The sequence below is a fragment of the Streptopelia decaocto genome (assembly GCF_964273445.1).
Source record: "Streptopelia decaocto genome assembly, chromosome: 25".
Classification (NCBI taxonomy): Eukaryota; Metazoa; Chordata; class Aves; order Columbiformes; family Columbidae; genus Streptopelia; species Streptopelia decaocto.
In genome coordinates, this window is record NC_138680.1 from 2,501,255 (window position 1) to 2,622,790 (window position 121,536).

The 121,536-nt window shown below is 45.3% G+C and overlaps 2 protein-coding genes across 4 annotated transcripts; one reads left to right on the forward strand and one right to left on the reverse strand.

The window, feature by feature from the left end:
• The first annotated feature begins 17,160 nt into the window (after positions 1 to 17,160).
• On the forward strand, positions 17,161 to 36,448 carry ADRA1A (adrenoceptor alpha 1A). Of its 2 annotated transcripts, XM_082072852.1 has the most exons (4): positions 17,161 to 17,298; positions 18,599 to 18,881; positions 19,252 to 20,249; positions 30,044 to 36,448. In XM_082072852.1, exons 3-4 carry the CDS (start codon positions 19,367 to 19,369, stop codon positions 30,553 to 30,555), a joined length of 1,395 nt encoding a protein of 464 aa, XP_081928978.1. In that variant the 5' UTR covers positions 17,161 to 17,298; positions 18,599 to 18,881; positions 19,252 to 19,366; the 3' UTR covers positions 30,556 to 36,448. The 2 variants fall into 2 exon arrangements, with proteins under 2 accessions (XP_081928978.1, XP_081928977.1); XM_082072851.1 differs by having other exon boundaries at positions 18,599 to 20,249.
• A 17,402-nt stretch (positions 36,449 to 53,850) lies between these two features.
• On the reverse strand, positions 53,851 to 101,562 carry DPYSL2 (dihydropyrimidinase like 2). 2 transcript variants are annotated; one of them, XM_082072499.1, is made up of 15 exons: positions 101,337 to 101,562; positions 100,471 to 100,834; positions 88,818 to 88,906; positions 87,367 to 87,551; positions 70,870 to 71,034; positions 69,693 to 69,754; positions 68,926 to 69,006; positions 67,997 to 68,065; positions 64,941 to 65,061; positions 61,954 to 62,110; positions 61,657 to 61,798; positions 61,265 to 61,435; positions 58,756 to 58,935; positions 57,218 to 57,383; positions 53,851 to 56,624 (listed from the first exon to the last, which is right to left on the reverse strand). In XM_082072499.1, exons 2-15 carry the CDS (start codon positions 100,816 to 100,818, stop codon positions 56,533 to 56,535), a joined length of 2,028 nt encoding a protein of 675 aa, XP_081928625.1. In that variant the 5' UTR covers positions 100,819 to 100,834; positions 101,337 to 101,562; the 3' UTR covers positions 53,851 to 56,532. The 2 variants fall into 2 exon arrangements, with proteins under 2 accessions (XP_081928625.1, XP_081928624.1); XM_082072498.1 differs by lacking the exons at positions 100,471 to 100,834; positions 101,337 to 101,562 and adding an exon at positions 91,957 to 92,320.
• Positions 101,563 to 121,536: the final 19,974 nt, after the last annotated feature.

Genomic DNA, 121,536 nt, shown 5'->3' on the forward strand with positions numbered 1-121,536 from the left:
GGAAGCTCTTTTGCTAGTACAATAAACAAGAAACGCGGTGCCTCTTCCTGCTCAGATAATGGATATGAGTTTAAAAAATCATTTCACGGTGGATGAACAGCCAACTTCTTTGTAGCTGTGCTATCATAGAGACACTGTAAGCTGGGAATCGAAATGGGGAGAGAAACAAATGAACGCCTGGACAGCTTGTGCTTCTGTATTTGTTGCTTCTTCCGCAGACTTGGCATGAATTTGAAGCCCGCAACAAAAGTGCAGGTTTCTATTTCAGCAGTCAATTAGTATTTACCCCAATAAAGGGTCAAGTTAACGCAGTGTGTTTTGGGTTGGTTTCTGACAGGTTTAACCTGTCAGGAGTATAATTCTGTCAGCCTCTCTCTTCACCCGCCTGTCTTTCAAATTCAATGAGAATGATTTTTGCTAAAAGTGGGTCATTCGGATCCCTAACTACAACCATTTTGCAGACATAACTATACTTAAAGCTCACCTTAAGGTAGAATTAAATAGCGATTCTGGCTTGTGCATCCTTTGACCTCTTCCTTTATAATATATATATATTTTTCTGCAGATAGGAGATCTAGACACTCAAATCCTATGTAACAAGAAACTCCACGTCAGCTGTTGGCTGCTTATCACTGCCTAGGGAAATATTTTAATCAACATTAAATCTGTTGGTTTTGAAAGCACCTTGTCTTAGCACCGCAGTGAATTAACTTCATTGAACGGGTTTAATTATTAAAGCCCAGAGGGAGAACTGTTGAGGGCTTTGAGTAGCCATCCAACAGTAATCTCTTTGTTTCCAATCTAATAAGGCGACAAAGGGAAAAATATCACAGCCTAATTCATTTCAATCTGTTACATTTTGGGGCTGAATACAAACAATCAGCTTTGGGACCCAGCTATAAGAATCTGAATTGTTATTTGTTGCTTGTGTCTCTGTACTTTTGTGCCTTATTTCTTCCTTGCTTGGATGCTTGAGGTTCTTCCCTGAGGTTCACTTTACACTGGAATTTGGGGGTAGCAACAAGGTAAGAGAAAACTCATAAGCCTGTGGGATACACTTAGTAAATATTGTCTTCTGGCCTTTGTAAGTCAAACAGAATGCACCTACAATCTATTCTGCCAAAATAGGTGGCCTAGTTTAATAAGTATTATTAATAAATACTTCGGAGTTGTCCAACCTCAATCCTTTGATTATCAAGTCTTGAAAATCTTGAGTTTATCAAGGTCATTTTGGTAAGAGAAATAACCAACCCTCTCAAACTTGAGTGCCGCTAGCTCTGTTAATGCTGAGGGTGATTAGCACTGGCCATCAGAGACATTCGCATTTGGGATAATTGGATGATTGGGACCTTGCCATGGCAGGAAGATATTGGAAGCAAAGCTATAAAACACAGTTGCTGTGACAACCTCTGTGAAAGATTGGAGAGTGCTGGGACGGCCACATTTCAGTCATTAGTCCACTAGAGCCATCTGGGTTTTATGCTGATAAATGAAAATAATTTCATCCCTCTCTGATAGAAAAAAGACCTTAATCATACAGAAGAGCAAAGAAGGATTTCTGTTGTCACGACAACATCAAGGCAACACAACTTATTTGTTTTAAAACTCAACAACGAATATATAGTGTTTAGGTAAGCGTGCAGGATAGTCTGCCAAGATAAGACCGATGTGTCACGATTTGTTAGGCTGATAGAAGCTGATGACACACAGCAGTGACACATCAACCAGAAATACTTCTGAAGACGCATTTACCTGAAAAACGACATCATACTGTTGTTAGCGGAATGTAACTCATTAATATGTACATCATGCACCCATGAGTCAATGCAGAGTAGAGCTATTAAGAGCTAAATATATTTTACTATGAATAGAAGACTGATCCACACCGCTCTCTCTGTTACAGCAATAGTTTGATATCCTATTCTGGTGGCATGTTGCCATTTGACGTTCATAGCAGCAGGTGTGTGAGTGACAGACTGAGTGGCCATAACTTTTAGTCTTCTCCAGAACTACTAATGAGCTCATTAATATAGTGAAATGGCTGACAAAAGACTCATGGTAAGAATCTAAAGATCACAGCATCACAGAATCCCAGAATGTCAGGGGTTGAAGGGACCTGGAAAGCTCATCCAGTGCAATCCCCCCATGGAGCAGGAACACCCAGATGAGGTTACACAGGAAGGTGTCCAGGCGGGTTGCAATGTCTGCACAGAAGGAGACTCCACAACCCCCTGGGCAGCCTGGGCCAGGCTCTGCCACCCTCACCAGGAAGAAGTTTCTTCTCAAATTTAAGTGGAATCTTTGGTGTTCCAGTTTGAACCCATTACCCCTTGATTTGTTTGTATCAAATAGCTTATCTTGAATGTATCAGCTTCTAGTACTGTTGAGCAAACACAACGAGCATTTACTGTAAGTGATTGCAAAAGGCGACTGCATGAGACAATTGAGGAAGAAAATATTCCAGCACTACCAAGCAGGCAGAAAGGCAACAATTCAAACTCAATTTGAACAGCCACAAAACCTCAAATGTGAGAAGCGGGACTTGTAAGAATTTCTCCTCCCCTTAACACCATTTAATCTCCTGTCCTGGTGGTTCTGTCTCCAGAATCCCATCTCCATGAGATGGTTTCTGTGGCCAGTAACTGCACAATATCTGCAGTACTAGCAGCTCTGGGTCAAAGAAATACAGCTCTGCCTTTTAAACGAGAGATTGGTCAAGTCAGCATTAACCTTTGCAGATGTTTTTCTCTTTTTCTTACAGATAGATTTAATAACCGTTTTTAAAAAAATGATCTGTGGCCTTTGAAGAAAAGGCCTGGTGAGACAATTACGTTAAAATAGAACAAAAATGTTTCCATCTTCCCATGCTCTAATTGAGGTCATCAGAGATCCCCCCAGCCAGGAAATTGTTGTTTTTCCTTTATTATCTTCCCACAGAGTGGGACAGATAATATAAGCTGTAGGACCTTCCATTTTGAGACAAGTTAGAGCTCTTCACTTTTTGTCTGTTTGTGCATCTTTATCTATTGATCGCAAAGGGTATCAAAGTCACCAGGTCAGATATGAGCATGTACATTGCAGAGATATGTGCGATGACTTGGATGAATATCCTAATTAGCATTTACCTGTCTGGGAAAGAATAAAGAGCGGAGCTTACTACATTTCGTTGAACCAAACCTTTTCCTGTGAATTTGCCGGCTTAATGTGTTAGCACTTGGAAGCGGCACAGGAAACCAAATAATTTACAGTGCGTTAATAACTTTAAGTACCTTCTGCCATGGGTCTGCTTTCTTTCATGTCCTGCTCAACACCAGCTTGGTTCTGTTGTGGAAGAAGCTCACATTGCTCAGCAGTGATTTTCAAGCCTCTAGAGCTTTGCTGTTGGAGGTCTGTAAGTCTTCAATCCTCTGATTTTACTACTTCATTCTCTCTGAATGGCTCTGGTTGCAACTACTGAGCGTAAACTTAAAAATGGATCTTGTTTAGGAGAAACGCACTTAGTATAATTCATTATTCAACTCAGTGCAGTATTAGCTGTGTTGTCCCCTAAAGAGCTCCTTGCTGAAACAGCTTAAAGAACCACGTAAGAAAGAGTTAAACCACCCACTTAGACATTATCAGTAGCCTCTAAGGGCAAGAATAGATTTGCAATAGATTCTTCTTCTTTTTTTTCTCATTCATGCATTTAAAATAAATATTCCATTGTCATCTCTGCTCATCACCGCTGCCTTACAGCTAAATCAAGTGCTGCCTTCTTGCTGTTGAATCCCAAAAGATATATAAGTTGCTTGAATAGTCCTCTCCTCTGCAGCTGCCTCATCTGCAACAGCATTTATTCATCCTCTCAGCTATCTCCCTACCTGATAGGGAGTTTTCTGGTAAAAACAAAGAGAAAGCTGCAACTTCAGCTGTATCTGAGCAGATTTTGTAGTGAACTGGGGGTTTTTTCCCTTTAAACAAACTTGGTTTTGTAAGGCAGAGAGAATTCCAATTACAAGAACATAGAGAAAATCCGCAGCCTCTCAACAAAACCAGTAAGGTTTACAGGTGCTACTGAGAATGCTTCGATTAAATAGGATCTTTTCAGCCCCTGAGATTTTTCTGCACTGATTACACCCATCCCTATGAAATCTAATGGACCGCGCAATATGTAAAGTGGCAGAGTAGTATCTAAGAGTATGCGTCTGGCATTTAAAACGTAATTTCCCACTTCTTACTTCAGGTTACTGCCTCCTCATTTCACTTTGTCATACTATGGGGCTCTAGTGTTCATGATGATGATAAAGTATCTCATCCAAGGGAAATTTTAATCAAAGGCTTTTTGTAGCTGAACGACTGGCTTTGTTAAGTGATCAATATCTATTGATTGAGAGAGCCTAGAAGAAAAACGCGTCTCTTTGCTTTCACAAAGGAAGGAGTTATTAAAAGTTATTAGGACATGGGCCAATTTGCCCCTCCAAGGAATCTGGATCCAAACTGAAATAGAGACATTGGCTGAAATCACCATGCACCCATTTTCAGACCTCTTCTTATCTGTACTGCTAATTAGGACCTGAATATGAACAGCCTGCTGATATCTGATACCTCGGGAAGGAAAAAGCTCCCATAATTACAATTATGTGTACCACATAACTTGTTCTCTTTCTTAAAGCTGCATTGCTATGCAATGGGCTAAAGAGAGACCAGGCTAAAACCATCTGTGGAAATCCAACAGACAGGGGTAGAACGGTGAAAGCGCTAAGTAATATGTTTGTTTGGCAACGTAATAATCAGGATGCACCACCAGTAAGTAGGAATCTGGAACCAGATCGCAACAGAATAGGCAAGGGAGGGATGCTGAGAGCAGGAATGGGCTACAGAGGATCTCACTGGAGTTAACTGGGAGATGATGCCAAAGGAATGTCCCCTCAGCCCTGAAAACGCCACGTTCCGCAACTTCATTTTGTGGAGCAGGTTCCTGACCCCTGTCCCCTTCAAGGATGCCCCTTCCAGAAACACTGTTTGCGAGGAAAATAATAAAGACCAGTTAATGCACTTCAGAGCATGGAAGAAATCAGTAACAGAGAAATCTGGGGGGTGTTATTCCCTTCTGTGCCTCTCCAAGATCCATGTTCTCTCTGTTTTTAAGTGGATGAGGAAAATAGCAAAATTCATGTAAGTACAAGTTTCTCCTTCAACATATTTCTGATGTTATATGCATATTTACGTGCATCACATATGCAATTAAACACTCTTCCTCAAGGAATTTCTATTCATTCTCCATCAGCACAAATAATTCAGCGTATCTTTCCTATCCTCCTCTTTAAAATATTGACAATTCCTCCTAAGGCAGCGTGGTGTCCTTCACCATGCGTATGTAGCACATCAGAACACCAAAAACTCCAGGAAGAAAATCAGTTCAGTGGCAGGAAGACGTAAAGACCTGAGATGTGACCCAGCCAGACCTTCCCTTGAGAGCTCCGGTAAATAGTACTGAGGTTTGCAGCTTTTTGCTGGACCCCACTCCAGCAGCACCATCCAATATCCTATTTCTAATATTTTGGGGGATGGCAGGAACATTTTTACTGAGTAGCAGGTTGATACAGCAGCCAAGTTATTTTACAGAGAACAAAAGCCCAGTATTGCTGAAGCCGCATTTGTGTACTTTGCCAACAAATTAACTAAAGGATCCTTAGATATATCGTACATACTATATAAATTTGCTACAAATCGCTCTGTAGGCAGAAAAGCGTCAGGTTTTCACAGTTCTATTCCACTTAATGTTAGCTTCTAAAAACATAAATTTGAACCAGAGAACCAAGCAAGCGATGGGTAACGTTGCTTTAGAAATCCATAGTTATTTTGCGTAAACTGCTGGGTTTTGGCAGTCCAGCCTGCTCCTCTCGCCCCAGGATTTTCAAGCCTGCCTGGGTTTTCCATTCGCTCAGCAACCAAAGGCTCTCCCTCCTCCTTGCCTCGGGGTAGGCTGGAGGCAGAGCTCAGGACTCCATAGAGCCTGCCCATGTAAGCACCATTTGGGATTTGGGAGCATGGCTGCTGCATGGCAATGAGCTTTGCTTTTGAAGAATGCTCACAAGAACTGAATTCACCCAGGGTTAAACCACAGGCTTTTCAAAACTCAAACTAAACAGCCCTTGCTGACCCTGTGCCCTATTACGCTTTCTCACTGTCTCATATTAATAAAAACCGAAGCGCTCTGTGCTCTGTCCAAGACGGGAGTCCTCGGGGTAAATGAAAACCAAGCCAGCAATGTACGTCTCAGCTAAACTCTGGAACGAGTTATTTTCCCTTAGATCTAAAAACACATAACTAGAGTTGAGCACGTTGTGCTTTGATGATCTGCTCTCCCCGTGCTGTCAGCAGAACCCCATTTTGACATCGAGGTGTCGATCACCAGCGTGGGAGCCAGCGCTGGGCAAGTAGCCATTCCCCTTGTTCCACCAGCCATCTCACCACTCATCATTTTCTGGGGTTTCTGACCAAACTGAGCCCGGGCAGGTCTCGATAACCATCTCGCTCATGCACTTTCTGACCCCGATGCTTTGAGTCATGGGCGGACTCTGAGTCAGATAAGTCAGCGTTAGGAAATATCTATGAATGTGGAACAAAACACTGGGACAAGCCTAAACCGCCGCTTTCCTGGTAAGGCAGACTGATGTGAGTTTGCTGCTGTGTATGGCTACTAACCAGAAATCCCATAATTCCCAAATATACCAGTGCCCTGAGAGGGTCTTTAAAGCAGCAATAAACTCATGAAAATGGATGCATTGCTTTTCTCTCTTATATGCCTCATGGACATCATTTAATCCATTTCCTTCAGTGACACCTGCACTACAAAGCCAGAGGAATTCAAAGCAAATGAATGGATTAATCCCCTGGGTGACCGCAGAGCGTTAATATTTGTGCTTAGCTCCCCGCTTGGATTGTTTTTCACCTAAGGAGGTATTGACTGTAACACCCAAACGCTGTTTCAAAGCAGGCGAGGAGCGTTCCTACGGATGAACCACAACCTCCCGGATCACCACCAAAGGAGGCAGACTTCCTAAGAAGGAGATTTGCAGACGCACTGCCTTGTTGTGGCAGGATACGTGCCCAGGATGGCCAACGTCCTAGTCGGCAATAAAGACAAACGTCCTATTTTAGATGGTGAGATCGGCTCCCGTTGGGAGTCATTGAACTCTCGAGATGCTTTATAACCAGCAGCAAAACAGAGAATAAACCGGAGGGAATAATGCTGTAAGCAGAGCTGGGAGATGCCGCTGGTGCTCTCCATCTGTGCTCTTTGTGAACAAACGGGCAGCTGTAATCCTTCGTGACGATGTCGCCATCAGGATGGCTCTTTGGGCACAAGGACTGATTTTTCCCTTCGGTCGCAATTTCAGGCGCCGTTTCCAGCGCCTGTCTGATGGTTTGCAGCAGGAAAACCATTTGGGAACGTCTGCAGAGACAGACATGTCCCTGCTGCCCACAGCCGGGCACAAAAACAGAGTACCAGAGAATTCAGAAGCTCTAATGGCTTTTTTCTTCCAAGACAGACTTCTCATTTGTACCAAATATTACAAACTGAAGTGAATGTGTAACCCTGACAGCACTCGCATTGGTATTGCCCCTCCATTTTAACACGTTGGAAGTATTTTAATTGTCTCCCCTTTTCCACGTTGCTCTTTTCTTAATGAAGTTATATAGAAATTTTAGCTAACCGCAAACGCCCAGGTTTTTTAATGTTAAAGCCTTGCAATGGCCTTGCCGGCTAAACGCGAGCGTAACGTTGTTTAAAGCAAAGAGATTCCCGCTACGCCACTTTGCGTATAACAAGCCGGCTTGCTAAAAATACAGACATTTCAGAATTATGGGCGCTTGGTTCCCTGCTCTCTGCAAATGGAGCGAGTCACCAGAACCAAGCTCAGCATCCTGGCACGGACCTGCAGGGCTGGGCAGCAGAGCCATAAGAGCGGCTGCTGGCATGTGGGGGTGAAGCAGCCAAAAACGAGATGGATGATAGAAATCAAATATTACAAAGGAGTCCTGAGTATTATAATATATTATTGGCTTTGTTATGATAATAACACCACGCAGATGCTTAGTCTAGTTTAAGAGTAGCCCTAAAGATAATTTTAGCTCCGTTTTACAACCGGAGCAGATAACTTAGTCAAAACAGATAGCTCTGCTCTGCCCATCCCCAGCCCTGCACCTAAGCCATAAATCTTCTTCTTCCTATACTGCTGTAGTATTATTTTATCTTGATCTCTAAGAAACGCCACGTTTGTGAAATATGTTATAGCATATGGGGAGAAATAAATACAAGTATATATCCAAAGAGTAAGTCTAGCAGCAAATGTCCCTTGTACATTGCCAGTGTTCCTCAGCACTGAATGTAAAGGCACCACATTGACTGTGACAGGTCATCAGTCTGCACGGACCAGCTGCTCCCAGTCTTGCTGAGAACCCGAAGCAGCAGCAGTTTTATACACGACCACGGACACGTGGCATTAACAAGAAAGAAAAAGCCAAGGGGATGGAGCAGAAGGTTGTTTGGGATGTCATTATTTAATCTCTGCGACCCTGGTTCCCCCCCCAGTGAAATAACAACACTTTCCTACTTCACAGGGGCTGTTTGGCTTCATATTCTCTATTTCTCTAATACGTCTTTTCCAGCACAAATGTTTGGATCCATGCTGCTGTCTGTACTTTAACCTCACAGCTCAGTCTATTAGGTAATTCCCAGATGCCCAGTACATACCGGTCTGCCCTCAAGAGCTCAGTTCTACAGGCATATCGAGTGCCAATAAACAGGAGAAGTTTTACAGCATGAAAACATGAATCCCATGTTTGCTCAATGAGAGAAGGCATAAGAGCTTGGGAACCATGTGAACACTGACCTGGCTGTTTGTTCAAAGCATCCGTGGAGCTTGAAGGGACCAAAAAGTCAATGCTACAGCAGAAGGGCTTTGGTTTGCCTTGTATAGAAGTAAAAGGAGGACGTTTCCCAACGCAGCTGGATCTCTGGCTGGCACAGAAATGGAGGGGTTGGCAAAAGAAAAGCAACTAACATCAGATCCATCTGCTTAGAATTAGCTTCTGAGTTTACACAATCCACCGGGCAGCCGTAATGCACCAAAGGAGAATGAAACCAGGGGAAACATGAATCGCAGCTGATCAGAACATTTTCGGCTCAATGGAATTTTGAAAGTGAACTCTCTTGCAACGAGGTTTTAGCTTTAGCAGGTTTTGTCAAGCAGAAGCTTTTGTCCAGAGCTTTGTATTTGGTGATGATTTCTGAGCAAGCGGGCGGACCAGCATCAAAGAAGAGCAAGGACAGATCCGCATGGAAACGCGTTTTGTCATTGCGAAGCAGACAGGCTGATGTCATTCGCTTTTGGAGAAACATTTTCCTCCTGCTCTAATGCGGGTTGAAAATGAAATATGAAAGCTCTAACAAAACGGATTTATCCTCCTCCACTTGGCTCTAATGAGAATCTTTTTGGACAGAGGTCAGGAAGGGGGTGACATATGCGCACAGATCCATTTGAAGTCTTCGAAGAGCGAATTCCAGTGAATTCCGCTCAACGTTAGCGACTGAGGGTCCCAATCTAAAGCCTCCAATGATTCAGAACCTACTTTTTGGACCAAAGAAGAAATTAGCAGAGCTTTATTCCTGCGAAAGGGGTCACTGCACAAACGGCCCTGAGGTTGGGGAGGTTCCTCTGACACTCACTCACTCATATGTCAAGTCGCTCTAGCGAAAGCCTTTCTGCCCAAATGTCCCTTGATGTAACACACGGATGCTGCACATCTTTCCAGTTCAGCGACCATTCCTTTCTTAAGGGCTTCCTGCAAGGTGGCCTAAAATACCCTTCATACAGGTTTGGAATTGGCATCATGCAAAAAAAAAAAAAAACATATTTGCTGCTTAGTATTAATTTTTTATTATGTTTTTAAGACCATACATCACTCCAGACACTCAGTTTCGGAGAGAATTGCTGCAGTTCTGGCCAATTCTGATGACTGGAGAATTTTGTGGTCTGGTGTGCTGTCGAGAGTGGGAGGACAATACTGCAAGGAACAACAGTTCGTTTCTGCTTTCTCCATCATCAAAACATCTATAGCTCAGTTCGCCAAGACAGTCTCCTACATCATGCTGAACAAAAGGAGGAAAATCCAGTTCTACAGCTCCTCTCATTTAAAAGAAAATGTGGCTTTCACAACTGATTTTTAAGGTGCATTTTTCCTGCGGTAGAATAAGAACCCCTGCAGGAAGCGATCAAGTGCAGATAATACACACGAAGTGCTGTTCCAGCCCCTGAGATGTGGATTATTTAACGTGATTTTTAATGTATTCCAAGGTATTACTACTTGGTTAGTGTTAACACTGCGAAATCAGCATGGTCTTTTATTATTATCCTGAATATTGGTTTTGTAAGGAAGTTCATCTGCAGAAAAGCGCGCTGTGAGATGTTACTGATTCTTTACCTGATTAACTGAATTAATGAACAGATTTTCTTTTCCCATTTATCTGCTCTTCCTTTCTCGCTTTCATCTCTTTGCTCGAATGAATCACTGTTTGAGCCCCAGTATGGTAGAGCACTGTGAAGATAAGGTTCAGCAATAGTGTGCCCCAGGTACTGGGAACTCTATTATTATCATTATTATTATTCTCCTGAGCAAACCTGGCTCCAGTATTAGGCAAGAGGGACATTTTTTCCCCTCAGGATCTGCTAAATCAACAGGCAAATAAGCAGTAAAAGAACCAACGCTCCCTATACGCACTTACAGAACCACACACCTACTTTCTAAACTCAAATCTCTTCTGCATCATTGTTCTTTGCACGGGATTTTTCCAGCCTAAGAGATGAGAACTTAAATTAGTCAGCAGTTAGTCTCCTAATTTAGGTACTTAGGCCTGTGAAATACTTGTTTCTATTGCCAAGAAGCAGTAGTTAGGCACCTAAACATAAGAGATGTGACTGCATCCTCCACCTCCCCATGCCATGTTGAGTTTAGGAGAACGTCGCGTTGTGAAATCCAGCACCGGAGGCTGGTCGCTCGGACACCGAGTCACAGGAATTCCGCCTATTGTTTGCACATGGAAAAACGTTTTGGTTCGAGTCTATTCTTCAGAATATAAAGAACATCACACCCCATCTTTCTGCCCAAAAGCAGCGATTGGTGGCACTGATGCCATCCAGCCTGGGAAAATCTGTGCTCACCGGGGTCTGGTTTTAAGGTAAGAGAACAGCCAGAGAAGTTCAGATCTTCACACGCTTGAGTTTTGAAGCTTTAGGGCACGAGGGTTTTCGAACACATGGATGTGATTAGGAACGTGAATTGGTCCTCCCTAGTGACCAATGTGAACTGGGGAAACTGCTGCAACTGAGCCGGTATAAAAACACTTGATCTTCTGGTCACAATCACAATCCTGCTTCTACTGCCCCAACCGCAAAGCATCCCTCTAGAAAACAACCTATTCCTATTCAAGCGGAGTAGCTTCCCATTCCTTTCACATTCTTAATCAGTATTTACTACGTAGTCAAAAGCATCAGCGACAAAAATATCTATATTTTCTTGTAGTTGCACTCTTTTCTTGGAAAACCTACCGCTTTTAGTTATACTTGGGTCTGGAGAACAATGAACAGCACAACACATCATTTCTTCTCTGTAAAATGGCTTTAGGGTGTAATAAACAGCCCATTTCTTTTCATTCTGCTTTCACCCAAGTACTTAATCATCTCCCATTTTAGTTATTTAGTAATTTCCACTACAGTGAAAGATGCCAGAAATCAGGCCTCTGCTCTTTTGAACTTTAATTCTTCAGCATGGAAATAAATAGTGGGAGAACTTTTGCCCCAGCCAGTTTTACAAGCAGGTACTCCAGGGGGCTCAAAGAGTGTGCAACTAATTAACAGCAAGTTCTTAAAGTCCTGCTCCATGACCTTCATGGAAGCCCAGTCCTTGCATGACCATTGAAGAGCTTCTAAGACTAATCCGATAATTCGTCCTATTTCTACCTCGCTTTCTAACCTATAAGACATTAAAACCAGACACAGAACGTAGAGAATCATGTCGTTGGGTCCATATTTTGTGACACGATTGCTGATCACATAACACCCAGAAATTCTTACAAAAAGCTCCAACTTGTGCTAAACGAGCCCAGGGTAATTTTACTATTATCCTCCTACATTAAAAATGAACACTGAGTCATGGAAAAAAGCATTTAAAGAATATAAATATTTTCATTTACGTTTCTACTTTGTATACAAGTTTTCCAGCGACACAGGCTCTGGACATAAATAAAATGTTGAAATAAAGTCCTTCACATGTACAAATATTTTGCTTTGCCGATCTAATTACCATTCTTGCCTGCTGGTGTTTTAAGTAGAGTTTTAAAATGTCAGGCAGCCGGGAGGGTTTGTTTGGGTTTTTGGGCTTCGTGTCGTTTCTTTGTTTTCCATGAGATGCTAATTTGCGGTAATTGCATTACGCAGTCGTAAGAGCCTGGCTCTGAGGAAGAGAATTATTGGTGTGTGTATTTTAGTAATAACAATTAGAGAGGCAGAATAAGAGAGAGGAGAAAGAACACATTACTAAAGTGCTGGTGTGCTTAGGGAGAATGCTACAGCTTGTTGTTTAGGGGAATCAAACTCTGTCCATTATCTTCAAACACCTTTGAGATACACGCCATTGAGATACAAACTATACATCTCAACAGACAGCATTAATCTGAGGCAATATATGGATTTAAAATAAGAAACAGGTGGTGATTTTTGTTGTACTAGGCACATGGAAGCTCTTAACTCCTTTGGTTATTGGAGGTTCTTAAGAGAGAGACCCAACAGGAGAGGAAGGAAATGAAGATCTTTGTTGTTAATCTTACAGCAATACCTTGATACCTTAATTAGGAACACAGTGTGTTCCTGAACTAAACTAAAAGGCAGCCCCGACCCCATGTTGCTTAAGACATAACACAGCAGATGGGTAAAGGAGCAAACAGGTGCATCAGGAGAAGGGAGCAAGTTTAGCCCAGGCAAAAGAAGCCACGGACACGGCTCATCATCTGTCCGGCCAAAATCTTCAGCTGAGGAGGCAGCCTGGCAGGGCTTGGAAAAGGTTAAAGCTGATCTTGCACAGGTGTGACGTTGATTGTCTGCTCATCCGTAGATTCGCGGCCTTGCACTACAAACGTCTGTCCCCCTAGAACACGCCGTGCTGGCCGCTGCATGACAGGCTCCTAAATTAGACGGAGCACTGATTTATTCTGGCACGGTAGTTTCTACCCCGAAGAGAAAGGGTCCAGTAAGCTCAGCAGTCAAGTTTCCGGAGCTGCAGCTACTGAGTTTGACTGGAGGGGTTTTGGATGCCGTCTCTGCCCACGTCGGTGCTGCCAGCAGAACGCGGAACACGCTGCCAAGAGCACTCGCTGCTGCCACATCTCTCTCAAAGCTGCTGACTTCTGCTGCCATCAGTTGGGCCCCTTCCATCGCAAGGGGATCTCAGACAAAACGCAGCGATAGCAAATAGTGGGTAGACACCTACGGAAATTCCGATATATTATTAACATAGTACACCCTTGCCCTAAAGCATTTTCTCTAGCTGGAGATGGCAGTGGATGAAATGAGCTTTACATTTACAGTCTCAAAGCACCACAGGCTCCTTGTAGATGAGAGGCTCCATATATCAAATGTAACTTATCGTTATGCTCTAAGCTGCTTGGAAGATTACCTGGACAAAAGCTGCTGTTTGAGCACAGTAGGGAGGTGGAGGCTTAGCAGAGATTAAAGAATTATATACGAACTCACACGGCAAGAGAAATCTAGCATGGCCAACGCAAGACGCCCTAAGCTTGGACAACCAGCTCACAGCAGGATGGGGAGACAAATAAAGCTCACAGTGACTTCAAGAGAACATTTCTTAATAAAGACAGAATTTCTCCCCCAGGGTTTTTCGGAGTCACGCTTCTCTAAAGCGGTCAAGGAACTCACGGCACCGTGCGCTTTGGGTGGAAAAAGAAAGCTCGCAGGCCTGCTGTCAATGCTGAGGCACAAGACTAGGCCTAAATCTAGTCGAGATCTGGGAAAGATAAAGCAGCGCACTGGTTTTATTTCTGTAACGGTGATGTTATAGGGATTGCAGTCAGGCTGCTGTACAAAGATGTGCCCTAATGACAGTCCTGCCTTGCCAGAGAAAAGCTGGAAGGAGAAAGGGAGATGAAGGGAGATGCTTTGGGGAGGCAAACCAAGGCGGTAGCACAAAGGCAGGTGTTGCAGTACATTGGATCTCATTGCTTTTCACGCAGGGGCGGGCAGCAAATAAAAATCTGAATGAAGTTTCTAAACAAGACAGCCGTGATTTAGACACAACTTCAACTCCCCAAACTATTTTACATTATGAAGATTAATGTCAAGCTAAAGCAGAGAGAATTAGCATAAACTCACAAGAGAAAAGCACCAGTAATATCATGGGGAAGGAGCCAGTTAGACACAGGAGGTAAACAAGAGAGGGGGCAGGATGAAAACAGAAGTAGGCACTCATCTCTGGATAGATTCATTTCAGCAGTAGGGAAAATGAATCTTCCCGAGGCGAGAAAATAGCACTGTCCTCTGTATGTGGTTAGACTTTATCAGATCGTCCAGGTAATAAATCAAACTAGGAAATTCTTCATGAGTTACACGGAAATGAACGTTCAACAGCAGCTCTGTGTAACCAGGCAGCCTGCAGCTGTACACAAAATCACTGACCCACATTATTACCTATTGTGAGTTAAGAAAGTGGTCTTTTAGCCTTAATGAAGCTGTCTTGATTTATGCAAAAGCATGCTATCTAGATAGAGTAGGTAGAACCCTTACTCCGAAAGGATTACAGTCCAGGCAAAAGACAGAAGGGAGAGAAAAGCTTTACTTGCTCTGCTTTGTGGGCAGGGAAGATACACTTAGAAATAGACTTGCCAAAGGTCACCAGAGGAGGTTGCAGAAGAAACAAGGACATGTCCAGGACTCTTGTTCCTTCCATGGCCTGAATACAGAGACCTGTTTTCTGCAGATCTTACCTATACAAAACCATGTTGGGTGGGACAATACAGGACATTTAATCCTCTCTCAACAGGGAAAGCAAGCTCAGTTAAACACCATGACAGATCTTTCCCTAATCTGGTCTTGCAGTCTTCCAATGGTGGATATTCCCAGTCTCTCCAGGCAGTTCTTTCACCTGTGTGCAGAGATGCAAAGTCTGAGATCAAACAGCTCCCCTTCCAACTTCACAGGTCATGCTTTCTAGATTGTACCATTCTCACTGCTTTCTCCTGAATTTTCTTGAGTCTAAAACTTTTCAATTGGATACATGCAGCTCCAGCATGTCTGGCCAGAGCTATGGAAGAGATCACTTCATAAAACTTGGCTGTGACAGCAATCCCGTCCATCTTTACCTGATAACACACTGTACTTTGTTCAGTGCCCCTTCTGACCTTGGGCTGTTCATGGTCTCCAGGTGAAGGAGTTTTTCACTGCAATGCATTAATTTTCCTCCGAGGATTTGAGGGAAAAACCTACTGTCTGGCACTTGCTTCTGCTTCCCTCCACTCCAGAATGCTGCCCTCAAACAAGGGGATTACTCATAGATGAGCTGATACTTTGAGTACAGTGCTAATGACTGAAGCTATGAATATAAATATATTTCCACTGTGCATTTAAGAGCTTGGAACAAGCCACCAGTATGGAGAGGTCATACGTATCATTAGAAATAAAACCCTGGGTGGGATTCCTCTCTCTTCCCCTCCCCTGAGTCATTTAAACTCATTTTCCAATTGATCACATGAAATAGAGTTGCCTCATCCTAAGGCATCTAAAATAGGTCTGCTGAATCATGGTCTGTAAAGGTCTGTAGTAATTCAAGCTTTCTTTTATTAATTTAGCTTTCACTCTCTCCCAACATCCTTTTGGACTCAGGGAGGACCGAGATCCAGCCCAACATTCCCATCGGTGCAGGGGCTCAGTGTTGGCTCAAGCGCTCTCAGCATCCATCAGAAACAAGGGTTACATCCATAGGCCAAGCAGCACAGGTGCTGAGCAAACTGCGGAGAAAGGGAAGCTGAGCATTCACAAATCGCCGCTCCGTTTTGCACTTTGCTAAGTTCTCAAAATTAACTTGAATTCTCATTTCTTCCCCTCAAAGCCCTTGGGATTTCCTCTCATAGGGTCTTTTGTTCTAAAACAAAGTCTGCAAGTGATACAGGAGATGGAACTGTCATAAGGTCAAGATGACTACGCTTTCTCAAACTCTTTGCCTGATTCTACACAACTTGCACACTCCTGTTACCTGCTTTTATATTTTCCTCCCAGTAGCAATGACTGTCCAAGAAGAGAGCAGGCTGAAGTTGTTGGGACAGTGATTAAGCTACTGCCAAGCCCAGCTCTGCATTCCGTGCTGTCCTGGGGCAATCCGAGCATCACTTTTAGATGTGCCTCTGTTCCTGAATCCAGCTAAACCTTGCCCTCTCAAGGTTGCTGCCCAGAGGAGGAGCTGGAGAATCAGTGCATGGGCAGGCACTGGTTCATCTGCTCCTCTGTGGCTGTAGAAATTGCTTTTCCTTGGCTGTAAAAGCCCAACTCATGTTCTTTCACTTCAGAACATCATTTTTACATTCATCTGCTCACCATCAGCCATGTGAAAAATCAACCTCACCTGAACAGCACATTCTGGTCAAGGTATTTAATATTTAAACCCCCGTCTCCGGGTGGTTGTGCTGCACTTTGTCGCAGGTTGCACGGTCAGTGTGTCTGTCTCCCCGTGTTATTTCCTTCAAGCTCAGTTAGCCTGGCAGGCAATTCTCTTTTTACATCTCAAGAACTACTTGTTAGACTATAAACAAGAGCTTATTAGCTGGCTTCTACTTTCTGATCTCTGCAGGAACTGGGGGAAAAAAAGAAGACATTAAAACAGAACTTGTCATCAGACTGAGTGCTCTTCCACTCTGAGCAATACGGGACTGGCAGGGGATTACGGTAATGGCAAGGACATTGCCTGCTACATCAGCAGAGCAGGAAAGTTACTGCTGCTCCTTGACAGTGTGGAGCTGAGCTCTGCAACCGGGGACGCGCTGGAGTGCAGCCCGACAGCCCTGGGATACAGGGAACCGGTGCCCCTGCGAGCCGTCAATATACCAGTGGGGAATAAAGGGACCAAAGCATGGATTTCCAGGCACAGAGTCCTGTCTCTGCGTGAAGAGAGGAGCCTGCTGTGCTGTGCTGTGCTGTGAATCGCCTCCCCAGATGCTCAGAGAAGCTGTGCTGCCTTCTGGAGACTGGAGAGGTGAGCGAGGGTTGGGGCAAACAAGGGGCCGGGGTGTGTTCTTCCCCAAAGCAGCTCTCTCCACAGGCTGAGGGTTATCTGGTTGGTTTTGAGCGTGAATATCTGTCAGTTCTTTCTGCTGCATCTGCTTGACTTACTGGGAATCATGTGCTTAAAAATCAAGTTTGATAATTTATTATTTTCCAGTCCGCCATCAACTCTCTAATGACCACAGAGATGCTGGATGCTACAGTCACTTTGCATTGATGTGCTTAGTAAAATCCGTCCTTTTCTTTCTTGGAATTATTCTTCAACTTGTTCCCTCTTGCAGGAAAGAAAATATAAAGATGCAATTTTGTTTTGGTGCACGAAATGCGAACTCCCACAGTGTAATACCTTCTTATGCCCCCTCTCCCAGCCTCCCTGCTTTTGAACTGGGCTTTTGGGGGGTGGTTCAGATTAAGAGGAGTTTTAAACATACTTGTCTGTGGAAAAACTCAGTTTTGGGAATCAACTGTGTGACAGTTCTTGCTGCTCAGTGTCTGCGTGAAGTGTGACTTGAGGAACCCATCTGAGAGACCTCATTTTAGGACGCTTAGAGACTCTTATCTCAGATTTAATAGGAGGGGTCTCAGTGGTTATTTTTCATAGCTCTGATCAATATTTTGGATACGAACACTATATCCACAACTAGGTGCTGGGTTTTCAGTGCACACTTGTAGCTTTCCCCTTTGTGCTCCCCATATCTCAGTCAGGCTTATCCTCACTTTTCCATCTGATGTACCTTTTCTCCATATTTAGTCAGCTAAGGCTGAGTTTGGCTTCCAGATACTGTGAAACCTTGTGTCACTCAGTAGGAAACTTGTTCCTTGCAACATCTTCCGCTTGGCAGGCATTGCTTTTCCCTGTAGATTTCTCAAACGGGCAGTTTAGTAGGTGAAGGAGTCACTTAATAAAGCTTAGACTAAATTCTGGACTTATAAATCTCCTTCGCAGTTTGGAGTCCTGAATTGCATCCCGCAGGTTCCTATCTCTCCTAGAACTGGTCTCAGCGGGTGAGCTGCTGATTGGCTTTGATTGGTGTCCCTAAAGGAGAGCGGGCTGCTGAGAACACGGCGAGAGAAGTCAGGCAACAAACCCCACGTTGGTATCTTAGTTGTTGTTAAACAATACTGAGCTGAAAAATGTTGGTTCCACCGGCTGGAGCCAGCCTGAGGAGGTTCCCTAAAATAGCCTCCTGCTCTATTCTTATATGGGAACCATGGCAGTAAGTGAACGTTGCTTCTGGGAATCATATTGTTTGTGTCTTTGTCTCCTTCAGGGGGGCGACAATCTCCAAAGAGCTCAACAACGTGCAGCATTGACACGGCAAACCTCATTCTCCCCTTCAGAACAAGCCAGAAGTTGATGTAAACCAACTCGAATTCGCAGTCCAAGAGCCCGAGTGACAACTGCTCCACAGTTGGATGTTAGAAAATAGATGGAGAAGCTTTAATTGACACTTCAGACCCTCAAGTGACATTGCTGAGCAGACACAGCAGCAGCCGCCTCCACCTTGTCAGGTTTCTAAGACAGTTATAAGGCACAATCAGGACTAACACAAGGTAATTAAAAGCAGCATTGATTTCCTCTTGGGAGAAATCTAAATTTGAGACCTTTTGGAATATATATATATATTTTATTTAAATCGCAAATCTTGCCAAAAAGGCAGAAATGATTTTAACCTGCAGTTCCTTTACTTCTCATCATGTAATCCTGCCAAGTAGGATAAGTAGCCTCAGTTTTGCGTAGCCTCACTTCTGCACCCAAAAAAATGCAAAAGGAGTCAAATCTGTCTTGGAAATGGTGGTTATTAACTGTGCTATAACAGTAAAAACTTGGGGAGAAAGGCAGATTTTCTAATATGTTTCTAGATCCTTCCCATTGTTCCTGGTGCTGCGCTTCTAAGACGTTCTTAAAAACTCTTTTCCCCAGCAAAGCCAGGCAAATGTTGCCAGTAGAACCTTCTGAGAACTGATCTCACCACTCTTTCTACCTGAAAAGGGAGCGAAGCACAAGAGCCGCGCATGAACTTCCTCAGCTCCTCGCCATGGCTTTCCTCCCCGGGAACTCCTCCGACTGCTCCAACTGCACCCACTCCGTGGGGTCTGTGAACATTTCCAAAGCCATTTTACTGGGGGTTATTCTAGGGGGGCTGATAGTTTTTGGGGTTTTGGGTAACATTCTGGTTATCCTCTCTGTAGCCTGCCACAGACATCTCCAGAGCGTTACCCACTATTATATAATTAACCTGGCTGTAGCTGACCTCCTCTTGACTTCCACTGTTCTGCCCTTCTCAGCTACTATGGAGATTTTGGGCTACTGGGCCTTTGGGAGGATCTTCTGCAACATCTGGGCAGCTGTTGACGTCCTTTGCTGCACCGCGTCCATCATGAGCCTGTGTATCATCTCGATAGACAGATACATCGGGGTGAGCTACCCACTGAGATACCCGAGCATAGTGACGGAGAAGAGGGGCCTCCTGGCGTTACTGTGCGTTTGGGCTTTGTCGCTGGTGATCTCCATCGGGCCTCTTTTTGGCTGGAAGGAACCGGCGCCAGAAGACGAGACCATCTGTCAAATCACCGAGGAGCCCGGCTACGTGTTGTTCTCCGCCCTGGGCTCCTTCTACCTCCCCCTGACCATTATCTTGGTGATGTATTGCCGGGTGTACGTGGTGGCCAAAAGGGAAAACAAAGGTCTGAGTTCCGGGCTGAAGACGGAGAGATCTCATTCAGAACAAGTGACCCTACGGATCCATCGCAAAAACGCTCCTGGAGCGAGCGGGTCGGCGTCCAACCCCAAGAGCAAACATCATTTCTCAGTGCGTCTCCTCAAGTTCTCCAGGGAAAAGAAAGCGGCCAAGACCCTGGGGATAGTTGTGGGATGCTTCGTGCTGTGCTGGCTTCCATTTTTTGTAGTAATGCCTCTTGGTAAGTAAAGCAAAACCTTTCTCAGCACCTTCCCTGGAGAGAGGGCAATACTTGTGTACTGTGATGCTGATAGAAAAGCTCTGAGGGCATAATTTCCTATTGGAAAGCTGTCAGCATCAAAACACTCACCATCACAAAGCGGGGAATGTAAAAAAATGACAGTCTGAAATGAAACAAAACATCTTTGGTTCAAAGAGAAGCATAAAATTCTGAAAATGATTGGCAGGATTGAGTATTCTTCTTTCCATACAGAAAATACCCTTTCAGAACCAGGACTGTTATTTCTGACCAACTCTGCTATAGAAACAATATATCTAGATGTGTGTGTGCTTATATCTAAGTTTGCAACCAATTCTTCAGGTGATATAAATATATTAAAGCTCGAGATATAAATGCATGCAGGGTCAAAGCAGCTGTGGCCAGATCTCCTGGAGTGCTCAGCACCTATTAATTCCCTCTATAAGGGAAAAAAAATCAGCTTTCTATCAGGAAATTCACACTGTGAGGTAGCATATTCCAAATGAAACGGGTTTATTTTTCTAATTAATTGTATGACCAGTCAAGAGACAACAGTGAGGATCCTTCAAACTAATTTTATACTTCTCTGGCTTGCATCTCTTGTGGAAACCCACTAAGTCACACACTGGCTTCAACCATCACGCTGAATACGAATATTTATTCACCAGTTGTCATTCTAAAGGGGAGAGAAGTCAGGGATTTGTTCTGCTTTGCTATCAGTGAAATATAAAGAAGTAATTAGAATTTTAATTAAACCTTGTTCAGGCACCTGTGGTGCAATTTCAGGATCTAAAAGCAGAATACTAATTTCATAGCTAGAGCTGAGGGTGAGGTACATGGCACCTCACACTGAACTTTGCTCTGCACCAGCCATGCTAAATATTAGTTTTTGAAACACACAACCATAAATTCCTGATTTGTTCAATTTCAGTAGCTTCTCTTATGGAAAGGGCTTACGCTGTATAGGAAAAATAAGGATTGCGTTCAAGTTTTAGCTCGTAGCAGAACAACAGGTACAACTAAGCAAAACCAGCCTTACCTGAACACAAAGCTTATAAAAGCCGTTCCTTTTTCAATTAACCTCTGCTGGATTTCACCAGATTACAAGGCTGCTTCACAAAAACCTGCTGCTAAAGTTGCCATGTGAAAAAAGCAAAAGTAGGGAATGTTTTCTGCTGGTCGATACTGGGAAATGATGGGATGAGAGATGCGGGTGTTGGACGAGGAGGAGCCCTGCAAGGTCTGGCTCGTGCCATCCAGGACCTCAGCACGTTGGAATGCTGGTTGCCAAGATGTCTGAAACATACCCAAAAAGGGTTTGCGAGGACACACTAAACACACTTCTTTTCATCTGCAAACGGCTTTGCCCACACAGAGCTGTTATTAATTAATTTGCTTTGGATTTAAGAAATTTTCTGGACTCGAGACTGGCTTTGCATCTTTCTTTGATCCCTTAGAAGGAAAGTTTCTTGAGGTTAGTTTTGCTGTCTTTGTGGGGTTACTACGTTATTTTTAAAGCATCTAATAAGCCTTTCAAAACCTATTTGCTACTTTTGTTTCAAGACAAAAAAACTATTAAACAGACAAGTGGCCCAAAAAAAACAAGGAAACACATCTTGAGGCTGACTGTCCCACCCAGAGATGATTGCACATGGCACCCACAGAATCCAGGAATGTCAGGGGTTGGAAGGGCCCTGGAAAGCTCATCCAGTGCAATCCCCCCATGGAGCAGGAACACCCAGATGAGGTTACACAGGAAGGTGTCCAGGCGGGTTGGAATGTCTGCACAGAAGGAGACTCCACAACCCCCTGGGCAGCCTGGGCCAGGCTCTGACACCCTCACCAGGAACAAGTTTCTTCTCAAATTCAAGTGGAACCTCTTGTGTTCCAGTTTGAACCCATTACCCCTTGTCCTATCACTGGCTGTCACCCAGAAGAGCCTGGCTCCATCCTCCTGACACTCCCCCTTTAGATATCTGTAAACATGAATGAGTCCCCCCTCAGTCTCCTCTTGTCCAGCTCCAGAGCCCCAGCTCCCTCAGCCTTTCCTCACACGGGAGATTTCCTTCCCAAGCAGAAGATCTTCAGATAGAATCATAGAATAGTTTGGGTTCACATGTCCAAACTTTCCTTATTCTACACTAGGCATCCACCTTTCTATAAGCAGACAGGGGTTATATTCAGCAGAAAGAAATGTTAATCTTCTGAATAGATTACTTGCCTCTCTCAATAGAGAGGATGTCTCTCTATCCACTTTAGGGATTTTACTCCATGTATCATCTTCTACACGTGTTGCATCATTTACTTTCTTATTTTTCTTCCATGGCACCTAATCACCAACTGCTTATGAATCCCTTGAACTTGCCCATTTTACAAGCTTTCATGTTAATTGCATGGCGAGAACAGCTCTAAAAGCTTTTAAGTGCTGACCTTTACACTTGGGTCACCTCATGCTTGGCTTCTTTCTCAAAACATAACTGCACTAAAGCACTCAGTTCAGATCCTGAGGAGGAGTGCAAAGTAGGTGTCACAAACAGGGGATTACACCCCATGTGCTCTTTTGCATGAACAAGAACCCACTGCTTTGCTGAACAAATTAAAATCTAGGATCCAGCCAAGAGAATTAGCAAGTGATGGAGGTGGCATCTGGACCAGGTTCAGCTGATAATCCAGTAACCACCAGACAAACACAACACAGAGACAGGCGAAAACAAACCCAAGCTTAGCTGCGTCACCCAAAGAGAGATAAAGAGAAGGGCCTGAGTTTATCTACAGCTCCTGGGCCAAACTGCAGAGGGTTTGTGTGTAGAAGCCACAGGTGAGGCTCATCTGGGTAATTAGGACTCATTAGGCCCTGGCACTTTGCAATTGCAGGTTGCCACACAGTGTGTTTCTTCCATTTCTGTTGCGATTGCTAGAAAGGAATACGGGCAGATATATAAAGAAATATTCAGAGCTAGAGGAGTCTGAAAATTCAGTGCAAGTCCATAGTGATGTAACCTCACCCTCAACGCCCCCTTGGAAACTGGTGCCAAAGGACAGAACAGACCTTGTCCTGGACTGGGAAACTTTCAGGAGGTTTATTTTCAACAACATAGATGACAGTGCTTGGAGATCATTTTGAGGTGAAACATGCACAAAACTGATGGGAAAAAAAAGAAAGAAAAAGGATTCGGGTATGACAAAAATGGTCCTAAGTTAGGATTGATGGTTCATTTTAACAAAAGCTTGGAAGCAAATAAACGCACAGAGCGTGCTATGGCAAACTGGCTTAAATCTGGCTGGTTTTAGATGTTAATTTGAGAAGCAGAAAGAAGAAAAGAGGGAAAGTCTGAGCCAGAATGACACAGGGGACAAAATCAGACGACTAAACTGGGCAAGGGAGGGGAAGGATGTTAGCACTGGTCAATCATTCTCCTGATGGAGAGAGGAGGAAACGGGATACGCTGGAGGGTATTTGTATTTGGAGTAGTAAATTAGTCTTGTGAACTGACACAAACACTGTCAAGGGAATCCACTAATCCTGTCTATTTGCCCATCTGCAGCTGGTTTCTAATGAGTATTTTGTGGTTATTGTTTAAATGGAGTCCAAAGGGAATGACTCTGATTTCACTAGAGCTAAACCAGGAAAATAAAATGTGGGGGTTTGTCTATGCCATTGATACAATATCTCAGGAGGTCACAAGGTTAAAGGAAAGCTAAGATTTGGTTATAAGCGCATGATTCCAAGGCTTCGGGATGAATAGCAAATATCTTAAATATGTGAGCAACGACACCCAGAATGATTCCACTGCAGCAACAGCAGGGAAGCTGGGATTTCAATGACAATTAAGTTGGTTTGTAAAAGAATGTGATTATTTGAGTTTACACGGGTAACAAAACCTCAGTTTACCTTCCCATGGGTTTTTATCGGCTTTCTAAATCTGCAGCTGCCTACAGTGAATCTGGAAATAGTTGCTTGCTGAGATGTTTGCTCTTTGCCAGAAATATCATCCATCATAAGTGGGTACAATGTGAAACAGAGCATAAATTAGGGCTGAAAAAATCCAAGTAATCAGAGCACTGTTCCCATTGCTGCTGTTTGTCCTTTTCACCTCTCACCTGTGTCCAAACACCCGCACCCTCCTGATGCCCCCGAGATCTGAACTCAGGCCCTTGTGAAGAGAAACACACTCTCGCTCCTCTTTCTATGTCTGTTTATTACAGGTCAGGGATATCTAGGCACAAAGTCACTCTCATTTTCCCCCTGGATCAGCCACAATATTCCAGGCCTGGGACAGGCACAGCTGTAAATGTGCAAGACTTGCCAGCTTTACCCTTCCTCACATCCATGAACTGTTGCATTAATCTGACAGCACAAAACCCAGAAGCGTTTCCTACTCTTCAAGGGTTCTTTGGTCCCATTTTTGTTCCCATAGAATATAACTTTCCATAAGGAGCAGCAGGGTGAGACGTGCTGGGAGAGCATATATGTACAGAGTGCAGCTGGTGCATGTCTGCAGCAACACACACACGAATATAGTTATATGTATATACATATATATAAAAATATACTTTCCAGGGGGTGGTTTGTGTTTGACTCGAGATGCAGTATAGAATGCCAGTCTTATGGAATAAAGTTCAGAGCTAAAATTGAGCCTGGGAACACAAGTTGTGACACATTTCTCAATGTTTGTAGAGCAAACTGCCTCACGAGAGGCCTGGGCTGCCCTGCACGGAGTGAATGTGTGTGGGCACACCAGTGCTCTCTGTGCTTCCCCCTCCGGGTTTGGAGGGCGATTGCTCTGGAATAGCTGCTGCCCTCTAGTTTGACCCCTTTTGGGCAGATCCCAGGACTTGAGTTTTAAGCTTTGCCTCCCCATAAATCATTATCCCTGTTTCCAGTTCGCTGTGATTCCAGAGGAGTGTTTGCTACGTGTCGGAGGCAAGACAGGGTAGGATTTTTGTTTGATTCCTGTGCAAGGTTTCAAATAGGTGCTTGTGGTTCCTTAGGACACTTCAAGCCCTGATAACATGATATAAAATAACACTAACAAATACCATTTTGTCTGCTCACGAGGTGCACAAGCACTGCTGTCGTCTTCCCACTGGAATCTGTAACACAGAAAATAAAAAGGGAACAAAAGTAGTGAACCTAAACAGAGTTGCAACATTTAGTAGCGGAGATGGATTTTGATGGGTCCATGGGTCATAAAAATGTATGGGAGCGTATGCCCATGGTGCTGACAGAGATGATACAGAGTAAACAAGTAACACAAGTTTTTGCACTCTGTCCATCTGGGAAACTGCGCACGACACCAGCGCTGGTATTTAAACAACCTGTAATCAAGCAGCTCTGTAACTTCTGACAAATGACGCCGTCAAATTACATCTTTGTGACTGAATTGGCACTTACTCACCAGGAGGCCCGTGGAAAACGTGTCTCTCGGATCTGAAGAAACTTCGAGTTGACAAACAGGGAAATAAATGATGAGGGAAGAGAACGCAACCCTGATCTTTTCAGGGGGGAGTGATGAAATACCTAATGGAAAAGGATCTCAGGAGGCTAATAGTACATTTTATTTTCTTTAATTTCCATACAACAAGCAATTGAATGGTGCTATTGACACTGAGAGTCCTTGAAGTTTTGAAAATGTAGCAGGAACTCAAGCATCGTTTAGTCAATCTACAATTCAAAGGCATTAAAAGATAAGTAGCATTTTTCTTTCCTGTTCTTCAGCACAGGCTGCAGGGAGACAATGGAAGATGAAGCCTCTAAACTGTCATCCGTTTTGCCACTGTTGACCATTTTATTCCTGACAATATACTGGGGAAGACATTAAGGCTTGTGAATACAATAGAGAATTAGTTTTAAGTAAGAAAACTTTCCACTGTCCGACTCTATCAGAGGATACCCGGATGGCAGCACTTTATTAATCTATGATTACACCTAACCTAGAATGAGAGGATTGGAAAAGCTCACTTTAGAGATTTAGGTGCTGCAATAATTGTTTTCTCAGTCCTGGCTGCTAATAGACAAGTGTCCACATCCAAATTGACTAATTGGCAGCTGCCAAGCTGCTATGTAGGAAAGAGAGACTTTACTGTGCACTTTAAAGAGTGACTTCACCACTCTGGTTGTTGTTTTATTCTCATGGTTAATTACAGTCATTGGGTTCTTTGTTTTTGGTTTAAAGCCTATGTTTTATTTCTATTTGAACTCATGGTTTGAGCTGCCAGCCACTGCCTGCTCCAGTGGTTCAGCACACTCAACAAAACACTTTATCACCGCCTCAGCAGCACTGTTTGAAAATTCCTCCCGCTTGCTACCAGATACATCAACTCCTGATATTAATCATGCCAGCAGCAGCACTGAATATTAAAGGCCCGGAAGAAAAGAATCAATTCTTAGTATTCTGTGGGGAGAGACACGGTTCCCCAAAGACCTGGAGAACATGATCTTCTTCCCTTTTTGCCAGATGCTCAGGGAGAAGAAAAGATGAGGAAAAGTTTGTGAATACAGAGGTAACCAGGCGCTTGCAACATGCAGAAGGATGTTGTTCATTATACAGTGAAAACGTGGGAGGTCAAACACTTTCTGCACCCTACACAATAAACCAGTGGCTCAATCAGTGGCAGGTCTTGATTTCCATCACTATGGAAGTTGAATAAGCTGTCAGCACAAGTAGGAAGAGGGTCCAAATTATTTCTACTTCGATTTTACATCTCGCTCTGTTACGTATTGTGTCCATTGACCATCAGTTCCAGCTTCAGCCCTTCCAAGATGCTACAGGCAATATTGCTGCCTATTGATGTTTGTATTGTGCCATTCACAGGACAACATATAGTCATAGCAAAACCTTTAGGCAGAGCTTTAGCTGGTTTAAGCTCATGCAACATCACTGACTAGCACAACCCAGCAGAGCAAAGCTTCCGTCCTAAAGCCCAAGTTGTAGCCACCATTGGAAAGAAAACGTGAATGCCAGCACGTGTCGGGGTCTCCAGACAGCAAAGTTTGTGCCCTGTTAAAGCTCCTTCATTTGCTTTTCACTGTGAGTTGGTCCAAGGCAACGAGGCTCTACACTGATGAACCAAAAAAGGTTACATTAATAAATTAGCATGCAGATCCCCACCCCAAAGAAAGAGCAAGAGGCAGACTCTGGCACTGGCTGTCTTCTATTTTTAACAGGCTTTGGCAAGGCACGAGCATTCCGTTCGGAGCGAGCCAGAAGTTGCAGCAAACAGGAATTGTTATTGTTTACCCATTTTTACACTCGGCCTCACAGCTGATTCCCCACACTGAGATTTGTTTCACCTTTTGTCCCAACGCTAAATGGGAAAGCATTAGATACGCTGCAATTAAATGAGGAAATAGAGAAAAAATTGCGCGTGATTCGAGCATTTAGAAGCCTTCCTTTATTTTTCATCTGCCAACGACTTCAGCCAGCAAGTTCTTTGAGAACATTGTTTTGTTGTTTTTCACTCAAGGAAAGCAGCATTCATTTGCTGAGAAGCATTTTAGTTGTGTGGATATGCCAGCTCGCTCATGCTTAACTGCAAAATAGCGTTTGCTTTCTTTAGCAAAACATTTTTGGTCTTAAAAGCTGGTTGATATTGAAACTGGTAGCGAAGCTGCTCTACCTGGGTAGCTTGGAGCAATGGAGGAGAAATCCCGGAGGCAGCGAGACCTGTTGGTGATACCAGCTTGTGATTGGGGTTGGAATCGGAGGTTCAGCAGCTCCAACACAAAGACCAAACTCCTGTGGCACGTTTTGCACATTCTGCACCCCCTTTGGGTGTCTTAGGGGACCTCTCCCCAACCTGAGATCACTGGAAGGCATCTCACCCTCCCACACCCCCCAGTTCTTCGCTGATGGATCCTCTGGGCCCATCGGCTCCACTCAACGACATCGCTCTGTGTTTCGCAGCAGAGACCATGTTGAGCAGAATGAGCAGGTCATTAATCACCCTGCACTATTTGTGTCTCTGGTTCGTATTTTGATACGTTCTCACACAGGCAAAAACACCCTGAGAATTTCTTTCTGGCTTCTGCCGCTTGAAAGCATTTGCTGCACTTGCTGTAGCTTTGTTTGATGAAAATAGGAAGAAAAAGATTCAAAGCGGTGTTCGGCAGCTCTCAGAATTAAATTAGAACACCCTCTAATTGCATTATTAGCTTTTCCTAAGTCAGGGGAGGTGCAAGGAACAGGTCGATCCCTGTGAAGCCGAGGAGCTGCTCACAGATGCAGTTGAAATGCAGAGGATGACGAACATATTGGTGCCCAAAGCTTCCACAGTGTTTCTTTCAACAGGCAGATGCTTCAGATTTTTCTGGGGTGAAGCAGGAAGACGAACATTTGTCAGCGCTGAAAGTTCTGTTTATTACAAACCCGACTATAAAGCCCAAAACAAGCCAATTATGTTTTCTGGGAAATCATTTTTCTTCCTGTGCCCAAACTAATTACTGACACTGGTCTGATAGGAACACTTTTCTTTTGTTTAAAGGGGGCAAGAAACAGCCCTTTTCCTTCACAGGATACAGAAAATATGTTTCTCTTTCTCTGGTTCTGGACTAATTGGTCTTAGAATTGCTGTTGTCACTCCTGCCCACCCCAGCATCACACAGACTTTAGGTTTCTAGTTCATTCACACTGAGCCAATATTGATTTGATTTTTAAGCAACGAGAAGTGCCAAATAAGAGAATGAGGGGATCTTGTTACAATGGCCACTTTCCGGTGTCATTCAAGAAAAACAACAGATTTCTAAAGAATTCTCCATAAGCATCACTGTTGACTCTTTGACATCTTACATATGTCTCTGTAGTTTTATAATAAACCTCTCCATGAGTACATCTCTTCAGCATTTACTGACATCCTATTCAAATCATTTAAAAACTTGCTTATAAAAGCAATAAGGAGATCAAGACATAGTTAAAAACCCAAAGGTTTGGCATTAGGAACAATGTTGCCAAGATTATAAATCAGCAGATAACTCATAATTAAATCCTATGTTAACACATACCATAATCTATTTTTTAAAAGGATATTAGTAACGCTATTTAATTTTCAGTTCTCATGGTCACTTGTAGTTGACTATACTAATAAATGCACAATTTATGGCTCTGTCACTGATATGCTGAATTATCTTCAGCAAAAAATTTCAAATGTTTTGAATATTATCCTGCCTTCTACAGAATAAAAAGTCCCATAGGACTTGTCTTACTAAGGAGCCATCTAAGTTCTTGCTCTTGGAATCATTTCTGGGGGGTAAGCTTGCAACTGTATATTGGTTTATATATATATATGTATATAATGGCTGCATGTGAGACCCTCTCCAGTGTTCATTCACATAAGAAGGAACCCTTCCTTTCAATCCTATGAATTTTAGGTGCATTCTATGAGACAGAACACATGGAAAGTTACATTTTCTAAAGGATTCAAGGCAAATGAGCCCCCGATACTGTTCTTTGGCTCACTAATCTTGAATTGGAAGGCCTGGAGGCAATTTGCCTCTCCTACTTGATACCAGTCCTATGGTTGCCTCTCTGGATGCAAATGAGAATACAACACTTGTGTAATAAAGTAGATGTCTTGAATCCATCTCTGATAGAACATCCATGTAATCGTACAACACCGTATATTCTGCAAGACTCGTTCCTACAGGAATTGGGCTTTGAGTCATAAATTTTCCAAGACAGAACAGATTCTTATTTATTTTTCCCAGTGTTTAAGTTTCTTTGGTTACCTGCAATTTCTCACTGCCCCTGCCTTAACACTCTGTGTATTTTCCATTTTAGGTTCTTTCTTTCCTGCAGTCAAACCCCCGGACACACTTTTTAAAATAACATTTTGGCTTGGATACCTAAACAGCTGCATCAACCCCATCATCTATCCGTGCTCGAGTCAAGAGTTTAAGAAAGCGTTCCAAAACGTGCTGAGAGTGCAGTGCCTCCCGAGGAAGCAAGCGGCGAAGAAACAGTCCCCAAGCTTCAACCTCAACCATCCCGCCAGCCCAAGCATGGAGAGCAGCAGAGGCGTCGTCCGGATCCCCGTCGGCTCGGGAGAAACCTTCTATAAGATTTCCAAGTCGGACGGGGTCTGCGAATGGAAGATCTTCTCGGCCGTGCAAAGCGTGCCTGCCAAAACCACGGTTTCTAAAGACTGTACTGCTGCCAAAGTGAAAAGTAAAGGTTTCCTCCAGGAATGCTGCTGTGCAGGCACTTCAGGGAACCTTGGCCATGAAAACTGTAAAGTGCCAACGATTAAAATCCACACCATCTCCCTCAGTGAAAGCGGAGAGGACGTCTAAAGGACCGACCGTGGCCAGCTGGCCAGCTCATGGCTCTGCTAATGGGATGTTGCTCTTTGATTGGGAAGCAGGACACGATGCTACAACAGTTGAAGGGATGTGGGTGAAACAAACAGAGGAGTGTCCAACAGGGCCAGGCTTTGGAGGTGGGATGTCTCTGAGTGCTGGTAGCCTGAGCAATGCCCCTTAAAGACGTCAGTGGATGGTGAGCACCCTATGGTCTTCCAAGAAACTGGCCTCTGCAAGTCATTTGCCTGACAGTTAAAGGCTTTATTTCTCACTGTATTCCACTGTTTCAAAGTTCCTACTGCTCTAATTTAGGTGCAACGGAAGGGGAAAGTGCAGACTGCATAGACCCCATGCTGATTTCTGCATGGACACTTTCAGACAGCTCCACGTTTAAAACCATTTTGTGATTCTGTCCAGGAGAGCTAAGGTTGGGAGGCTGGGGTCTTGGGACAGTGTTTACAGATCTCTACTTACTTTTCATTTAGGGACAGTGGACAAGAATGTTTTCCTACCATGTCTTGCCTCTTTTGCTCGTGTCCAGCAGGAGCTTGGTCAGGTCCTGCACGCCTTGGCGAAGGGAACAGGCAGCTCTTTGGATTTGCATCTTCAGCTGGGCAGGCTCGTTGCTCCTCGTTCCTGGGCTGCACCGGGTGGGGATTTGTTCTTCTGTAATGCCCACGGGGCCGCTTGTCCTCGACCTGTCTGGAAAAGCAGCCGCTTCAGCTCACAGGGCATAACAAAATCACTCTCTCGGCTCTTGCCCCACTTGGAGCCCCTCTAAGCTCCCCTTGGTGCTGTGGATTTCAGTGAACTCCACTGCACTGCCCCCGGCTTCTGAGACCAACCAGAACTTCTCTTGTTTGTACAACCAGCCTCCCAAACCTCCAAACAAAACCAAATGAAAACCTGCATGCGTCCTGGGTTTGTTTGGATGGTCTCTGTGCTTTGATGCGGGTCTGATTAAATTCAAGACTAGAGAAGTCAGCATCAAATAAGGCTCAAAGAGGTCCCTTTGTCAGGAACTTTACCCTCATTTTGAGCAGTGGGGGTTTAGCACATTAAATTACTTAAGGACATCCATCTCCCATGAGAAAGGGCCACCCTTTGGGAATTTGGGAGAAAAGCATTTGGAAGCATGTTATATTTTAATATAGCTAATCCAAATAAATAAATAAATGGGCTGCTCAGCATCTGGAAGAAATAGTGGGAGGAATTCTCTGTACAATATTAGAAATAAGCAGCTCTTGACATAACTCTTCCTGAGCCTGCCAAGTAAGAATGCAGCGTCTTGAAACAACACATAAGCCTTTGCTCATGTCTCACTGTCAGCTCTGTGCTGAATATCTCCTGGCTTGAAAAGAGAAAGGGCTTAAGATAAGGCTGGCTTTTAACGGATAGGGCCTTGAAAGGACACCTTGGTATTATTGATGAGGAATCACTCTTTATTCATCTCTCATTTGGTACGAAGTCCCCAATGTCAAGAGAATTTCGGTCTTCTGTGTCTTTTATTTATGCGTGAATGAGATTTCTTTCCTCCCGCAAATGTATTTGCAGCTACAACATTATCAGACAATCTGCGAAAGTAAAAATCTGATCCTTGGACCTTCTTGCGATACTGTTGCTTTGCACAGGGAATGGCACCGTCTACCTGTTGTTGTGCTTGGGAAAGCAGCTCAGCTCATTTTCTGAAGCAAATGGTTATTTGTTCTCCCACACAAATGCTGCATAAGAAAGATACAGAATGTCCTAAGCAGGTTAAAATTAGAGAAGAATTCAAATCAAACCCCTGGGCCCCACTCCTTATTTATTTCCAAAAACCACGCATTACTAGACAGCAGATCTGTAGCATCATCCCATTTTTAGTTTAAATAAGAAACCCAGCCTACCCCTTCAAGCTTTTCTTAGGGTTTTTCCAAAAAGTCTAGAATTTGAAACTAGAAGTGTTGAAATACCATGAAAAAAACATTCTCATGGTACTCCAAGCCAAGACTAGAAGCAGAAAAGCTGGAAATCTCATAAGAAAGTCACATGAGACTCGTGGCCAAGGTTTCAGTCTCACGGGGTTCGAATACATGGGACGTTTATTTGAACAGAACCTGAACTCTGAAACCTTTTGAAAAACACCCATTAAATCGAGCAGGACCATCAAGATTTTTAAACTTCACTGCAAACACTTGCTGCCCAACCCTCTTTAGAAATTTATTTATAACTCATGCCCATGAGGTCACTTGTGCCATCTCTCCTTTGGAGCTGCGAGATTTACAGAGGCTCTCTCCAGTCATTTTAGATTTGTTGAGGTCTCGTGGTGTCAGGCGAGGGGTTGTGGAGCTACACACTGGTGAATTAGTCCTTTAATTCCAGAGCAATTCTGATTTTACAGAATGATATGAATCTGTAAGATGAGGATAAATAAGGATAGACATGGAGAGTCACCTCCGTGGCACAGCACTCCTGCTTGGGAGAGACGGAGGTTGGAATGATGAATCGGAGTGAATTTCTCGACATGCTACCACTGATCCCCTGGTGCTTTACTGGCCCACAGGAGCCACTAACAGCCCGTAAACCTAAGCCAACTTTTGTACTATTGCCATTTATTATGAAGCAGAAGGCAGATTCAGGATCAGTGGCATTCGGCAGCCACCCTTGTCCCTTTCCTGAGCTGTAACGCACACTGTGATTGTAGCCATGGATGTGCCACAGCGCTTGGAGGCAGCGCAGGCTGGTGATCGGTTGTGTTTCACGGTGTACAAATGCTTTATGCCAAACGACAGTCCCATGAGCTGTTGTGTTTCGTGGCTTTTTGAACCACTGGGCTATCAGTGTATCAAGACTAGTGCCACTGGTGAGAAAACATCCCTGTTAGATTTGGAGAGAGATTAATTTACTTAACGAGAGTAAAGCAGCTGCCCTGGAAAAGGCTCTCTGAGTTCCTTCTTGTGCATGCACACTCATACCCGTGCACACAGGTGAATAGATATTTCGGTGCAAAGTTGATCTGTTTGTATGGGAAGAGATCAGTAACTTCAGTGAACACTTAGAAAGGTCTTTGTCCTTTTGTCCCTGTCTCCCTGTCCAGCAGCGCTCAGGGCTCAGCGTCGGGCCAGCCTGGTCCCAGCCGCCCCCCTGCTGCTCTCACACACGCCAGCAAAAACACACACACCATTTATTTGGCTCACTCGGAGAATTTCTACATGAAAACTGCCCCGTTCCCTTGCTGCAAGCAGGGTCAGAGGCGCTCGTCATCCTGACGGGCATTTGGGCTGGTGAATGTCAGAAACCATAGAAGGAACTTCTGGAAGAAAAAAAAAAAAAGGAGAAAAATAGGAGCGTAGATTTAAGCAGCCCATATTTTTGTGTTATTTCAATGAACTTGGCACTGATACAGGAGCTGCAGCCACAGAGGTTGAATGTATTTGTCTGTCGAAAAAGCACCAGCAGAACAAGAGGTTCCCCACTGGCTTGCCCCCTATCATGGCGGGTAAAACCCTCTGCGATCAGGATGCTGCCATGTGAAATACCGCAGGGGCACAGGAGAGATGGGAACAAGAACACAGTGGGGTGCTGTGATTTTCCCCTCCAAGCCACATCCGCTGGCCCACACTGACCTGCCCACCGCTGTGTCCTGACGGAAATGCTTGAGGGACGAGTATGACATCCCACCGTCCTCTCTGTTCTGTGTTTTCAGCCAATTTCCATCTCGAGTCTCTGCTGCAAAGAGCTGGGAGGTGTCAGCACCATATAGATGACTTTCCATTTTCACAGGCTGAGGCCAAGCAGATCACCCATCTCTCTTCCTCGTAGACAAGGAAAGTTCAGTATTCCAGTTTCCACAGTTAATATTCATTCAGATTTACTGTCTTCTGGTTTTGAGGCTTCACGTACTCTCTAAGGTTATTCAAAATCCAAATACTGAAGATCTGCCTATTATCCAAATAAATGTCTCCTCTATTTTTTTAATTTCGCTCTGCCAAGTCCAAGGAGAAATTATACATTGTGTAAAAGAATCTTTTCCTTTGCCAGTCTCTAATGTCCTGAACATCCATGGCATTGAAAAGAGGAAAGATTAAGCTAAGAATATTTCTTGCTCTTCTTCTCATCAGGCTCAGCAAATAGATTTCACAAAACCTCTTCAGTCTTCTTGCAAAATTTCCCTGCCTGACTTGTTCAGTTTTCTGAAAGGTAATGACAGACTGGAGCATCATATACCGATCGAAGTCAGTTAAGAAAGACCTTATTGCTTTAGTGAAGTGGAAGCCGCTCAGTTCTGGGTGTGCCTGTTGGCCGCGTGTTAACTAATGCTCATGTCGAACGGGGTTTTGATTAAGATCTCCATTTTAAGATAAATCTACTGAGGCGCAAAGTGAATCGGTGATTCGCTCAGGGAAGATTTCAGCTGCCCCGTGTTGAATCCGTGCTTGGTAATTAACTCCATATCCTACTCAGAGATACCCTCATCCTCTTTCCTGTCTTAACATGGTTTGGATAAGCAAGACGAGGCTGAAAACCCCCCGCATTGCTCGTACCTGCTCTCAGTCGCCTGCTGCGCGGAGTCTCACCAGTGTATCAGCCTTTAATTTATTTCCCAAGAAGCCCAGGAGTCAGTCAGCACTTTCTATGAAAGAATCCATCCAATATTTATTCTGTTTCTTGCCTAATTATGACAGAGAGAAGGTTAAACCGTCTGGCCAGACTAATCCTGTCTTTTCCTATCACTGCACATAAGTAAACTAAACTTTCTCCATCTGGAAAAGGGAGCTAATCCATAAGCACCATCAACTCCTTTTTGAAAGTATTCCCAAGCAGACTCTTTAATATATGACAGTATTATGAAAATCCAAGGCGCTACAGAGATAGATTGTGTTGCATTAAAACAAAGATCTTCCACCCAGCTTGATAAATGTAATTGAATCATTTATTTCTCAGGAGGAGATTAAGCATTTGTATTAGGGATTTGAGTGAAATGTCATGCCTGCTACACAAAGCATGCTGCATATTTCTCATACTGACAGAGAATAGCAAGGGTGAGCTAAGGGGAAACGAATTGCTAAAGAGGAGAACTACATATTGCAAGCAGCTATCACGTAAGAAATAACACATCTTTCAGTTCCACAATGGGCTCGAAGATTTACTTAATGCAGATTATTGTTTGTTATACTGAGCTAAAACCCAGGCTGAGAAATATCCCCATTCAGCATCACAATGACATTAAGATCTTCTTCAGAGTTGAAAACATCTAAGTGTTAATACTGAAAAGCAAAGCTGATTTTCCAGTCCTGATTGTCTCGGGCTGAATGACAAGACCCGCTGGTATCGATCCAAATTTCTTCTATGATCTGCAAAAGCTCGGCCCTTTCAAATTGTTTTCCGCAGTAAGAAAACAAATCCATGCAGCATTTCAGCAGTTTCCCACTCAAAAGGCAATTCCACTCAGCTCACGATCATTGTTTTGTGATACAAACCCTTGCAGAATCGCTGAATACTCAGTTCTACTTCCTGACGTAACGACTGTGGGAATTGTACACAAGCCGGTTTGGGCTTTTATTTGCTTTGCTGGTCTTTGGTTGCAAAACTGCTTTATTTTGCTTCTGTCTGCATGTTGGACAAATCTGGCTGCCGGTGGTTTTTAAAGGCATTTCTTGAAATGGGCACTGCATTTTCAGAACCTGGTATCTGATGCCATTGAAGTCTCTATGTGCTCTTTTTAAAGGCCCGTTGGTTATCATGCGACATGTTCGAACAGTCATGCTGGTCATTTTCTTGAACAAAACTGAATGTACATGAAATATTGCTGGGTGAACAAATAAATTATTGGGGGAAATGTGCACTTTGTGACATGTGAGCTACAAGTCTATTCGCCTGTTTTTTCCCAAAACAAGTAAACCTGGGAGCTTCAGCTAAGGACTGAGATTTGGTCCTTAACTGATACAGACCTTACTTTAAAGATGGACAGGAGAAATGTTGCAACTCTAAGTAATAACTTTGAGTGTCAGAATAGATTTACTGACAGCTAAAAGAAGTAGAGTTATTTTTAAGCTACGGTAGGAAAGTTGTGCAGGAAATGCACATTTTTGCTTGGCTTTATAAAATAAATCCTGTCCAGATTACGTAGGGCTACGTCCATCTGTCTCAGTAACGTGGTTATAGGTCCTTCCTCTGCTAAAGCGCACGGTCCTTTATTGTGAACCTGCCAGGTGAGGAGAGGAGTGAATTATTTGACGTATTGGATCAGGATTGTATTTTCCTAACCAGGTCATGATTTTCTGACCTTAGACAAGTCACTGTGTCTAAACTCCCCTCTGCACAATGGACATGATACATCCCAACTGTCCCGGGAACGCTGAGCCTCATAAAATACCATCCATGATTCTGAAAAGCTGACATATGACAGGAAAGAAATAAAAACCTGTTGGTGCGTTTGTTTCATTTCATTACAAGTACATGAATTTGGCAAATTCTGCCTCTGCTTTTTCCGGGATAAACTTCGCAGCCCTTTCCAGGTCCTCAGATGTTTTTGCGAGTATCTCAGCAGCTTCTGTCCACTCAATCCCATCAGCAAACTGCCCCGTCACATCCTTTTTGTCATACCCAAGGTAGGACAGAGGTCTTGCTGCTCTGCTGATGGCACAGTGGAAATGAGACATTAGTTTTCTACCTCTGCCCGTCTTAAATGTGAAGACAAAAGGTGCAGCTTTCGCTTAAGCCCAGACCATGGGCCAGCACAGCTGAACACTGCTCAGGGCCATTCCTGAAGCTGCTAAGGATTCTTCCCCTGACTTGAGCCATCAGGGTGAAATAACACACACGGGAAGCTCCGAGACGTCCTCGATTTCCTCCAAAAGCGCATAATCAAGAGAAAAAGCAACATTTCCATTTTCCCTACCTCTGTTCCACGCACTGATTTCAACAATAACTTCTGTGCTCGGCATTACAAGTTTAAACAAATAAGGTGAAACGATTCTGGTTTGTATGAAATCCACCAACAAATCGCAGAGTAGCTCTTGATTTTCTCACCATTACAAGATACAGTGGTGTAGATGTCACAGTACTTAAAATCCCCTAAACTATCCATGCAGTACATGTCAGGCAAGTATCTTCGAGTTCTTTTAGAAGCAATCCTTAATGAGGCCTTTCTAACAGAGAAACTGCATTATACATATCCCCTTAAAGGCTCCCAAGCTGTTTCACACACTTTAACTGAAAATCACGTTAACTCTATGAAAAGGTGAAGTCGTCCTCCACTCTGGGGTGGAAGGAAAAGTGTGGTTGAGTATCTACATGATTCCTTTGATAAGGAAACAGCTACTTCCTTCACCATGGAGAACTTCAAGGGAAATGCAAGAGCATTACAGCCTAATTATGACTTTGGCCAAAGCACCACAGTCAACACAAGTGTATTTTTCTGTCTGAATGGCCTATTTAATAACCCACGGATGGGTGATGCTAATGGGGCTGCTTCATCTCCCGGAGAAACTCTGCTCATGCTCTCAAGACCTATTGAGATCTTTTTTTCATAAAGATTAAGGTCCTGCGAGAAATTTCGTGACAGTTTTAATCACGGTCCCCCGCAGGATACAAATCTTAGCACTACGGGTTTTGTTTTGTTCATTTGGCTGCAAGCAAAGGTCAAAGCGATCAGGGGCTGTATGGAGGTTCGAACACTTGTACGGCGATAAGTGACGCTGGGCTGGCAATTACAGGAGAAGCCAGAGACAGAAAACATCTAGTTTTTCTATCAGTTTGCTATCAGCCTAATGCAATCATAGTTCTTACAACTTCTGCTCGTTGCAGTGGTACATGAGCCAGGTATTCGTTTAAATCCACTGGTTCACTTAATGCAATTACCAGCCTGTGATCTTTATCAGGAAGCTGAACGACTTTGGGGAAAGGGCTTTTTTCTCCCCAATATTAAGCCTAATGCCGTTCTCCAGATTGGGCCTGGGCGTGCATTGAAATTATCTTTAGTATGGAGCAAATTGACTCAGAGCAGCTATACGGACAGGATGCTGTTGCTGCTGGCTTAGTTTATCACTGTAATTATTAGCTCTATAAGGGGTAGATTCCCAGATATAATTAGAAGTGGTCCTGTTAATGCAATCATCTGTCTCCCAAAGCAAGAAGAACCTGCAGCCGATGCATCGGGGAGATGGGTAAGAAATTCCACATAAACATTCCTAAGGGTTTAACTGAAATCGTGGCCTGGGCTTGTACACAGCACAAGAGACGTAACAAGTCAGACGTGGGATTGAATTTCAGCCGAGGATCGTACCCAAACACACTTCCACACCAGAGCACATCTTTGAGCTTTTACGGTTTGTTATAATTGAAGTGCTCTGTTTTGTTTTGAATAAAACACAGTGCATGATGGATAGAAGCTTTCTGGGTATGTTTTCTTTCTCTCTTGCATTTTCTTCCTGACATATTTTGGCAGAAAAGAAAGAAAAAACCTCTAGAAAAAATCAATGCCTCCCATATGAAACAAAATGAAGGAATCCTGATTCCTCTCAACCCAATTAAAAATATATATTGAAGTAGATCTAATGTTCCTTACCCATAACTAAGCAGTCACCGAGGAACCCCAGTAGCAGGACGGTTGGCCAATGGGTCACCTTTGGCTCCTTAACCTGCGGCAGAAATAAGCCAAGAAGTAACAATCTGTCTGCTGATCTAAAGGTTTAATTTAGAAACTTGAGCTCTGTGGGAGATTTGTTCCCAAATAGAAAAACCCGCCCTGAATTTCTCGTCGCATCCCTGATTTTGCAGATTCTTAACTTGTTTTCTCACTCCTTCACTCTGTTGCAAATCAAAGGGAAAGAAGCATTAAGGGCTTCATAAAATAGCTCATTTGGCACTTATTTCCTCACATTTGCACATGGGTTTGCATTTTCCCCTCCACTGCCCCAGCACACAGCTGATTTTCCGTTCGGCAGCGGCTGGAACTGGCCAGGGCTGTGGAAAATGGGCCTTTTTGCAGCTGCGTCCTGTTTCCTGAGTGAGTGGCAGGTCCCCTGCTGACTAACGCCGAGGAGACAGCGTTTCTTCTCACATTTCATTTCTCTTCATCAGTCACACGTGCTTAAACTCAGAGAAAACGGGCTTTGCCAGGAGAGCATCTAAGGCTAGGCAGGCTTAGTTATGTAGAACATATATAGTATTAGTCTTAAGCTATATGGTGGGGAGTTGACAGCTGGGAAGTAACAACCCTTGCTGATCAATGTTGAACGCGGCTTCTGTCCCATTTTCATGTTAACCAACCCAGGAACGACGATTTAGAGGAGTGAAGCGTATACTAACACAACACCACGTTCTGTGGCTAGTGCAGTATTTCCCTCCCTTCAAATATCTCCCAAATACTGAGGAGTTTTTAACCATAACACACCAGCTCCTCAAGGGGGGAATCTGGAGAAATTCTTCTTACACTAAATGAAATCTGCATTATTTCATAGAATCATAGAACCACTTAGGTTGGAAAAGACCTTTAAGATCATCGAGTCCAACTGCAAAACATCGCCAAGTCCATCATTTCAGCCCAGCTAAGGCTCTGCTATACTAGAGGTTTGTGTTTCACTGCTTGTCTTTGGTTTTTAACCATTAAACAGTATTTTTTATTAAAAATCATAGTTGTATGGTGTTGTTGGATGTTGACATCAAGCTGAAAAGCTGTTCCTTTAGGGGTCTTTTCTGTTTTCTCATTACAGCTGCTGGCAGCAAACGAAGCCTTCATGATAAGTCAGTTTTTCACTGACACAACCAACCTTCACTCGTGATGCTTCTTTACCATCAAATTGCTGCTGGAAACCACACCGAGCTACTTTGAGATAAAACATTTGCTATTTATTAGTGAATCAAGTATTGACGTTTATTGGCCCCGTGCCTCTTAAACCAAATACGCCATATGTTGGCAGCTCCCATGATTTCTCCTTGAGCTCCAGCTCGGGGATGCCAAAATGCTACTTCAGTTTCAGGAATGTTCTGCGTTTCCCTTGAGAGTCATAAAAATCTCCAGCTAATGGTGCTATATCCGGAGATGGAGCGGAGGAGGGAGCACGTAGGAAGAATATTACCGGGGAATTTTAGGTTTTAAAGGCAACTCTTTCCTCAAGTGCTTGTAAAAGGGAGGACAACCCATCTGGTTTTTATAGACACTACTGTTAAATTCAGGGGTCAGTAATTACCCCCTCCAAAAGTATCAAAACTCAACCGCCTCCTACTGTTTTATTTATTTAATTTTAATCCTAAGAATTGGAGAAAATCAGCTATTTTGGAGAAGGGAAGAACCTCTTCTAGTGGCTTTTCCAGTTTTGGGGTGCCCAGTCCAGCAATGTCCCACACCTGAACCCCAAGGGGATAATGTCAAGGTGATCTCATCCTCTTCTGAAAAGTGTTTGTTCTGCAGGTGTTCTGGAACACAGGGACAAGACAGCCAACGCTATAAAGAACAACCTTTTCCTAAACCATACAGAAAACAGGCAGCTTCTTGTTTGCATTCACGCTTTTAAGTCCTCATATCCATGAGGGATTTTTTAATACATTGAGCATTTGTTACAGAAACAGCCTTTTCATCACATATGATGTTAACCAGTGTGGCAACCCAAACTCAAAAATCCTGAGAGATCTATTTCAGAGATGGATGGGGTTTAGGTTTGGGTATTGTTCTTATTATTACTATTATTACTATTACTATTATTATTATTATTATTATTATTATTATTATTATTATTATTACTATTCCATTGGCCTTACATTTCTCTACACTCTTAAATAACCAATCTTCTTTTCCAGTTTCAACATTCTTTGCTCAAAATCCCCTTTCAGCATAATTACAGGGGAAAAAGAGCTCTTCAGTCTGGTATTTTGTAATTATTTTTTAATTTTAATTATTTTTAATAGTTTTTTAATTAATCCAGGCACTGCTGCATGGTGGCCTGTACTGGGGCAGATGCATTTCATCACCAGCCTCTGTGTTTCTGCCATTCTCCTTGTCTTTCCTCCCCTCCAGATTCAATTTCTTATTACTTACCTGCTTCAAGAAAAGCATTTTGCTGCTACCAAATATCACAAAATGTGGAGGTAACAAACTAAGATTGTTGTTTGCTTTAACTTCGCTGCTGCTGCTGCCATTGAGGAAAAGAATAACTAGAATTGGTTCAGTAGAATGTGCAGTTTGTTTGGTCTGAGGATGTGAAAGCAGAATAGGAAGACTTTGAGTAATGAGTCCAGGAGGAATTTCCTTGCAAAGTTAACAGAGAACTTGTATCAGACAGTTCAAATGGGTTAAATTCATGTCCCCCAAAAAATGCCTGTGCATTCCCATCTAAATATGAGAATTTATAAAGTGCTTGGCAAATCCGAAAAGCCAAAAACGTGCCAACGCAAAGAAAAAGGAATATGTACTTATTTCTGAGCACTGAGTCCCAGACCCATAAATTGCCACCTCCTTTTGCCAAAAGAATAGGTTCCATGTGGTTGTTACCAAGCTATTTTAAGACTCTTCTACGCCTTTCACTGTGTTGTTATATCCAAAGAACATTTGATTGGGAATTCAGTCGTCTCATTCTGAATGCATGACACACACTCAAAAAGAGGCAGTTAAATTAAATTACAAGGCTTGGTTGGGTTGTTGTTTCATTTGTAACATGCCTGGAGTGTCTGCTGGCTTCACCGGGAAATGTCTGAATATAAATCTCATCTCAAGCTATATTTACATATGGATCCGGGCATATTGAAAGGCTCCAGAGGACTCATAAGAATCACACACCCCTTCCCGGTGCTGCAAAGGGATCGTGCCCAAATATTCCAGAACCCAGTGTTCACATCACTGGGGACATTTGTTTTGCTGGAAGCTACATATAAAAACACAATTCGGCTGCTCTCGAAGCAGGTGGCAAACAGCAAATTGGCCGCTGAACACCTGGCGCAGCCGCGGCGGCTGTTGCGGCGTGTTCGGTGCAGCTTTGCCACCTCGTGGGCTGCAAGTTTGAAAGCAAAGCTGGGGTTCCCCACATCCTTTCGGGTTCATTTTGCTTATTCCACCAGAGCAAACCCCGCTCGTGAGGCGTTTTGGGGTTTTTTGTGAGCAATTTGTCAGCGGGGTACGTGTTCAGCTGCTGTAAACGGGTTAATGCTGAATGCAGGAGCCGGTACAGCAATGTACAGCTGGGGGATTTCTGCTGATCTTCTGCATTCTTCTCCCATGAACTCTTTAGAACCGCATTAGCCTAATTGGTGTCATTAATCTAACTAGAGTTCTATCATCTTAATTCGTATTGAGGTTAATTTTTGTTTAAGAAAAAAAATGGCTAGGCCTTTGTGTAATGTAGCCGTGCATGCCTTTTAAACCAGGTATTTTACTCTAAATGACGAATTAGAGGTATAATTTCCTTTCAGGCTTTGAAAATTAACATCTAATTATTCTTAACCTAAGGGATATTAGCATTTCTTATGAAACAGAATAACACTCTAAATTTAGAAGAGAGAATACAGTAAATGACAAGGCTGGAATGATTCGAAGGCAAAAGAATCAAGCCAGAATCAGAAGTTTGTAAGACAAGCAAATAAAAAGGAACCTGCCTTTCAGATCTGTAATATTAATATTACCCAGCTGCTTTCAACCCCGCAGCTTGAGAACAGCTCAGCATCAGCAGCACGATCCAGCAACGGGATTTCCATTCTCCTTGGGACCGCTACGATCTCTGAAGGAACCGAGATGATCCTTCCGCTTCATTTAAAAAGCTGGTGTCTGGAAGAAGAATTAGAAACCGGATGCATTGTTTTGAATTGGTGAGAGCAAAACACCATCAGGACAGATTACCAAGCAACGTGTTACGTTCTCCATCTCTGAAAGGCTTTTAATAAGACTAAATGAGCGTTTAAAGAATGTGATAGTCCAGCCTCAAACTCTTCAGCCTGATCCCGGAAGGAATGAAGAACTAACCAGAGAATCATAGCTTAAAAAAAGACTTAATATTTAGGAATCTAAGGGTCTTTGCTAGCTACAAAACTGCAAACGCTTGTCTTCTCCCTAAGTGCACAAAGGCACAAATCATTTTGCTGGCAGATATTTCATTCTTTCAGACCGTCTCTTCTCATAAGAAGAAGCATTTTATTTTCCTCTTTATTCTTAAACTGCAGGTTGATGCAGAGAGAACTGCAGCAGCCAGAGCCGGGCCTGGATGTAGCCTGACAACTCATTCCTTGTACCTAATGAATCAAAGCTCTTTGGAGAAGGGAGGCAGCACGAGAAGGGCACTTTGCTGGTAGGATCTCCTTATGTTTCAGCCCGACACTTGTGTCCTCGCTGTCTCTACTGAAGGTTCCCAGTGAAATGTCGTTAGCTCATTGATTCTCAAGCCAGAAAGGAAGCTCTTCCCTTCCTCTCTTAGGGCTTTAGGTGATTTTCTCTCCCTTTGGATGTCAGGCTCAGTCACTCTTGCATCCTCCCATGGTGAGGGCTGGTCACTGGGAACACTTCAATGCAACACAAAGCCGGTGGGTGAATAATTTCTGGCCCAGAGCAAACGCAGATCCATGACTATGGCATCTCAGTTCGCCTTAGTTCTAAATTGAACTCCTAGGGCAGGCCTGATGCCAAGAGGTTTTTCTCAAAATAGGAGTTTCCACTCTCCCCTGATCTGGGGCAGCAAACTGCACTTCCAAACTGGGAGACGTGCTAATATTATCTTCTCCGATGTTCCTCAGCTTTCTCCTAAGCTCTTTTGGTGTTCAAATGATGTAGTTTCAGTGCTAGCGTGAGTTTTGGCAGCCCCGAGGGGTGAAATAATGTCTGCACAAAACAGCGGGTGGCCAGGGTAACCAGCGCGTTTCCAGCCCTTGGCCTTTGGTGACCACCATACGTACGTTGGCCAGCGGGACCAGGCGGTGAGGTGGCCACATGGGCTCACTGGGGAACCTTCTGGAAGCAAAGACTTCAACACAGGTCTTTGTGTTGAGAGTTTGGGCACATTCCTCGTTCCTGCTTTCTTGATAAACTGGTAGCGATTCCTCCTCCACCCCCAGAGTCCTCCTCACCTCTACTACATGGTGTAGATGATGAGTTTCCCTGTGGAAACAAGGTCTTGGTGGTCCCCAGGGCTCTTCCGAACTGGCTTTACACCCTGCTGTAGCATCCTCAAGAACCACGGGGTGAGGAGAGATGGTTTCAAGTCAGTCTAATCTTCCCACGTACGCTTCAGGTCCAATTTTCCTGCGAGCAGTAATGCTGAAGGAGGCAGTTTGTCTTTTCAGCACAGCCACGGTCAGGGAAGGCGTAATTACAGGAGTTTATCTTTTCACTCCACACCGTATTATTCAAAAGGGCAAGATATTTGCCTAGAAACAGTGCGGTAGGAGGGAGGGAAAACTTCCAGCCAACACTGTGCACTTCAATAGCATCTTTCAGCAGAGAACGTGAAAGGGCTTTATAAACATTATTGGGGATATTTTTTTCTAAGCATTTTGCATTGGCCCAAGCTCTTTACCCACTGAATTTAATATACAATTCCTGTTGCCCTTCCTTGGAGGAGTTGGGCCACTTTGAGATGCTGTCTATAGCCTATGAAAGATTTTTAATGTCCATTTTTTCAGCTTTAAAATTAGAAAACGTGCCCTTCATACAACGGGTCAGCGAGGGATTTAGTGTGTTGAACCCAGGAGCTTTTTACATTTACACTTATGGAAAATATAGGTTCAGATACAGTCAGGAGAAAACTGAATCTAGTTCTTCTCATGTGAGGAGATGCGAATTGTGTGGTTGGGGTCACGTCCATCGCTCCCTTCTGCTTGTCACGGGTGCTGTGTGCAGATCTGGCCTCTGGGATTAGGACTGTGGGTTTTCATCTATGAAGAAGATCAGGATTTCAAACCTCAGGCTTCATCGGTTCCCACTGCAGTGAGCGGGTACCGTGCCTATAGCCAAGCGCTGCCAACATACTCTGCTGAATTATGGCCTAAATCTGCCTTATAGGCATTTACTTTTTAATGTGAGCGTTAACGAGCACTGATAACCCTATTACAACACCAAGAAGATTTCAAACAAAAGTTGCAGGGGTTTGGATTGCATCCCCTCTGTTGCTGTGGCTTGTTCATAACATGGGTATTTAAGAGATAAACTTATTATAAATAAAGAGGACCATTTAACATCCAAGTGACAAGTTACAGTGAAACCCAAAGAGTATAAATGCCAGGGGCTTTTTGCAGTTTATAAAATCTTGTTTCTAAGTTTATATAAAACATCTTGCTGGTTTTGTTGGGGATTTTTCTTTAACACTGAAAGAACTCTAGGACCAAATCCAAAGACCACTGACATGGCTGGGAGTGCTCTCATTGATCTGAGTTGGGCTCAGCCTGTTTTTAACAGGGGATGGCTGCAGGGAGAGGTTTCTGCAGCGCAGGATGGGCGACTCTTGCCCTCTGGTGGCTGTTGCTTTCTCTAGAAACAAACTACCAGCAAAAACTGCTTTAGAGCTGCATTACGGAAAGAAAAAGAAAGGAAAATAATGATAAAAAGCCTCACCAAACACTGTGGTGGGAAGGGTGAAGTCTGCAGTAACAGAGAGTGTCTGTTAGCACCAGAGTAGCAAAAACCTGTTTGTTAATTGTTCCCCTCTGCTGTTTCCAGATTTCATTAGTTTGGCTGCACAAAGCGGGGCCAGAGGAGGATTTTTCAGAGCTGTGCTAATGAGTTCTCCATTGTTCATCACATCGGAAGGCCGTGCCCAATAAAACTCAGCACCATCCATACACGCGTGTTTAATCAAGGCTCCTTGCCAGCAAACCACTAAGACGGTTGCCCAAAAGACCACAGGGCCCCTGTTGCCACTGGGTTCCTCCCACTGCAGCCCTGGGTCTGCTCAGGATGCTCTGAGGGTTCATAGACCATGTCAGGGTTAAGGGAACTGCTCTACTCAGTAATTCTTTAATGTTGGAGAAACACGGAGCGGTTTGGTGGTAAAGGATACACCCTTTGTTGCTGAAATCAACACTGAACCATCAGAAGAGAGAGGAAAACGGATCTGAGCTGAAAAATTTTGAGCCCAAGGGTTTGTTTGTTGGGGTTCTTTTGCTTCTGAGGATCTGATTTATTGCTCTGGTATAAGAATAAACATTAAGCATATTTAACCTAAGAAAATAGTTTCTGTGTGACAGCTTTAATCAGGAGAACTGCAAGCTGCGTACAAAGGTGCTCAGAATTGTATTTCTCTTTTACGGGAGGTAAACTGAGGCACGAAGGCAGCCCCAAGGCCAAAAGCAGACATACGCATGGCACCAATTTCAAGCACCTTCAGTGCAGGCATCCCCAAGTGAATTAGTAGAGACTCTTCCTACTCAGCACAGGGCAAGGAGGACTCTTAGGCTTGTTGCAGCTTGTCCTGGGAGAGAAACGTTTCCCCCTCGCCTGGTCCATGGAGAAAAAGGCTTTAAATGATGATTGAACAGATGGAATCACAAATCGGCCCTAGGGTTCTATTTGAGCTCTAAGTAGCACCTTTGGGGCTGTTCTCCTTATTCTTTCTATTGAGGCAAGAAGCTGCTGGCTAAGTCATTTGTGCAATAACATGAATCCCAAAATATATTCTTTCCACTCCTATAAATGGAACCTGAAGTGGTCCTACAGGCACTGTAAGATCATGGCATGTGCAGCAACGCACACTAAAGGAACAGTCCAACGCCAGATGTGTGGCTGCAGCGTGGGATGAACTGAAAAGGCCCCTCTGCCATGGCACGTTGTTTCCCCCTGATTTTTTAGCATGGCATGTTTCTCAGAGCACCTACGCTGACGCTGAGGATCGCTCACCGCCCACCTGGATCCAGTCCTCGGGAAGGCACAATGTTCCCTCTGTCTCCACTACTGCGTCGTCTCCCGACCTGCGGGGCTGCCAGAACACTCGCCCGGGTGACTCATTGCTGTCCACTAAACAGGTGATGCCCTGGGCGCTAATGTGGAGATGAGTGAAATCTGGAGGAGGGAAAGCGATGATTTTAGCAGGGAAAAGACTCATTATTATTCATAGGGGTGTCTCTCTATCTGCACTGTCTAACTGAAAAAACAAACTGTTCAGAATTATTTTGAGCTGATCCGTTCTAGCTGAAGTTCCCAGCACAATTGTTTAGCCAGAGTTGGAGAGAGAAGATACTATAAGCCAGAATCTGATCTCAATTACCAGCCTGTGAAGCTCATTCTAACTCTTTCCATGCCAAGGATGATTTATACATCCTAATCTCAGACCCAAACCCAGCCTGGTTATGCAGGAATACTGAAAACAGGAACACTGCAATCAGAATCTGATATGACTCCCAAGTAGCTCTACTAAAAGAAAACAGAAAGATTTATACAAATTAAATAGATCTGAACATACGCCTTTTGGGCCTAGGTTGGTTACAATACAAAACTTCTCACATCTAAGCAGTTGGTCAAATCCATAGATCACCCAGTCTATGCTGGTGCAGTCTAGTGATGGTGAAAAAACACCTTAATGACATCCCGAGGCCTGGAGAACCCATTACCACTGCTGGATTCACAGCTGAAAACAAATAAAGGAAAATAAGTCTGCTCTGAGTTTCCCAGCAAGGGTGCTTCCTAAAATATTGATTCTAGCACTTTGGGGAACGGTCAAGTCATAAGTCATGTCTTGCGAACATAAGAATCAGACCCGTGCTTTCCCTGAAGGAAAGCTGGGTTGGGCTTCCCCAGTAAGGCCCAGTCCCCCCAAGGCTGAACCCTGAGCACAGGCTTAACTTTACCAAGCCACAAGTGTCAGAGTGGCGCACTGGCAAGGGGCAGGTCAGAATTAACTTTATACTTATAATTAAAGGACAGTTTTCCGCACAGGTGCTTTCCCAGTGCCAGTGCGCAGCCTCAGCAGAGACACTGGTGCTCTGTCATCTCCACCTAAAGAGACTCGGTATTTCTGCCATATCGTTCATGTCAACCCAAATTACCCCGCTGGGACGCACGGTTGCCCTTTAATGGTTCGGGCATGATATATCCCATTATCTGCAAATTGATAGGGTTGGACCTTTAATTTGAGTGTTGATCCAGGTGTGTCTGAGCTAAACCCATCTCCAGAGCTATGGCCGAGCAATGAGGTGACAAGGAAGCCAGCAAGGCAGCGCTCTGGGGACACGCTCCCGACCCCGCGAGACTGTGCTCTGCTACATTGGGAGCACAAGGCTGACAGCATATGCTGCTTTCGAACGTGGGGAATCGACTTGTGCTGAGACCGGGCAGATAATTCAATATTTACCCAGGATTTCAACAGTAAAAGGATGTTGTTGTGCCTTCAAAGCTTCCGGAGGATGAGATCCGTGGAACAGCTCCAGCCTCTGTTTCTTTGTGCATTTGTCAAAATGAGGTGTTGACTCTGTGTGTCGCCCAGCGAGGAGGTGTCACCCCATTCACAAGGCCAAAGCTCCCATAGCCCTCCAGATCGGGCTGCCCCGTGTGCCTTTGACCTTGTGCTTCGGGAGACACAGCAGAGGAACCAAGTTTAGGCTGGGGAGTCAGACTTAAATGTTAGAGCAGCCACTCGACCTGCGCTCGGCAGCCCAGCGCTGGGCTGGGATCAGCACATCGACTCATCTCCTGGTTCCAGTTCCTGCAGAACTCACTTCATCACTCTGGATCTCTGTTCTCCGGCTTTTAGATGAAGAGCAACATAGGCAATAACACACCCCCTTTATCCACCTTCAGTATGAATGCTCCACACGGTCGTGTTTGCCTCAGACAATGCAGAGCCCCAGTTTTGGCAGGATGCTCCTCTACTACCACCGTGCCACGGTAATAGCATGAATTGATAATAACCAAGTTGTGATTCTTTTCTTACACATACCGCAGGAGCCCCTTTCTTTATTCCAGTCATTGAATCCAGAGGCAGTTCCACAAAATCAGTGCTAGAAGATGTTGTATGACACACCTTTGAAATCTGCCATGAAGCTGCTATTATTCTTGCAAAGAATGGACTTAGAGAGATGAAAACAAGTGAAGGGTTTTAATCAGCAGCCGAAACCATGGGAGGCAACACAACTGTCTTTACCTGGCTCTGCAAGCTGAACAGGTACACAGCAGCCTCGCTCTTTCGGTGCTGCTCGCCTCACCAGCTGTGTTTGTCCCCTGGCTTTGCTTCCCCAGCCCTCTCCGCTTGAATTTCAATCAGAAGCAGCAGCTGAACAGAAGGTGCCATTTCCATAGCTACGGAAGAGGCAGCGACAGCGAGAGGTGATGGAGAGGCTCTTGCCCAGATGCAGTCATCATTAACATTCACCATAATAACCTCGCCTGCAAGCACAGCCCTACTATGGCAATAAGACGCTTGGGCTGTAAATCCTTGGCCGGGCTCGTCTTTCAGCACAGAGAACAATACCTTTTGGGGCCACGTTTCTAATCTGCCAATTAATCATTTTTATACGTGGCAATGTTTACATATAAGTAGAGACCACTTAAAACCACACCTTGGCTTAGGCACGGGCTGGACAAGAATTGCCCTTTCTGAGGTATCGCGCAGCATCTCCCATCTGTGTCTTGCTCCTCCCATTGGGCTGGTTCTCGCCTCTTGAAACGACACCGTTAAACAAAAACAGTCTCTCTGGAGTTCTGGCTGTCCCACTGAGTTATTTTGAGACGCTGGGAGGACCTTTCACCTCCATTGTCACTGTTTAGCTCGTGTTTTGCTTGTTTTAAACCTTCTGTTTGCCCTTCTCAAGAGCCTAAATCAGAAATATTCCGTCCCTTCAAGACCTTGAACTGGGAGGCTGCGGCATCTTTGGGGACAAATGATTGTGCCTGTTACACTGGAAATCACCCCTGTTGAGCTCCAGCCTTGTCCTTTTAGTGCTTCCTACCCCAGCTTCCCACATGGGTGAGGAACAGAATGAATAAAATTGAATTTGAATGTGAGGGAGGGTATGTGGGTAGGAGAAAATAACCCTCGGAGTAATTCATGAGGCACGCTTATGGCTGTTATTTATAGATCTCTATGGGGGATTTATATTGTTCTCTACCATCTGACATTATTTGGCAGCTTAGCGGTGCCTGCAAAAAAAACCCACCCCAAACCCAAAAAACAAACCCTCCTCCAATACCACATTTTTGATTAATAATCTTGAAAGCTCAGGGTGTCAGCAAGTCCTGTCCCCGCTCTCCTCTAATAACTTATGGCTTAAAGGTACAAGGGCTTGATTAAAACTCTCATCACAGTAAATCAATGGTAGCTCAGGGAAAAGAGGTCCTTTCCCTGCCCGTTTTCAGGTCAAGTTTACTCACTTGTGCTTTTGTGGCATTTGATTTTGCAGGCATGCAAAAATACTCAGTAAAGGGCTCACTGGGGGTGCTGAGTCCTGTCCACGGTGAGCTGGAAGCACGTTTGTCATGGAATCATAGAATCACTAAATCTGTTTGGAAGAGACCCTCAGGACCACCACGTCCAACCACAGCCTAAATCTGGCACTAAACCATGACCCTAAGGGGCCTTGTGTAAGAACCTGTAAAAGCATGTCACAGATATACAAATGCCAAGCCCTGTGCACTTCGTATTTAAGCAGGTCCACATCTGTTTGCGGAAGAAGCAAATGCAAATAAGAGGGAGAAAAAGCGTCATGAAACTAAGAGAAATTCAGCTTAAAGACGAGTGTCTGGTGCCCTCTTGTGGAAACGAGCAAATCCTCGGTGGTTTTAACGAGCAGAATGATCTCTGGGGTAGGGATTTTCTTTTTGGACTTAGAATATGACTAAGAATGACAGAAACGAGAGCTGGGGTAGCAATTTATCCAGTCATTGTCAAAAAACCTACTGGATGATTTCCTGGGCTAAGAGCTGAAAGAGTTCGACATATTTTATTATAGGAGGGTGTCTTGTTAGGCTTAAACTGTAACAGAATACACTCAAATGGTTCATATCTTTGAAACATTGAAATACTATCCAATATATTAATATAATAGGCTATATATATGCGTCATCTCTCTGTCACAGTAATCATAAGTCCTGTGCATGTTCTACATTTATTACATCCTACATCATTCTTCAAACGACCCATGTGCCTCAAGGGACTTTGGCATTTTCATTTAAACGAGTCCTGCTGCCACCTAATGGCAGAGAGCTCAACCTTCACCTTTTGTGCTAAAAAAAAGGGGTGAAAAGCGGTTCTGACGCTTCCATCTGTACAGAGCAAGCAGCTAAAAGTAGTAAAAGCTTTAATTTTTAGAGTCATATAAATCTTGGGAAATTTAAGTTAATTAAACTTAGTATTAATTAACAGGATTTTTGCCACGCGCAACCTATCTAGAGTCATATTTAGTACCTTAGTTAGGGGCGTAACACCATGTTCCCGGCCCCTGCGATGGTGGCGGTTCTGGTAACGCACACCAAGGGTGACCCAAGTGGGTTCTTTTGAAGTGCAAAGCAACTGGGTCCATATTGCCCAGGAGCCCTGGGGGTCTGTGCGCTCAGACACCCTCCAATTACCGTGGTGGAAGGTATTAAGCTGCAGAAACGCTGGTTTGAGCTTGTGGCACATGCAAAATGGTGCAAATTAATCCTTGTCTGCTGCAAAACCGGTTGGGTTGGACAGAGGCACATGTCCATGTGCTTATATATATATAAATATAGTTATAGATATGAATGAGCCCTCGGTCAGAGAAGCCTTGGCTTTTAAAATCCTTCCACTAAGGAATAAATCAAGACACGTTGTCCTCAGCTGGTAACCCAGCTCTCCTCATGAGCTGCCAGCTACTGTTCAAATTCATCGTTGACTTTCTTTGCCTTTTAGCCATTAATCGTGTATCAACATTAGGGTCAGATTAAATCTATACTGAGTCTTAGAAATGCAGCCACAGACCAGTCAATGGAAGGCCTGCATGGAACCAAATCAGCACATAACTAACGAGCCACGAGCTGGGCCTCATTGCTGTCAGCGTGAGGAATTACCTGGATTAATGCGTTGATAAAATACAGATATTCATATGCTCTTCTGTAGCAGCAGAACAGCACTGCCCCACTGACCTGAACATCTTCCTGACATTTCTCGCTGGCTCCGTTCCTCAGTACATGTTAAGTTTAGATCTGGCTGTTATTTCTTTCTGATCTCAAAACCTTCTATATGCTTCAGGTGTTATTTTTTGGCCTGTTCCAGCACGGACCACGTTCACGGAGTCCCTGGAACTGATTTCCTGGGGAAGAGGTTTCTCTCTTTCCAATTTAGACATTGGAGGAAGAAATAATAATAAAATAAAGATAAATGGATGCTCTGCAGATGTTAACTAAACCCCAGTGCTTTAGGTTGAATGTATCTTTTGCTGTGATATTGTTGGGACAAGCTAATAAATCCTATATACAGTGACCCCCTAGCCCTGCTCCTATGGGATTTGATTGCATATATGCTAGTATCTAATTTAAGTTGCCAGTAGCCAAATAACTGCGTGTCATTGGTGACAGAGCCAGGATCCCCACATTGACCAGAAATCTTTTAATCAGTGGATGAGCGTTGCCCCTTCTGAACAGGCAGAAAATAAACCCTCTTCGAACCTCCCACTGGATGGCGGTGCCAGGTTTAAAGCTGTGTGGGGAAAGCTAATTGCATTTCACCGAGCACCTAAACCTTTGGGCTGGTTCAAATGGGGAACAAGAACGTAACATCATTGCAAAACCAGCTGCAAAGTGCAGCTGTGCTGGGATTCGGGGGCAGATCACCGCGGGGGATGCTCGGGAGGATGCAGGGATGCAGCAACCAACAGGCTGAGCAGCCAACAGCAACGCTGCCCCTTCCCAAGCCCTTCCCAGGACCCGCTGCCGTCTCACTGTGTCCCTGCCACGCGGTAAAACCCAACCAGCACCACCACGAGCTTCACGGGCAGTTCTCCAGCCACACTCCCCATGCGCGGGGCTCCTATTTACAGCTGTACTTTCTCTCCCATTCTGTGCCACCATTAGGAGGATCCAAGTGCAAACACATTGGACAGCTGAGGGCTATACCAATAGTTTTACCTTCTTCTGCTCGCATTTCTCCAGCAATGCGGAGCCAGGACTTCTTGGGCAGATGTCTCTGCTTCGGCAAATACTGTTTTAAACAGAGAACCGCCCTGAGAAGCAGCTCGCTTTTCTCTAAAGGAAATGATGCCTGGACCATTGAATCCTCTTTAGCATCACCGTCTTCCAAGGAATCCTGTGCATTTTGCTCCTACAGGGCACTACCATCACCTGCATCAGCACCGAGATCCCAGCTCAGACAGGTTTTATCTGCTGAAGGCCCCGGTACGCGCTTACACAGAACACGTATCGCCTTGAGACACAGATGCACCTAGTGAAACAACAACATTTTGTCTTTATTAGGAGTTCCCATGGTAATATAACACAGAGTTCTTAAGGAATAAAACACAAGACTTGGGGTTGGGGTGGGGGATTTTTTGCCATTGAGACAATGGTCAAATATCAGTACTTCTTTTTGTCTACACACATGATCAGCTTTAGCACTTACAGCTCCTCCACTCATGGTTCACAATCACAAATCCAAGGGTTAAATCCAGCTAGTATTAAATCCTACTTCTTTTTTTATTTTTAGAGCTTCAAGTCACTGCGGTTAATTAATTAACTCATCGTCTTGTTTTTTCTTTAAGCATTTACATATGACATTCATTAAACAGACACAAAGCGGACGAGCTCTCACAGGAAAAAACATGCTTACATAGCCTGCAAAAAGCTTTTTTTGTGATTTTTTTTTTGCTTTTGAAGAACAAATTAAAACTCAAAAGTCATCATGAGTCAGTGAAGGAAAAAAAAGGAAGACTTAAGTGAATACTGAAGAGCTGCAAGTGTTTCGGAGAATTGAAACGGATCTGCAATTCTTTCTTTTTCTCCCCAACTCGTTCAAATAGCTGCAATATATATTAAGTTCACGGATTACTTAACAAACAAAGTGCAAACTCTTTTATGCAAAACTAAAAGACCCAAGAGTTAAACCTAAATGCAAAATGCTTGGATGAATATGGCAATGTTTTTCTTACTTCGGTATCCAAAAGGGCCTAAAGGAATGAGGTGCTGAAGCTGGGAGGGTTTGGGTACCTACAGAGCTTCCAGATCCTTTGCGAATCCCAGCATTGATACTTCATATCAACAAATTTGGTATTTGTTTCTTAAAAGCCTTCATATAGTTGTTTTTTTTTTCCCTAAAAGAACCTGTAAACACCATTTAAGAAAATACAAACATGGAAAAACGAGGTCGATGTACATGGCAAAGTACAAATAGAAGAGACAGCAGAAGATGCAGCCAAGTGGCAGGGTGTACGGACAGCGGGCGGCACGGGGCAGAACCCCGGCTGAAAAGCTCCGTGCTAAGGACAGGCCGAGTTCGTGGGACCATTGAGCCCTCCAGCTGAGCGGGAACCTAATGGCACAGGTTTATTCTCCATGCCCTGAAAATCATGAGCCTAAAGGATAAAAGACCTTCAGCCCTCGAAGACACTTAAACGCCCAGATCCCACTGACAGTGGGAGAAGCTCCTAAATTCATTTCAAGATCACTCGTGGCCTCTGGTTTCTCAAATCTGAGGAGGGTGGGGAATCACCAGGCGTCCTCACGAATATTTGCACAAAGGCAGATTCCTGAAGGAACGAGCGACTGAAATTCGCGCCATGTACGAGAGATTCTCAGCTGCTGTTGACCCTGTTGCTCTGAGGCTCCCAGCTCCAACAGCTGGGCATCTGGACTTGAGCTGGAATCGCCACAGATGCTCAGGCACACGCTCAACTGATCGGCCTTTCAATGGGAGCTAAAGATAAACTCTCATAAAGTTTTAAATAACCATTCATCGATGGCCAGGAAGGGGGAACGTGGCTGCTATAGAAACCTTTCAAGCAACATATTGCTCTTTGCGCTTGGCCCCCTGCTCATCGATTTCCACCTCCAGGAATGAAAGACAAACTAACTGCTAAAAACTTCTCAAGGGATTCCATCCCAGCTCCTCAGCTGGTATCCAGCCCTTTGTTTGCACCAGCTCAAGACCTAGTAGTGAAGTGAAGTGAAGATCATAGCTTATGAACCTGCTCCGCGACCTCCTGTTGCAGTTAAGTGGCAAGTGCTGGCTGGAACGATGCAAGCCAGGAACACCCCAAGTACCAGGGGGACAGTGACACGGGCAGGAGTCTGTCACTTGGATGAGGTTTGGGAAGGACCGAGAAGAACGGGGAGATCCCCCAGTTCTGAGATAAGGCTTCGTAAACACAATGATACAAACATATTAAAAACACACACACACAAACGTGAAGAACCAAAAATATCCTCAAGGACCTAATTTGCAGCAAAATCCAGAAGGAATAATAAAAAATAATGGAAAAAACCAACAGAACCGAAGTCCCCAAGGATTCTAGCTCAGCCGGCGGCTTTGCCAGCTCCTAGTGCTGGGTCCTGCTCCTCTCCTGGCAGCACAGCTACTCAGCGGCCTCAGGGGCGGTGGGGATGGTGACACAGGCGGGATGGGTGGCCCTCTGCGCTTCTCTAGCTATTCTGCTGGAACACAGAACCCTACGGAATATCCAGTTTTAAACCCTTGAACTACTCTTCTGCTTGACATTTAAAAAAAAAAAAAAGCTATTTTAAACATTTATTATTTCTTTATTCCTTTTTTTTTTGTGTGTGTGTCTTAAAGGCAGCTCCCGGGAAATTCACTTTGTCCTTCCTTTATTAAAAGAAAGATGCTGAATGGGACAGAGGCCACATATCTCAAACATCCTCTTTACATTTACTTTTGCGTGTCAGAGGTGTCAAAACGGGGTTTATTTCCTTAAATGTGTAGTGGCTGAGGGGGGGAAAAGTGAGAGGGGTTGGTGAAGATGAGGAGGGAATCTGAGGGGACTGAAAGAGGCGCCTTACTTCAGCCCCCCCTCACTGGTTGCCCGCAGTAACTGTCACAGGCTCTAAAAGAATCAATAAAGGGTCTCCCGGTGCCCCCGTCCCCCGGTCCGCTAGGCGGGCACAGAAGGGGTCGGTCCTTAGCCCAAGCTGGTGATGTTGGCACGTCCGCCCGGCGGCGCCACGATGCGCTGGGTCGTGCGGCGGGGGATGTTGTCATCGATCTGTGCCCCTGCGGGAAGGAAAAGCAACGTCAGGTCCGCCCCATGCACCGCGAGTTTGATGTGAGCGAGTCAGGAAGGATGGCTGCACTGAAAGCCATCGAGTCCTCTTAGGCCAGGCTTAATGGTGTGCATCAAAACGCAGCATCTTGGGAGGAAAAGGCCTACAGTGCTTTAATTCTGCTGAAACCTGTTCTGCATGAATAGCTCCAAACATCTGAGCCACCCAGCCCTGCGCAGATAGCAGCTGGCTGAATGGTTTTCCCTTAGCGATTCTTTTTTATCCTTTTTTTATAGTTGTAGTGCACTGAAATGGCACGCTGAGAAATCAAATCTGCCGCATAGCAGAGCCACAGCTGGGCTGAGCTGGCAAAGCGCTGCTGAAGCTGGTGCCAGCTGCCCTCTGCACACACCCGGCCCAGGGCTGCGTGACAGCTCCTATCCTGCTCTTCCTCCTTTCTAAATGGATAAGCTCCGAGCTAAAATACGCACCACAGTCTCTCTCATTGCCTTGCAATTTCAGCAGAATGAATTCAGAGCACGGCAGCATAAACAAGCCGTGATTTCAAAGCACTAAGTAATTTAGCCCTGTCAAAATGCGTACCAGACAAGCTGAACCCAGACTGGTGCAGGTTCCTCACGGGTGGCGCCTGCTGTTTGGCAGGAGACGTCTTCGCTGAAGATGCTGGTGTGACAGTCTTGGGTGTCACTGACACTTCGCAGACGGGTCCGTCGTAGAGGCCTCGAGGGACACCCCGCAGCTCGGCCAGCTGCAAAACACACAGACAGGGAGCCTGCGGGTCAAACCAGCCTTCACAACGGACCAAAACAGCTGGCCAGATGTCGCTAAGCCAAAGAGACACATTTCTGTGCTGATCCCGGGGCAGTCGCTGCTCTCCGAAGCAGCACGGATAAAAGGAAAGACACTCGGGGCTGCTGCGGATCCAGCTCTTTGCTGCTTGGTGTGAGCAGCCTGGAGGAAACAGACGTTTTGACCCTTGCACCACGAGTTCTGTCCTTTAATGAGCTCAACCCACTTGTTGTAGACTCCTGGCAACTCTCAAATAAACTTATTACTCAGCCCCAGAAAGCAAAACACCACCAAGACAGAGGTAGGGCTACTTAAAGAGGAGCCTGGCGAGCTTCACAGCGCCAGCTTGGGAGCTTCAGGCTGGCTTAAATGCAATTATTCCACTTGAGATGCTGCCCAATTGGATTTATAGGTCAGACATATTTCTGTGTTAACACCAGAACATAACAGAAACCACAGATCTGTCCTCCACGGTCCTAAATTATTTGAGGCTGTAATTTTGATAGCTTGCAATTCCTTCAAAAGAATAATTAAGGGAAGAGCATTTGCAAGGAATGTGAAGATTACCTGTGGCCAGCAGAACCAACACAGCTCTGTTTTTATCTGGGGGAAGGCAGCATGAAGATGCTTTTCTTCTCAGAAGTCTGACTTGTAGAAATAGACTTCTTAAAGTCTCAGCAACTAAGTTGCAGCAGAGTTCAGTGTCATCTCCATCAATTTTTACCAACTAAAGTCATATCAAAAGGCAGTTTCTGCTCTGCATGGGCGTATTGTACAAAAACACTTTCCCAACTATTTTAGCCTCTTATAAATAGGAAATTCTCACTTTTGAGCAGTCAGTAGGCTGTGCCTGTGACTCACCAGTCACCAGACAAGAGCATCTGATCACATCTGACAGAAGGGAAAGCAGCATAATGCACCTAGAACAATAAATTAGAAATCTAAACTGTTGCTGAAAGGTTTGATATATAAATGCTATCAATAGCTCTTCTTGGTACTCCTGTGACAGGAGAAGCCTGCTGGGTTATTCGCAGATTGACTCATGTCCAGACTGGACAGTCCCTGGTCTAGATGTCCCAAAACACAGAATTAAAGAGCAGAAAAACAAAATTTGCAGAAAATCCAAGCTCAAGCCAAAGCATATTCCCGTCATGACTCAAGTGACGAGCAAAAATGAAAGAGGAACGAGATAACTACGGCTCCTATCCAGGGAACGCTTTCTGCTGCAGAAGCGTGTGCTTGCGAGCCAGGGGACAGCATCTGTTTCCCACCCGCTTTAACTCGGGAGGTTCAGTCGGAGAACAAATGCGCGTCCAGCCGTTTCTACCCACCCTGCTCCTCGCTTTGATGCGCTTGTAAACGAAGTCAGGGAAGGGTTTCCTGGGGATATACCGTCCGGATCCCTCGGTGACGTGGAGATTCCCGTCCTCCAGCACGATCTTGCCCTGGCTGATCACCACCAGCGGAGAGCCACGGCACTCCATGCCTTCAAAGATATTGTACTCCAGAGACTACGGCAAACAAAAAGACAACGGGAAGCAAATATGTTCATGCCTGCTGGGTGTTAATTAGCTTTTGCTAATTGCCAAAGTTTTCAGGTCACATGGAAATAAACCCGACAGCGTTTCCCTGCATCGTATACGCTGTGGTTTAATAGAAAGGCTGGTCTTTACTATCAGCCTAAATTTATTGAGCATTTGAGGAAATACAGTTTCAAATGAGACTATCTCAAAGCCTACCTGCTTGAATGCATTTAGGCACCTCTCTCTTCTGAATTGTGGGGGATTTAAGAGCCAAATGAAGTTTTAACTGAGTTTCATACTACAAGTAACGTTAATTTTGGAAAGCTGTATTTCAAAGCAGTGTTTTGGTTGATGGGTGAGGGACCAGGGCAATCTTGTTTTACTCTTAATGGGATTGCTCATCCTCAATTAACAGGATTGGAAACATTACACCATGGAAAAAAGACAAGTTTTAAAGGAATTACTGAGAAACGTCCCACCCATGAAACCTCCTGAAACAAGAGGCACTACAACCATGTTATTTGGGGACTGTTACTCTAGTGACCATCTCGGAGACAAATCCAAGTCTTTTTTACTGAGTTAATGACAGAGTTTGCTCCTGAAGTGTGTTATAAGTATGGGTAGGCTTGACTGCAGATGTACAATTAGCTAGAACGGCGGTTAAACCAACACTGAACTGGGTCCAGTCCGAAAAAGAGCCGTGGGGGCAAAGGAGGCTGGTTTAGAAGCTTGTGAATTAGGTTGGTTCCAAGAACAACATCATCTCCCTCTCCAGCTCCTCATGTTTCCTTGCCAGACAGTGGCAAGAGCAGTGTGAATTCTTGGAAAAACATCCGTATGTTGCTCTAGCATTTAAAAATGTAACGATCATCTGATGCCACATAATCACTACGTCTCCCTGTGTCGCAGCAACTGTTCTGCCTGACTTTCAAAGGGGCTTTTGTTTTCTACTTGACCAAACTAGGATGTCTTGGCTCTAAAGGCATCACTCGTATCCATGAGGAAATTTAGAGTCCAATTAATTTCCTAGCGACAACAGCCATTAAATGGCAATAAGTGTCAAATACTCAATCCAGCAAGCTGCTTTCAGCTCTTTGAGACGCTCATAAGCACAAACCGAGGTTCAGACCACCAAATTCAGCACCTAACAGTGCTGACACAATCCTGGGTCCCTGCTCTAAGTCATTCTTCTCCAGATTGGAGGTGTGATGTGTCTGGAAGCTCCTCTACGGTGATTGAAATGATTGATCCAGACTTCTGAGCCCGGACGCCTCTGTTGGCCATCCAAGCAGAGGCAGGATGAATCCAGGCCATCTGTGACCAATTCTGACAGAGTGAAATCACGGGGAAGTGAACCAAACCTTTCAAACAAGTTTCTTTGTGAATGTGCCCAGGGATCCAAGCGTGGAAGAAAATGTTGCTCCTTCAGCTCCAGAGTGAATGAAAGCATTCACGGAAAAAAAGAACAAGGAGTTTTTTCCAGGGAAACATTCCATAGGTTCATCGCCAGCAGTGAAATAAGTCATCAACAAATGCAAACAGTGGTTGCTTTCTCTGAGACAGTGCTCAAATGTCACAGGGAGACTCCAACCAGCCCTTTGCACTGGGACCGTTCTGCAGTTTCCCACAGCGTGGGACAGATTTTTCACTGTAGGAGCCAGGTGTAAGATATAGGACACGGCTGTAGGACATAGGTTAACAGTGTCCCTAACGGTGCCACCACAAAGAAACAGGAGGAAGGTTTGGTTAGTCTGGGTGCTGCCTTATGCTTCCCCGTGCCAGCTAACACTGGGATGATCACCAGTAAAATCACGTCTGACTCCACACACACGTGCCAGATCGGTACGTGGTGTAAATCCACTCAGACTCGTAGATCTGGATCAGATCTCCAAGGTGTCCACGAGCTGATGAGCTTCACTGACCCCAACTAGAAAAGGGGGAGTTCACATTCCCACTGCTAGTGAGCCAGATGGTCATAAACGACACACTGTGATAAGAGGCCTTTTGGTATTTTAGAGGACTTAAAGAGCTTTCTGTGCGCTCAGATCCAAACATCCAACGCTCAGAAAGAGCAGACAATCTCTCTGCTCCAAGGGGAGTCTCTGGGGATTCATGTGATTTCAGATTTGGACTCAGTTGTCTTCCCTTGTGCTCACACAACAGAGCTGTACTGGGTGTAAGACAGAGAGGGCTTGGGGCATGGAGAAAACAAAGCCCTGAGTTGTCATGAGCTCTAGTTCTTGGCAGCACAATCTGGCGTTACAGGAAGACAGAAGGAAATGAGCAGCAGAGCTCACATTGTAGAAAATATCCTTACTATGTTATGAGTCTTGGCAGAGATTGTCTTGACGCTGTCAGGATCCCAGATAACCAGATCAGCATCCGAGCCCACTGCAATACGGCCCTTCCGCGGGTACAGGTTGAAGATTTTGGCTGCGTTTGTGCTGGTCACGGCCACAAACTGGTTCTCATCCATCTTGCCAGTCACCTGTGGAAAGACAAAAGGAGTCACTGCATTAGCCAGGCGGGGAATACTTCAAACTGCAAAGAGCTGACAGCACAGAGGATTCCAAATGATCTCTGCAGGGGCAAAAAACTCAAGTGGAAGGACCATAACAAGTGTCTGGGAGGAGATGACAATATAAAGCTGCAGCTCTTTCAGCTCTGAACGTCTAGTTGCGGCCTAAGCCTAGGACATGTGTGACATACCACAGCCTTATCCCAGATGATGGACATCCTCTCTTCAGTCCCATTGGTTCCTTCAGGGATCAGGGTGAAGTTGTCCTTCCCAACAGCTTTCTGAGCAGTGTTGAAGGTGCAGTGGCCACTGCCAGTAACTTGGAGGTCTCCACTGGAAAAGACAATGAGAAGTATTTAAGATATTTTATTGTCACAGGTTCACTCCTAAAGGTAAAACAGCCTTTTGCTTGCTGGCAAAACCAGCTATTAATCACCCACTTGTCTCATGATAAAGCACACAGTGTATGAACACAGAGCTCTACTCACCAGGCCAGTAGCGAGTTGAGAAAATCAGGAGTGGTTGGGTCAGGACTCAGTGGTGGGGAAGTAACAAAAGCTGCTGCCTTGGCCCAGTTCTTGCTCCAGTAGTGAGATCCATCGGTACCCAAGCTGGCTGTGATGGGCTCTCCATACACCACGGTGCCTACAGGACAGGGACACAGACAAATCCTGTTCAACGCTCCGCAGAAATCGGGTTATGTTACTGGGGGCACGTTTTCACATGCAAGCTCTTAATTTTACTTGCCTATCTAGAGATATCTATAGAAACACTGAGGATTTTCCAAAAATCAGTCTCTCAGACAAAGTATCGAAATAACTAAATACCTGATTTAATAATAAAGATACTGTTACTGATAAGATCTTGGAGCAGCAAAATGTGCACAATGCCTTTTCACAATTGCTGAGGTCAGTGCTGATTAATTGTGCTTGAAAGGGTTATAGTAAAGATTCATTGTATTATATCCTGCACCAAGAACCTTAGGAAAGATGGTGATGGGAACTGTAAGAGTGTGAGGAGATCCAGTCTGACCCAGAAGGGATGTGGAAGAAAAAAAATGAAAAAAAATAGCGCCTGCAATATTTTTATAGATGTGTATGTATTAAAGATCTAACAAGGCTGGGTTTCTTGGAGCAGATAAGAAAAACCTCCGATCAGGAAAGTTTCCTGCCAACAGAAAAGCCCATCACAGCCCAAGTATTCCTGGTTGAGAAATGCAGTGATTCCCCCAAGGGTACACAGCAAATCTGTGGCAGAACTAGGAAATTAAACTGGATCTTGTGCCTCTCCGTCCAGCGCACCCACCACCAGTGCATCCTTCCTCCTCATTAATGTTTTTGGAACCACATGAAGGAACAGCAGATCCTTAAGGCCACGATACTTCGCAAGCTGGAATGCACCAGCAACATCTGCACACCAAGCAGATGCAAGATGCTGCGACTTCAAAAGCAGTGCAAGCCGGTAGCCCCACAGATCTGCTCACCAAATGCAACCTTCCCGAAATCTCTGGGCCTATCCATCTGGTTCCCGAGCCCAGACACTTCATGTATTTGTATCTGCCTGCAAAAGACGTGGGTAGTTAAAATATTAACCCTGAACGCTTCGATCAGAAAAGAGTGGCAAAGGCGATGCCAGAACTGCTCAGAGGGTCTTACGCACCTCACCATGCAGGTTACAATACAAAGGATATTATTTGAGCTACTGTTATGTGTATAGGGAGCTGGGAAGCTGGGAGCTGGGAAAGATGCATTAGCTGAGGCAGAACGACGCATTAACTGCATTCATGCTACTTCCAGGACCACACTGGAAGGTGTAGGAACACACTGGGTGTAGGAACAGCCTTTGTCGGGGGATCCAGCAGCAGAGGAAGCGGCCGGCTGACATCACTTGCCACAAATAGGGTTATGAAATCAGAACAAGGCAAAACACACGCTGGCTATTAATGGGAGGCCTGTTGTGGGCCAATACATTGGGAGGATTGTTTGAGCTCCCCAATCTGCCAGCGACAGAGTCTGCAGGGAATCTCCTCCATACAAATGCCACTGGGAACATCTGGCTTTAAATAACATTCGTTCTTTTCCATTTAGCAAATCAATTCTGGTTTGTTTTTGCCTTGGATAGTCTTCAGTTGTGTCTCCTCTGTTGCTTGGGAGGGCAAGGCTAATGTGTGTGGCCCTCCCGGGTTACCCAGTTGGGTAACTGCACATCATTTAAATTGAATTATTTAAATTAAGGAACAGAGAACGGCGTGCCGTTTATACCCCAAATTCTCCTTATAAGGAGAAAACGCAATCTGAATGAAAACTGTGTATGCTGGTTCACTCAGGAGGCCTGGTAAAGTGAGTTCTGTGGATCGTTCACTTGGGACAATCCAGAGTAACATCCAGCCAAGTCGGGGTGTGTTTTACAGCTCCTGCAATGTAAGTGTATGATCCCTCATCCCAATGTTCCCGTCTACTTGCCAGCTAGTGGTCAAGGGGTCAGCGAGCATGGCAAGAAGGTGGTTTTCTTGCTGCTGCATCTCTGTGGTGTGCGTGTCTCCAGTACTTCACCTAGAAAAAGGCAGAGATGCTTCCCTGGCTTATAGGATTGAGTTGCACAGCCATATCAAGTTGTTTTCTGGGGTAATGCAACACACAGCCAATTCTGCATGTCAACACATCCCATGTCAGCATCGCCTCCACTAATGGAACGAGGAGAGGAAGGTTCATCCCAAACAGCTTGAGCTGCTTCCATACCACGAACAGGAAGAGATGCCTTGGAAATCAGTGCTCCTCACCAACTCTGAACTCATTTAACAAGAATCATGGGACCAAAACACTTCTGAGCCAATACACACACACAAATCTGTTTGCTGCGGTAGGAAATCAGCTCTTCTCACACCAAACACCCAGATGGAAAGTGATGTCATTTGTATATCCATTCAGGTTTATTTAGACTGCATAGAATTAAATCCAACTTTTCTGAGGAAAGAAGGAGGAAAATCATCCTTCCTGCTTATTCACCCACCCAGAACTGCTTTAAATAGAAATGAAGGGTTTAGTCACAGAATAAAGCAGGGAGCAGGCGCTTGTAACCCTTGCTCCTTGGGGGCAAGACAGCAGGGTGAGGACTTGGGAGAAGCCACCACATCTCTGAGAGCAGCTCAGTTCCCTCACAGGCCTCAGATTAATTAAATGGAGACAGCATGGAATCACTCTGTGATAACATGAAGGCATGTGGTTTAATGTGGTAGGATGAGTGGGGAGAAAGAGGCTCTAGGCCGAACAGAAGAAACATCTTCTGGCCCTGATACGACCCCTGAATACTTGTCTGTGGGAGATGAGACACAAGCAGTTGCTTGGGACGTTTTAAAAAAGAGCCTGGACAATAACACTGGAAAAATAAACCCTTTCTGTAGAGATGAAGCTTATGCTGGCAAGGAGTTGAACTGCATGAGCTAATAGGGTGCTGCTATCCAAGGGAAATAACTTACCCTTTTTCCTGGCTTGAGCAATGACATCAGCGGCACTTTTGCTCATCACCTTGGTGATATAAAGGGGGCAGTTGGTTTGGTTGGCGATGGTTATTGCCCGGTTCACAGCCTCTGCCTCCACCTGAGAAATCAAGTCAGCGGCAAGTTAGTACAGTACCATCCCCGTGTGGCAGCGCATCCCGTTCACCTTTGGAGGGTCACAGCCTCGGCTTTCACAGCAAAACAGGCTGTGCAGGGACAACAGGAGAGACTTTCCACCTCTCTGATTGTGAGCCAGAAAAATGTACAGTGTAATCACGATAATTAAAACACCATCGAGCTGCAGTCTCCTCTCATTACTATGTTTTCTCCTAGGCTGCTTCAAAGGTTCTCTGCAAGTAGACTACGTTCTGAAATAACAGTCCAGGTGCTCAAGGTCAGAGTGATTAAGCCTCTTCTTTAACCTAGACAAAAATAACCAACTAAACGTTGACTCAACAAAACTATTCATGCCCCAGCCCACGCAGAAGAGAGATGCTGAAGCCACATACTCTGGTGAGCCACGTTTGCAAAGCAGCCTCCTAAATTGTACCCTCCACTACAACATCTGGCTTGGGATCTGACAGAGTGTGAACCACCCCATAAATCAACTACTTTTTGTTGCATGCGTGGAGAGAGAACCTCAGCAAGACGAAGGGTCACTTTACAGCCTCCGAATGAACATCATCACTGCAGACTTTTGCAGATCACACCTCTTTAGCAAAGCCGTCCAGATGACAGATAAAACAACAGGGCAATGCTCACGCTGTACCTGAGGTTTCCCACTTGCAAAGCAGGGATAAAACACCACACATCACCAGATTTTTGACCAAAACACATTTGAGCAACTGCTAAGCAGGAGGAGAAGATTTTCTGCACAAGGCTGCTGAATTCCTGCCTTGTGCCCAGATGCTATGGTGACAGGCACATAACAATAACCCAACGACTAGTCCAAAGGGGAATGTTTGCAATTACCAGTATGTATTGGAAGCCCTAGCACAGCAGTTCTATTGGAAAAAAGAAAGACAGACATTTCCTGGAGCACTTGGACTGCTCTTGCTTTTGGCGTTTTTGTGGCTACAAGAAAAACAAAAAGTGATGGATTGCTCTGCAAAGTCATCGCAGAATGATCTGAGCTATGAGGGGGAGTCTTCCAGAAAGTGATGGGTGATGCTGACCTGGGATGGCAGTGCCTTAATTAAGCATCCCTTTGCTGGCCAGAACAACATGCTGAATACCATCACCTTGGCTTAGCCCGGGTTATTGAGGTTAACGAGTTAAAGCCATGAGTCAGCGGTGAAATTCATCCCTTCTGCTGCGCCTGGGAACTGAGAAGATGTGGATGCTCCGAGCAAGACACAAACACACATGGCCAGACCCTGAATGCTCCGCTCTGAGGCAAGTCTCACCGAATTGAGTGGGAGCTTTGATTTAGCCTTGCTCAACAACTCCTGCTAGTCCGTTGTAGACAGAGCTCCGAATTAAGCGGCTCTTCAGGAAGACGACAATCATCCTAAGTCCTTAGGGCAGATTGTACACTCTGTAAGGGGCTGTGTGAAAAGCCAGTTTTAGTGTTAACAGCACCGCAGGGGGACACCAAGAAACGTCCACTCCTACTGAACTCAACAGGAATTGCGGATCTGCTGCCCCCTCAGAATCTGGCCTTTGTCACCTGCCAGCTCCAAGGGAGTTGTGTGTTTTTAAAAACACTAAGTTACACCCACACTGGAGATAAGGGGAGGGAACCAGATGACATCGTTTCCTGCTCTGTTTCCTATGACTTTCGGGGAGGAAAATTTTGGACCAAACGCTTCCGTCTGGGGCGGACAGTGCAGCTGAGCTCAGCTGCACAGAGCGGCCCAGCGACGCTGGGAAAAGGCTCTACTGGTCCCCATTTGAGCCAGGCACGTGTCCTCATGCAGCCTTCCTCGCTGTATTGAGAAAGAACACACTTCCGCACAGATGTAACAAACCACCCAAGCCAGGGAGCCACGGAGTTCACGCTTTAAAGCTGCTGCTGCGCTAAGGATGAGCTTTGAAGTAGCCAGACAAGACTTGGCCAGTTTGACGGCCAGACCCTTCAATTTAAGGAGCAGCCTTCCTTTGAAGTCAACAGAAGCTTAGGGGTGCTCCACAGATGAGCCCCAAGTGTCATGTCGGCATCTGTTCCCGTTTCTCCTGACGCAAGCCAAAAAATATGTAAAACAAACCCAAAAATGCAGGAGTGAGTGGGCGGAAAGCTCAGTGCAAGTGTTTGCTCACAACATGCAGGAAGCACAAAATCCCAGCTCCCGGAGCCAAACACAAACTCTGCGAGGATTCAGACACTGCCCAAGTCAAGCGTTTTGTTTTCCCCTTCTGCATTAAGCAACTGAGTGATTTATGTTCCTACTGAAATGTCTCTGGATGCTGCTTGTCTGAACCAAGGGGAAGAAACAGAGAGGGAGCGCGAGGAGCACGTGTGGATGATCTCACACCCCCAGCTGCCACATCTGGCAGTCAGCAAAGCCCCGATATCTTCCTTGCAGGAACAAAAAGAACAGCTTGTACATAACGGATTGACCTCTGGAAGCCAGAATGCCATAGTGAGATGTCCAGCGTAGAGACACTGAGAGACTGGAAATGAAGAATTCAATAGGAACCAACCAGAAAAGTGATTCTCACTTTAGATATCTGATATTTGGGCAGAGACTTGATAGACCAACTCGGATAATCAACAGAAAGAGATGAGCTTTACCAGAGGGTGAATCAAATCTTAGGCTGGGTTAATTACTCTCTGGAGATGTCCCCTTCTCCAGTACAGAAGATGAGGGGCCTCCTCAGTTCCTCATAAGTACTCATAGCAGTTAGTTTCTAGAAGGGACTAGTTACTAGTTAGTTCCTAGAAGCACATTATCCTCTTCCCATGCAGCAATAACCTTTACAGCCAGGATGAAATTGTGTTTCTGGCCACATTCATCCCAATATGAAGGTACCTGATGGCAACACAGAAATCTTATAAACTGGGGGTGTAAATGCAGAGGCAGTAAAGTCCTCACCTCTTCGGGTCTGCTCAACACGTGCCCTTCAGGACCTGTGATCCCCAGTTCCAGGATCCTTTGCTGCTCCTGAGGCCGAGAGAAAAAAGAGCAGGAAAAGGATTTAAAGCAACATGCGTTTTTCTTGCAAACACAGCTGTTTGACAGAGGTACAAGTGAGATCCGAGGCATCCATGCAAGCTAATCATCACAAGGGGCTTTACAGAAGGGCCTTACAACCAGAGTCCCGTCCAGCTTCCCCGGCTGAGAATAACCAGAGCTCACAAAGCCCTTGCTGATTTGTTCACAGGAGGTCAGGGAAACCTTGTATTTTGATTTGCTTCCCACTGGGTTCATAACCCCTCAACTTTCACTACTCATTTGCGTCTATAAAATCATCTCTAAGACGTGGCAAAAGGGTATCTCATGAAAAAATCACCCTGCGAGTGCAGCCAACTGGGCTCAAAGACTCAGGTGGGCTCTTCCCCAGTCATGCAATGCAGAAATCCTCCGCAACGCCAAGTTTTCATGTATAAAACGAGCTGGAGATGAGATTAAATCCAAATACATTGTTAACATTTCTTCTTTGTTGCTGTTTAAAGGATGTACAGATCCCAAACGTCAGCATCCCAGGTTCTGTATGAAGGGATTTCCTTTCCCTTCCCTGCGCTCAAGTTACCCCTGAACATTTTACTGGACACAGTGACAGTCCCACCCAGACACAGTCTTATGGGGAAAAAGGCAAAGACGGCCATGAAAGCTGCCACAAAAACCTGCTTTATCAGTGGCAATGAAGGGGATAACACTTGACATACAGCTCTGCTTGCATCCTTGATACCGCTATGCTATACTTGTAAAAGTCTTGGTGATCTGTTTGCAAAGAAGGAATTAGAGTTTAAATCCCTCCCAGTATTTTGAAGTTAATAATCCACAGAATAAACACAACATACCTCAGCAATAATGTCACCATTTTCAGCATGCACTTGTGCTGTTGCACCAATATCCCGGATTACGCTCAGGACTTCGTATATCTGGAAGAATGAAAACACGTGTTACAATATACCCTGAGTGGACACTCAGATACACACACCTGTTCTATAGTATACGCTCCGGTCTCCTTCAGCACCCAGAATTTTGCAGAATGGCGCTAACTGCCGTACACCACTGCCTCCCACACTGTTCCAAATGACTCCCAGGCATTCCTCTCCTCCCACCACATACAAACCGCCCATCCCGCCAATTAAATGTACCCAAACATCTCCACCAGAATAGCAAATGGGAGGGCAATTCCTTTTTAAGGTCCCAACGCCAGAAACCCACTTCTGGATCAGGATCCGCTTGAGCTGATGAACACATAGCAGAGTTATGCCAGAGATCTCACTGTCCTGCCCTAAGCAGAAAGCAGCAATTTATAAAACTGCCACTGCTTCCACACCAAAGGAGCTGGAATAAAACCTCAGATCTCTCAAAATGAGGGCTTTGCCATTGCTTCCCCCAGCCAAGCGTTTCAGGGTTTGTTGTTGGGTTTATTTTAAATTAAAAAAAATATCTTCAAACCAGAGCTCTGGGTACTGTTGCAGATCTTGGGTACTGTTACACATAAAAAGACTGAAACCAGAACAGAATGTCAGATCCAAGCGTATTAAAATTAAACCCGTATAAGAGACTAACACACAGTTTACAGTGACAAAAGCACGTGAACATTAAGCCTTCCTACCTGAGAATCAGTTAGCTGAAAGCGATCTTTGAAAGCCATGTAAACCAAGAAGGAGTTCACACCTGGCAGAAAGAAAGCAAAGGGATTATGTTTGACATACCAACTGCATGCACAGCCAAAGCTACGAAACACACCGCTCCTTATAGAGAAATGTCCCCCACAATCAGCCCCCCAGCACTAATAATGGGTGGACACATAAATGACTCAAATCTGCTGTGAAATGTGGACACACGAGTGCGTGCACAGCGGCACATGCGCTTTGACCAGACCGCAGCGTAAAGCCGGGATCTCCGCAGCCATGTGGCATCTATTAGCGCAACTGATGAGAAGGGAGCAGCCTGCGCTCCAGCCGTGGGGACGGCCAAGGCCCTCGGCTCCCACTTCACAGGGAAATTAAGAATAATTCTGTGGATTCAGCACTGCAGGAGGTTGAGTGAAAAAATAAGCAAAACGCATCGCACACAAAAGCAGAGACCGGGCCCGGCTGCCCGATCCCTCGCTCCCTCCTGCGAGGGCAATGGGAAATCTGTGTCTGTCTGTGTGTCCTCCTGCACCGTGTCTGTACTGACCGACACACAGGGAGCTCTCCTAACTCAGCTTTCCCTCTCCTGCCTTCTGAACTAATTACCCGGCACCTACGGGAAAACGCTCATTAGGATGTAAGAGGTTGGGTTTTTTACATTACAAACGGGATGGAAAATTGCTCTAGTTTAAGGATGAAACGTCAAGGAAATTTAAAGCGGGGAAAAACCTATGAGGTCATTCTATTCAGCTCTTCTCCACTTTTAACAACTAGTGCTGGATTGTTTTTTCTAAGTCTGATTCTTCCCTTGTTTCCAACAGTATAATGGTCAAATCAACCACCTACCTGCAGTAATGAGAATAAAAGGACCTCCACTGAACCAAGGTGCTTCTCTGCATGGCAGCAGTGAGAGATTCACCTCTGCAAATCAACGCTCGTCCACCTCACACATTGCAACACCACCAGTGACACCAGCCCGCTGAGCCCTCTGCAACAGCGACTGGCCAAACCTCCACCAGACGCCAGAATGGGCCAAGTTAACGTCAGCGCCAAGAACAGCTTTACTGAGATGTAAAAGTAAAAATTTCCACAAGAGCCTGCCCTAAAAAATAAAGAGGGGAAAGGCTGCTTTGAGTTTGCATTAACTGAACTTACCATGGTCTTTAACCAGAGCTTCCATCTCCTCCTGGACACCTTTATGCCACTCGGTGATATCCACGTGCAGAGAGTAGTCGCAGCAGGATTTGCTGTCTGCCCATTCTCGCCACTGGTCGAACGCAGTCAGCAAACTGGTCCCTGGCTCAGGAACTACGTGATCAACTGGGAAAGACAACCGAAGCGTTAGTCAATGGCTGGCGCTGTAGCTTTCCTGGATGTCCAAGACAGAAAGCACGTTTTGCAGAGGCCGCCGCAAAAACACGACATCACCTTCTCCTGAAAATATTTGGGTTTGAAAGACCTGGTTTCTGAAGCCCCGCATCTGATTACAGAGCAGAAGCTGAAGGAAATACTTCAATTACTACAGCCTGTTTACTGCAATTGTTTGTAAAGGAAGCAAATGAAATTCCTGGAGCAGCAAAACCAAAGCACTGCAGAGAGCTCTATAAACACCGCTCCCCTGTTTGGTGACAAATAAACAATGTCACAGGCAAGATCCCCTGGGAGCATCAATCAGCAGCTTTCAGGGCTCAGCACCTTGTGTTGCAGCAGTGTCTTTGTGCCTCTGGACACGCTAGAAATGCGTCCAAAGAGTGTAAAGATGTTATTACTGCTGGCACATACATGGTGACAACCAAGGAGCCCATGCATGGATCGGAGCTGCTTTGTGCTGCACATCCCAACCAAGAGAACCCTCCAGAGACACCAGCTCAGTCTGATTGTCCTTCTAACCTAACGCGTTCGGTCCAGCAGCAACTGTGTTCCCAGGCAGCTACAGGACATTCCACCAGTGCTGGAGATGCAGAACAGCCTCAAAGGGTAACAGAGATTTGGATCTGAAGGTCTAGCGTTCCTCCCAGTAATTTGAACAGCATTCCACGTTTCATTTGAACGCGCGGCATCTCTAAGATCTTCACTACGCACACTGAAATCAAAGACGCAAGCCAGCATCTCAGAAACTGAACTGCTGCTGAGAGAGCAGGAAAAGCCTGTGGGACTTCGGGGTCACAAACTCGGCAGGCACTGTTGGGGAGGAGGAGAGAGCCCTGGCTTGTTCTTACATCAAATCGCACACACACACACAAAAATTGCTTCAATTATCAGCAGATAAATTCAAGCAGTTTATTTTTAGCTTCGCTGGTGAGTATCTGGGCTGCCATCGGCTCAGCAGCGAGCTCTAAATCACAGCTGGGATAAGAGACAAAGTCCTTGGGCCCGACTCTCAGTGAAGTACAAAGCTTTGCTTCACCCCCCAGACTCAGCAGCCTAGATTTAATGCTTTTGCACTGCCTTAAGAACTAGATTTACACCAGGAGCTCTCGACCCGCTGCAAAAGCAATACTGCTCTCCTGAACAACAGCCGAGTCGGTAATGACATCCCCAACGTCTGAGATGTGCAAACGCTGCAAAAAGCCAACAGGTTTTACCCAAAATGACGCGGTTCCTGCAACACTCTGCTCACCCCCTCTCCCTTCTGCAAAGGTGGCTATGGGATAGATATCAAAACAGTAGGTAAAATGCACTTTTCCAAAAGGCTTGTGTTTGCCCCTCAAAGGATGAGGCCAGTAGAGGCCGTGGGGCTCAGAAGGGGCTGGTGGCTGCTCCGATTGCCGTGTCCTGCCCATGAGAGCAATCCGCACTACGAGAGAAAGCTCCGAAATCTGCGCAATGGCTGGAATCTGATCAATAACGTGCTTTTCGGCACCCTCGGGAAAGGCGACCCCAACTTCATCAGCTGAAAAACTGCCCTGTCTTTTCAAAACAATCATCCCATTCCTGTTCCACGAGCTCTTCCTCCCCAGTGGTCAGCAACGTACCACTGGTTTCCAGACCGCATTGTTTCTTGGCCAGTACATGGTCCCGTGTCACTCTGCCAGAGTTAATCTTTAGCTTAAGTAGTATGAACAACAAGGAGGAAAATAACATTCTCTCTGCATTACCAATGGGATATGGAGAAAACCAAGGTTTTCACAAATGGCCAGCGCCTTAACGCAAGAGTTGTCTTCCTCAGCCTACTAATTAAAAAGCAAAAAAAGCTCATTTAATCTCTTACACATCACTGTAATAAATCCATCTCTACTTAGACCAAAGGTGCCCTAAGAGCTCTACCAACCCCGAGATGATACGTGGCTTACGGGCATTAGGAAATTCTGCCTGGAGGCACCAAGGGGTTAACACAGAAGAGCCTTCGCAGCCCAGCACGGAGCCTCCAGGAATGACTCTGGTGTCTCGGATCGGAGCTTTATCACCAGTTTATTTCATGCGCTGCCCAAGTCTGACTAATGGGAGTTTGTGGAGGGAGTGGGAGAGGGGGCAAGGGAGCTCGATCGGATCATTGACAAAGCCAAACCACAGCTGGTTGCAATAAGGGTAAGGGATGGAGGTAGCGGTGCATATGTGCATGAAAATCAGCTCCGGGGATTATGAGTATCTCCCATGGAAGCTGTGCTGCTGACACATCTCATAGCAGCTCCCCTGAGCTCACCGATAGCCAAATCACCCATCATCCCCACCAAAGCGGAACAGTTTGTTTCCATAGCAGCGCTCTGCCAGGTGAACATTACTGACCAACGACTTCGTTATATTCATATGGAAGAAGACGGCAAGCAGGCAGTGTCAATGTGCAAGGCAAGCCAAGAGCCTTCAAAGTCTGGTGATTTAACCAGTCCAAAGAGAATCGGTGAAGGAGCAACACAGAGAACATCCCATGGGATGCCCGACATGCAGCATCCTGAAGCGGGTAACAAGCTGTGTGGCCACAGCTGAGGCAGCAGAAGCAGCAGATGCTGCACATAAGGAAGGTGGATGTAACCCTAAGTGCTAGTCTAGAGATGATTCAGATACAAATGCAAATGTCTCTTCAGTTCTACCATCCCTTGTTATGGAAGGGGCTGACTACATGGCAAGATCATGGCCTACATCCCTACCTGCTAGGCCTCATGGAAGTGTTGGGGTTTTTGGTTGTTATTGCAGTAAATTGTTGTTATTTTTAAGTAAAAACATAACATAAATGAGAAGGAGCATAGATGCTTTAAAGGAGAAGAGCCAAGATTGATTCTTTGCCTGATGTTAGAAGAACTGAGCATTGCAACTACTCCTGCCTATTGCTATGGACAGGAATCACCCGCACGCAGCTCCAGAGAAGTTCTTCCAGCCCTTAGCACAGCTCGAGAGCTCAGAATAGAACAACAAGCTCTTTCTTTAAGGTCCCTGTGCTTCAGAGCAGCCCAAAGCAGCTGATGAAAGCTCCAGCCGCTGTGTTCCCACAGCCCCGGCTTCCCAAGATGACCCTTGGGTATGATGTGCCGCAGGACCACGGACACAAGGTCTTCTGACCCACCGGAGCAGGCAGCAAAGCCAACCGTGGAGGCTTCCCATGCGAAAAGCAGCGTCCTGACCTCACTGCACCACAGCTCTCTAGGGAACCCGACAGCTTACGGCTCCATCTTTCCTTCCTTCATCTCAGAAATCAGGAATGCTCAGTTCCTGGAGCGGCCTCACGCCCACAGGACGCGCTCAGGACAAACTGTTGCGATGTCGACTGTTGTCACCCCTTCGTTCTCTAGACCACGACAGCCTTGATCTCTTTGTGCTTCCGAGCCTGGATGTTTTCTTCCTGTTGCTGATTATTGCTGTAGAAATCATGTCAGCTGCTGAGGTCTGCAAAGGAAGTTGCCAGCTCCATTTATGCTCAAAGCTTGCTCCAAAAACAGAAACAAAAGGAAAAAATCATTAAAGTATCACTTCATCAGTACTGAAACCTTCAAAGGAGGAATTAAAGAGCTTGTGGTCCTTGTAGTGGCTCCCTGAATCAGAGCGAATTTCAGGCCTAATCCTAATGTTTCTCTTTATTTAATATACACTCTCAGCAAGTTACACGGCAAAGCCAAAGTTAGGATGACAGTGGTTTCTCAGTTATGAACAGAAAACATTCTGCACATTTATCTTTTAACCTTCGGAGATGCAGAATCCAAAAATGTAGCGGCCTGGTTTACAAGCTGGTTTACATTAGCCAAGCAACTGCTTTTTAAAAAGAAACACTTTTAAAGGATTTTGTATTATACAAATCATCTAATTTTTCCCTTGATAAAATACTGGGATTCCAAAATTACTGGATAGTCTGTTTGTCTTTATCTCGGACAAACCGAGCGCTCACCTCCCTCTGGAAGGCAGTCGGATCTCAGCACCTGCGCACCCACATGCGTGATTGTTCCAGCCACCATCACTAAGGCTCTTAATTACCCCTCCGCCGTGCCTGGTTCTGCTCTCCCGTCATTACACACGGTTTTACGTCGCTTACAAGGTGCATCTGCTCTTTCTTCTGAGTATTTCAGCTCCCTCCCACCCACCATCCAGGGCTGGTTTTCTGCCTGTCTCGCTCATGATCCTTCGCTCCTCCTTGGCCAGATTAATCGGCTCAAGATTAAAGGCAGACAATAAGCCGGAGTGAGACAACAACACTAACCACTGTGAGCTTATCTGTGCGGCTTTAATATAGCAGAGCTGGCCCTCGGCCACCCTGCAATGTTATGTGTCCTGTGAGATGGTTGAATGCTGTGGGGGAGAGATAACAACCATCAGTGCATCCGTGTTAAATGAAAGGGGAAGGCAAAAACTTAGAGGAATTGATTTTAAGGCAACTTTCCAAGTATGGAGGAAGATAAAGTAGTATTGTTTTAACACAAGCATGAAAAATCTAAGTAGGGCAGGAGAAGCGACAGCATCAGCTTATAAAGCAGCAGCATTTACTATTCACGTCGCTGATCGGTGTGTGTATTAAGGGTTGGCTTTGAGCATCTCTTGGTTCCTCATGCTACCGCTCTATCTTCTCAGGTACTTCAAACCCACACAGACCCACTGGCTGCACAGGCCACTCAAAATGGTGCCAATCTCAGCTCTAAACAGCGGCTTTGTAAAGCCCTGTATCACAGATTGGCTCCCTCTTAAAACCTGGGTACGCTGTGCCCTTCTGGTCCTCAGGAGCTTTTCTGCAGCCGGGTGATATCTGCTCTGAACAAGCACCCGGGTTGAGAACGGAGCGAGTTATTGTGCATGGGCACGAGGGAACACACACAGGAGGCTGGGGAATTTAACTTTGAGATTGAAACCATAAAAAAATCCCATCTAATCTCTCCCTGGCACTTGGAAGCTCTCACAAAAATGCACTTGAAGAGCCATGCCTTCATATTTTTGACCTCTCGCTAAGCTCAAGAGAAATTATTGCTGCAGTGGGAGAGCTGAACTCAGCTCTTAGGCTTGCCTTGAAAACAAAACTTAGCTTTTTGGATGGATGTCCTCGTGGGTGGGGATTAATGGGGTTTATAGCTTCCTGGTATTGTGGCATGTTCCATTTTTTGCTCTTTCGCATCCTGCCTCCTCTGAGCAGGCTCTGCCTTGTTAAAGCCCTTCCTGGCTTTGCTAGAAATAGCCCTCGGTTCCAGCTTTCCCCTGTACAGGTTTAATTACGTATTGTCTGAAGCATGAATTTCTTCTTGCTCTTCAGCTGATGAACACCACTAGCAGGAAGGAGAAAAACGGTTTGATATGGGCAATATAAACGTGAATTAGGGTCAGATGTTACCAAAATTGTGTATGTAATAAAACCATGGATGAAGGGTTCCAGTTGCTATCATAAACTGCAGTTTTACACATTATTTCCTGCTCCTACGAGCATTAAATGTGCCTATTGTTTAAGAGGAGTTTATAAGGTGAAAATCCTTAACGTTTTGGCTTAACTGCTAGCAGGCAGATTTCTCCTACCCCAAACTTTAAATAGCAGCTTGATCACTATAAACACATCTGCCTTTTTCATACTACTTAATCTTCACAGCAACTGCATGTGATGAAATCTGGTGAATTTATTGAGTTGTACATTCTGTCACAAGCCATTTTATTGAAAGGTTGTAATTAAATTCAGCCCTGCTAATTGCACAGCTCCCTGCTTAGAAGTCTGGAGCTGCTGCTGGTCTATGGCTGCAGGATTCTCTGGGCACTGGTGTGAACTGGGAGTGATGCTGGGAAAACGAGTGGAATAAAGTCGATATACGTGAACTGAAAGTCAGGCCTTTAACTCACCCAAGAAGTTTCACAGCAGATAATCCCATAATCACAGACCTTATTTCATCCAGAACTTTCAAACTCTCAGCTAGTAAAATCCCTTTTACTATTGGTTATATATCATCATGACCCTTTTACATGTGAAGAAATTAAACTACCAAAAGCTGCCTTGCCCAGTAACAAAGTTTTGTCAAAGTCAAGCCTTCCAGCAACAAGATTTCTGCTTGAGTATTGAACCACAACTGCTGGCTCACCGGCTCTGCAGCAACTTAGGCAAGAAAGAGACCTCGGCAACTCTTCTGACCTCAAAAATCCCCAATCGAGTCACCTAGAAGAGCCTCACACCTCCCACGTTCTGATTTCATAGCCCGTTCTTCCTCTAAACCACACTCCAGGTCGTGTTTTTGATCTAGGACAAGAAAGGATAACGACAAGATGGCTTTTAAGGTCACCGCTTCATGTATCTGACATACCTGAGCTGATACACTTGAAGGTAACGGAAAGTCAAATGAAGAATTTTCTTAACAGTCTCATTCCCACATTGTTTTATCATTGTTTGTGTTTCTCCTCCAAGATCCCGAAATAAAGAGATTATTCTGAAGGGTAACAACATTTTGCACAGAACAGTATTTACAGCACTAATACAACTACGCAAGGACTGTTCGCTTGTCTGCGTCTGCCAAACCAAGGGAAGAAAAGGCTGAACGACGCCGCATGTTGTTTTCTGTCAGTTTAGACCCAGCTTATTGGACTCCGTGCAGAGAATCAGAAGTTGGACCAGGCTCAGAAGAATTAGCCACATCCATGCTCCACTGATTACATTTGCAGCCTGCAATGCTCTGTTATTCCCTCACTGATGTCATACAGATATTTCACTTGTCTTCTGAGCTGATTAGATCCAAAATACGATTAATAAGTTCATGCCAGCTGGACACAAATGTAAAGAATAGGGATCTGTATGTCCAAATTAATTAATAACCCACTTCAACAGCTGGAACAACTACATATTTAGATCAGATCAAAAGAGGCTCAATTTCTTTACAGAACAGGTTTATTGTACATCCAAGCTACGCTTGTGTCTCAGGAGGTCACCATGATGGAGGAGGTAGGAGCCAAGTTCAAAAGAGACATATTTAAGTGATTCCAAGATTTATTCTTCCTTTTCGGCTTACTCCACACTTGAAGCCCGCGAGGAAAGTACACAGGACTTCAAAGACTTCCATATAAATTGACCTGTAAACCTTGAGGGAATGGGACTGGGAAAAATCTCAACTCGTAGCCATGGATTTCGAGTCAAAGCAAAACACAACTACAACACCACATCCAAGGGGCAAAAGTTTGATCAGAAACAAGAGGCCGAAAGATGAAGCGCCGTAAGGCAGTTGTGTCCCTCTCAGGTCAGTGGAGATGTCCCCTGCCTGTCAGGCTTTTTCCACCAGCCGGGAAGCTGGAACAATTCTAGATTTGCATCATTGTCGCCAAGACCAGACTTGGGCCTCTCGGCCTCACTTTGTTGTCCATGGTCGTCTCAGGGGGGAGTTGGAGATGAACAAGAACAGAACTGCTGAACGGGAACTTTTACAACGGGAATTTGTGATGGTTCTGGGAGGGTTTTATGTTTTCAGGACCAGAAAGATGAATTTTTAATCTGGGTATTTGCCATATAACCATCTCCCCTCGCTGGACAAGGACCAGACGCTTTGAGGCCGAGGTTTCCATCAATCACCATCATCTCACTTCCACTCTGCTAAGACTCTAAGAGCCCCCATTCTGCTCTCAGTTAAACCACTGGCTTTGACAGCTGTCAGACAGAACTACAGACGAGGAAGCAAGGACTGATCCCGACCCGAATGTGCACGTGTCCACAGAGAAAACTGTGGTGGGATCTGATGTGAAGGTGCAGCAAATCCTATTTTCTAACAAACCTATTGCAGGACGGAGATCAAGCAGCACATGGCCATTTTCTGACTACACTGACACTTCTAGTTTTCTATCAACTTTGTAAGGCTAATATTGCCTGCAAAAACAGCTATTGAGATTGCTGTAATAATAACCTGTAGCAGGTCCTAACTGGATGAGTTTAAATAAGAATTCTGTGACACAACCCCTGGTGCTGAATTTCCTTCCTCCAGGTCTGAAAGAGCCCTGGTCCAGCGTCTCGAGCGTCTCTGGTATCTCCTCAGGTCCATGAGACCTCCACAAAGCACCACGTCTGAGGGAGAAAAGGATGCGCTGCTGGGCATCACTTGATTTGGCCAACCCAAAGATGGACACTAAGCCTGGGGCTCTTCCAACCCAGGAACTGCTTAGGAAGACTCGTACATACAAGACATCACCTTTTACAAAGACTTTACAAAGCTTTTCCAGTTCCCAGTGGGTAAGGAGTCTCTGCACATCAGTCTGAAAAGCCCTTTGTACCCCATCAGTAGCTGAACTCTTCAAACACTGATACAAATCCTGAGAAATCTTATCCAAAATAAAGAAAAGTCCATTGGGGCGGTATCGTTAACTAACAGGTATTTCTGGAATGAGATTTTTGATGCAATATTGGGTTACATTATCTCTTGCTGTGCGATGCTTTGGGAACTTTCCTCCTCCTTTTCCTCTGTACAAACGCAGCACTGTGCAATAATACAGGATGGTTCTCAAGAACTCCTGTACCAGCTCACATTGCCTGCAGGCTGTGCCAGGGAACTTCATTCATATGTAAAACAACACAGAGTCCCCCAGATTCCAAAAATACACACACTGCACATATGTAACTGCTTCCAGGAGCAAAGCAATCTGGCGAAAATCTGCCCTGCAAGCGGTCAGGAAGGGAAACTTGCAAAGCACGGCCCTTTTTGATGGGCTTGGAAAATTCACCGAGAGATCTCCCAGTTAGCATTTGCATGCTAAAGTCTAATGGTTCCTCCTGTTGCTTTTAGGATGCAGGAAGCCAAAATAATTTTAGACATACAGGGCTCACCTCTTCCTCCATCACAAAGGGGTTTTCCTTGTATTCCTGTCCTGGTAGTAACTAGAGCATCATGAGCTGCAGGGACCAGCATCGGTGGCATCCCATGTTTCACTTATGAGGGTCTAGGTGAACTTAACTAACTCAAATTAAAGCTCGCAAACCCTCAGCAACAAAGTCGCCCCCCATTATGGGCAGCTAGCAACTAGCACGGAGAAATTAAATGACAGAGGTAGTCCTGACACTAACTGTTGTGTATCAAGGGAAGAAAAGAGTTTCACGAAGCTGCAATTCTGAAGTGCATCACTGCATTCCTTCCAATGGGAGTTGGGGTTGTGCAAAGATGCAGCCACAGCCCCAAGCTGGTAACAACTGGCAATTTAAAAGCATGATTAAAGTACGCTAGACAGGAGGGGCTAATTGGTATTCCTTCAACACTTCTCCCTCTCACCAGAAAGATTAAAAAACAATCCGGTTTCTAAGAAACAGATGGGATCTATGAACTGAAGGCACAGTGGCAGAGGGAAAGATGAAAAAGACTCCACTGACCCCAGACGCCAACAGACGGCACTCACCCGAATCCAGAGCGGGAAACGCTGCCTTCGTTTTAGCCATCGCTTCTTTCAGGCATCACTTGCTTCCTTCCCCTGACACGCAAAGCTAAGTCCCAGCACGGAAACTTAAGAGCTCCTGTCTGACAAGGAAGGTTTTGCTGAGTCAGGCTCATGGGGAGGTAAAAGAAGCCAAGCGACTGAACACTGGTAGGAAGGAAAAATCCATGCCCAGAAAAACAAGCCAAGAAAAGAGCTGCAGGCACCATTTCCTGCTGGTTCTTTTAAGACCTTGTCTCAACTTGAAGGTGATTAAGACAGGTTATCTAGCAAGACTTAACACACATGCCCTGAAAACCCATCACAGGCAGCAAGCGATATTACATTAACAGAGCTTGATAATCGTATTTTATTTGTTAGAGTGCTTTCCAATCTAGAGCAGACAGGTTTGAGCTGGAGGAACCAACTTTTATATCTGCACACTTGAAAGCATCCCATGCATTTTCCATTGATGTAAGGGGCTAGGGAAAACACAACATATTGGTGATAGCTGTTAGCTCTCTACTTCTGTGTGTCATCCATAAGGCAGGGGATTGGGGATAATAGTATTGGACACATGAAAGCAAGAAAAGCATTTAAAAGCAGCTCTTCAAACAAAAGAACATGAACTCTCCTCCATTCAGTGGGAAAGCAGCACTACTGATCCCAACCATTACATGGAACAAGAGGGATTAAGTGCTATTGCCTGAGCTGACAACATTGCTTATTTCTCCTGAGCGGGTGCCAAATCCCTCTTTTTGGATGCATGGAAAAATCTAGGTCAGTCACATCTGCAGGAAGACGGCTGCTCTGTCAGTGGTGTTGCCGCTTCAACGTCCATTTGTTCACAACTAAATCAGAGTCCCCAGGCTCCATCCGCTCCTTCCTCCCAGTAACAGGTCCAGAGGAGAGTGGGGCAAAACAAACGGAGCAAGGGCCTCGCTCACCTGCTCTTTAAAACAATCAGTGTTGCCAAAGGGGCAGAAGAGCGAGGGCCGGGATGCAGAGCAGCTCTGGGGAAGGCAGAAGATGGGAAAATAGGGAAAAAAAATCTACTGACTTACAACAAGTGGACTGCAGTGATTTCACAAGACTCCAGCCCAAAACCAGACGCTGCGGAATCCACCTTTCAGCACTAAGGAGGAAAGATGGTCCATCTGGTAAGCAGTTATTAGCCTGAATATCTGACAGCCAGGGTTAAAGACACCATCACACCACCGGCCTCCTGCATCACCTCGGGCAAAGCTACGCAGCTCCTCATCTGTTCCTCACAGGAGCCTCTTGTCTCAGCAGCAAAGGGCCGAGAAACAATAGTTGCAGCCCAAAGGGGAAAAATTAAAATACAACGCACACAATAACACACAACATGCGCTGAGGACGGAACAGCTGTTTCCTTCTGTGCGAACTGGCAAGAGACACGGAGGGCTTGGCAGATCCGCTGCCTTCGCTTCCAAGGAGACCCCTTTGGAAACGCCATCAGAACAATAGCGGGGATCCCGTCCAGCACAACGTCGGCATCGCGGGGACGGCTGGAAGCGCTGCCGTCCCCGCGGTAGCTGCAGACACCACCGCGGGGAGAGATTCCTAATGGACTTAGAGGGGTTTAAAAGCTTGAGAAGAGTCGCTCACAACGGGGGAGTGCCCATCTCTGTTTACGGACCGACTTTCTCATTAAGGATTTTAAGCCCGCTCTGAATGAAAGCAACAAACACATCAGCAGGAAGCTGGGAGTCAGTGAAGCGAACAAGATGTAGCGTGAATCGGTGCGGAGGCTGAAGAGAGACGGGGTATAAAAGGCACCGAGGGGAGCTGGGGAGAGGAAAGAAAGGGCCGGAGGGACTCGGCACTCCCGTGTGGTAATGTCATTATCTTCAGAACACAGCTCAAGGAAGCTGTTACCCATATAAATCACCTATCATCTTTTATACAAGCAAGTGGACGTTTTTATTACATTTCTAGAGAATTAAACATCTCTTTGCTGCAGAAGCATCACCGCCAGCTGCCAGGAAGTGGAAGGAGCCCCAGAGCCCAGCGCGGGCGCTCTGAAGCGCCGCTGCCCAGCCGCACAGTTCCTCTTTCATCTCTGCTACTGCGTGCAAAAAGAAACAAGGTTCAGGCTGGTGTGTGCGGAACAATGCAGAGCTGTGTACACACAGCCGCGGAGCCTTGGGGAGACACTGCAGCTCTGTGGTCACCGCCCTGGGACTCACAACGCTTGGGTTTATCCTTCCAGCTCCACCACGAGTTGCTGCGTGACCAGTGCTGTCACCTCCTCTCTTGGCTCCCTTTCCAGCCTCCTCCTTTGCTCACCATGTAGACTCTTGCTAACTTAGAGGGCTAAACCTTGGAATACAAAATAGCAGCACCCAGTAGGGTAGAATGTGATGTTGTCTTCACTGCTGGGTCTAAATATCACCCCGTGCCCCAGAACACTGCCTGGCCTTCCAAACCTCGCTCTAAGCTCACGCTGTGCTGGTTTTGACTCTGATCACCTTTGGGGCAGCTTCATTTTCTCAAGACGTGCTTACTTCAAAAACGGAGACTGGAAACATTTCCATCTTCAGGATGATCTAGGAGACCTGGTGTCAACGCATGACAAATATCAGTATAGCCGAGCAGCTAACGCACTCCCAAAAAGCCCTGCCAGCCTGCACACGAGCTCTTTAATAGCAGGGAAAGCATTAAGAAGCAGACTGCAGCCCATGGGAAGCTCCCTTTTATTTTCTGAACCTCCCAAGATCCCCAGCGTACATTCTCCATGTTATTAGGATAACTGCTAGGCAAGTTCAAAAGGCAGCTGGCTTCCAAGTCACCAAAGAGCTATAATTTCTCTCACTGTAATTTCTCTCTATGATTATAACCGTGGTTAACTGAGTCAACACAGGCAATATCCATAAGCCATCTCACTCCAGGACAGCAGAGAGCCAGGAAGACGCAGAGTCTTTGGGAGGGGGGTTAAATGTGTGTGGGAGCTGGTCTGGACAGACACAGCTCTCACTGGGACATTAAACAGGCTAGAGGATCAGAGAGCCAGTAAATATTAATATACACAGCTTAGCTTTGTCTTTTCTGAAGGGTTAGGAGCAGAGAAAGGCAATCCTGCCTCTAATGAAATCAGGGGGAGTTTTACCATTGATTTTGATGGGGATTTCACCCATCACAGTTAATAAGAGACCAAAACATCACCAGACTTGGAGAGACCACCCTGTTCTTAGCAGTGACATCTTCCTTCTCTAATAGCTCCAGGGACTGTTCTAGGGCATCAGAGCGCCCCGAACTGGGCAACAGGGGCGCAAAAATGCCGTCTTTAGCTCAACAACACTGTGGCTCCATAGGTGAGAAAGTGCCCCTTGTAAAGGGCAACTCCGCACCAAGCCCTTTTCCAAAACTCTGGAGGACTGTTCCCCTTCCGTGGGGTACAGGGGATTTTAGGGAAGCTACACTGAACAGACTGGAGCCGATCTAATACTCCTCTCTCCTCCAAAGTCTTACGCGGATCGTCCCAGAATCCTCCCTTCAACTTAACGCCCAAACACCGCATTCCGACGTTTTAGAAGGGCGATAATCCAAGTTTTTTCCAGAGCAATGTTATCGTCAAACATGTGCAGCGCTGTCTGCCCTTGGCTGACATGCCCACACTAATATTGTTTTGAGGTAGGGACTGAGAATGGATCGTTTCAGAAAAACAATCACATCACAACCCCTCATTTCACCTCTCAGCCCTGCAAAACCAACCACATTTTTGTCATACGTCCGCAGAGGCAGCTGGAGTCTTGCCTTTGGCACTGGAGAAGGTAGAGACAGAAGGATCATAGCTGGAATTCCTGTCCCGATGGCCTCCGAGGAACAAGTAGCTAGAAAAAGAAATCAGCCCTAACTCCTGGGTGTAGGAACCCAGAGGAAAGCTTGGGAAAGCAAGGATTGGAGAGCTGTATCGGAACGTGGGTGATGCAGAGCAAAAAGGGGCTAATTCAGATCATCGCCGCTCTCCCTCATTCCAGCTGGCCAGGGGATAAACTGGGAAGCACTGGCTTGGAGCCACATCTGCTTCCCACCGGGATAAATCATCAGTCCCGCACAGAAAAGGGGCTGCTGCATTTGGTACCAGTTGAGAGCCGGATTCTCCTCTCTCTGATGCTGCAGTCATGAATTTACTTTAAAGAGGAACGGAAATAAATGAAGAACAGGGCTTGGAAACAATAGGTTACATTCTTGAACTCCTGTGTGCTTCCCTTGGATGGGTTCGCCATGAGAATTAAAGGAACAACATTGAATTTGAGCTGAGCTGAAAATGAAGCTCACTGAAACCAAAGCAGACACGCAGGGTGAATTCCTGGCACTGCTGAGGTCAATGGCAAAACCCTCCATTACTTTGCCAAAGCCAGGATTTCATCTACTGTTTTCATAAAACCAACAATCAATAGAAACCTATGCAAGATTTTCGTTTTAATTTCACTGAAAAATGTATATAAACCAAATATTTCCCTACAATGATTGTAAAGCGAACAGCCTTAAAGTGCCCTCCTGCGTGAAAATAAGAACAAACTGAAGTACGAAGCAAACTAAACCATAGCCCAAATAGGGCTATGTATAAAAGAAAAAAAAACAGATGAAGGTATTTGTAAATATATAATGCAAAACTTAAAGCACAGATAAGAAACATGGTTTATTTCCACAAAGCTCCCATCCACGAGGCGAGCTCTTCCAAAAAAGCCTGAAGAATGGAGGCATTTAAAAAATACGGTTACAAACATTCCTGTGTCATTTGCAGCCTGCGTTTTGTTAGAGATATTATTAATCTAGTTCACCAAACACTGTCCTATTTATCATAAAAGAAAAAAAAGCTGCAATCAACCACAACTCCCACCTGCTCAGGGAAAATCCAAAGGCCACCCACCAAGCGTATGTTCCTGAGGCAGTTTTGCACGCTTCCTTGTGGAAAAACGTCTTTGCAAACGCTATAATTTTGCTAAGAAGAGACCAGCTGAGCTGACACAGGGCAGAGTCTCCAAAGCTTTGAAGTCTAGTTGGATTATTTCCCCTGCTTCCCACCGTTCAGTTGCCAATAGTCGCCCATCAGAAACGTTTCTCCATCATCCTAAGTGGTTTAATTACTGTTCTTGCTGCTGTGCATTAGGAAAGTGGTTTTTGTTCAAAGGTGGGAGTGTATTTTTATCCTAACACGAGACACTCGGGAAGGCAGTAACGTCAAGTTGAGCCATCGGCCTCCTCTACATGGTTTGTCCACAGTCATGATCTACATTGTACCACTTTTTCACATCTGTAGAACGAGACGTTATAAAATGGGGGACTCTCCAGTTTTCCTAACTCCAAGGTGTGTTATGGACACCATTGGTGGGATATTCAGATACTACAGTCATAAAGGCGATGTACATCTACAAACATACGAAGAGGTCCAAGCAGCTCTAAGTACAAGGTAGAGTTGGGCAACTATGGTAAAAAGCCACCTTAGAAAATATTACCTTAGCAATCTCTGCTTAAAATGTTTTGAACAGTGTCATTGTGGGAAATAATGCTGGTAAAAGCTCAGCGCAGATGACAAAGAATGTTATTTTCACCTAATACAACAAGCAAGAACAAACTGCTAATTCAAGTGTGAACCAGGTGCACTAGTAACAAAGGAACAACCAGCGAAACAAAGTCAATGAACTGAAGCTGAAAATACTGTTTCAGTGAAACTGATTTAAATTGAAGCCAAGACTGGAAGCAAAACTGGATATTAGTACGCACGACGAGACCATCCACAGCTACCTTACGTTCTCTATAAGCGTGAGGTTATCTTCATACTGTAAAGTGATAACATGATGAAAGATAATTTCCCAGGTTATTTGAAACATTAGACCAAGTTCATAGGCCAGACACAAGCTCTTGGCAAGGTCCAGACCCAGAAAAAGATTTGTTTCAGAAACGCCGGCTCCTCGTCCCAACCTCCATGTCAATGAGTCCACCAGACCAGGGCTCAAAGCCAGCTCAGAACCCGCCTCTAAGAGATGAGGATGTTCCAGTCCGTAAGCACCAGGTTTGAACTGAGGCCGATTCCTGGCTGTGCCTAAGATCCCTTTATATCCCTGGATGGGACAATAGACACCAGTACCTGTTCTGAACCACGCTCTTTTATTTCTCTGTACCTTAAGTCCCCTCCTGTGAAATGGCAGCACCTCGCTGTACATCAAACAATGTAAGATGCTCAGAGACTGTATCACTTGACACCTTTCTCCTTGATTCCCATATGCGGCAACAGACTCCAGGACGCTGTGTTAGAGTTTACATGTGATCAGCTGCACTGCAACTGAGGTTTTTGGTTTACTTCTCTAGCTCAAACCAGGTTAACAACAATGACTCACAGAATGTTAAGGTCCTGGCTCTGATAAGCCAAGCATTTGTGGCCAACATAAGTGGGGACAGATAGCCTGGAAGTCATTCATGAGGCATTTTAGAGCCCGAGGGGAACACCACGAGTGTCTAATCCTGGTGTCAGCACAACAGTCTGTCCGTCTGCCTTTTTATTTTGAGATTATTTTCATTTCCCAATTTCTCTCTTCCTCCAAAAGAGGATGTGAGTACAAAAAGAACAACGCTAATAAAAACCCTGGTGCTAAAGCTGCGCACGTAAGCGGGCATGCGCAAATCCTTCGGTTTCAGTGGCCCAGTTTTCAAAGACACGCAGTACACTGGCACCAAGCTTCTGGGTGCCTGTTCCCACCCCTGCACAAGCTTTTCTCAGCAACCTGGACAGACATCTGAAATCTCCCACTGCTGGCACCTGGTCCAAAATACCAGTCGTGTGACTTACACAGCCCACAGTTTCTGTGCTTATCTGAGAAAGAGAAAAGAAAAGCTTTCTCGGAAGAGAAAAACCAGGCAGCTTACTGATCATGGTGGTGCCCCCAGCCAGCGCAGCCTTGGTCCCTTGGAAGAAGTCGTCTGCAGATGTCATCCCCTGCTCCGGCATCTGGAAGCGGGTGTGAACGTCAATGCCTCCCGGAATCACCATCCTGCCGTGGGCTTCAATAGTTTTCACTCCCCCTGGCACGATCAGATTCTCTCCTATTTGCCTGGGTAAAGGGGTTTCAAACAGCAAGTCAGACACAAGCAACAGACAAGGCAAACAGCCTGTAAACATACGCCCTAGTGCCATTTAACCTGGCCAGTGTGTTCTTTTTCCATAGAAAGCAATGTATGGGATTAGTGCACATAGCTGGTAATATTTTATGCTTCCCCTTGAAGTAGTAGCACAATCAACAGCAAAGTGTGCAATTGCTTCAGGGCAATATTAGGCTGAAGAGGAAGGAAACGAAGGAGCCATGGTGCCGGACAGATGGAGAAGGGACCGGCTGATCATCAGATGGTGGATGCAGCAAACAGCCTTGTTACTGGGACTGGACTGGGGGTGCCAAGCGGCAGTTCAACACTAACAGCGTTTTTTGCCTCTCTATTGTCTACTTTCATACATAGATGTTACGTAGTCCCTGCAGAAATATAAACCCAAGCAGATCACGGTCACCAAACTCCTGGTGAGACCCTCCAAGGTCTGTCCAGCCCAGCTCTTCACAGGCGTATTTTTAGAAGCGCAATAGTGGCTGACACATTGCAATTAATGAGCTGTCTTTGGCTGGCTCCTTTAACTTTTAACCTTGATTAACAAAGCACATGTGCTGACTGTTTAGCCAGAACAGGAAGATTCCTTGTTTGTAATCTCTGGCTTGTTCATTTTTTCCTAAGAGTAATTTTCCAAAGAAATCTTTAATATATTTAACATGCCAGAAGTACGTGTTTCAGGACTGAAAACACAAAAAAGTGCTGGAAAGAGGTGTGAACCCCAATCCTTAAATGACAGAATCATTATTAACTTTAAGGGGGTTTAGATTGGTCCTTGCATCACAGAATCGTAGCAGACAGTGCTGCAAGAGACCTCAAGAGGTCACTTAAGTCCAGCCTCCCACCCTAGACCAGCATTAACTGTATTAGAATGCTGAACTCTGGATTCAAAGTATCTTAAGTCATGACTCAGTAAAACGTTACAACACAGATAACTTCAAATACATGTGTCATCTCAGCATGGGGCTGTTCACATGGCTAAAATTAAGCACATGTAAGTACCTCCTTTGACCTACGCTTTACTAACAATGGGGTTTTGGCCCACTTGTTAATCTAATTTAACATCTTGTTTCTGAAGTTCCTCCATCAAACACCAGGATATACAAGAAATACTCATTTTGTCATTGCAATCTAATACAGCTCACTGATCAAGTTATTCCTTGCTAATCTGCAGGACTTTTCTGCACATTTCCAATCGTAACACGGTAGCAGGTTCCACTTACTTTATCAACCCATCTTCCATATAAATGTCTGCATAGAAAGACTGGTCGTCATTGACTATTTTACCACCTTTGATCAAGAGGCGATCACTCTGCAAGAAAGAAAGACACAACAACCCATCATTATTGTGCGAGAAAGCTGACAGTCTGCAGTGTCACTCCAGAGATAAAAGAGACGGAAACAACCTCTGCATTATTCAGAAGCGCGTGTCAAAACACAAGTCAACCGCCGCGCTTTCAACTGGAAAGATAAAATACTTTATTTCATCTGCAAGTCCTTTCATCACGCTAATGATCCAAAAAGATCAGGAGTCGGGATCCAGCGGGCTTGTCTACTCGGCAGCTTCACTCATACCTGCCGTCCGCCACCATCACCTACAACAAAAGCATTCAATAATACTTTGATGGATGCGTAATAGCCGCAATTGTATTTTTCTCTGCCTTGGTCGTATGTAAAGTTTCCTACGTGCGCCCACGCGCTGGAGCCACGACTTGGCCAAGCGTGAGTCAACTGCTGTCAGGGAAATGGAGCAAAAGTCTGTTGCCAGGGGCTACACAACACAAACAAACTCATTTTGTCCAACTTAGCGATGTTTTGATGCGGTGGATACTTCTACTGCCTCTCCAGAGCACTACTGCATCATCAGATGGAAGTTAGCACGTATTACAAATGAAGCTTAAGAGAAGGATTTCAAAACAGCTATTAAAATTTCCTCAAATTAGAAGACACTTTGGCAGGAACAGAACGGTAATTATAACAAGGCAGCTATCAGGCGACGTGTTCTTATTGCAGACCAGGTTACATCTTGTTTTTGTGAGATTTTGAGGCCAAAAATCAAATGTATCTTTTTTTTTGCAGTAGCCATAAGTGATTGAAACACACTCTGCAGTCCTCTGGATTGGAAGTTAAAAGTGACTGCTATGTTCCTCCGGTTCCTTCATTCCCTACATTACAGATATGCATAGTTAAAGCAAAGCACACATATTTTATGCAGCATTCAGTTTAAAATACACCTTGGCCCTTATGTCTGCACTTGTACTCACTCTGATTCTCTTTCCCCCTCCCCAAATTGTCTTTGTAAGAGAACAAAGCACAGCCAAGGGCTGGTGAAACCAAGAGCCGCCTTCAAGAAGGGGCAGAAAGCAGGACTTGAACTTGGTGATGCCTTGAAGTTACAGCAAAGACAAAAAAGCCAGAAAGAGTGATGCTCAGGGCCCTTATTTCCAGCTGGAGCTTCACTGGTCGAACCAAAGAACAGAATCAGGCGTTTTCCCAAAGAGCTTCTAGTCAAACTGAAGATTCTCAACTGACACAAGCTGACACAGCTCTTAAAACAGCTCCATGAATTGCATCAGCCACTGATTTATACTGTTATATCCATCTTTTATATAACCGCTAAAGATCTACGAGATGTTAAGTGTCTCTCGTTCCCCCTCCTTTTTTTCCTTCTCCTTCCTCCTCCTGCTGCAATGGAGAGTTTCCCTGAACAACGCCACCAATTTAAGAAACAAAGAAAGAAAACCCCAAGATTTAAATTTAGGATCTGCTGGGAATGCCAATAAGCCTGGATGAATTAACTTGGGGCGTGAATGTCTTTCAACGCCAGGCGCTACAGCAAACTGTCCTACGTGTTTACCATGGCCAGAAACACTGCAGTATTTATGGCCACCTCTAGTGCAGACGCCTTGTGCTATTAAAAAGGCCGCCGGCTACCGAAATCCGCTAGTTTGGCCATCGATGCCACTGACAGCCCAAGTCTGAATGCACTGGGCATCAATTGGGAGAGAAGAAAAAAATATATATACATAGTGACCAACAAAAATGCAGCCTGGACCATTTTAATGATGCTCTGAACGTTTCGAGAATCCTTCTGCTGGTTTCAACCACCTTGAAGACAAAAGCACACACAGTTTGCGGCCGTGCGGGGCCCTGCCACTAAATCTGAATCTATTTACCCTACCAATGCAGACAAAACAGGACAGCTAGATGTTGATCATTCTTTTTCTTCAAGCATTCGTCTCAGTAGATCAATTCTGGGTTTATACAACAGCAAATATGACCAGGAACTGATTTTTCTCTATTCCTTTACAGGGGAATCACACTGGATGCAGACAACGTAAATCAGAGCATTCAGTCATAAGAAAAATGCGTCATCCTACTTTTGGCCCATGACAGCGGTTCAGCAGTAACCTGAATCGTTATTAAATCGTAGGTATCTTTTTAAACTCTCTACCATTGGACTCTTGGAGAGCAACTATTCCCCCCGCCAAAAAAAAGGAGGATGCTCCATTTATCACATACCAATTTTGTGCACCCCCTGCATTTCCTAAACATCTTTTAAAGCGTAACTGTACAGCCCAGCGGCTCCTGCACAAATGGCACAGCTCAAAGCTCCATTTCCGAGCTCACTTTTCTGCCTCCGAGGCTGAGGAAGGACTCGGATGGGTGTGTCCGTGGGGCTGAGAGAAGGAGCCGCTGCCAATAATGAAAAACGGTGTCAAAAAAATTAATAATAGATGGCTGTAACAGTCCGTTAGATGCGAATATCTTGCCTTACGTAATGAAAAGTTAGAACCCTTGGATCTGCAATACCTGCCCTAAATCGGCTCCCACAAGAACGACATCAAGGGAGGGGTTTATATAACGGCTCCTTCCCTTTTCCCCCAGGATCGCATCGAGCAGCGGGGAATGAAACGTGCGCGTTGCGAGAAGCTTCTCGGGGAAGAAAAGGAAACGCTGCTCCATCCCCAGCCCGCCGGGCAGGGGGGCCGGCCGATCCCCCCCCAACCCGGGCTGGGGCAGGAGGGCGGCGGGGGCTCCATCCCCAGCCCCCCCGGCCGGAGGTACCGCTGGCCCCGCTGCTCTGCGGGGGTTGGGGGGGTGACACCGCGCTCCGCTCCCCGAACGATGCTGCTGGAACCCGCGCAGCATCCCGCGGATCCTCGCCCCGCTTAAAGCACCGCGCACCCCCCGTGCCCCCCCCGGGGGTCCAGCCGCGCTGCAGCGCAGGAAGCGCCGCATTAGACCCTGATCTTATTATCCTGCCACAACCCCCGGCCATCGCTCTCCCAGCACACAAAGGGCTTAATCCCCGCGCACCCCGCCCCCTTCCCCGCTTTTATTCCCGTGCACTCCACTCACCGTGATCCGTGGAATATTTTTCTTCCCCTGATAAGACATCTTGGGAAATCACTCCCCAATTTATTTATATAATAATGTATTTTTTTTTTTAAGAGAAGCCGGGCGGCTGCTGTATCTCTATTGTCTCCCGTGCAGCAACTGCTCCCCGACCTCCCCTCCACCGGAAAAAAAAAATATAATAAACCAGAATATAAATAAATCCCCCAAGCCCAAATCAATGCGATCACTAGGAGGGGCAGCCAAAGGGGGGCTCCGCCGGGGAGGGCGCGGCGGGGAGGCGAGCCCTGCTCTCCGCAATGGCAGGAAAAGGAGAAGCAGCCACCCCTGCGCGTTTCCCTTTCTTCCCTCTGCCCGGAGCCCAGCCCCGCGCAGCCCAGCCTAAGCCTAAACCCAGCCCAGCCCAGCCCAGCCCCGGCCGTACGGGGCGGGGGGGCGAGCGCCGCCAGCAACAGCGGCAGACACAGCGGCGCATGCGCCCCGGGCCGCTCCCGTCCCTCCCCCCGGCGGGGGGGCCGCGTAACTCGGGGTGCCATTGGCTGAGCGCCTGGCGGGGATGCAAATGAGACGCGGCCGCCGCCCAATGGGGAGAGGGGAAGGGGCTGATATGCAAAGTGGCGCAAGGGGGACGTCAGTGCGCGCTCCCGAGGGCGGGAGGGACCGGGCGCCGCCCACGGCGCGTCGCACCCGCCCGGGTTTTTTTCCCCCCCGGTTGTTCCCGAACCGCCGCCCGTTCCCCGCCCGTTTCTCTCGGGCCAGGCTGCTGCAAAGCGGCGGGTTAGCGGAGCTGCTGCACCGGTGGGAAGGGAGGACGCGGAGGGCGCCGCCCAGCACCTGCGGGGCGCTGCGAAACGAGCCCCGGCGGGGGCTGCGGGCACCCGTGTGTCGCCCAGGGGAGGGGAGGAGGCTGCCCGGGGAGCCGGGGCGTCGGAAAACGCTTCGCCGCCCTCCATCTTCTTTGTCCCACCCCGCCCCTCCTGGCGCTACCGGAGCAGAAAGCTGTTCGGCAGCATTAGCAAATTATGGGGTGGGGGGGAAGGAATAAAATCAGGTTGAAGCCGCTCCCGGCCCTTGGCATTCCCAGCATGTCTGCCCTGCCTTCTGCGCGCCTTCTCCCGCACCTCGGCCTGAAAATGCAGCACGGGGTCAAGCCCCCCTCCTGCGGACACTGACCTGAAGCTTTAGAGCAATGTGGAATCAGCAACACGCCCACAGGGTTGTCCCCTCCAGCCACTCTGGCCATTTCTCACCACTCCAGTGTTGCAAACTCCATGTTCAATGCTTCAGTCACACTTGGAGACTTAAATTTCTCAGTCCCTGAACTCCATAAGCTGGTACTTCAAGGAAAGAAATGCATTAATGGCATAAATATTCCCTCGTTATTTAGAGCGCGCTTGCACCAGTGCAATGCAGAGATTCACGGCCAGAGTGTGGATAACCGTTCAAAATGATCTGTTTAGACCAGCTCCTCTTACGCATCGGTTGCTCTGGGGGAAGGTACAAGGCAGCTTTTGGACAACCCAAAATACCACAAGTCCACTTCCACTTGAAGGTTGTAACAGACAATTAGCGACTGGCAATCACTTACCTCCTTCTCTCAGTCACGAGTGAATCCCGCGTCACACAAAGTCAACTACAAGCTTCTCCTATCACAAAATATAGGGAGATATTTACATACCCAAGTAGTTCCATGAAACGCAACGTGCCCAACCCCTAAGAAATTCAAACCTTCAGTATTTTACTGCAGGAAATCATTATAAAGGCAACATCTGTTCAAACAGGTGACTACCAGGACCTTTTATGTACATTAGTTCACAGGAGGCTATAAGGAAAGAGCAGAAGAGCTTTTTCTGGGTATAGGTAGGGCATCAGGCAACGTTTAAGTGATTAATATGCCAATCAGTTAATATCCAATTAGTAACAAATGAAAAAGTGGCTGATTATGACAGTAGCAAAATGATTAATTTGTTAGCCTGTAGGGTTTTATTTTGATTTAATGATTAAAATAGACAATACTAAACGAGTTATCCTGCCCCTCTCTGATCTGTTCTGGAAGAAGTTTTGAAACCTCAGCATATTTTTGCGCAGAACATGGAAGAAAGCGTCTACACCAGATTTCTAAATTTAGACAGCGCAACTGTTCCTTTTTTCTCTTTAATGCCAGCTTTCCTGCTCAATTGTAGATCTGAATAGTTTCTTGCCTTTGCTTGCCAGGTAAAAGAGCACCTAGAGCTACCAAAGGGCAAAGAAGCAAACACAGCCTAAGGGTTTGGGAGAGCATCAGGCTGATCTGATCTGTGCTTAGGCCAGTCAGCATTTCAAGATCCTGCCCTGGCAACAGCAACACAATTAAGGAGGAAAGACGACAAACGTGGGTGTGGAAAACCATCTCCAACACTGACTTGCCTCCCTGACCTTGCTCAGGTCATTTCTCCACGTTATCATCGAAGCTGTGGAACAGCAGTGTTGGTATAGAAGAAATAGAAGCACCTTTAACGAGATGGTGTCATCAGCACACTCATTTCTAAAGCTATGCTCATCTGCTCAAAGATAGCTATTTAAAATAGATATTTTAAAGGCAATCCTTACTGCACATGGGCCTAACTCAGAGCAGCTCTTGAACTTGGTATACATTCCATAACTTGAATCCGATAGTGACTAGGTTCAGAAAGTAAGAACGGATCTTCAGATGACACTTAGTTTTCCTTCCCATCACCATGTTGCAAGAACCTGAGCAGTACAGAATAAAACAAATGAAGAGATTAAAGGATTGAAAAACACGGTTGTTCAATATTCAACATCCACACAGCACCAAATTTTAAAAACTTCCATATGATTTAGCGCGTACCCAAAGGGCCAGAACTGAGCTCCCGGGTGTAGCTCCATTATAACAACCGCTAATATGGCCCGATTTTCTTTTCTTGTAATGATGAGCTAAGAGCTTGTCCAGATAAATAATTTAAAAATTATTAATGTAGTTGCAAACTGGCTTATCTAGCCTAGCTAAACAAAGGCAAGGAATGGCTATTATCTACTGTATAAACACACATGAGGGGAGGTGATCAGGAGGGAGGGAGAAGAGCTATTGAAGCTAAAGGACAATGTTGGGATGAGAACAAGAAAGAACAGAGCCAGAAAATACTGAGATGTACACCTGCACGTTTGGGTTGTTTTACAAAACCTGGTTCATCCCCTTGGTAAAGCTACAGTTTATGTATAAATTCCCCCTCTAAGTTAAATGAAGAAAGACAACTCAGGGGCAGGAGTCAGGTCACAGGTTAAAAGAAGCGAGTTGAACGTGCTTCTTAAATCCTTGCAGGTTTGTCCCCAGCAGTGCCGTTACCTGCCAAGGGATTGCGGGAAGTGATGGGATTTCTAGATCGTGTCGATGCACTTTGTCTTCCACAGGTCAAGTCATGCACACAGCCGGCTAAAATTAGAAGGTGCTATAGAGAACGAGCACTGCCAAGGCTTCCTTGCCAAATTTTAACGAAGAGAAGCGATGAAGGACAGGCTGGTCAGCCCAGCCCAGCGCCCGACTGCAGCCGCCGAGTCACAACGGTGGTAAAGGGACAGCAAAACAACAGAAATATCTTCAATTATGCTACAACAGCACTTCTCAGGGCCCTGACGACATTCCCCAAATGGCAGAATGGGAGGAAATGCACAAAATTGAGAACTACACCCATATTTGCACGCACGCAGAGCTGGCCAGGGGATACACAGAGTGACCGTCAGCTGCTCCTGCGCGGGTACCAGCTGCTCTGGGACATCTTGTGCAGGCTCTTTGCAGCAGAAACACATTTCACATTAAAGGGATGTCTACGTCTAAATTTGTCTTTCGGAAAGGTCTAGAGGGAAAATGCACAAGAATATGAGAATCTGTGTACAGCGATAATCTGTGCTAAAATAAACCATCACAGGCATCAGTGGAAATCCTTTTCCATCAGCTCAGAATTGTAACTTCACAGGTTCTGTGGACTGCCACAATGCACTTAGCAAGGAATTTTATTCCCACCGTGGAGTTAGTGGATGGTTGGGAAAGAAGCTACTAAAATAGTCTCTTTCTCTGGGGAATTTTAGTGTAATTGCAGCAGACCCCGCAGAATTTCTACGACACCCAACTGATTTTACTCCTACTGAATTCTTCAAGGTTTATCCACAAGGACATCTGGCTATGAAATTATAAAACCTGCAAATGGAAATATACATTTTAAAATGCAATGAAAAGAGGTATCGGAGATGAATTTCTGTCATGATTCTGCTCATGCCAATTGCTGCATCGGCTCCAAGTCTCAATGAGTTGAGTTTCCCATGGATCCTGCGAGCCCCTGCACCTTATGGAGTGTTGGGAGGATTAAATACAAGCTGGTACATGGCAGAAGAAATTAATCTGTCCTTCCCAAAAGGTGATGAAAGAACTATTCATTATTAATCACTATAAATTAAATTACAAAGATTAAATTAAATTAAATTACAAAGATGCCAAAGGGCATCTTTGGTTTGTTTTATTATCTTACAGGAGAAAATTAAGTGTCATTATATGGAAATGACCATAGAGGTCAAATGCGAGGAGGTAATATCATTGAAGTTCTCAGAGAAGTAGCCTAAGTTCTGAACACACACTGAGATCATGAAGGACGAGAGTGACTTTCCAGCTGCACAAACAGGTCGATAAAAATGTCCATTTGATCTGCAAATTAAAATTAACCTTCCAATTGATTTTATTTCCTTTAAAATCTCAGGAAACCTTTATTACATTCAGAAATAACCTTCTAAGAAGACTGTTACTCTTACAGTGTGTTTCTCAGAGGAAATGTCCTGACCATTTCAGGTGCATCACAATCTTAACTGTCCTTATAGAAGCCCAAGCTGCTGCTCCACTGTTAATTTACTATCGTGGCATTTTATCAGGAAAGAGACAGCCCCCTTTAGGGTTCTAGACAGGGATTGCTCTGTCCTGGGCTGTACAATACACAGCAAAAACCTGCTCTCCTCTCTTAACAGCTCACAGCTTCCACTGTGACCTTCACTACAGCCAAACACAGCACTTCTGGAACACAGACAAGGGACATTTGGGCATCCTTGTCATTGCTCCTCCCTTTCATCCAGTGGAGAGAGTTTAGCATCTCATAGAAACCATGGGTAGGGTGTAAGAAATGGCTACTTTCAGTGATTTGCACTGTTTCTTAATATTATAATCCCTGTTCCTTCCCAAGAACCTACATGGCAAAGGATCGGGCTCTCAGCTATCGACCAGCTCCGTTGTTCTAGACCAGTAGTCCACACTTAGTGCTCTGCGCCTTCCAAAGGCCCATGAATTGTCTCTAAGGGATGCAAAAGAGGTATATAAAGGTGAGTGCTTGTTGCACGGGTGGGGGAACCACCTGAATCACTGGAGCAATGGCAAGAATAGCAATGGGAACTGAACTTGTCGGTCCACAGCGATGGCCCAGCGGAGGTCAGGGCCTCCAAGCACTAAGCCGTGCTCAGACATCCAACAAGGAGCTCCAGGACCAGGCAATTCACAGTCTAAACAGGGAAGATGACAAAGTTGAAGATGGGAAATGTAATTCTCCAAGGCCTGGCAGCTGGGAAGCAGCAGAGCTTGCCGTAGATCTGCTGAGTTGCAGACCTGTTGAATAGGTCATGCTGCCTCCAGAGGCTTCGCTGTAAAGAGCTGCTTAAATGGAGATAGAGAACCTTCCTGGTGCCTCTAGAGATGATCTTAACCCTGAATTATGAGGCAGCATGGCCCAGAGGCAATAAAGCGAGGCCATGATAAATGCCTATAGAATACCCTAGACAGGACAGACACAAAGAGATTTGATTACCCTTATCTTTGCCTGCAGAACAATATATTGCAATTTAATGTGGAATAATTACATGCCTTTTTTTATCCTCTGGACAGTGAAGACCTCGGAAAAATAAAAAAGAGCTTGTCCATCTAGTTTTGTTAATTATTTCAGTGGAGATTAATACAAGATCCTTCTATACGGTGACAGAAAGGACGAGTGTTTTAAAGGCACTTTGGAGTCAGTCACTGGCTAAAATACTTCCAGCTCTCTCCATTGCTCCAGTTGATGGGCACCCATTCCCATCAGCTCACGATATGGTCATTTGGCTGCTGAAACAGAGTATGGACCGTGCTATATATTGTTACACCTACTGATAAAAATTGCATCTATTGTCAGCCTCCAGCTAAAGAAAAAGCAGCAGCAAGACTTCTGGCCTATCGTGAAATAATTTATGCAACTTATAAATTCAAGATCACGTAAATTAGCATACTTTTCCTTCGCACTATAATTTAGATTCCTCTCACATGGAAACAGGGTACAGTCTATCCAGGGAGAACCTATTTCAGATGTGTTATTAAGGCAGAGGTTTGAAAATAATGGGCCAAATTCAGTTGCAAAACATCAGAAGCCTTTTAACTCCTACCTGGAATTATTTCAATGCCACTTCCTGCAACATTCTTTTTCTTTGCCTTTTCTTTAAAGAATACATTGAGCTTTGATTATCATCACAAATGCATTTCTATTAACTACACTAAAGTAAAGCCACTTTCACCTGCTGAGGATCTAACCATTGATCCAAGCTATAGACGCAGTCAGCCGGAAAACCATCAAAGCTGAAATGCTCCCGCAATAAAGTGCCAATCCATAGCAAGACATTTATAATAAAAGGCTGCACTTACCGAAATGCTCACAACCCCTTACAACACAATCCATTGGCACCAGTGTTATGGAAAGCTAATGAGAAATAACTCAAATGGTTTGCACTATCCCATTATTTCATACCCTCAGTTAACATTTATACAACAACCTTGAAAAACAGAATGAAAAACAACACCTTTTCAAAAATGTGATTCATATTCAGTGTGGACTTCTGATTTTTCACCATATTGTACTTATGTTTTTTTATTATATTGGTACCCTTCAATCACAAAATAATTCATCTTTTCAGAATTACCATGTCACCCATTTATACTCGTGTTCTGCAGGACATCACCACAGCACAGTGTCTGAAATTAGTCCAGAAAATGTCTTGAATTGCAAAGCCTTTGCCTCCCCAAGCTGAAAAGCTGTGTGCTCTTTACTCTTGAGATGCACCTTAGTTAGTCCAACAAGACTAATAAATCACAGAACGTTACTCAATTAGCAGGCACTTCAACACGGTCAAATCAAACCACAGGCATTTGTAGTGGCAAACTTTTGTTTGGGTTTGGCAAAGGAGGTTTGAAGCAGCGTGGAGCATATCCCACTCCTAATTAAAGGTTGGTGCAAAGCGCTTCTGAAAATCAGGGCCTACCTTTGTGTTCTCACCATAAGCAGCAGTTGTTCTCAAATGTAAGTATGGCTGGATGGAGCTCTTAGGTTACTGTGGTAGGAAAAACCTGAATAAGGTCTGATTTGGGGAGGATCAGCCCCCAGTAACACTCCTAGTAATATTTTACATTTCTCAAAGAAGGAGAAAGTAGTGAGTAAGCCCATATTATAAATTCCAGGCAGACTTCTGCCTCGTATATGCAATCCGTACCACTAGTAAAAATCAGGAGGCACATCCTAGAAACAGCTTCCAGAAGCAAGGATTGCTCTGTACACTCACTGGGGGATCGCTCGCAGGAACTCCTTCCCAGTATCCTAGAAGTTTATCAGTTTGCTGGCTGGTGCTTCACTCATTTCTGCTCTTCCAGCCTACACACAGGAGTCAGCATTGTCAGACAAGCACCAGAGCATTTCATGGCTCAGATGTGAATAAAGTTTGCCTAAATCTATCGAGGAAAGTAAATGTGCGTGGTCAGCGAGACCTATGGGTTGAATGGGTTTTGAGGATAGGCTTTATTATACCCTGACATATACAGAGAGTAAACAGCTTATAAGACTGGGAGCAGTTCAGTGGGTTTCTAAGAGAATGCTACATTTCTATGAAAGTCCTAGACCTTCCTGAGGCAAAAATTCCCCCTGTAGCCAAAGGCCTTGATCCAAATTGGTATTAATACAGCTCCCAGGGCACTCTGGTCCGTCTTCCCCTGGGAGGAGGGGGTAGGAGTTTCTCTTGGAAGAAGCCTGCAGGGATTTGATCCCTGTAGGTGGAGGCTCATTGATGCTCTTTTGCTAACAATTGCATTTCTGTTCCCGTGAGCTGCATTCACGAGCTGGGTGGGGCATTTTGCTACCGTTGTGCTGGGGGGAATCGTCTAAGAAACAAAAAAGTCTGTCTCTATCACCAAATAGGAAAGCAGGGTGGGGAAAGGGAGGGTGTTTGTGGGTGCAGGGGCTCCTTTCTTCTTCTGCCCTCCCTGTGCAAATACACACACCTGCAGAGAGCACGCGGATAACACCAGAGGTCTGGCAAGAAGGCTCTAGGAGAGATGCTGCTTCTTAGAGGAAGACACTGGCTGCCACACACATGCAAGTGACATAAAAGCAAGAAACTGCTGGGCGGAAAGGATACATCCCTTCTGCAGCCTGTTCACGCTGGATCTCTCAGACGCACACACATATATGCACCCACCTTGTCATTCAGATTCTGCAGCGCCTCCTTCCCAGTGGCAGTCCTGATCTCCACCTTTCTCCCGAAATCAACAGATGGTTCCCCTCCCTTTGCGCTCTGCCTGGAATAGACGGATTGAGCATCCGGACCCAGGTGGGCAACATCCTTCTGCTTTGCCACGACTTTGTTAGATCCGCGGCCCACTGAGAGGGAGTCGAAGTCGATGGTCTTGTTCTCCAGGGAGCCTTCCACCGGGCAGAACATGCCACAGAATTTCTGCCGGGGTTTGGGACTGCCCGAGCCCAGGTTTTTGAAGAAGGCTGGCACTTCTTCCTCGCCTTGCTGGCCAGACTGCTTCCTTTCAGCCATGGCTTGTGTGGTCTCCCTGCTAAGGGAAAATAACAGCGGTAACCAGGAGGACCCTTCACACACTCACACACACACAAAAAGAGAGAGGAAAAAAAAGAAAGAGAGAGATTGCTCTGGGTCCTAGAGATACGGCAACATCAATTGCAAAGGGCTGTGCCTGGCAAAGCCCCTGCCCCCATCGGTACAATATAGCCTGTGGCTCGCTCTGTTTTCTTTGATGCAGTGCAAAGTTGAGGGAAGGTTGGGGCAGATCCTGCTGCAATCAAGGGAGGAGGTTTCAAGTTCCCAGCATCCAGATGGGGAGGGAGGGAAAAGGAGAGGAAAAAAAAAATCCTCACTCTGCAGCAGAAACTGAGGACTGATCCGGAAGTGATGCGAGTGGTGAATTGGCAAATGGACTCGATCAGGTTGGAGCAACAGCCCCCATCACACACACCCTTTCCCCCCTCCCCTTCCCCAGCGTGCTGCTATTGCTACAAGTTGCAGAGAGGCTGATGGGCACCGAGCACCCTCCTCACCTCCGGCTGCTCTGGAGGCGTGTTCCGAAGGCAGGGGAGAAAGGATCCTTCCCCCCCTAGCCCCGCAATGGTGGAGTCAGGGAGTGCTCTGGGAATGCTATTGTTCCTCACTTTTCTCCAAGCAGCAGAGACGGAGGGCGGAGAGCAGATGAGATCGCGGTTGGGTTAGTGGGGCGAGTGGGTGGCAAAATGCTGACTCATGTTTCTGGGGTTTGGGGCATCGCTGGTGCTGTGACTCGGGTATACCTTCTTCAGGGGGGAAAAGGGCTGATTGATGGCACTGGAGAGAGAATGAGAAAGAGAGACAGATGGGAGAGGGGTGTGGGAACCAAGGGAGAGTGGAAAATGAGCCGTTAACCAGGACTTACCTCCAGGAGCCGAAATTAGTGACCTTGCTAGTCAATTAAGTCTGTGCAATGCCAGAAGCCCCCAGTCTCTCCCTGCGGGGGACCAGGGGAGGCAGCCAAAGGCGGCTCCGGCTGGATGCGGGTTTGGAGAGGAGGAGACAGAGCAGCAGCCCCTCGTCTCTCCGCTCTTCCCCGTGCTTACAGCAGATGAGACAAGGGGACAGACAGCGAGGGCTGGGGGGCCGGGGGAGCCTCTGGGGTTGGGATGGAGGAGCCAGAACCGGGACCCCCCGGGTTGGGACAGAGGAGCCGGAACCAGGACCCCCCAGGATGGGACAGAGGAGCCGGCGCTGTCCCTTCAGCACCACCCAGCACCCAGCCTGGGGGTGACAGAGCCAACCCGGGGGGTCAGAGCCAACCCGGGGGGTCAGAGCCACATCCAGGCACTCATACCCCACCCCGACCCCCCCCCTTTTCCACCAGGCAGGTCCTTGCAAGAGCTGCTGTGCTCTAACACACCCTCCTGCTCCTCGTGGCTGGTACGGCTGCAGCAGGAATCCTTTTTTACTGATTCTCTTGGGCTTGTACCTAAAAAAATCCACTCCAGCACGGCAGAGGGAGGGTTGCCTTGCTCATTCCCCAAGGGCTTTTTCCTGCGAGTCTGGCTGAGGCTGCGTACACGGGAGGAGAGACATTTTTATCACAAAGGTAAGCGGTGCAGCACACAATAGGTGTAGCTCGGCTGTCTCCACCCGGTACACGTTATTACCACCGCTGATCTGGGTCCTTAAGGCTAATCCATATGCAATATCGCTCTGAACCAAACCAAATCACCAAGCTGTTTATTGCCATGCATTATTCATTGATACGCGTCTTTGCGCACGCATACATTAAATGTTAATTTGGAGGCATCTGTGTCCGAATGGCTACCAAGCACCTTCATGAGACTCAGGCCAAAGAAAACAAACCAAACAACAACAAAAAAAACCACACCAAAAGCAATAAATAAGTAGTAGTAGTAGTAATAATAATAATAATAATAATAATAATAATAATAATAATAATAATAATAATAATAATAAAAACTCAGAGCCCTCTCCCCCTGCAAACCACACCCAAATCAATGCATTTTCACTCAAAAGTGGAAAAAACCCAAGGTCACAGCCGAGCAAATCCCTGTAATAAATGCACAGTGCAGTGATAAAAGACTCCAGACTAAAAAGAAAAGAAATAAGCCTGCAGCTTGGCCCTGAAGGATGAAGATGATGTGCTCTGGTAACTAATGAAGGAGGGACAGACCCGAAGAGAAGCTCTCCAGGGGAAAAGCTCCACCTCCTTCCCCTTCTGAGACTGTAAGGGTGGATCAGCCAGGGCTGCAGCCACACTGATCTCAGGTGCTTCCTTGGGGGTTGGAGGCCAACATATGGTCTCTCAGGTACACTGAAGTCCTGTATTATTAAAGGTTTATAAATATTAATAGTCAGAGCATTGCTGATCAGGCAGCGCACAGAAGCTGCGGAGTGCTGACGGAGGCTCCAGCAAGCTGAAAGCCTCGAGACGATTGCGTTGACACGTTCTGCAGTTTGCCGGAGTGTAATGCAGTGGCTTTCAGGGATAGCCTTAAATAAAGCTCATTCGTCACTTGGCACATCCTTGGAAGATGCTCAGATGGCCACAGGTCTCTGTGGAAGGATGGAAAGAGAACGATCTGCCAATACGCTAGTGTAGAGTCTATGACCTCAGCGAGACAAGAATGAAATCCTGCAGATAAGAATGCAGCTCCAAATATTTCCCACCTGCTAAAGAGCACGCCCAAAGGATGAGGTTTCCTACCATACAGATGTGACTCTCTTCCAATAAACCCTCAAAACAGAGACACCAAACACATATTGAACAGCCATCTCCAAGTATCTCCCCTTCCCACAGGCACTTGAGGACGCGCTCAGCATCGTCTTCAGTTGTTTTGTGTTTGTATTTCCAGTTGTGCTCATGGGAAGTCTATGAAAGACACTGACCACAGGCTGAGCTGTTGAGTGTCTGACCAGCCTCATATATCAAACTCAAGATCATTCCCATCACCCACGTGGAAATTCAGCCACTCCAAAAGAATCACGGAACTACTAACTGGCATCCTCCTTTGACTACATTCTCCTTTTTGGGTATTTCACAGGGTCTTTGTATAGTAGTCCCTCCGTCTTCATGGCCCTTTTATAGGCGCTGAAAAGAAATGGGGTAATTTCAAAAGTTTTTATTCCCTGTGGAACTCAAGCGTCAGATCTTGAGAAATGCCCACACTGTAGCAAGTTCTAGTCATTCTTTTTTGTTATGCTTGCACTGAAACATTTTGATGAGCCTACCTAACTCCACAACTTTATTCCTAAGATACTCGTGTTCCTATAGAAAGAGTATGATCATGAATAAAGCTCAACCAGCCACACTGCACTGGGAATTTAGGTCCCCAAAATCACCCTGACTTTGGGACCAACCATAGAAACTTATTGTCTACATGAGTCCACTTGAGCCTCTATAACGTCTGACACACAGGTCTTGTTTAAGATTCCAGAATTCCCAGCCAGATCAGATTCCTTAGCAAGTTCTCATAAAAAGAGTATAAGCTGATGCAACTTACATTTCAGTTTCAGTTTTATGTGCCCTTGCTTTAAGCACGGAAATAACCAAATTTTGCTGAAAAATCACTGGGAGCTGATAATCCGTGTGCTTAATAATCCCATAGGGTATCTATTTTCACTTAGAGCCACATAAATTACTTTGAAAATGACACCGACCCTCATCTGAATTTCATAAACCTGGCATCAATGAGAGGAATTCCTCAGATACCAGCTCATATTTGGCCTTACCAACAACAGAGCTGGAGAAACACGGAACAGCGACACAAACACAACCTGAGAAAGGCATCAGGGCAGCGGGACTTACACGGGCAGCCTTCAGTCCCCATGCAGCACGTTTCATGTTCTGATCCTTTAATGAGTGATAACTGGTCCTTGCAAGAGCACAGGGATACAGGTGGAGAATAACTCAATTGAACGCTTATTTGCAGATAGACTATTTAGCAATACATGAAAAAAACAGTTAACTTTATCAGTTAGTATTATCCACACACCATGTAATAAAAGGAACTAAAGAGGGTAACCGAGTGGAATCAAACCATTAGGGTTTTTTAACATCATAATGCTCTGGACACTTCTGGGTGAGTGACTGTAGTAATAATATCTCAACATTGCAAAGAAGTCAAGTGATGAATCGAGAGCTTGCACAGCCTGCCAGAAACTGCAGAGGAAAGCAGCGGCAGAACTGGCTTAATTTAAGGTGTCTTTTATGCTAGTGGACAAAAGTCCTAAGCGACATCAGTACTCACTGCCTTAGGCACTGCAGCGCCACATGACAAAAGACAATCCCTGCCGGGGGATTTGTCCTGGCAAAGATGAGCAAAAAGGCCGCATGAAGAGCACGAGGGTTTCACAAGGATCCTTTTGCAAAAAGAAAAAAAAAACCACAATAATATAGACACAAAAATGTGAGCGCAAAGATATGAAGTAGGCAGGTTCCTTGTCAAACAAGTGGAAAATGTGGTCTCTTTACTTACATACTGCAACTCCCTCTGGGTACAGAGCGCTGGTGTCTGTGGGCTGCCTAGAAAAACTCAGGAGCACAGGACTCCTCTGTGAACAGAAAGGCTGAACAATCCAACTTATATTGCTTTATTTCGAACTCAAATCAAGCTCTGTGTTGCTTTATTTGCCCACCATCCTTAGGTGAGACAATTGCTGCAAAGCTACAGTTTTCCTCTTTGTTTCAAGATGAAGAACCCAGCCAGAAATTACAGCGGTATGTTCCACCATTAAAATGCCATTATTAAAATAAATGACAGCAACTGCTTCCAAATCTGAGGTTCTTCCTATTGCAGGTAATTAATTATTAATACTTCCAGTGGGTGCAAAATTTATCACACAAGGCAGGATCCCACTGAAATGTGGATATTTGCAAAAGTAGAACTCCACAAAACCTACGTTCTCCAGTGAAAATGAGCAAAGTCTGAGGCACCGTGCCATCCTAAGGCCTGGCTTACAGAGTTCTAGCCTGGATCCTCCACAGGACCCTGGCATTGCCATTTTCTGAGGTGCAGGCTCAGTATCAAGAGGTGGCAGTGAATAACTGTATTTCCAGAATATTCCTCGAACATTAAGAATCAAACCAAGTCCCAAAATGCTTCATTGGGTTGGAATTGTTCCGGCATAGCACAAAAACTGAAAGCCCAAGTTGTCTACAGAGAAATCATTAACCAGCTCCCCTTGGGGATATGATAATTGCTGGAGTGGTTGACAGCTTTTCTTGGCGTTGAGCACTCAAAGACCAGACACATTATTTCAGAAACATTAAAGCCCAGAAGAAAGTCTTTTGATAAATGAGTGAAGTCCATTCAAATGATGAAACAAAGCTCATTTATTTCCACGGACCTTTTTATTTCTCCTTATCCTATGCCTCTCTTTTCCTTTCTGGTTTTGTCCTCAGCAACCTCAACTCACGTAAACCAGCCCTGGCGACTTCCTGCCAATCAAGGTCTGTTGCCAGTGGGTTTTAGCCCATGAAAACAGATGGTTTGAAAGCCACATTGTGCCACTGTGCCCACAGCCAATAGTACAAATATTTAGTCAATTAGAAGGGGATTTTCCAAAGGCACAAATGGAAATGAGGCACACAACTCCCATGGACTTCCAGAGGGAGCGGAGAGCCTCACTGCCCTCCAAATCTCTGCTTACTAATTCAGTCTTCATAAGATAAATGGATGTGAAAGGTACCCGCCTGCTCCGAAATCAGACATTCTTCAGCTATTCCCAGGATGATAATCATGGAGAGAAGCAACAGGAATCTCTCGGAAGTGTTCAGATAAAAGTTCCAGCAAACCTACTGATCTCGTTCAGGTCTGTAAACGTCCTGTCCCTGCAATAGGCTGTGTGGATTGATCAGGGCTCAGGACTGAGCTGTGCGTCCTCCAGACAGCGTCATTAAGAGAACTCACCCACCTTAACCACAAAAAGGCATCGTTAAATATTAACATTTCCTCTGAACACCTCTCTAAGAATATGACAGCAACTTGCTTACCACTGCTAAAAATCTGTATGGAAATGGGACTCAACGGGAAATATTGATTTTTGAACTGGAAGTTATTGAAAATTTTGATAGCATTTTCCCAAAAGGACCCAAAATGGACAATGACAATCTTTACTATTGCAATATGGCTTAAAATAGGGATCTTGCAAGTCAGGCAGCTCTGGTCAAAAAGCAAAAGAGAAGAATGGGTGAATATTACTGTTACCGTCCTGTCACTGGGATCTCTCACACTGCTCCATCTCTCCAGATAAGGCCTTTCCATGGCAAACACGCCAGAGCTGTGATCCTCACTGCTTCGCACACCTTCTAAGCACTGCGCTAATAACTAACGATGACAACAATAATAGTAAGGGTCATAAAGCATATCGCGCTCTATGAATGATTCACTCATTTGACTTTGAGTGTTACAGCTCTCTGGCTTATTTTAAGACAGGACACAGCAGCACTAAAACTAAAAGTCAGCAGTAAACTTGACATGAGAATTATCCCAGACTCACGATAAATACTTCTTGGCCTAACATGCTGCTATAATATCAAAGATGTGCTCCAGCTTCACCTTCCCTTTCAACTGCTCTAAAGTCGCACTCTCCTCTCCCTCCTATTTCAGGGCAATTCCTGCAGCACTTCCCGCTAAGTGGAACTGTCTCCCCTTTTATTGGAATGGAAACAACTCTGCAGAATATCCTGGGACATCATCTGCTTTGTTGCGCTCATAATATAGGACAATGGGCTCAGAAAAGGCTTCCTTGGACAACGAAACCAGTTTTCTGCACTCACAGGCAGTGATGTAACCAACATTTGGATCAAAACTGTGTTTCGAATATTCATGACGCATGCACACACGCAGGTCCCGCCAGCACAGAAGTGCTTCCCCTGTCCCTTACCAGACACTCAAGACTTTTCACTAGAGAGATCTGAGCTTTGCAAGTGAAAAGAGAAGTGAGGGAGGGCACATCAGGGTCCTGGTAAAGAAGAGAAGCTGGAGGAGAATGCCCAGGCAAGTTTAGAAGCACATGTTGCTTATGCTGATGGTTCTGTTTAGCAACATCACTGGATGAAAGCTCTGCCGGCTCATAGCACAAAAGCATCTTACCCTTAAGCTGCACTAAGCAGCTTCACCTCATGGGCTCTGTGTTTGGTGATGGCTTTGGAGCCTATTTTAAACACATCGCACCGGTTTGCACAGGTAGGCATTTAGAATACAGCTCTGAATACGCTGTTAATCGTGTTTACACACACACAATGACTTACTTGGTGAACCCAAGGAGAGAGAAAGGGAAAGTATCTTGAGTCCATTGGTAAAGATAAATTATTCTGCAATAAAAATGCCAACCAGAGACAATAATACAGAAGAGACAATCACTACACTGGATAGCTAACGAACATTATGGCTTAGCTGGGCCGTCGTACCAGATGGATACCATTTCCAGCTGCAAAACCAGGGAAGACCCCTACTAAAGCAAACAGATTTCCAATTAGTGCAACACTTCAAATGCAACAGATAGAACTAAAGCTTTCCAATATGTTCCATGTTACTACTGCAGCATGCCACGTGCTATATTATAAACTTACACAAAAGACACAGTCTTTTCCAAAGGTCTCAAGCAAAGATTTTCTCAATAGCCAGTGTTCACAGGGATATGCTGAACTGGGATTTGGTTCAATAACACAAAGAAGAATGTGAAAGACAAATAGTTAAACAAAAATTTCACGCTGGAAATGATAAAGCAAAAATCAAATAATTAAACCCCATAATTTGGAAAGCAAGAAAAAGAAAAACCACTTTTCTTCCCTATTTTTACAAGCGTTTCTCTTCTCTCCAAGCTTAATGTCTGGGAGAACCAATCTAACTGTTAAGACACATCGGTGTTGCTGAATTTAAAAGTTAAGCTAAGCAGCAAAAGCTTCAAGCAGAAACCTGCACTGGGCTGTCCCTGCACTGCTCGGTTTCTTCTTTTTGCTGACACAGCTTGAAAACCTCCCCAGGCCACACAACCCAGCAGGAGCGTTCAGTCGCTTCTGCAGACGCCTTCAGCTCAGCGCCCATACGAGGCACCGAGAAACATTTGTCATTTCTGAAAATCTCATCTCATTACATTATATGCAGACAGGACAGACAAAGGCAGCGTTATTAGCCTCAGCGTACACATGGGAAATGAGGCATAGAAATCCAAACAGCCCACCTCACGCTGCAGAAGCGGCTTGTCACACGGAGCAATGGCAAGATGCTGGACCAGGCTCTTGTTTGTCTGTAGTCAGGCTTATTTGGGGATCCTCCAACCACCCCCACTGCTCTGTTCACTCTGTCTCCAGAGTTTTCAGCCCTTCTTTCTAGGCAGGGGCAGACACAGGCAAAAATAACTGTGGTAGTAAGAATGAAGCAATGGCAAAACCAGAGCTCTTTGTGCTGCTCTGTAGAACCCATTAAGCGTGGGGGCACTGCAGTTGCTGCTAACATGAACTAACATCCTCATGTTGCACTTATTAAATAAATCTAATCTTATTAAACTGCATTACAAGCTTTTATTTCATAAATCTGTGTGCCTCCCGGATCACCCAGAGAATTAACTCCTGAGTGGACGATGCCTTTCCTCCCCACAGCTTGCAGAACGCACTCCGGACCAAACCGTCATCTCTGCCCATCACATCGCTCCCGAGGACCAGGGCTGGCTCTGACCTCTTTGCAGGTATCGCAGCCTCAAGCCCCACACGCAGCTGCAACTGTGAGGACGGGGAAAGCCCAGCAAGCAGCCGTGGGTTCCCCTGAATCGGGGAGGTGACAGCACAGAGGGTGCTCTGGTGAGGGGTTGGGAGAGCCCTTTGCCTCTTCTGCCATCTGTAGTGTAATCAGAGGGCTGCCAGCTGCTGCTTTGGGAAGGAACAGTGATGTGTCACCAGCGCAGCCCCCTCATCCTGTGCCAGGGTATCCCTGCACAGCCAGGGACTTGTGCCACTGTCACACCCCACTTGCCCTGGGTAGGATGAGCAGTGACACACAGGGTGACCATTTCCCCCACCAGTGAAATACATCCTCAATTTTAACAGTAAGGGAGGATGGGAGCATCCAAGATGCTGCTGCAACATCCACATAAATTTAGTAGCAGCATTTCAGAAAGAGTACCAGTTGCATACCTTTCAATACAGGCTGTGTACATGGGAATTTTTGTTTTAAATAACCCAAAGAGCCAGTTGTAATGCAGAGAAAACGCAGGGGATTCCTAACTCTTCCAGAAGAGCAGCACCAAGGGGTCAGGCCCAGTGCTACATTCTGTGCAGAACAGCCTTTCCTCCCCCTTGTACGCTGGGAGTTTGTTTCAATGACCTGAGGTCACCATGAAACAATTTGTTAAACAAACTTCAGTGACTCAAAATGTAACATTTCAGGCTGACCTGCCTTCCATCTGATACCAAATATCTCATTTAGGGGCTACATTTATTTTTTTTTTTTAAGGGTGAGTTGTACTTCTGGTAGGATCAAAGCAAATGTTTGCTTAGAAAGACATTGTAACTTCAAAAAGAACCTCAGTTTTTCAAGAACTAGCACGAATATTTTAACCCTCTGAAGAGGAAAAGATAAAAAAAGGAAAGAAATCATCTCTCAATTTGATGCAATGTTTGAATCCACATGGCTCAATAGATTTGATAAGGCACAATTCCCCCCAGGTTCAACAGCGCCCAATTAGTTTTTAATCTGGATCAGTTTTTCCAGCCTTACAGAGGAAAAACAAACAAACAATCTCCCTCAAATTACTCCCCATTTTCTTTCCTAAGCAGAAGCCAACAAATTAGCATTACAGTGGGAAATATGCACTGGCTGCTCTACAGTTTCCTATTTGCTTTGCTAATGTGTGCAAATGCAGGAGTGAGGCAGAGGACTCGAATCTGCGAGGTACCCAGTGAAATAAATCCACATACATGAGTGAGTCTTTACAAGCAAACCAGCCTACTTTAGCACGGCTACTTCTCTGTTCTACACCGTGTAGCAAAACCTGCGTTGTTAGTTACCTGCTAGGCCAAGGGAAAATGAAAACTCAGGCTCCTCGCTTGGCTCTGCAGCCGCCTCACCTTGTGACCTTGGGCATGTCACTGCATTCACCTGGCTCTGGGAAGTGGCAATAATACTAATGATCTGCAAAGACGATAGATTAATTCTTCAGTGAGTAGAAAATTCTTTCAGTCACAAAAGTAAATTACTTAAGAGGTCCACTGTATTCTACACTAATTAACTAGCATCTCAAAAATCAGGTTTGAGAAATGTAAGTGTTAAAGTAAGCAGTTATTTTCTAATAGGAACATCTGCACGACTTAGCACAAAGAGTATACCCATCATCTGAAAATCCATGAACGTCCTGTCATTTCGGAGGAGCGGGATTTTAAAGCACATCATTTTTCAAAGGATCTCTTCTCTTTCAATTCAAGGTAGGCCGGATTCTGTGAGCCTAAAATATATTCGCACCCTAGAACATGAGCAAGCAGCAAAATTCAAGTTATGGCAAATCTTGAAAAGTGTTTCAACAGCATCGTCGGCAGCATAGGGGGATACATTTCTTGGTCATGCAGAAGAGATGCTCTAACTGAAGATAAACTGCAGGGTCCTGGGTGGAAATGGTTACCACTGGCTCTAGGAACAATAACTAAGTTGGAAACTGGGTTTGATTCCTGTATGAGAACACAAGGAGCTCTGCCTCTAGAAACCTGGCTCCTCATTGGAGATAATGATTCAGTCTCTCGTCTATGCCTGTGTCCTGCATCATCCTTTTCTTGGTGGCCACCTGTATTTGTACAGTGTCTAGCACTGGGTCATTTTCAAGGTCACATCGTTTCAGTACTGTTCTAAAATAAAATTAATGTGCCAGAAAAACCAAATTCCTGAACTCTTTCCCCAGTTCTGATGGTCATTCTTCTGCCCTGAGCAAGACACGGCCCTACTGGAGGATCCATCTACACATTTGTTAATTGGCAGTGATCATACTGACCTGCTGCTCACAACTGGTTAAAGAACAGATTCACTGTGCTTTATGCTGTTTGCCATGGCAGCAGCGGGTCTCAGAGGGAGAGCGTGCTGGCAGAAGGAAAAGAGCTGCATTGTGTCTGGAAAGGGGACGCCTGGATCGTGATAAAGACAAGAATCAGCCTTCAGAACTCAGCACTGGTAGCTGCTGCACCCAACTGGTTCTTGTTCATCTCCCAAAAATACCACTATAAACCACCATCTCCCAAAAAATGCCCAGCACTCGCTCCTCCAAATATCCAGCCTGTATAAATCTGCTCACTCCACATTTCTCCTCTTTATGTGCAATGGACATATGGCGTGTTGTTGAATGCATAGAGACAAAAGGAAGAAAACACAGGCTGACAAAGGAACCGCCAGCTAAAAAGCACCATCCGTTCATGGGTTAAAAATGAAAGCAAGGCTGGAGGATGTCTGAAACAGCAGGGTATCAGCTGGAGCCTGCATGGAGGCTTTTCCCATTGCCATTCATAACAAAATCAGGAGGCAGAAAGTTACTATAGCAATGGCAGCAGAATGCACAACGGGTGTTTTTCAGAGGGCAGAAGAGCTCCCAAAGAAACGCAGAGGTCTGTTCTGCAGGGCTGCCCAACACAGATCAGCTTCGTTTCACCAATACACCCCCTCTCTATATAGTGTTTATTGTAGATCACTGAATTTTAGCTTCAACAGCTTAAACAACACCGGACTCGGCGACTGCCTTAACCCCTACAACAAGGTTCAACACAACTATGGCTTAAGCAGCATGTGAGTCCTGGATGTGGCTCATCAGAAATGAAGACGATATTGTTGGTTCAGCTCTAAGGATCAAAGTTTTCACTTGTGCTCAGGCAAAACTAAGCTCATCTCTTAGCAGATCCAATCATCCAGACGCGAATACGGCAAAGTCCAGGGGAATACCGGACCAGAAGAATGACCGGGACAGAGACCAGCCCCTGCAATCGCAAGCAAGAGGTCTGGTTCACACGATCCATCCAAGACTCTCTCCCTGCACCACAGATCATTTCCTAAGGACTAAAATCACAACTTTAATATTGACCAGGAGCCACGCGGGGCATGCTGAAGGGCTATTAAGCGAAAAGAAAGAGACTATCAGCAGAAGAACATTACATTATGAATGTAAATTAAAGCGGCCACAATACCTGTTAACCCCCAGGTCTTTTAGCAGATGATGGGAGCACAAAAGTGGCTTAAAACAGTCACTTGTGTCTGCCTTCCATTTATCCCCATGTCACATCAAGCAATTAAAATCAGACCTGCAGGAATTTGCCCATTCAGTGAAGGCTTTGGGCTATACTTGCACCCCCTATTACAACAGTTGCAGTCTGAGTTCTGCCACAGATTTACAACGTAAAAAAAAAAAGAGAAAAAGCGGACTGCTGCCACTTTTACATGAAAACTTTTCTTTACAATCGATATTTTCATTTCTTGATTAGCAGTAGCAGTCTCTTTACCCATTCGCAAGGCAGTGGACATTTGTCCCCACATGGCGCCTGCTTTAATTTAGTCAGCTAGATGGCAGGCACTGTGACTGCCCATCTGACGGCTTTGTTTGCCTAAGAGATCTTACCTTGTCTTCTCTGATTTTTAATGCTGACCAGTTCTCCGCACAAAATGAGGGTCTGCAGCAAGCACTTATTTCAAAAGAGGCCTTGTTGCCGTGGTTACCAATCATCAAGCCCAGGCCTTTGCAAGCGCTCTCAAATCCACCTTGGCCTTGGTTTTGCCCTGGTTCTACTGCTGAGAGGCTTCTGCTCCCCGTCCGGAAAGCTGGACTTAAATTAATATATTAAATAAATTAAAAAACGGAGGGAAACGCCCTCAGATGCGCATCGTTCTTGTATAAACCACAAGGTCAGGGAGAAACACAAACAGCAGTGGAAGACACACCACGCTATTAGCACCAGGTCCACAAATGAGCCTCCCCCGCTGAGCAGCCTCCTCTTCCTCACCAGGTAACGGCTGACATGCCATTTCTGTTCTCTCCAGAGGGGCCAACTTTAGGCCTACACATTGCAACCTACTCGAAAAAGCCTGTAAGTCAGATTTGAAGGACACCCGCAGGCCCCAGGCGAGGGGGAACGTGTGTTTATTTGGCCTGTGTGCTCAAACCAAACGGGATTAAAAGTGCTGACCGCTCATCAACACAGCGCAGACCAAAATTTACAGAGAGATAAATCAGTGGGTGCTTTTGATAAACAGATATGTCGAGAAAAAACTTTGATGCGTCAGTGGATAAATCTCAAGAAGAAAATGAAGCCAAATGCAAGGAAAACAAGGCTTACTGTTTCTGTTAATGATCCTCCTGTTCCTAGACACTAGCTATTTTCTACACAGTTAAAAATAACATCTGATTTTATTTTCTAGCACTGGCTGGGAGACTTGATTCAGAGCCCACTAAAATGTTAATAGATACTGAGAAAGGTCTCTGCAATCTTCTGCATAGAGAACAAGTTATATTCGGTTAATCCCGTTTTTGGGAAGTACAGGCCCCCTTCTCAGCACTGTAAATCTACGCGACTCCATTAAACAATCATTCCTATCTCTGTTTATGGTATTTCAAGTTGTCACATCAAGTGCAAATTATATAAGAACATTAAATAAACACCACGCAGCTCTCATGCTCCACCTATATTGAATTGAAAAGGCCACCTCTAACTCTTTACTGTCTCTTTTAGCATTGCAAGCTTAATTAGATCTTCCAGACAGAAACAATCCACTCTACACACAGGAGTGCCAGAAAGGAAAAGGCAACAGGACAAGGAATTTTAATTGCACTGTAATCCTTTCAGCTACGTTTCTTCAAGCACTACATTTCAGGGACCTAACAGACTAGAACCAAAAGCCAAATTCACTATGAACCTTTAAAAAGAAAACACATTAATAAAACAAATGTGATCTTCAAGATCCATAGACTGTATGAACCTCCAGGCAGCTGGCCATGCTGTGGTTTAATGTAAGGAAGTAATGTAAATTAAAGCATTTGTCAGTCCTAACTGAAAGGAAAAGGCTCACTTGTCAGCGGACTTTGCCTCCATCGTAATTGCTGTATCCATCTTTCCTGTCCGTCCGTCCCTACCAGCACCGGCCGCAGTCCAAGCTGTCAACAGCTCTCACACGATTCCTCAGATCATTGCTGAGAAGATTTTTATTCTATAGTTCATATATCTTGATGAGAGGCCTATAAATAGACACTATTTTCTACCCTTGTTACTGCGCTGTGTTCATCACCGTAACAGCAAAACGACCTTTCAGCACCGCGTTAAGTCAATGGTTCTCTAACTACAAAGCACAAATGTCTATGAGGCCACGGTAAATGGTCCACTGAGCCACACTGAAATAAAGCACATTTTCATTACGGGTTCCATTACGATAACAAAAGAAGTCCCAATCTCCACAAAATGTTCAAGGTTGACAACAGACTGCCAACCCAGTTACTGACAACAGAGCCAAAGATTTGCCAAGAGGACTTAAGATCCAGCTCCCATTTTGGGTTTGGTTTGGGTTTTTTATTTTAGTTTTTACCATAAAGATATCAAAGCAAAAGTCCCAATAACTTCCAAAGGCGGGGTCCTGCCAGGCCGTCTGAAGACACCCAGTACTACATGGAGCGGTTTAGCTGTGCCGCTCTTCCAGGACGATGCATGTGATGACTTGGGACTTCAGAGGGGTTTTGCGCGTACGTGAGGGTGGTTTGCAACCCTTGAGAACATCACATTGCATGTGCTCGTTGTGCTTGTCCCGGATTGCCCTACTTAATGAGTTTTTAGTGCACTGAACCCTACTTAATACAGCGCTTAATAACAGGAGAGCAATTAATCAATTATCCAAAGGGCCCAGCTTATGATCACTCTTACGCACTTATCACACAAGCCAAAGGCCTTTCCCCACTGTCCTTAGCATCACAAATCGCCTCTTTTTGATGACTGCCCTCTCTTCTTCAGCAGGCCCCATGGTCTAACATGGCTGCTGGCCACGCTTTGTCCCTGTTGTGGGGACAAACACTCGACTGTCCTGCCAGTTGTCCCTTGCCACGCTGCTCCCAAGCGAGCACGACCGCTCCGAAGTCCCAGCCCAGAGAAAGCAGTTCTACATCTCCGCTCTGTGACGGAGGCCAGATCTTTACCAAAACTGAGCTTTGCCAGGCTGGCCATGCTACTACTAGTTTGATAGTAACGTTTTCATTGCAATTGTTTGTATTCTAGTTGTGAAGTACAAACCTATTGCACTGGGTGCTAGACAGCCCCTGCTGGCAGACTGAGCCCGCTCCAAACTCCTCGTCACCTACAATGATCATTCGCTTCAATACATAAAATTGCCATTGCTGACAGAGCTCCAGATGGTTCTGCTGTTTCCACCTGACTCTTTCTTCAGACTATCATGCAGGTTTTTTTGCAGGAGGACAAGACAGCACCTGCATGGCCATCTAACCTTGACACTCGGGGGGTGGGAGGGGAGCAAGCCTTGGATAGAGCAAAGAAACAGAAGGGACTTAAATATCAGACTTGCACTGGGAAAAAACAAACCAAACCACACACCCTAATTTAGGCAAAGATCAACACAGAACTTCAGACCATTACATTTCATTCAGCTACGCCTGGACACATCTGAATACACCAGGGTCATGCCCTGTCAGAACAATTCATGCAGTCTCTGGTTCATTCTGCACTGCCCTCCTTCCCTTCGCTTGCTCCGACACAGGCAGAGGAGACGGCTGGGCAAGCCCTGTCAGCTCATCCCTGTCAAATGAGATGGGGAGGCATTGAAACCTGCAATTCTTAATAATTCCGTTGGGTTCTACGTAGAGCTGAACAACAACAACAAATCCTTCACCCCTGAATTAACACATAAACCCAAAGAAATTCAACAAGAGCACAGCAGCGGATACGAGTCTGATCAAGGAGTACGTGGCAGAACGAGCAAGCCAGTGCAAACAGACCCACATACCGGAATGGGTGGATCTACTGTGGCTCTTTGGAGATATTGGGTCTGACAGGCAGGCTGCAGCGCTGGAGGGCAGCAGCTTCCTGCGTGCTCTTTGTTTTTCTTACGATTTCTGAACCAGGAAAGCTCATTCTAGAAATAACAGCTGGGAGCAGCCCAACGCTCAACACCATTGTCATGACCAGCTCTTCTGAAGATCCTCATGTTAACAGGAGGGTGCAGAATAGAACCCACTGGCCAGATGCCCATCCTGACAGGAAAAACCCCAAGGTGTTTGCAGCAAGGATTTCAAAAGTCCTTAGCAATTAGGATTCCCAACTTGAGAAGGTCTTACACCTAGACTAGACTATTAGCGCGCCAGCCTCCAGCAAACTGTGCATCAGTTTTCCTGGCACATGGGAACACAGGGGTGTTCTCATCTCTTTTCCAAGGCAAGGAAATAGAGATGAGAATCAGGGAAAGAAGTAGTATTGCTCTTTTATTTGTATTCATTTGTCAGACAGAGACCTTGAAAGAGGTAGGAGGAGGCCACTAAACAGGGGCCCCAGCTGCAGGGAGCTTTAAAGCCCTGGAGACAACCTTAAATGGTGGCAAGTCTGTGTGGCTTTACTAATACAGAAAGCAGCGAGCAGCACGTGTGCTGGCCAGGCACATGGCTGAGCTTTGCAACCGCCCTCTGAAAGAGTTCAGCCTATTCAGTAAACCCAAGCTCTCCTAAAATTACTACCTAGGGCATAACGGGTTCTAATATGTACAATTTCTCCTATGAAGTTCTTGGAAAATTAGCTTTCTGAATCAGAGATATTTTAGTAGTCAACCAGCGCAAGAACAGCCTACAGCAAGATCAGGGCATTAACTGACACAGAATAGTTCAGAGATGTTGTTCAGGCTGGAGTCATTCGCAAGCACCTGTGAAAGCACATAAATGAAAAGCTGTTTATTGCTTAAATCTGGGGAACTCTACGTCCCTCTTGGAAAGGACATAACAACGCAGGCGCTTGGAGAGACAGGGATGGGAGGATAAAAACAGCTGGAACTCAGGGAAGACCAACAGTGATTTCTTTTGCAACACACACACATTGCTTGATTGCCACCTGGCCAGGCAAAAATAAAGGGAGAGCATTGGCAATACATGTCGCTGTACTTACATAGTTATCAAGAAACTGGCTGAAGGGAAGAAAACAAACGCTCCCCAGTGGACGGACAAGACGGACAGAAACTCAGCTGCATGTGTGCTGTGGTTTCACCTGCCTGCATCCCACTGCTCGGACAAGCCAGACAGCGGCGGAGGCCAGTCTGCCTTCACTCGCGCCTGCAGTTGGCCTGGCCACTGTTTTCTCGTCAGATTAATCCAGAATGATGAGTCTGTCAGTACTCTCTGAGAGACTACGGCTCAGCACAGAGAAGCGGTTACAAGCTTTATACTCAACTGAAGTACAAAGTGCCTTGTAAAAATTGGTGTTATCGCACCCTGATATGTTTAGAGAGGAAAAATATGCACAGATAGAAAAGATACGCACTCATGAGTAAAACATAAGGCTGTCCAGGCTGCTGTGATTAAATGCTTTACAGAAGCATCTTTAGGCTAAATCCTTATTTCCCTGTCTGATCCTAATACTACAAATGTTTCTAACACCTCCTTTGCTCATATGACCACTCAAATAGATGCAGATTTTACTCATTTTGTTCCCCTTCATCTTGGGTCAAATCTCCTTGTGTTTATCCTCAAAGTGAAACACAATGTAACTTATGCATTGAGTGAAACTTTTATCTCAAAGCAGCATCCCGCCACTCAAGAGGAAAAAAAAGACTGTAGATTTCCTTTTAAACATTTGAAATAGCAAGAGAAAAATATCACTATAGTTTTGAGTAAATATGGCATCAGCTCTGCCTAGATTATAGGTGATTGGGTTTTTTAAAGCTTTCAAAATGATAATCTGCTCCAGCCAAAAGGCAGATGTTGGGTTTTCTTCATGTTACACGGGACCAACACACACAAAGGTCACATGATTAAAAAAATCAGTGTCCATTGATTTAATTTAAAACAAAACAATCAAGTCTGGTTTTCTAGGAAGTTGTTGCTTTACCAGGCTAGGCTGCAAGAGCTCTTGGTTAATCAAGCTGCTGAAAGGTTAATTATCTCTCCGAATACACATGGGGTGGGGAAGAAATCATTGTGAGGCACTGAGTTGCTAGGGAATAGAGGTTTCGGGAACAAAAGGCAAACGGGTGCTTGGGACAAGGAATCTCCATCCCTCTCTTTGCAAAGCATCATGCACATCTGCAGCGCGGTATTACGGATGGCTAATAATAAACCGTAGTGCTGGGCACCTGCTGGACTAATTGCAGCACAGCATGTTCGAGTGCTGCGTGGAGAGCGTCTGGAGACAGAACCGCGCTCAGCGCAGCGTCAGAGCCCGCAGAAAGCAGCGTGTGTGCTCCCGAGTGCTCAACCTCTGCTCGGGGCTGGGGAATGCAGGTCACTTGAACAGGACGACAGGAGGAGTTGCCGTCAGTTGGGGCTCCTGTGCTCCAGCCCTCGCTCTGAAGCCTGCAGAGGAAACGCTCACCCTGGCTTGGAATCAGCTCTCTGCAACTAATATGCTGCGTGGCCATGGCAACCCAGAATCGCTTGGGAGGTCACAACACTGGAGAAGAGCTTTGCATTTGCTTCACAAGAGGTCTGAGGGAGGTTCGCTTCTGAGCAGAGAGCTGGCGTAAGGCCTGGGCAGCACTTAGGTCCCACAAAAGAAGGTCTGTACATGGGGAACTTGACCCACGTCTCTTATCGGTACAGCTGATGAACTAGAGCTGCTTATATTTCATATAGTCACTCTTCAGAAAATAAGCCTTTGCTTGGTACTTTGCCCACCCTGGCCCTCTTTGCCACAGCTTTTCCCAACAACTCCAGCACCCTCTTTGTCCCCTGACAGCACAACGATGTCACAGAGTAGGTCCCCACCACAGTCCTGCATGGGACACCTCATCCATCTGAAAGCTGTTGTTCCAGCCTGCTGGCAAATTCTGGCAGAGGTGATAAACCCAAATATATTTAGCCAGCTTTTAGAAGCTTGGCCAAAAAGACATGTAAACTTCATGAAAAGGAGAAAGCAGCTGATGACTGAACATAATCATGGTTCTAAGGAAGAAACCAGTGGTGCCAGCACAGTACATTTGACTGTTAATCAAGCCCCACTTCTCTTAAAAGAGGAAGATATTTAATGGTGCATTGGAGAAGAGCATTCAGAAGGTTTCAATTATTCTGTCCAACCAATATTCTAATCGCTCTGCCTAACCTCTAGAGATCATCATTAGGTTTCTGGCTCACTGCCCCACTGCATGTGATAAAAGCATTTCAGGCTTACCAATGAGGTTTTCATCGCACCCCACAGGAGGTCTGGGAAGGCCGCTGGGTTCTGCCTGGAGAACAATGCAGATTTCCTGGCCGATAAAAACGATGGGGAATTGATTATTTAACAGGCTCTGTATCGGCACGGCAAGAGATGGGACCTTAACAGGGCAGCATCAGTCATCCCACTTGGCACCGTCTACGTTCTCATGCACAAGCATGCCTGTAGGCTTCGGCTGTGCCACACAACAGAATTTGCCATCATCCCCCAGTTTGGTCCACAGCAATCAGTCGATACTCACAGACACCAAACACAGACCCGTTGCTCCCCAGTGAGGCTCCACGTGTATTAACTGGTTGCAGAAACAAGGCAATAGATTTTCAGATCCTGACCCTCACGGTACAGTTCATAGGGCAATCACATTGCCTGATCACACTGACCAAATACAGCGTTGTACTGGATATGAACGTGAAATATTCACATTACAGTTTATCTGCCAAAAATAGAGATTAAAACCACACTTACTGACTCAGCATGTTAACATATGAGTCCAGTTCAGTAACTTAACATTAAAACCTTTCAAGGCATTTCTTCATTACAATATAGCCCACAAAAAACGCTCACCAAAAATCATCAGGTTCCACACAAATTTGAGTCTCACAGGAATATTATTCTATAGGAATATAAATTTAGTAATTGCTTCATGGATCATCAAATCTGGCCTTATAAGCAAAGACAGACATACCATATAATCAAAAAACGAATCAAAGCAGAACAGGTCAGAGATCACACACCAGCATACAATTTGCTGACACTAAAATTATCTCCGCTGGCTGAGAAGCTGGAAAAAAATATATCATTGGTGTTTGAGATCTTTACACAATCTAGAAATCCTTTGCTTTTAAATGATGTCATTAACACCTTTCTACAGTAGACTAATATTTTACAGATGAGGATCAAGTCACAATATTAAGTCAGTGGCATAAAAATGGCTCCTCCTTCAAGGACACACCTTGGAAAACAAAACTACAATTCCTATTTCTAGCCCAATCAGAAAAAAAATCCTTGGAAAAAAAAATTGAAGTAAACCAGATATAAAAAGAAGCCTCTCACATTCACCAGAAGGAGAAAACAGTCAAATAAGCTGCTAAGAACAAGGTGTAAAACGGGAGTTGTGTAGCTGGTGCTGCTTTGGCTTTCAGTGGGTGTGTCAATTATGCATGCAAATTTGCGTGCTTAACGAGGTGTGTACATCAAGAGCAACATACAAGCGCTTTGGGGCAAAAAAAGACATCTTCCCATGTTTGTAGGATTCCACATCACAAAACCTGAGTCAGAGGGTTCCGAGAGACACAGGCTGGGAAGAAAATCTCGTGTCTTTTCTCCTTTGCTACACTCATCCAGTTCCCTATTCATAA

Excerpts from the sequence above, each read along its gene's own strand:
- ADRA1A (XM_082072851.1), top strand. The coding sequence starts at position 19,367 with ATGGCTTTCCTCCCCGGGAACTCCTCCGACTGCTCCAACTGCACCCAC. Across the intron at positions 20,250-30,043 it reads TTTTGTAGTAATGCCTCTTG|GTTCTTTCTTTCCTGCAGTC; the intron begins GTAAGTAAAGCA and ends TTTCCATTTTAG.
- DPYSL2 (XM_082072499.1), bottom strand. The coding sequence starts at position 100,818 with ATGGCTGAAAGGAAGCAGTCTGGCCAGCAAGGCGAGGAAGAAGTGCCA. Across the intron at positions 58,936-61,264 it reads CTGCCAAGACTCATAACATA|TCTCTGGAGTACAATATCTT; the intron begins GTAAGGATATTT and ends TGTTTGCCGTAG. Across the intron at positions 56,625-57,217 it reads GTCTGGGTTCAGCTTGTCTG|GGGCACAGATCGATGACAAC; the intron begins GTACGCATTTTG and ends TCCTTCCCGCAG.